Raw genomic sequence first — 144,179 nt, 5'->3', positions numbered from 1 at the left:
CCAGGTTCTGGTCATCTCACGTCTGGACTATTGTAACTCCCTCCTGGCAGGTCTACCTGTTAGTGCCATCCCACCTCTGCAGCTCATCCAGAATGCTGCAGCTCGACTGGTCTTTAACCTCCCGAAATTCACTCACACTACTCCGCACCTTTCACTGGTTACCAGTAGCCGCCTGCATCCGTTTCAAAACATTGGTACTTGCATACCGTGCTAAAAGCGTCAGCTAAATGAAATGTAATGTAATGTAATAGAGATGTCGTGTTGGCCTGAGTCATGTTGCCATCCTGTGTCAGCTCAACAGTTATCGACAGGTCTGTGACGCCGACATACATACAGTGCACTCCATAGAGAGTGATGTTTGCATCTGTTGCCTGTGGTAAGTTAAAGTCAGTCAAGTCATGTAGAGATTGGGATGTAAACCTGTTTATTGTAGACTGTACACTACATTATATGGTTTGAATGAAACGGGAACTAAATCACGGCCACAATAAATATAATACACAGAGAAAAGTATGTATTCACATAGAAAAACACAGTCATTCTCATATATTGATAAAGTATTTTTAGTACATATTGGATGTGAGCCATTACAGGAATAACCTCATATGAGGCCCTTGGTAAAAAATAAATAGTTGACCCTATATAAGCCATGTTAGTTCCATAATTTCCCTGTTGGCAAGAAATGAACTAGCACTCTTTGATTCATTTGTAAATTGACTTAAAATCAAATGTAAATACATTTCCAAATTAATTCTCATTTTTGTGCAAAACCCTTAGAAAATGTATCTGCCAGTTTCCCAATAGTACAGTGACTTTAAGTGCTGGACAGACAAATAAAAAAAACTATAATATATTAACTTAATGGCCATTTTTCAATACTTTGGCATTTTATAAATTGAAATATGAATTGTAGATAAAGAAAATAGTTGTTGAATGCATTGATAATGACAATAATTGTTGGTTGCAGCCTCACAATACTTCTATGAAGGAATAATATAACCTTTCTCCAGGACTTCCATGTGTGCATCATGAAACTGAAAAAATGCAACATATATTTCAAAAAGACACTAGAAAGAGTTACACTAGAAAGAGGAGTGAATTTGAATGCACTTCGCCAATTTCATCCAACCTGCAACCCCTTCTTCTCAGTTGAATTTGCGCAGTGAGTATTCATCAGAGATGCAGCACATATCCTATGAAACTGCACAGCCTCAGCTTTCCAGCAATGTCAGTGCCTCATCTGTGTGATGAAGCATTGCAGATAAAATCGACTTTAAATTTGCACCCAATTGAATTGCCGTTACACTCCACACCCGCTACTCTTGATTGAATTACGCCTGAAGTCCTGAATGCTTCGCAACGTACTACATATCAAAATAAACAGCAGAACTTACCCTTTGTAATGACACCCATTGTTTCTCCCTACGACAAACCATTTTCGATGAATTCAGTTTTAAAATCACAGCTGACTTTTGTATGGTTTCCTACAGCTGACATTACGTTCCACTTTGTGTTTGTAGTTGAAAACCCTTTTTCGTACAAAGAAATGAGGGGTATTATCAGAAAGAGCCTAAGTTTGTCTGTTTATTATAATATGCAGTACTTTGTGAAGCAATCGGGACTTCGGGAATTATTCATTTAAGAGTAGCGGCGATGGAGATGGACGCAGAGCTACATGCAGTGTAACAACGATGCCACTTCAAAGTCGATTTTCTCTGCGACGAATCGTCACAGAGAAGGTACTGATGTTGAGGATATGTTGCATCTCTGTGATGAAAACTCGCTGTGCAACTGAATTAAGAAGAAGTGGTGGGAATTTGGACAGAATTTCCATCCAATGGGTTATTTGTGTTAATTCAATTTTAGTTGGTCGATGGTCAATTCATCTTTCTTGTCAGCATGATGCCATAACTCATATTTGACATTTAGTCAGATACTGAATCGGTTTGAGGTATTGTCAACTGTGATGGCTATAACTAGGTGTTCTTTTCTAATAGCTTTATTTGTCACGCATGTGGATTTTTTTTCAAAGTCTTCACTTCATAAGTTTGTACAAACAAACACATAAACTGCAACTTGACAGACTGTCGTAGGCATACCTGTGAGGAGATAAGTCTAATTTATACTACAACAGTGGAAATAATATCGTATTGCTTTCCTTCATTGTAGGAAAGTTCAAAATTCCATGCTGCACTTCCACTTTTAATTACACCTCCACTTTTTCACTGAGTGAGTCTGAGTGAGCAAAAAACAAAAAAAACAAAACAAAGATGTGGCAGGTGATGGATACCACAATGTAAAAACTACCAGCAATCACAGCAAAGAGCAAAGAACTCTTGTTCATGGTGGGGCGCAGTTTCTCTTTTCTTTCATGGGTGAAGGTTAGGTGCGTTTCTGGTCTCTTCACCCCGGTCATAAGGGAGTAGTGTAATAAAAGTGACTAAGCTAAGATAGATGGGTCGCTGCAGTTTGAGGATAGTACGTACTCAGTGTTGCCCAGTGTCCCTTTTTATGATGTATTTTGAAGCAGTTGGACAAAACGTACTTTTAAGTGTGAATATACAGACACAGTGAATATCTGCGTCTTTTGCTTTCTTAACATATTTACATTATTCAGAAACAGTGAGTGCTCAGCCGTTTCCCATCTTCCCTGAGGGAAACCCTGATAATGGAAGATTCTCTATCATCTGGATTTCACAAGAGGGTTTAATCCATTCATCCATCATCTATACCTGCTTTATCCTGAACAGGGTCATGGAGGGGGCTGGAGCCTATCCCAGCTACACCCTGGACAGGTCACCAGCCCATCACATGGCCAACACAGAGACAGACGCAAACAAAGACCATTCACGCGCTCACTCGCCCCTCTGGGCAATTTGTGGAATCACGAACCCAGAACCTCTTCACTGTGAGGCAATAGTGCTAACCACTGCACCACTGAGCCACCCAAGAGGGTTTAATGTCTCATATAATCTAAATGCTTCTCAAACCAAGACTGGGTCAGTTGCCATGAAAATACCCCAGTTTAAGCGTTTTACATATTGGTGCAATGTGTCAGAAATCCCACACTGGTGTACAGCAAGCATAAGTCATTTCTGCCTGTTACATTGGTCTGTAATAGATCATAGCAGTTATGTCCCCAAAACACTCACTGATCCAAAGCAGAGGCATTAACCCCACTTTGCTCTCTCACTCACACAGACACATTACCATCAGTCTTTTTCACTGGAGGGCCTGTGTTTTTCGGAGGTCATGGAAGATCAATGTTGAGTCTGTGGCATAATCATCTAAGGAATAAGATTAGCATATTTTAGTGCAGATTGAGTTGTCTCACTGGATACAGTGGGGAGGGGTGATCGAGGATTAATTGTCCCAGAAGGAGTATTTGTGAAATTCAGAAGACGAGGGTGTAGAACAGAGGTAAAAGAGCAGAAAGACAAAGATAGGAGAAATAGGCTTGTATTTGTAGGATGTGACAGCTAAAATATTCCAAATGAATCACTATTCTTATTATTATTTGTATGTTGCAGTTCTTCATAAGGTTGTTTGTTTCTTCAGAACCATTCTGCTTTATTGGTTTTATCAATCATTCCTAGATAAACAACAGAATCACATGTTCACGGTTTTGCACAGCATAAACAACATACATGCAAAACGAAAACATACGCAGTGCCCTAGAACAGTTCTAAGACTCTGCCTTTTGCACACAAACACAGGACAGTAATGTGCATGGATCAGAGGGATGCACTAACTTTCCTGAGTAAGTTATGTGGTTTGATCAACGACAGCAGCTGTGTTGCATGCATTTTTGTGACCAATAGTATGTGCCCATTTGCGATTTCACTATTGACCTGAAACTCGAGCAGAAAATGCACATTAAAGTCTAGAAATCGTCAACGGAGAGCCTTGCAATGCTCCAGAAAGTTTACGACAATGAAGCAATGAGCAGGACAAAGTGTTCTGAGGGCCTAACAGTACTGTCAAAGACCACAGAAAATGTGTCAGCTGCACAACCAGGTGGGTTTTCTTTCGCATTCTACGGTTTTGCATCCTTACTCTGGCCTGGCTTGTAGTTGGTAACTAGCCTTTGCTGTCTGGACCAGATCTGCAGTGATGGAGAGGTAGAGAGACCGTTTATCTAAGCAACTGTTAGGAGCTGGCCACTGCCTCCAAGTGTTATGGTAGATCATGAAACAGACCCAAAAGCAAGACTGAGTTGAATGATAAAACCAGGTTTATTGAAAACAGGTTGTGGTGTGGTTAATGTTAAGGGATGGGCGGACAGAATGTCTGAACAGTCCAGGTCCTGGTCAAGGCTACCAAGTAGCATTGACAGAGCAGAAGCTGCAGGGCAGCGGTGAGTCAGTGGCCGAGTCCTCTGGAATAATCCAGCCAGGAATTCTGCTTGCGGTGTGGCCACTGCTGAGCAGTAACAGACTAGCAGGCAGGGTTGGTGAATGCAGGTGGCCAGATGAATGTAGGTGAGTACTGTCAGACCTGGAGCCAGTAGTCCAGAGGATCTGAGGTTTGATGAGGTGAGTTCAGTCTCAGTGGGTTGGAGCAGCAGGTTTAGAAAGGTAGGCAGGCAGGAAATCCTCCAGAGTGGGAAGGCAGACTCCTTCAGGATGGGTGGGAGGTCAGCAACTGAAGACGAGTCAGACAAAACAATAATTAGGACCGAGTTCAGGTAACAAAAACAAACTTTCGTAAAGCAATGTGGTCTGAGTCGTAGTATAGCGTAGCAAACTGAAAGATCTGACAAGATGGTGTGGAGAGCCAGGGTTGATATACTGCAAGGGGTGATTAGTTGAATGAGAGTCATCAGCTGCACCAGCCATCCAGGGGAGTGAGCCAGGGAGGAGCCTGCAGGTGACACCCTAGCCACGCCCACACAGACACAGACAGACAGGACAATGACCAAATAAGGACAAAAAGGAGGACAAAGGACAATGAACAGGGAAAAGGAGGGGGAACACAGAAAGGGAAAAACACAGGAAAAAGACAAGGATTCCAACACCAAATTGTTTCAAAGCTGCTACATCCCAGTAGTCTGGGGGGCGCTGCTTGCTGGCCACCAAGTCATGTTGTTCCGGAGTTTTGAGTTTCTGTATTATTACTTTTGGGTATTGTCTTAGTTGCACGCACAGTGTGGTTTTTGACAGTTTTTTGATTTGACGTTTTCCTGTTTGCTTTGTTCATCTTGTTTAAATAAATTACATTTTATTTAGTTAATCCCACATGTGCTTCTATATTTGTTATGGTCTCAGAGCTGGGCCATAACAGTCCAAAAATTGTAAACTCTCCACAAAAGCATTGCTTATTCTTTATTATTTGAATGTTTGTTGAAAAAAAAGCTCATGCATAAATTTCAACCTCTGGTTTTAGTTGTCACATGGGACAAAAAAGGGCTCATCCATATTGTGTGTCAGTTGCTATCAGAGATGAAAAGTGTCTGTGTCTGTAAGTAGCTGGAAATTCAATTCAATTTTATTTATATAGCACCAAATCACAACACAGGTTATTTCATGGCACTTAACACATTAAAGTCCTAACAGCAGAACTTTCCAGCATTATAGAAACCCAACAATTCAACAATTCCCACATAAACTAGGAGGGAAAAAACTCCTATTTAAGGGAAAAACACCTCCAACAGAGGGAAGGAAAAACTCCCTCTTAACAGGAAGAAACCTCCGACAGAACTAGGCTCAGAGGTGGGCCTCGACCAGTTGGGGCGAGGGGAAAGCAGAGATAATTGCATGGAGAGGCAACAGACAATAAGCAAAAACTATATAGGAGAAAAAGCGTGAAGTTAATGACATGTAATGGTGAGAAATGAGTGTATAGAAAGTGGAAGATTGAGAGGAAAGAAGCTCAGTGCATCACGAGATCCCCCAGCAGCCTTAGGCTTAAAACAGCATAACTAAGGGATGGTTCAGGGCCACCTGAGACAGCTCTAATGATAAGCATTATTAAATCAATCAAAATATAATTTCAAAGTTGTCCAGGCCACTCCTGTTTGTGGCTCTCCAGTGGGGTAAAGGTTACATCACTTTCCCACACTGTGGCCATTACCTGTCTATCTCTGCAGATGCCACAACACTGGACTCGCATCATCTGTGTGACTGACAAATGTCAGGACTGATTAGATTCAGCGGATAAAGGTTGACGCTCGTTGCCTGTAAATAAAGCTCTCAGATGTCAGGTGTGACATGAAACAGACACTTCAAATGAGGGAACAGCAAAGGCTAATGTCCCATTACAAATGTTGTTTACTCTTGGCTGTTTGGATTTAGCCTGGTTTGCCCATGACTGTCTTGCCAGACTGTGTTGGAAGGAAAAATAACTTCCTGATATTTGAAGGAAAGGAGACATTTCCAACATTAGAGGCAGAATGCTTCGTATATCAATCCCCCCAATACCCTGTCAGTACCGTCTGAAATCTTCCCCTAATGTCTGAGAGCTAGTCACAGAGTAGCACAGTGACACAGTGTCACATCCTACAGCCAATGAGAAACAGATAACGTTATTACGTCCTTTGTCCTTGTGTTCTTGGATGGTTTCGTTCTACCTTTAGGGATGCAAATGAGTTCATCATTAAGATAATACCACACTGTGGAATTCCAGGTCTTTAAATTATCTCTTTAAATTACAGGTTACTGTAGGCCAATGGGAGTATATTTAAACAACTGTTACCATCCCAAGACGTCACTCTACATTGCTGGTTGCTGTGTAATGATGTTTAATTGGGTTAATATTAACTGCAGCTGAGGGCACCAATATCATTCAGAGCTTTACAGTTCCGACAAATATTATTGTAGGATGTTTTTCTGAGTCTTTGTGTTTATTTACTCCAGGGGTGTCAAACTCATTTTAGTTAAGGGGCCACATACTGCCCACTTTGATCTCAAGTGGGCCAGACCAGTAAAATCATAGCATAATAACGCATACATAACGACAATATTTATCTTTGTTTAAATCATTGGTGAAGGTTTTTGGATGATAAACCCTATTTTAAGGTATTTCTACAATAAACTAGAAACAAAGAACAAAAACTCAGACATCAGCCCACTGTTTATCTGCCTGGGCTCTCCTCTGCAGAGTCCCTCGCTTTGTGACACGTTTGACGAAGCGTGCAGCGAGCGCTGCTGCCTGTGGCAACGAGCGCTTCTGCCTCCGGAGCAGACATCGCATTTACGCTGTTTTTGAAGCAATTACTGGATCGAGTAAAAAAAATGTTTACAAAACGTTTGTACTCATAAACCTCCATATTCTCATAGAAATGCAATTTATGTCTTTCTGTAATTTTCACACTTAGCAAAGTCATCCGGCAGGCCGAGCTGGACCCCCTGGCAGGCCGGATCTGGCCCGCGGGCCGTATGTTTGACACCCCTGACTTACTCAATGCTAATACTAAAGAGACAAAACAACATTGAACATTATCCATGTAGGGGTTTAGCTCACTTGCCACATGGATAACCCTGTCAGTGTAGCTGCCTAATAAAAAAGTCTCAATGGCTAGAGCCAAAATTAATTTGTGAGATTATCATTTGGCTTTGATGATGTATGTCAGTGGTTAAAATGGTGAAAATGGTTAGTGCCTTGGTTTACAGAATTCAGGGTTTTCCATGCAGATGTAATTTGGACGGGTGCCCAAGTATATTTGAACGCCCAATTTAGCTTCTTTTTTTTCTCTTGTAATCGTCCGAAGGAGGGATGCCATCTGTGATCTATGAACTAGAATCTCCCCTTCCTCGATGCCTTCCATTGTTTTTGGAAACGCGAGAAGCTGAACGTTTTGGCTCATTATTTGTTTATTGATATATTTATTTGTTGGCTTTTCTTGCGCGTCAGGTTAACTCTCGTGTTCTCCGTAGGACTGACTAGTTGGTCTCGCCGTCAACAAAAGTGCGTTTTGTAGGGGACAAAGCGCATTACAAAGTAGATGTTTGAAACCGCCAAGTACTGTAATTGTAACCATGTTGTAAGATTTATTTAATACATTACGATTTAGTGTTCAACTACACCCTCAAAGTTTGTATGTTGTCTGTATCGTAGATGCCACGCACAACATTCGCTTTTGTGTTATTAACCCAGATAGTATACTCGTGTTGGTATTTTATCTGGCACTGAAAAGACGGTGGGTGCAACAGAGTTTGTTTATTTGTTTAAACAGACTCACTTAATTAAAAAGGTTGTGTTTTAACCCCCAGAAAGAGACTCCTGCATGTGTGAGTTTCCTCACTGTTTGTTGACTCAGTAGACTGTGTTACTTAAGATTCCAACAAAGAGTCCCAAGAGAGAGCTCAATGTTGTGACTCTGTTGTAACACCTTCCACAATTGGATTTAACGATGGCTTGGAGGACTTTCATCGAGCGGTGCAGGCACACTAGTAATGATTGCACACGGCGTCTGCTGATGGACAAAATGAAAATGAAATTATATAACCTTTTATTCACAAATAGTGGGAGTTCAATGTCCGGGTAGGAGATGATAATAATAACAAAATAAAATTCAGAGTCCAGAATCCTGGCTGGGTCCAAGTTTGACACACACACACACACACACACACACACACACACACACACACACACACACACACACACACACACACACACACACACACACACACACACACACACACACACACACACACACACACACACACACACACACACACACACAAACACTCAAAGACTACAACTACAGCTTTCTGCAAGGAGTTGAAACAGAGGCTTTGATTTATATTCCGGCAATGAATATTCACATATTAGGAGAATATATACACTGACTAGATTATTGCACTGGGGGCTGATCGGGGAAGTAGGAGCAGGTGACTGGGCATGGTGAGAGACAGAGACTGGGAACCTTTGGTGGGTGAAGTGAAGGACACAGGGAACAAACTGGTTAACAGAGGCATACAGACATAAACCATGACAGCCTCAGTACCAGATCAATTCTGACAATTTGTATGTTAAAAGAAGAAAGTGTTGCCTTTCAAATGACGCCAGGGTCATTAATTTAGCTCTTCGGGTTTGAGAACAAGCATTTTATTTTGGGTATACCTTTTTTTTGTACTTGCGCACAACAAGGAGGTTAATGTTAAGGGGATGCTGTTTTTTCACCGCTGCAGTAATACTTCACAACAAAAACTACATTCAAAAACATTGGTTTGCAATTCAATTAACAAGCATAAATCCACACAGTGAAACAATTCAACACCAGCCTGTTTAATTTCCCCCTGCAGTACTATTTTTTTTAACCCAGGCCCTGCACTGTTCACCATTTATTTGGTCTGTACAACAGTCAATAATGGGTGAATCAGACTCTGAAATAGAGGAATGGGAAAGGCTGACAGCATAGCTGTGTCGCTTCCTTTTAGCCTTCAGATCAGCCAGCATGTAACGCAAAGTGACAATCAAAGCTGACTCCAAAAATCAAAGCCTCCTTTAGCTTCCACATTCTGCCAATGGAACCATTTTAATGGCTTAGAAAAACTTCAAAGCTGAGGAGAAGGAGACTTTTTTAATTTCAGATAAGGCCCCGGAGCTGAATGTGAACGGCTGGAATTGTACAAGTTCACATCTTAATCGACGTGACCAGCTGAATTGAGGAGCAAAGAACTCATCTTCCAACTCCAGTCTGTCTTTCTCCATCCTGTTTTCTTTTTTTCTTTTTTCTTTTTAAATGTGTGTAATCAAAAGATGTTGCCAGACCTCTGGTTAGAAACAGACTGGGAGTGTATATTGATTTAAAAAAAAAAAAGAGCTTTGAATAGTGTGAAATACATTTCCTCAGTTAAGGTGCAGATGTATCATCAGCTGCATTGATTTCAGTGTGCTGCTGCTGTCATTATCATCAAGACCATAGTCTGTCTTTTTACATGAGCTGTGAGGTCAGTGGCTTTCAGTGTATCAGCCTATTGACTCCAGCTTGTTCTGCTGCGTGTGTGCGCGTGCACTGCTTATTGTAACCCCTCTCATTTCTTTCCTTGTATGATAGTGAAGTTCAGTCGCAGGAACAAAAGCTACAATCACACAAACACGCTTTCATATGTAAACTGGCCCAGTGAAGCAGGACTTACAGGCTTGTTGTGCAGACCGGCAAGCAGCAGTGTCTCAGGGGGATAAATAAGCAACAAAATCCTCTCTGTTTGAATGCGTCGTCTTAGTTAAAAAGAGTAAAGAGTTGCAGGCATTCTCTCCCTTAAGCACAGTCAAAAACAAATATTTGTTGCAAGATTCAACTGTTTTAGAGCATTGCAGGGAAACGTTGCAGCATTGTGAACCGTCCTGTCTCAGCTCCACTCAAGCTGAAGGTGTCGCATGTGACTCAGCTTGTCAAGTCGCAGGAGGACAGTTTTAGAACGTAGTTCGTGTTTTTTTCTGCTTATTAGAGCAGACACCAGCTCTTAACAACTGAACTACTCCAGAAAAGGTTTAGGGAAAGTGTCTAAATGTCTAAAGTTAACAGCATACATTTATGTGAGCCCAATGATGTTGGTTCAAGCAGGTTTTTTTACTTTTATGTTTTTGCCCGTTTCATGACGACGAAAAATGAAATCACAATCACTATTGCCATTCATGTTTTAAGACCGTACAAATTATATCCAGCCAGCTAGCTCCGGTAAAACACTGTTTTGTCAAGCTCCTGGTGTAAATTGGCAGATCTCAGAATGTTACACTGCTAGTAGTTGCAAGTTTCAATTGATCTTGTCTCGGTCTGAACCGACTTATACTTTTGTTTTCAAAATCCAATGTATTACTGTTATAAGGGAGAATATGTCGAACCCAAGCGGCAACCAGCAGTGACGTCGCCCATCGGTTTGTGAACGGCCGTAATGAAGCCTCAAATTTGGAATTTGTCCGGCGCCATCTTGGAGATCTGATTCGAACTGATTGGCACTCCGCCGACACTACATCCCGCCCACTAGTAGCTGTAATATATCTGTCAATCAAACAGACCCCCTCCCCCCCAAAAAAAGAAAACACAGCTTTTTGAAGCTTACTTTATAATTAATGATGGGATTATTTTCAGATGGACGGCCAGAACTAATAAACTGAAGGAGTGAATTTAGCACATGACATGCAGGAAACTTGTGGAACAATTTCATTGACTGAGAATTTGGTCATTACTAATATTACTCCAAAAGTTGGGGAGATTTATGTGTTAACTGGTGCCTACTCTGCTAGGATAATCATAAAAACAAATTCAGCCTGGTTTTGACATGATTTGGTCATTGTCTGCATATTTCATTGATAACAGTGTATGTATGTACACAGCAAATTTCTGGAGTGAAATATCCTGGAGTTAAACAAAGAGTTTGATTTTGGGAGTTTATTTTCTAAGTTAGACTCCAGCTTGTGTTCAGTGTTACTCTCTGGTGGGTAATATTTTGGGGTTCATTCATTGAGTGTTGAGGAGCATGATTCAACACGACTCCCGGGGTTGACTGCACAGCTTTGTTCCTGTATTAACATTTCCCTGAATGCCTTAGTTATTTCTTCGCAATTCAGTTTTTGCAATTTAACGCAATTAAATCAAAGTGATTGGCAGAAATTATATTTAGTTTTGTTAAAACATGCTGTTCATTAATATTTCAATGAATACATAATGATAAATAAAATGGGGCTATCATTCAAAACCATAAGTGTCCAAGGTAGGAAAGTAACATATATACCAATCACAGACTTATTAAGACATTGGTTAGTTTGCAACTTGTTACACAAAGTTTTCATACAGCATTAATTGTTGCACACTGTGTATAATCACACTGAATAAACCTTTATAGTGTGATGAAATTTTAACTCCATGAATGTCAAACAATACATACTTTTAAGTGTTGATTGTTAACACTGTAAATGTGAACACATTCAAACAATTCAAGGTTAAAGTACAATTTACTCTTCATGGGAGTTGAGTTTTAACTCCCAAAAAGTTCAGGTTCAACTCCTGAAGTGTTAAAAATCAACTCCTCGAAAAGAGTTACTTTCACTCTGCTTGAGAGTGTATTCGATGGTCTCACATGTACAAGTAAAAAGAGTTGATTTGAACTCAGAGAGAGTTTATTCCAAAGATGTGAAACTTCTTGAACCACTTCTGCAGCATAATTCACTTCTGAAATATACTCGGTGTGCTCCACTTAGCTCACTTAAAACTGCAAACACTGTTTCTACAAACAATATGTGCAATTTAGTTATTTTTTAGCTATAAAGACTAGTGATCCGTTCTGTCAATTTGTTCATATACTGTATGTCCACCACTTTGGTCCAACTTAAAGTCCTCTTGCTGACAAAAATATATTTTGTTAATTGTTCCTTGACTTTGATGTTTGAGCTTCATTGTACGGAATGTTGTCAATGAAGGCTATTCTCAACTTGATTTGTGCCCAGCTGAAAGCTGCAGTACAGAAGATGTGCATTTAATTGAATGGTTGTTACTTTCAAGCCCTTGCCAAATGAATTCACACAGTGAACTCTGATGAGTTTAAAACATGCAACATTGCAGATGATCTAGTGTGGAAGCCCATCACAGTCCGTTACACAACTTGAAGCATGAAGCAGCTCTGAAATATCTGCTTTTTTTGGGTCTACGGGCCATTTTGATGCAGCTTTTTCTGACATGAATATCATGAAATCTATCTTCAGAACAAGACTGACAGATGAACATTTAAATGACTCCATAAGAGTGAACATAAGTGGATACACTCCAGCATGATTCATTGCAGTGCCAGCCATCTCATTAGCAGTAGAAAAGACTGAATGCATAGCTCATGCACGTGAACTACAGATGGAGGGAATGTGAAGGCAAGTGATATGATGTGATACAGCCATATGTGGACAAACAGAAAATAGGACAAGTAATAAATATTGTTTTTTTTTTTTTACTAGTGACAACATAATGACTTCTGTCAGTCTCTGCAGCCTTTTACCTTGTGTACTGACTATATGAATACTAAATGAATGAGAAAAGTGTCCTCATGACACTAAACATAGGGGCAGTGAAATACCTGCTGTTTGGATTTGGATTTTGTTGCTGTTTGTGGTTCCCCCAAATTATACTAAATCACTTGAGTACTCCTTTAATGCCGCCACGCTCTATTGTTGCTACTGCAATTCGCAGTTAGGCTGTACTGTGTACTGCCATCACCTGTATTTGTAATCAAATGAGAATGACATTGCTCAAACACACACCTCTGTAGCCAGAAGCTTATCTAAAAGTAAAAGTTTCAGTTCAACTGATGGTCACTAGATATTGACTGAAAAAAATCTCTTCTCTGATAGCAAACCATGCAGAAGCCTTTTTTTCTGAGGAACTTACAGGGGATTCAGAAAGTATTTCTTTACTTTCTGCACACTTCATTATGTCCAAGATCTAATTTTAAATATAATGTTTTCCCCTGATGTCACAGATACTTTGTTCACTGTTTCAACAGCTTACTGTACCTTGCAGTGTAATCACATAAATATACACATTTAACAGTATTACCCAGTGACAGAGTTTTGTACAATATGGGTAGGAACATCAGATCTGAAGGATGTGTTTAATGAAATCTAATTTATTTCAGATTTTGAAACAGTATTATCCTAAAATACAGACTGCTTTCCAGTTTGGAGTTGGAAGCCTGCCGCTGCTTTGCTTGTTTCGTTTTGTCAACGTGCAGAAAAACAGCCCCGCAGCAATCATAATCCAGTAGTCTTTGGAAAACTCCAAAGAAAATGCCATTCCTGTGCTTTCAAAGACTGGCTTTCATACTTCAGAGATGGCTGACTTAGCTGCAAGCGAGCGGTGGGAGCTCGAACAGTATTCACGTGACAGAGGAGCGATAACACAAGTCCTCTGGATGAGCAGCTAAAATATGACTTAGAGCTGCAGCAGGATGCACCGTGGGAAGTTCTTTAACCTTGATGTAATCGCCTGGAGTGACAAAGCTTCTTACATGTCTGCAGAGTGAATTTGGGATTAGTCTGCATCCTAATGAGTACAGAAACTGTTTTCCAAAGTTACTATAAGCATTAGGAACATATGCTGCTCTGAGATTCTGTGTTTGTGGTTCAGTATTCAGGAGGACTTAAGTTCTGAAGACTGAATCTTGTCGAACAACTCTTACTGTCTTTATTTAACAGATAAACATATATGCACATGATTTTTCTGTACATTCAATTGATATACCATCTAATCACAACATAAATTATTACATAGTAAGGTGAAGTCTGATTATGGTTCAAGTAGGATTACAATATCACGGCATGATGGTATCACTGTATTATTACTTGTATTTTTACTATCATTATTATCAGTTACATGTTTGAAGTGCCATCTGAATGCTCTGAACAATTATCAAAAAGTTGACAGTTTACTGGGGGTGTGTGGCAGCTTAGCCAGATATGTCTGTACATTGAACCCACACACACCGCTGTGAGCTCCCCGAGCTGGAAAAGACAGAGTCTGGTGGAAAATTATTATATTTATGATTGAAGTTTAAACATTCTTGAAGATGTTTGATGTGTTTCAACAATCACTTTTTCAGGGGTGGAGATGGTGATATTATCAGTTTTCTCCTCAGCATATGTGTGTGTGTGTGTGTGTGTGTGTGTGTGTGTGTGTGTGTGTGTGTGTGTGTGTGTGTGTGTGTGTGTGTGTGTGTGTGTGTGTGTGTGTGTGTGTGTGTGTGTGTGTGTGTGTGTGTGTGTGTGATGCATGTTGCAGAGTCTGACAGGCAGTGGAGTCGGAGAGGAGAGTTGCAAAGATTAATGTATTGTTTGGTACACATACACATTCAGCACTCTCCAGTTTATGATGCCTCTAAATCCTCATTGCTGTCTGTGAAGCGCTCTAATTTGCTTTGTGTGGCCTCCTCTGCTCACTAATATTGATTGTTTTTGTTTTTCCCCCCAAGTGGATGTTGCATGCATATTAATTACATTCCTATTAGTGACTGAAGCATGTACTGTGGCTCCTTCTGGATCGACAGGTCAAACAAATACGCATAGTCTTGTGTTGTTAAAGCACAGTGTTATTGTGTGGTTGGATAGCACTGCTGCTCCAGCATGTGGCCCGCCATCATTTTGTGAGTACAGATAAATACTAGCTTTGAAATGGCACATTTCGTACACAGAATAGCCTTCAGCACAATACATCTGCTGGCTGAGTGCATTTCTCTCAACCTGTCATCAAACCAATTTGTGGTCGAAGGTTTAAAATTAAGCTGCCACAACAAAATGTCTGCATGGCTTATCTCTAAAGAAAAAATGTTTCTGATTCAAAAGGTTGTCTTATCGTGCCACTTGTAATGGAAAAACATTCATTTGTAGTGTACTTTGGCTTACTGATGGTATTGTGATGACCTTTAAGTTTACTCCCAATAAGGAAGAAAACATGACGTGTTTCATTCAGCACGTGACAATTAAAAAATACATAAAAATATCTACCTAATTCCACATATGTTATCCTTATATTTTGAACATTCCCATAGGGAGCCAGGCTGGGGGGAGGGAGAGGACTGACTTGAAAACTAATAAGAATGCCTGAATTTAGCTAACAACACCAAGATAACTGATGGAGAAATGTTATTGACTGAGAATTTTATGAGACTAGTTTAATGGGAGTCAATGGAGCCAGAGGCTTTTTGGAGCCAACCTCTAGAGGCACCCGGTGGTATCGCAGCTTAAGGCACCTCTGCATTGGCCTCATTTTCAGAGCCGGAAGCTACGTCCACTTTTATATACAGTAAGTGCTGGAACCCAGGTGAGTAAGTATTTTTGAGACCATTGGTATAAAACCTGAGCAGGGACTGCACATCACTTTGTGGGGGAACAGAGGGAAGTGCCAGAGAGCAAAATCTGACATCAAAAATGCAAATGTCGCTCAAAGCTCATTACAGCAATGAGTATTTCAAGGATCTCTGCTGCTGATTTCCTGAGTTTAACACAAGATTTGATGTGCTCACTCTGCTGAGGTCCACAGAGGAACCACAGACGCACCTGGACCACTTGTCACAAGAATGTATGCAACTCAGATGCTGGTGGTGTTCAAATAACAGAACTTGGCATACTTACTCACAAAGGCTTCCCCCTGCTCTGTGTGTCATGGTTCACGAATAGTCTTGAAACATTTAGACCCACCCTAATTCTTTATTTTTTTTCTTGGCATCTTGGGAACAGTGGTGTTCATTAGCCCGCGAATGGACGTGCTAGTTCTTGTAGCCAACACCTCGTTATGGCGTTAAGCTCCCTGCTTGTGTTGCATCGAGTGCCCGTGCTTGTCGTGCACAGCAGTTCTACCACATTAAACTGGTGAACTTGATGGGTTTCTTATCAAAATGTATTTTACCTCCAGGTCAAAGATGCTGGCATACATTGCCTCTGGAGACTTCACAAAATGTGTGGTTGTTTTTTCACTCAGGTTCATCTTTGTTAGTTGAATCAATTTGCACATGTGTTTGTGATGTTGATGAGTTAGTCAAAGTTTTCTTCCTAGTCTTAAAACTTAATTTGCTTCGCCATCATATTAAAAACTGTCCCACATGAGTAGATTTATCACCAGTATTGTTGACTGGGTTAGGGTACAGCACTATATAATTATCAATCATAAAACTAATCTTTTAAGAAAAAAAATCATTTTGATGACCACGTACGGTTTGCTGTCCCTGATGGACACTGATGGCAAACTGAGGCTAAGAGCTGGTTGCCAATTCTTAAAATGGTTGCCAATGGCCACCATTACTGTGAACCCATGATATGTAAATTGGCTTCTACACCATTGCTGTTATAGAGATGAAGAAAAACAAGGGCTTTCCGAATAAACACTATTTTTACAAGTTATTTCAAAAGACAGTTTCTGATTCTCACCCACAGTAAACACAAAGTGGATGCTCAACGGCCGTTATGCTAACTGCTTTAGGGATTTACCTCTGGGGCAACTTGCTGGCTGACCTGATCACACCGTGTGACTCAACACAGTCAACACTGTTTTATTCTGTCCTTTGAAACACTCCCGGTGTTTCATCTGTCTGTTCTTGTTTTTTGTTTTTTTGTTTTAATCTTTTCTCCTTGATTTCTTTTGCATTCACGATAGGTGGTAAACATGTTTTAATTATTTCCATTTTGTCTCTGTTTATTGTTATTTCCTACTTAATGCTGTAGCCTTCAAAGGTAATACAGTTTGTTGAGATTTATTTGTATGGTTTTTCAGATCTTTTTTTTTTTTGTCGTTTCTGTTGACAACAGTCTGATTGAAAGATAGTGAATAAACAAAGCTACGCAAAAAAAAAAAAAAAATTTTTTTTCCCAGCCGAAGAGAACCCAGACAACTACCAGTGCCTATGCAAACATGAAATATCATCGCAAATTAACATTTGAACTTCCACTGCACCAGCCGCTAGTCTCTGGTACTCAACACCAAACCGTAGCACTTAAACAGATAAAACTATGTAAACTATCACTACGCTTGAACTATTAAAACACATTAACAGCAACCAGCATTCTGTCTGTGAAGTAAACACGCCACATGTCAATCTCCATACTCACAAGTAAACAAAATCTATTAGTAAAGACACATTTTCATACTTTGCCACTGCAATTGATCCAGGACTTTTGTAACACTTTTAAAGCGGAAACTTTGCATCTTCCGCCGCAAACTAAAAACACACCTCTTCAGACTTTACCTTGAACAGTAGAACTTTAGTAGCACTTAAAATATAACTTACTGATAGCACTTTGTAGTTTGGCTTTCTTGAAGAAATTGTATTTTCTTGATTCCTGTTGTTCTGGGTTTTGTACCCTCATGGTTGAAATGCACTTATTGTAAGTCGCTTTGGATAAAAGCGTCAGCTAAATGTAATGTAATGTAATGTAATGTATAAATGAAACAATTAATTGTTGGCTGATGCACATTTTATACTTCAACAACGATTTTGAGATTGAATATCCAAGAAATTCAATATTTACATAAAATTAAAACCTCTGGGTTACAATCAAATCAGTCTTATTAAAATATAGTTTTTACTTGGCTCACCAAGGAGGCATGTGCACAGGAATGATAACAGGAACAGCAATGAAATATGACACACCTGTGGTCCATGAACCTTTTAGAGGGGGAGGTGCTCTCACCTTGATTGGCCAAAAAAGGCAGGCCCCTAATCCAAAACAACACATTGGCCCATCTCTCTAACGAATTTCCCCACTGTGGGATTAATGAAGTCAAATCTAATCGATCTCTTTACGACTTTTGTCTTTACGACAAGTTTACGAAAGTTTTTTCGAAGTATTGAACGTGAGCTCACTGAATTGGAAACACAGCTCTGCACTATGGAAAACTGTGGTAGCTAATCAGGTTGCAGTGTTTGGTGTAGGCCGACCCAAGGTAGCACTTGTTAGCTGTCCACTGGCAGCTCCCGAGTAGCGGAGAAGTCAAGCTGACAGTCTAAAGGAAGCACAGCACTCAACAGCCAAAAAACTGTCAAAAAGGTCAAATCAAATTTGAAACTGCTGGTAAACAAGCGTAAATCCAGTAAGATTCTATTTTACGTCACTAGTAAATATTTTATGTGTACTTATGTGGAATCGATGTGTAAATTTGCCAAAACTATGTTTGACTCTGTAGTTTTTGCTGCAACCCTTTTTAAGTTGACCAATGATGACATTTTAAGCCACATGTCATCATTCAAACGCTGGCTGTCGAAGTTCTGTCCAGAAAAAGATATGGGCTTCATAGGCAAGTGGAAACGTTTCTGGGGAAAACCTGATTTGCCGAGGAGAGTTGGAAATCATCCCACTTTAGATGATGCAGATCTCATACGTAGAAATATAGTTGAGTTAATTAGAAACCCTTAAAAGTTTAAACATGGTGCAGTCTGTACCATGTTTAGTTCAAAACATTCAAAAATAGACCAAACCTATGTGTAGAAATAGTAGTGTTGATGTTTTGTCAGAGACGCTTGTGTATTGTGCCAGCCTGTTTTGTACTAAACGTTGTACCATAAGACGGTAGAGTGAGTCACTGCAGTGTTAAGTCTGTATGATTTTTTTTCAAGGACATTTGCAAGAAATACGGGTTTAGAGATTAGCTGGAAATGATTCAGAGTATGCGAGTCGAGTGTAGTTTTTTTTTTAAGTAAACGCTGTACCACTGCTGTTTTAAAATAATCAGCAACAAGGCGTGAGGAGTTGAACAAATTCACCAGGAATGGACAGGTTGCGGCCAGCGTTTCTTTAAGGAAGCTGGTAGGAACGATGTCAAGAAATAAAGCAAAACAGAACCAGGGTACTGTGAAACAAAACAGTGGTACAAAAAAAAGGAGTACCAGATGCGCATGCGAAAAAAGACAGACAAGTTCAACTAGGCCCATCATGCTGCCAACTAAAATACAGTGTTGTGTCCCCACTCACCACCTCTGGCATGGAGCTTCAGATGTGGTGCAGTGAAGATGGCTGAACCCCCAACAATAATCTCGCCCACTGTGTCAGACAAAGCCATAACTCCAACACAACAAGCCTCAGTGGGGACAGGGCAGGAGACAAGAGGACAGAAGGTGCTTTACATCTTGTGAGACTCTGATTGGAAAGCTGAGGGAGGAGTGAGGCCTCAAGATGCATTCAACATCACTACTCCTCACTGTTCACTTGAATGACAACATTCCCCACCACACTTTTATCCTGCCAAATGGGGAAGTGTATCACAAAGGAAACAACGGTCTTCACTTAGGAGGTTACTCGTGTGGGAATTATTGAATTGCTACTAACATGTCATAAAGTCTCAATCTTAATATATTGAAGATGCTGTAAAACAAATTCCGAGATTTGCTTCTCAGTACATTATACACGTGTGAAATGAGTTGCTGAAAGCATGTGCAAAGTTAGAAAATTGTGTCACACTGAAATGTGGAGTTAGACCATTAAACAGTTTCTCATCTGTCTTCAGCTCAGGTTTTTTTAGGCAGGGCTAAAATCCAACCTATCTACGTCACAACAACCTATCTACGTCAGATCACAGCCGGTTTATAGAACCTTCTGCATGGCTCCTCTCACACGGTGAAACGCTATAAAAGCCTGGAGCTCATTTGCAAAAGATCATCCCACTGGACTTCAGTTCTACTCCTGCCGTACTCAGATTGTTATTGTACATCAGCTAGCTGCTACAGCCCGTGTCCACCGGACACCGGCAGAGTTCACGGGCATACCGCTCCTCCTGCAGCGCGGAGCTGAACCGAGCTGGCCGTTCATGCGCACCGCCGTCAGCTGCCGCCGTCAGGGTCCACCATCGCTGCCGTCGGCACCGTCCACCGCCAGCAGTTCACCACTCAGCGTGAGTTCTGTGTGCTTGTTATAATTATACTAGATAACTTTTCCAGAGGTAACTCTGCTATATTTAGTCCGCGGTGCAAACCCCTAACGTGATTTTACTCGGTGTAGAATAACGGTATTTCGGTCAAATCGTATATAATGTGCTAATTAACTTCTATTGAGCTCGTAGCCAAGCAGAGTTCAGAGGAAAATGCTCCGATAACCGCGGATTGTTTTATGCGTCTCAATGTAGCTATGATAAGGAACTATAATATATGTAACTCTGTATTTTACATGTCAGGGTGATGGTGAACATGGACCAGAGGAGATCTAGTCCTCCCTATTAATGATTGTGACAGACATCTTGCTGTCACCGTGGGTTCTTCCGGTCCAAACGCACAACAACCAGCCACAGTATAGTTTGTTAATGGGTTTTATTCCACACAGCCGATATCTTACATCCGTTGTGTTCTCCTGTCAGCCATGCAAGCACTTGCCCCACGCTCTGTCCACAGACAGCCTGCTGCTCTGTGTCCTCCGGAGTGAGAGAGCATCTGGTGACCTGCTAGTGCTTTTATAGGGCGAGAGACAGATTGGTAATTGCCTGCAGCTGTGCCAATTAAGCCTCTTTCAGGCACCTTTCCCTGAAGGACTCCCCCAATCAGTCCCTCCTGCAACTGAGCCAAACCACACCCCGCCACCACAATGAGGGTTGTTGTTTTTATATTCCGGTGTAACGTTACAGTCACCGACCCTCTCGGTTACATGTACCGGTACCGGTCCGGATAAACGAGTCCAACTACATGTGCAGAGAGCAGGTGGAGGTGGAGGGACATCAGTGGAAGAGAAAGACTTTCGGCTCGACCCTAACAGGTTCAAAGTTTGAATTGACGTGATATAATGGATGTGTTGTGCATGTTGCAATCGTTACAGAACTAAATCAACTCCTCCGCTCTTAATATCTCCACTATTGTAATGCAGGTGTGTTAGAAGTAGTTGGAGACTCACTGTCTGCTGTCTCTGGTGTCCAGTTTTACTCCTGTGTTACAGCTCAGGGGGACAAGCTTCATTTATATGCATCTGTATGTTTCACTCATTGGACAAATAAATTATAATTCTATTCTGTTTTCCCAAAGCAGGCTGCTCCGTCCACCAGAGAGACAGAGTGCCAGTGTGACATCATGCATAAAGTCACAGAGAGGTTGGATGTCAGACGGACCGCTCATTAGGGAAAAGAACTGCAGCCACAGGACTGTCATACTGAACACTGAACACCTTCCAGTGAGTGGGCGGAGCTTCAGGGGCTTCAGGCAACACGCCCCCCGCCCCCCCAGTCTCAGAGCAGAGAAGACTGCTGATTTTCTTACGATTTCAAACCCTAATTGTCTGTGTTTTTTTTCATTCAAATTTGGATGGGTAGTTAACAACCCATACTTCTGTGGTGTGATGAACTTAAAACTCATTTTCATTTCTACTTTACAGCATCTTCAAGTGTCTTGAGATTACTTATGTTTTCATTTGACGCTATATTAATTAAACTGAATTGAATTGAATAGATCCTGTAAGTTATGTGGAATCATTTGATTATTCTCTGGGGGATATTGTGGACCTGAGTCAAGCTTTAACCACCAGCTAACCCTTACATCTTAGGTGGCATTTTAAAAGTTAACCAGGCAGAAAGAATCACCACTTTTTTGTTGAGAATGCAGAGTTACCAATACAGCCACAATGTGAAAAGCTGAAACAAACTGAAAGGATCCTTTAACTTGCTTTTATCTGGACTAAGCATACTTGCATGAACCAATATAAGTGCAAACATTTGACCTTCATCAGTTATGCTCTCAGATGTGAATGCACCAAAAACTACAGCAGATATTACAACTTTGGTATTAATTATCCTGTCATGGACTTCAATACTAATAGAAGCAAGCTGACTACCCATCTCTCCATTCAGATCAGCAGAACAGCAGAGCGTTGAGGTCAGCAACTCCCAGTCTAATGGATCCCTCCCACTGCTCTGCAATCTTATGAATTACCTGCTGCTGGCCATGCAAATGTTCTCCAAATGTTTTAGCGCTCACAGCATGATGTCATTGTAGTAACACTCTGAGTCCCGTGGATGTGGCAATCAGTTGGCCTTCGGGTCTCTTGATGTTGGCACAGTGCTGAATGTATAATCAATGCCGTTCCACCTGCAGGAGCAGCCACTGAGCCACAGTGTATCAGTGCACTGGCGCACCCTGAGACACACAGGTGAGCATACAAAGCACACGTATGCACACTCATTTCCTCACGCAGGATTTAGCTATAGAAAAACAAAGACATGAACATCTTCTGGAAATAAACTAAAATTAAGCACAAAAATGGGTAGATCCTTCTAATACAATTATGAAATAATATATAATGCATTTTAGAAAAAGATTTGAAGTACCATACTGGTTTTACTTTGTCAGCCTGTTTATTCACATGCAGTTCACACTTACATTCCCGCCTCTTCATAGTGTACAGTTTTAGAATATGTATCTTAATACTTTATTCAGGGATAAAGATTATTATGCCACATGATGCTGAGATAAGAGGACACATATACCTACATGGAGGGTCATAAAAACATTTAAGATCTGAACTTTGGTCAAGTATGGTAAAACAATTGACATCAAGGTAAGTAGAGGTGTGATAAATTGGCTAAAGCATGCAGTGCCGTGTCTGATATTGTATATATATTCTATATGTATATTGTTTGGGCATACTAAGGAGCATGAGTAGATCACATAGTCAAGAGGAAAATCTCCATCTTTCTGCAAATTTGTTTCTCAGAGAAATATAATTGTTTATTTTCAATTTATTTATCTTTGTGGCAGAACTATAAATATTCTAACTAACCAAATCTTCTATTAAATTAAAATTGGAGTGTAAGACACAGGATATTGCTATTCAACAGCCCCGCTGTGCGTGTTGAAAAGTGATACTGCAGCCTCACTGAGGACTGCAAGGTCAGTAAATTGCCTTTTATTTAGTCCATTGATTTCATAAAGTGGTTTGGCTGAAAAGGCGATTTCAGAAACCGATCATGACAGTTAACTTTGGCTCAACCTTCGAGGCAATTAAGAACTGTTTAACATTCGCCAAGATGAAATATTCATCTTCATATAATTAATTGCATGTTGCAAGAAATCTATATTTGTGAATTATCTTTTTCTCCTACTATGTATATGTTTCCAGAGGCAAAGAGATCACTGGAGGCTTAAGCTACCAAATGAGAGAGGTCATTAATTAATTAATTAATTAATTAATTAATTAATTAAGGGAGACCTGCCTTGACAGACCATCCTGCCAGTCTGGGAGATCAGTGTTTGTCGACTGAAATACTGCAAAGATTTCTGTAATTTATTTATGTCTGGTAATAAAATGATAAAAACATCAATCATCATGTAGAGTCACCAATAAACCAACACGCACATGTTTTGGTTGGAAGCCCAAGCAGGCACAGGGAGTACCTGCAAGCCAACCAGCAGGTTCAAACCCAGAATCATGTTGTTGTGAGATGATAGTGCTAACCGTGGCACCACCATGCCGACCTGTATAAAAGCATCCTCTACTCTAAAATGAATTGCTAAACAGCTTTCTTTCAGAAAAGAATGTCAACTACACTTTTGTTACCATCATGAGCCGCCACCACCACCATTAGCAGCAGCTGTTTTCTTAGTTCTCTGTCCTACTTGTTATAGAAACTGTTGGAAGAGGATCCATTGTGAATTACCACACTGATTTCCCCTGCATATAGCTGATATAGTTCACTTATCTAAGCTAAGAGCAGTTTGATATAAACACCTCTACAGCGGTTTGGATTAGAATGGTTTACCTGAGTAGAAATCTTGCAGTAAAGTGGCTGTCCTGTTTTGCAAAAAACTATTTAACCAGGGATGCAAGGTGCTTCCAAACTGTCAGCTAGCTTAAAAGCATACTGTAAAGTCTCACACACCTATTTTTTTTGTCTCTTATTAAAACCCATTAGTACTCTCACTGCAGCATTTTGGGTGAACTGCAGTTTGAGTAATTTGGACATGACAACACGGAATTACAATAATCCAGCTAGGAAGTAACAAATTCATGGATTAGTTTTTGTGCATCACGCTAAGGCAGGATGTCACTGATTTTAATAATATTATGTCATTGAAAGAAGGCAATCCTATGGAATTGCTTTATATATGAGCTAGAGGACAAATCAAAGATGACTCCAATGTTCCCGACAGTGGTGCAGGAGGCCAAGACAATGTCAGTTTGTCCGAGTTTACAAGTAAAAAATTGTAGGTCATCCAGGCCTTTTATACATTCTTGAAGTTTTACGAGTTGATTTGTCTGGCTGGGTTTCATCGAAAGATATAGCTGTGTGTCATCTGCATAACAATGACAGTTCATACAGTGTTTCCTAATGATATTTTCTAAAGGAAGCATGTACAAAGTGGAAAGTGTTGGGTCTAGCACCGAGACATGAACAAAATCAAATCTATCTGACAAATATGATTTGAACCAGCGTAAAGTAGTTTCTTTGTTCCTACTAACATGCTCCAATCTCTAAAAGAAAATCTTGTGAAATTGTATCAAAGGCCGCACTGAGGTGCAGAAGAACAAGTACAGAGACAAGTCCAATGTCTAATCAGAAGATCATTTGTAACTTCCACCAGAGTTGTTTCTGTGCTACGATGTACTCTAAAGCCTGACTGAAAATCTTCAAACAGACCATTCCTTTGTAAAAGGTTGCATAATTGATTTGCAACAACTTTTTCAATTCCTTTTAGAAATAAAGGGCAGCTTGCAAATAGTTTCTTGAAATAAACAGTCGTCCTGTCTTTTGTCTACCTGCCTTCAACCTCTGTGAACTCACGTTCTGCTCGGACCAGCGCCGATCAGCCAACCACCTGCGTAAAACTTTGGAAGTTGTGTAAGGTGGTTGGCTGATCGGTGCTGGTCCGAGCCGAACGTCATGTAGCCGCCCTCCCAGCCGTCATCCTGTCAGCTTAGCCCCACATCAACCTGCATGCGCTCCAGTTTCCGTCTGCCGAATTTGCTCACCTGCCAGCCGTCGCTTTAGCTCCAGTTCACTGGGCTGCTCACCCACCTGTACCTGCTCCGGCTGCAGCCTGCTGAGACACTCACCTGCCAATCATCGCTCCAGCTCCGGTCCGACAACTCACTCACCTGCCCATTCCGGTTTCTTCCTTGACCAACCATCTCCATCACTCATCAGCTCGTCATCACTCCAGTGACAGCCAGCCATTACTGAACCTAGCTACCTGCCATCACCCCTGCTAAGCGACATGTCCTCTTACCTGATCGTCATCACCTCTCCACCCACCAGTTGTCCCTCCACTCTTCTGCTCTCTCCTGCTGTCTCCACACCGGTCCCAGCTTCCTCCTTGCTTCCCAGGCCGTCAGCTCTTCCTCCAACTCACTGACTCATCAGATCATCCTAACTCCATTGTTCATCCCCATACTAATTCATATCTCTTGTTTAATAAAGTTTTTAACTCATATTTCCTGGTCTGAAATCTGCTTTTAGGTTCAGCCTTCACCTCACACAACACCAGTGTGAAAATCCCCCGTTTTCTTCTCATGAGAGTAGCCAATCAGGATTACTTTATTTAAGATGGTGATGAGAAAGCAAGCTTGCTTTTTTTTTTTCTTATGTACCAGCACCGTCCAAGGCCTGAACCCTTAAAACAATATTTTTGATTCAACAATTGGCAAAAATATGTATTTCAATTCATTACAAAGCAAAAATTGTTTCAACAAACCTTTGGACATATTTCTGACTTCAAAAAAAGGCAAACTAGATTCACTTAACTCGGCCTAAGTTAAATGTGCATATTGTGTATCCTGTCTCTTGCTTGTTGATTTTATAGGCTTTGACAGTCCTTTTGAGACTTTAATTATCTCATCTTTGCTTATTTATTTTCTGGAAATGGCCTGTTTGATACTTAATTTCTGTGCTATTCTTGAATATTGTATTCGTATCTTGTGTCCTCCTACCTTGAACACAGATTGTGACCCGCCCTGCTTTCAGACAGTAATTGGACACAGTGAGTTGGTAGTGGAGAAACAGCTCCAGAGCAGTTTAGAGGCCTTGCAAAACACTAAATGTGTCTTGAAGTCAAGATCAATACAGAGCATTTGTATGCATTAACATTAGGTCTGCCTTATTCCTGCACTACGCAAAATGCTTGGACAAGACAGGCATGCTGAAAATTAGAGATAGGTAGGCTATACCCAGTCTGAGAAGATATTCCTGTCCAAAAAAAATAATAAAAAGCATTGCACCCAAAAACAGCATAATTGCACGCTGCTACTTCCTGTGGCTCTCTCCTCGACTATATAAGTGAAGAGCTCGCAGGTGTTAGGGAAAGACAGATGGAACATAATAGAAAAGATATGATAGACCAACCAGTAGAGGGGGAAAGGAATATAGTCAGAGCAATCGGGATGAGGCACTGTAGGAGAGGATGACGGAGAGAGCAGTGCAGAACCGGCTGCAGAACTGTTCGCTTGAAAGTGCCTTTTAATCAGTAGAGAAAGCACCGGCAAATTGGATAAAATGTTATCTTGAAGCTGAAAAAGTGGAGGAAGGATTTATGGTACATTATGTTTCCACTATATACAAGTGCTCCACAAATTTGAGCTCACAGAAGTCATTCATAACACACAGCTCAAAGCAGTCTTTTCCTTTTCTTTGCTTTTGTACGCCGACTGGAACTGTGCCCACAGCAATTTGGGTCTCCAAACGCACAAAGCACCGCAAGATGTTAGAGAGAGAGAGAACCTTTTTTTCATTGTTACAATGTAGAGTCATTGAATGTTTATTTATCTCCTTTATCTGTGATAATCATATTGTATTTTTTGGCTGAGTGGAGACTCCAAAACACACTTAAAGCAAATCGGAAGTCACTAAAATAAATGTGGTATCGGTGTGTTACTTTGCCAAAGTTATGTCAGATTATGTTATTATTCAACTGCTGGCTGTTGAGGTGGTGTCCAGCAAGCAACAGTGGCTGCATAGACCATTGGGAAACTTAAGGTCTCTACAGTCTTTGTTGTACGCGGTAGAGGGTGCGCTGCCTGAAACGAGGTCAGAATTGTCAGGCTTTGTGACTGATGCAGCTGCGTCTGGAGGTTGTGAAACATGTTTCTTTTGTTGCAGCAGACGCCACTCAGCGCTGCCTCTTGAGAGATGTTGCCCGGGAGGTCAGCCGGTGGCGCAAAGGAATTTGGTAGCATGGAAAAATGTTTGTCTCCCATAGGGTTGAAGAGAGGGAGAGACCCTATGGCTTCGTACTGAGCCCTCCTGGACCACCGTTGTCAGACATTCATTATCATCGGAAAAGGGACCAGTGAGGCACCTGTAATAAAGGCAGGCTGTAATGCTGCCGAGTTGAGCTTGCTACTAGAGGAGTTATTCGACCCGACATTCAATGGCTCTTTGCTCTGATTTAACACGAGACAAAACTTCAGTGGTAGCGACCCTGGCCAGTCGAACCACGACTCTGGGCTCAGCTGTATATCAGGGAAGCCGAGGTGAGGAGCAACCAGGTCTACACAGTCCAACCACAGCTCATCAGACCAGGCCTTGATCGCAGATCCAAGTCCAGTAGAGCTGCAACCCGGCATGAGCAAGTTAGGTAGGATAGAAATCCAGCAAGTCCAGTGAGTGGGTACAGGGCCAATGCTGGCGCTGGTCTCGTGGTTCGTGAGGAAGTTCTAACCTCATTAGTGAACTCAGTAATAACGAATTTTACTAAATATTTTTGTAAAGAGGGTGTTTTTTCTGTGTTAGTGTGATAGTAAAAATATGGTTTGGAACAAAATCTAAGGCTCCTTTTTCATGTGCCCACAATACATTCAGTTTATTATGTAGAATGAGGCCATTATTCAGTCCCATCTTAAAGATATATTTTCACACCAGGTTTGAAACATTTCTAATATCTAAATTCAATTGCTCTATTTCAAATCAGTGTTTCAAATCAACTTTTGAATACAAACACTTGGATATTATAAGTTTAAATGTAAACTCAGCTTATTTGAGATATATTCGTATCATCTATTTATGTGACAGGGTCGCTGTGTTGCCTTTCTGCTTTGTCAACAAGACACCGCATACCTAATGTTTACTGGACATGTGTCTTCAAGCACATTTTGTGGTCTGTAAAATCATGTAACTTCTTATGTTTCCCTGCTTGTGTTGATCTTATGTTCACCATGGCATCACCACATATTAGAGGCCGTTAAAATTATAAAATGTTGAATTTTCCAGTTCATCTCGAAGAGTGAGACATTTGATTTAATGTTAACGTATACAGATGAGTAAAGCATGCACGGATAAAGTGAATAAGGATTCTCTCGTAACAACAGTGCATGTTGAGGTTTTCGGTATATTTACCAGTAAGTGAACAGTCGGGTGATTAGATTTAAGTGACTTTAAGAAGGACCAAATTATTAGCTGGGTCAGAGTATCCCCAAAACGACAAGGCTTGAGGGGTGTGTACCTGTCAACAGGGGCTCGGGGAGGGACAAACCTTGAGCTGGAGACAGTCCTGGAAGTTGCAGACCTGTTGCCGCACACCTTAAGGGATGCTGCTGCAGATGTCTTGGTCCTAGATACCACAGATCTTCTTTAAGGGTCTTGTGCAGGCCTTGGTGTTTTGGTGGCACATGGTTGACTGGCAGTATGTAATGCAGATGGTAATAACACACAGGGTATTTTGTTTATTTGAAGGATTCAGAGACCAAGCAAACATTTCTCTGAGTCACTATGACCTAAATAGATAAGCAGTCCTTTGTTCATCTCTACACACACCGACACACCTTATCTCCCTCCCAATCTGCTGGACCCCTTTGTTAACATCCGCAATGCTCACTCCTTGTGGGCTTATTTTCATATCCTGCTTCTCAGTTGTGTTGGTCTTTCCCGCTGTTTATCCTGCATGTTCTGATTTCATCTGAGCTCGAGTGAAGGTCACTCCCGAGCGCAAGTCACATGATGCGGGGCCCCCGGCAGCAAATGGTGGAGCAGCAGAAACAAGATATGGTGATAGGAGGTCTAACTCATGTTCAACATTACAGATGGGCCTTCACAGTGGTTCGGCACCGGGCTCCCACCATTCATGGGCTTTTATCTCTAGTTAACCTTGAAGACTGCAGATTAAGCTCAGCGGCTGTGATTTTACTCCTTTGACAGACACAAATTTAATATCCTGGGGCCACACAGGAACATTTATTTTTGCCATTTGTTCTCTCCCGGTCAACCCCACCTTGCGGCATTGCTTATTTTTTTTTTTTTTTTTTTTATCATAACAGTGTTCAAAGACAATGATCCACAGACCAAATGTTTAGAATTCCTGCTTTGGTAAGATTGTATTTATTTTAAAAGTGTAGAGAATATGTAGAAAGAAATTTAATCTGGATTCAATTATGAAGAGATTTGATGGTGTGAAGGGCTTTCAAAAAGCAGATTTTCTTCTCTATTTGACTTTCCTTGATGCAAATTTCTAAAATAGATTCAAGCATACCAGTTTTTGTCTCCCTTCAATTTGAAATGTTAATAGCCATCGCAATTAGCCACCCCCACTGCTCGCTGATTGGTCCGCCCTTCAGAGTGACAGAGCGAATGTTCATACAAACAGTGTTACCAGACTATACCCACAGCGAAAAGCAACAGTCTGGTGGAGCCAGGCTACAAGTTTCCTGCAGCTTTCCATAAAAAGGAATTTTAACATGAATCATTTTGGGCAACTTGTCTGCTGACCTATCATCTGCATATTAAGGCACCTATGCTTGTTTATCTATGTAACACTGGTCTGTTACCTCCGTGGGCTCCCTCAACACAGAGACACATACAACCACTGAAATGCTAACAAATGTGAATAGTTTTTAAGGACACACACAATCCCTTACAGTCCTGTGTGCTCTCCTGCCCGGCCTCCGACCACACGGTCCACAGTCAGATCTGCAGTCACAATGCTGCTCTGCGTCCCCAGGAGTAAGAGACGCCGGCCACGGCCTCTTCCACTGTCGGAGAAGGAGAAGGTGCCTCTACCACACCCTGCCTGGTACTTTCACCTGCACAGCCTGATGATGCCTTAGTTTGCCTGGGGGCAAAAACTAAGGTTTCAGTCTACTCTACTCCATTGAATCCCTGTTCCTTTGTCTGCAGAAGCAAATGTGGTTGACCTTGTCCACCTCGCCCTCCGGTACACCGCCATCTCCTCGGTTTGGTGATATGAAGTTCAGCAGCATACTGCAACTGCACATCTGGCTCAAAGGATATTGCTGCTCACTAGGAATCCTATTTGTAGACAATTTTAATATGTTCTAGAGCAGACAAAATGTTTTCCTGCGTGAAGGCTCTTGGCTGCTCGCCAACAATATGCTCTTAACATTCAAATCAGCCACAGCCGTCACTCACCCTGCATCAAACACAATCCAACTTGATTGACTATCCAGGTGCTGAAGGGGAGTAATCAGTCAAAGGGTCACCTCACATCATAGCTTGGCCATACTGCTCCTTCCTGATTCACCAGACTTCCCGTGCTGGTCAAGATTTTATTTTCAACCTCAAACTTATATAAGCCTCTCAGACCCTGTCTTGGCAGAATTAAAGAAACAGCATGTCCAAAAACAGCAAAAAAGTTCATTCTAATAATCGTATCTATGTTACCCCCGAGCCTTTACCCGCTTCTGTGATCCCTGCAACGTCTCGTCTAAATGCACCACACATCCTCAAATCCAGGAAAGGTTTGGAATTTCTACATTTCAACGTTAGAGGTTTGCTCCAGTACCACAAATGAGATCATGTTAAGATACTGATTTCCCAGGCAGACCTAGATAATCCTGGTTCTTGCTAAAGGAGAGTCTGTGTGACTCTGATGTGGCGGTAAATAATCCGATCTTAATCAGAACTAACAGAAGCAGCAGAGGGTGGTGGAGGGGGCGTACCTGTACATAACAAATTAAGTTTGCCTGTCTATGTTGTTTTTGTGCCAAGCTGTTTCAAGTTCATTGCTCTTGAGGTAGTTTTGGCATCAAATGATTTTGTTGTAGTTGGTATATACAGGCCTCCCTAAGCTCTCACTAGCTCCATAAGTAAGTTAGCAAATATTATATATGTAAATAGTGAGGTAATTATCATGGATGACTTTAAAATGGTCGGAGGCGCTAGAAAGCCAATAAATGTAAAATAGATCTGCCGCCGTCGCTTGTCGCAGCTTTTTACTGACAGGACCTAGCCTGTAAAACCTCTGTGGTTCAACACTGATTGATTTAATCTTATCCAATAAGAGTAATAAATTGGCTCTGCTGGTTTATTTGATCTTGTAATTAATCATGAGTGCCTAGTGGCCTGTATTGGGAGTACTTACTAAAACAGAACACAATCTCAGATCTTTGTTAAGTGTTGCTTGAAAAAAATTGGAGGAGCAAGCTTATATTACATTGATATTTACCATACATCATATATTCTGGATATTGAGCTTGCTTTTGAATTGTTCAGTAAGACCTTCCTCACAGTCATGTACAAGCATGCACTATTTAAAATTATAAAGTACAAATAAATCAAACCCCTGGTTTACTGATGTTCTTTCAGAAGTTTTCATATGTAACCCGGTGATGTAATCCAAAGTTTAAATATATTGTATTTGAATGAATGAAATTTTCAATTGTAGTAATGCTGCTGTAGATGTTTACTTTGGTGTAGTTTTACCGCTTCACAGAGCTGTGTGCGCAGCGACATGGCAAAGGAAGCTGGGAAAAGACAGGAAGTACAACATAATGCGCTCTTTTGCCAGGTTTGGCTGCCCTTGTCAACGGTAAAAAAAAATTATGAATAATCTTATGTTAGAGTAATTATTTAGCAAAATACAGCAATATGTTGGTTCATTTATGTATGATGCAATTATCCAAATTGACATTTTGTGTAATTGTTGGTTTAGGATGTCACGGTTTGGGTCTGTCACCTTTGTTAGGCTTGTTCTTGGAATCACTTCTTCTACCTACCTGTTGCCACTAACCCCCCACACCCACCCCTTCTCCCTCTTCTTGTCAGTCCTTGTGTCACTCCCTGCACCCACCAGATGTCCTTAGTCTTGTCTCTCTCTCCACGCCGTTGTGTACTTCCTGCCACACCCACCTCACCTGCATGTGCCAATTAACCGAGTCATTGCCGGACTGTCAAAGTCTCTACCAAAGTGGAAACCATGTACTGTCTGTACCTGTATCCTTGTGCCTTGAACTTATCCTGTTTTCCTCGTGTTTGCCCAATTGCCTGAACTTTGTGTGTTGTTAAACCCACCAGAGTATGTAAAGTCGTGCATTTGCGTACTAATTCCTGTAAACCGTGATACCATCATTTAGTTTCTGGTTCCTTTAGTTGCCGTACAGAGGACAATACTTGTCCTTGTCATTGTTTCAGTAGAGCCCCTTATCTGATCATTTACAGTATGCTAAAGAGTATGAATCAAAGTCAATCTTATATTTCTATATAGCTGTCTTCTTTTAGCTGTATTCAGGAGCAATAAGGGCATTTTGCCTTCTCTGTGGCGAAACGTTGAGCACATTTATGATGACATCATTCTTTTGACTCAATAAAAAACTCATCATTGACCCTTTATGAGAAGAGACCACACCATTCACACAGCTCTGCCTCACCCAACATTCCTATTACACGTGATTTTTGATTGCAAAAGTTACCCACTTACTCCCTCTATTAAAGAAGTCTTCCAGTGCGGTCGGCCCTTGCACTCTGACATTATTATTTACTATAGCTGTTCACATTTGGTTCAGGAGGTGCGGTTATGATTGGCAAAAGGAACACAAATGTCCCCCATCCCGATTCATGTAAAGCATATCCACTCCCCTCACTCAGCCACTTTATAACTGTACCAGACACTTTATTTACTATAATAAAATCCCACTTAAAGCAGCATGAAAATGACATTTTCATTACTGAGCTCCCACTGCTGCTATCAGGCCAAACTACTGAAAAATCCCAGCCAATTAATCAGAGCGCAATACAAGGTTTACAAATTTACACGACTCTTAGAGACACAGAGAGAGCGAGAGGGCTGGGGAACAATGAATGAAACAGCCTGTAGAAAATGACAGTGAGCAGAGTGTATCTATCAGTTCTACAAAGACTCCTGTCAGCTTTCTGTTCACTCTCCCCTTTTTGTAAACAGAAGTATGTTTATAGCTATGAATAATACAGAAAAACATGTCTAAAGTGACAGTCAGATTCCACAGAGTTCTGTGCAATGCAACCTGACAGCAAAATATGTATAATCATATTCATTCTTCAAATGGTAATCATCGAGTTGGATTGTTTTTCCCCTCTCTGCATTGCTAAACCCATTGCTGTGTTGATTTATTTTTTTCTATTGAACTTTCAGGTAAGTGTCACAAATGAAACAAACACAATTCAAAATTCTGTTTCAATGTGATTGTTTATATATATATATATATATATGACCTTTATTTAACCAGGTAAAATCAATTGAGAACCAATTCTCATTTACAATGATGACCTGTCAGCACAGTCCACACAGTGACACAAACAGCACAGATACAAAACAGTATGACAAACACATGAGGAAAAGGCTAAAGACAACATGGGTAAAGGAATAAACATGATGTACCAAAATAAACAATACAATTAATAAAAATAAATAAATAAAATGAGAAAGGCAGATTACTGGATTTTCTTTATAAAAATGAGAGAAAGAGAGAGAGAGAGAGAGAGAGAGAGAGAGAGAGAGAGAGAGAGAGAGAGAAGAGCAAGGGCTGGTCAGCAGGTACAGCAGTCAACTATGATTTGTTGCAGCTTTAGTTTGAACATGTTGAGAGAGGTGAGAGCTGTTAGTTTGAGTGTGTTTTGAAGTGAGTTCCAGTCATTTGCAGAGGCAAAATGAAAGGCGTTATGACCAAACACAGTACGGACTTTTGGAACGATGAGCCTCATGAAGTCACTTGATCTTAAATGGCGATTACTGTCCGAGATGTGCAGAAGATTTGAGAGGTAGCGAGGGGTCATTCCCAAAAGGGATTTGTAGACCACGAGCAGCCAGTGTTGTAGCCGCCTGGTGTGAAGGGAGGGCCAGTCCACCAGTCTGTAGAGATCACAGTGGTGGGTGGTGAAGGGGGCACCTGTGGCAAAACGGATTGCTGAGTGGTGGAGTGTGTCCAGTTTTCTGAGGGTGGTCTTAGATGCCATTTTATAAATTATATCGCCGTAGTCAAATAGAGGAAGGATGGTCATTTTCACAAGGGTGAGTTTGGCAGAGTGTGTGAAGGAGGCCTTGTTTCGATACAGGAAACCCAGTCTAGCTTTGACTTTAGCTAGAAGGTTATTTATATGTATATTAAATGAGAGAGATGAGTCCAACCAGAAGCCAAGGTATTTGTAGGAGCTGACAAACTCCAGCTCTGAGCCATCAGCACTGTAGATGTTGGGGGGGCTGGGGATGATGAGGTTTTTCCAGTCAAACAGCATACATTTGGTTTTTTTGGAGTTGAGGAGCAGATGGAGGTTGTGGAAAGACTGTTGGATGGAGGTGAGACTTAGTTGAAGAGTGGATACAGCAGTCAGTTATGTGCAGTCAGAATTCAAACTTACCTTAAAGCTAATGGTTACATTAAACCACAAGAGGTGATTCCCCTATTACTTCCATTTTATGTTAATTGTATACTTAGTAATACTTCTGTAAATTTGTAAATTTCATGAATTGAAACCTTATTTTGCAACACATTCAATAGATAACTCTTAAGTCTCGATGAAAAAAGAGGAAATGCACTCTGCACTATGGAGGCAGAGACAGCAATCCAGAGCATAAGAGCAACAGCACTTCAAGGTATTTTCCTTCTTCATTGGGTTTCTCAACACAAAGATAGGAGCTACTGGGTGGAGAGCCAGACACTCCTAAATGCCAGCGCTGTCTGTATGATTTTAGAAGAAGTGCTGCCAGAGTGCCAAGATTAGTCAGGTCTCAAGGATGAAGGTGAAGCATCTCCTTGTAAATGTCGAACATTCAATGAGGGTTTTCCACAGTGACCAAGAAGGAAAGAGCTCATAGTTGGGATGGAAAGGCACTGATCTACACCTGTCATTCTGACTCTCCTCTATTGAGTACATTGTATATTTCTATTTAAAACAATGGATGGTCTTCAAATGCTTCTTCCAGTAGAGTTGACCAGCTGCACGATTTCTATCACACCAGGACCTCAGCCTGCCATCAGGAGTCGCAAGCAAGCCATCGACTGAGGAATGAAGACATTTATAGGCGGGGGTGTAGTGTTGCCAGAGCGCACCTGAAAAACACTCCACCACAACAGTTTGTTGAATCTGGATGAAATTCATTTAAATGTTTTTAAAAATCTAAAGTGTAGCAAGTCAATAAAAACAAATATGATGTTCAAATTTGTTATAATTACATGTGATATGTATTAATTGATTCACAACATCAACCTAAAGGCTTGCTGTGATCCACTGACATTTGCGCTGTCAAAGTTACTGCATTACGCGTTAATATAAACTTAACACTTCCTGTATTATTTCAAATTAAAAGCCCTCCCATGTTTTAAAAGACAGAAACCCTCATTTCTTTAAAAAAAACTTTTATTGTGAAATGTTTGCAGATTTGTGTTGTGACCAAAGTTGGGAGATCACGCTGAAGATCAAGAATCAAAAGCAAACATTGAAAATATTGTATCTTCAATATCTTCAGGACATCAGTTCACAAATCAACCAACCTACTACCCACCCATCCACCCATCCACCCACCCACCATTCCACCCATCCATCCATCCCTCCATCTATCCACCCACCCACCATTCCATCCATCCATCCATCTATCCATCCATCCTTCCCTCCATTCCTCCCTCCCTCCCATTTAGATTGAACATATACAACTCTTATCTTACATATTGGACATATTCAAACGACTGCACGAATGTTTATTTTATTGGTTCCGACAGAAGTCTCTGACCCAGACCAAAATAGAACAAAACTGAGTAAAAAGTGCTTGAAAGAGGTAAGAGCTAAGTTCAAAATTCATGAATGCCATTGTTGTGTATGAATGAAGATGTCATTGAGGTGTATAATTCAATTCAATTCAATTTTTTTTATTTATATACTGCCAAATCACAACACAGGTTATTTAATGGCACTTAACACATTAAAGTCCTTCCAGCAGAACTTTACAATATTATACAGAGAAACTCAACAATTCAACAATTCCCACATAAGCTAGGAGGGGGAAAAAAAACTCCTCTTTAAGGGAGAAAAACCTCCAACAGGGGGAAGAAAAAACTCCCTCTTAACAGGAAGAAACCTCCAACAGAACCAGGCTCAGAGGTGGGCGGAGCATCTGCCTCGACTGGTTGGGGTGAGAGGAGAGCAGAGAGAGAAAAGGACAGCATAGAGATACAAGACATGAACTGTTGGTGGAGATGACAATCACAGAGCAGAGACGTGCAGCTCCATGGCGGGACATCTGGAAAAGAAAGAACAGAAACTACGTGAGCGAAGGAACTGAATGGAGACAACAGACAATAAGCAAAAAACTATGGGAGAGAAAAAGCATGAAGTTAATGAGATGTGATGATGAGTGTACAGAGAGTTAAAGAGTGAGAGGTAAGAAGCTCAGTGTATAACGAGGTCCCCCAGCAGTCTGGGCCTATAACAGCATAACTGCAGGTTGGTTCAGGGCCACCTCAGCCATCCCTAACTAGAAGCTTTATCAAAAAGGAAAGTTTTGAGTCTAATCTTAAAGCTAGAGAGGGTTTCTGCCCCTCGAACACAAACTGGGAGCTGGTTCCACAGGAGAGGAGCCTGAAAACTGAAGGCTCTGCCTCCCATTCTACTTCTGTAAACTCTAGGAACCACAAACCGGCCAGCGTTCTGAGAGCGAAGTGCTCTTTCAGGATTATATGGTTCTATAAGATCTCTAAGATATGATGGAGCCTGGTCATGAAGAGCTTTTTCAGTGAGCAAGAGCATTTTAAATTATATTCGTGATTTACCAGGAAGCTAATGAAGAGAAGCTAAAACCGGATAAATATGATCTTTCTTGCTAAATCATGTCGGTACCCTTGCTGCAGCATTTTGGATCAGCTGCAAGGTTTTTAATGAGTAATTTGTACATCCTAACAACAAGGAATTACAATAATCTACCCTTGAAGTAACAAATGCATGAATGAGTTTTTCTGTGTCATGCTGAGGAAGGATTTTTCAGATTTCTACGTATTAATATTACGTAGATGAAAGAAGACAGTTCTGGAGACTTGCATTATCTGGTGGCTAAAGGACAAATCCTCATCAAAGATGACTCCAAGGTTCCTCACAGTGGTACTGGAGGCCAAGACAACGTCATCTAGAGTAACTAAGTGATTAGAGAAAGATTTTCTGAGGTTTTTAGGACCAAGTACAATAACTTCTGTTTTGTCTGCATTTAAAGCAGAACATTTTGCGTCATCCAGGCCTTTATGTCTTTTAGACAGGCTTCAAGTTTTACTAATTGATTTGTTTCATCTGGTTTTATAGAACGATATAGCTGAGTGTCATCTGCATAACAATGGAAGTTTATGCAGTGCTTCCTAATGGAAGCATGTACAAAGTAAAACGTATTGGCCTCACACTGAGCCTTGTGGAACTCCATAGCTAACTCTTGTTTGTCTGGAATACTCATTGTTGACATGGACAAACTGGAATCTATCTGATAAGTACGATATCTCAAGTATTGGGACTTCTTTTAATTATTGTTTCTCTTCAGAGCAGTTTGAAATAATATTTGCATAACTAAAAGCCTCTGTCCGACAATACGCTTTTGCTGCAGCAATTTAATTGCTAACAACTGGAACAACACCCATGATAAAATGAGAAATGGATTGAAATGGTGTTTTTCATCACGCTTTCATATACTCAGCACACATGGAGAAAGGTTACAGGAGTAAATGTCAACTTATTGTTTCCACTGCATTCCTTTTTTTCCTTCTAACAAAAAAAACAACAGCTTTGTTTGTTTGAGAGATACCATTGCTGTATTTGAACGCTGTTTTCACGACCTATGGAACAGCTACTCTGATGGGATTCCACCACCGCTTACAATAAATGAGTTGTGGCATGGCAATCTGTGGTTAGAGGCTCAGGTCATTACAAGTGCCCTCATACATAAATTACCTAGTTAATTCACAGCTAATCAGCCAGGCAGATGTATGGCAGCACCCACTGGTAAGGTGTATGTGCAGTTACACTGCATGAAGTGGAATTGACATCCCCAAACAGACTATATCTATTGGGTCTGCATGTGTTTCCATAGGCAACTCAAAAAATGTGCATCCAAAAAGAAAAACCATAATTACCTTAAACGTTTGAGGAGTTCACAGTGATGGTGGCCACAGTGGACACCCCTTAAAGTGTAACTATGCAACTTTTAGATGTATCCAAACTACATTTTTTCTCATGGAAAATAAATATCAGACTTCTTTGCAGTACATGTAATGTCCCACCGTAACGGCCATTTTTGCTGCATAAAAGGGATTAAGTTACCCACATTTTTTCCATCTTTACCTTGTGGGCAATTTTGCTGGCAACTCGCTCTCTGTTTCAATTCTCCATTCACCCGGCAGCACGATAGAGTGTCTGTGTCTCATTATAAAGCGACATGATGGTCAGCAAGGGGAGAAGCAGGCTACTTTACATGGCGGTACAGCGGTAAGTGCAGTCGCCTCACAGTAAGAAGGTTCTGGGTTCAAACCTCCTTCTTCTTTAAGATTGGCATGAACTTCAATGACCAACTCCTCATGCTTTCAACAACAGATAACACAACATTGTTGGCAATACCGCTGCTCAGTGACTTTGCTATAATCAAAGCACAAATCTTTTTCCTGGTCTTTTGATATTGAAGATGTAAAGGTTGATTGATCACATCTAGAAAGGTGTTTGGGGTGGCATGTTGTGAGCTCTGTTCATCTAAATCTGAATAATGCTGTTTGCACATTAACATCAGTGCTTGTGCCCATGGAAACAGTACTACGAGAACTATTTAGATGCTTTCCAAAACCTGTAAAACTTAAACTGCCACGAATATCCTTCTCGGGCACAAAGAACCACACATTTATTTTTCTAGGATATAACCCATGAAGAAATTTAGGATGCTGAATGAATGCACTTAATGCAAGGATCTACAAATGTGACAACTATAAATTGTTCAGTAACTTGGCTCTTAGCTTCTATTAATGAACATGGCTCTTTGTGATTATGCTTGACCTATGCAAAAAAAGTGTTTAGTAATTGCACTAGGTGCATTGTCCACTGTTCTAACATCCATGTATAATCTGAACTCACATCTCTGGCCTATATTTGTATGGCTATTGACACAAAATGATCCTAGTTGACTTTCCATTGACAGATTCCATGGTACACACGTAGATTACATGACACTCTCACATAGGTAATTTTAAGAGGTTGTGGTCTTTTTTTTAATTATTATTTCTGTGAGATCTGACTTGGTGAAAAAGCAGGCTGGTAGAGGGAGGGGAACTGGCTGAAAAATATTAAAAAACTTGGCAGGATTGACACAAAATAAAAAGTGTCCTTAAAAGTATCAAGTTCTTGTCAAAATTTATGTGTACATGAATAATCATAAAGAATGTAAAGTTGCTGTCAAAAAAGAGAAAGACAGAAAAAAAGAAAGAAAGAAAGTGTGTTTTTTAATTGTTTCTTGTATTAAACTGTCACGCTCAGTAGTAGAAGTGATCCCTGAAAATCCCTTTTTTGTCTTTGTGTCTATACAGAGATACAATTTTAGAATTCTAATGAAAAAGCAGTGTGATGCAAATTTTTTTATTTTGATTGTCCTATCTTTAACTCAGAAACAAAATATTCACATTAAGGCAATTATTATGCAGATGACATAATACACATACATCTTCTGATCAGACAATTTAAAGACACCAAGAGAAATTTGTTGACAGATTTTATTATATTTTTCTTTCATTCTTTCTTTTTTGTTGTTGTTTAATTAACTTTTTAGTAATTGTAATTGAACTTTAATGGCAAAGGAACCAAGCATAAATGTATGTACACACATTTGGTGCTGATTGGGATTCTCAAAAACATTTATCCACCATTTTGCAGCCACAACTGTTGCAATGAGGCTACAGTGGAGCCGGTGACGTAAGCATGTCGACAGTGCTTTTGTAATTACTCTCACTGGAAGAAGTGGGAGACAAATAGTCTGTACTGCAGGTTTAAATATCAACTTAGTGCAACACAACTTAGTGCTCCCTACTTGTTTTTGCTGCAACTGAATTTATCATAAGTTTTTATTTGTTAGGTAATAATTATGGTAAGGTTTCAGGTTTAGACTGCATTTGGCATGTATGAATGCGAGCCCATTAATTGTCCCCAAATATGATTATGTAAATGTTTCCGTCAGTTTACAAAATGCACACGACATGTACAGCTGTTTGAACAATGACATAGAAATAATAGCACTGATTTGCACACCTCATCATTTTCCCTATCCCTGTCTTTTGTTCATCTTAAATGCACTGAAATGGAAATCAGATTGAAGGCAGAGGCTGCGATGTGTCTCTCTGTCCGTCCATGCTTAACGGAGGACAGGTTTTCTCGGAGTGGATGGTTGGGGTGGCGGTGGAGTCGGAGCTCTTTGACAGAATTGTAAAGCGGCAGAATGAACAGATGTCTACCAATGATTAATGTTCCTCCCTGCTTTGCCTCAGAGGAGCTGCATGCCCATGCATCTCTAACCCTACGCCTCGCTGGTAGTCTATAAAGCTAATTTCTTTAACTCACAGTTTTTTCTACCTTTCTGCCTCCTATACTTCTCCCAAAAGAAAAAAAACCAGCATCTTTTACTCGTTTTTTTTTTTTTTGTGTAAAATTAGAAACAATTGGTTGCTTTCCTGACTGATTAATTTCATGGTGACTTTTCATTTATTTATTTATAAATCTAATGCACTGGACCTGTTGGACAGTATACATAATCTCATTTGTACTAACTGTAGTGCAAATATTTAAATGGAAATATGTTTGTTGTAATTTGGCAACATGGTAGACAGTTGTGTTGAAGGAATTAATCATTGAGAGAAACAAATAGAAAGAGTAAAGCAAGTTTAATTCAAACAGCATCCTAAAGACTTTTTAAGAAGTGGAATTGTGACCCCTCGTGGCAGAAATGGGAATATAACTTTTATTTTTTTTTTTGTATTTTTTTTTTCCTTGAATTGCACATTCAAGCAGATGAATTAAAAGGAAACTGACTATCGTTGTCACTCGTGTGTTTGTCCCTTCAATAGTTTATCCCAATTACTTTATTCCACATTGCAGAGATGATAGACAGTCAATGCTCAATTATGCAACTCCCTCCGTTAACCAGTTATAGAACTCCACTCTGGACAAGCTAGACATTTTGACCCATGACTTCAAAGAGAAAATACACACACATGCAATCACTGTGCAAAGACTGCAGTATTTGTCTTTTTTAATTTGTATTATTTTGGTTTGGATAAACTCTCCAAAGAAATGCAGAGCAACAGCGTCCCCAGCTGCAGCTCAGAGGGAAACAGAACCCCACACACAGTCTCTGGGGAAATTGCCCATTAAAATCCAACACTATATGGAAATGAATAACAGGCTTGTGGTAAAGGGCTCACATTAAATATTTACACTCTCACTCAATATTTCATATGGTCATTTTGTATTTAAATTGGATTTAATATTTAATATAAATACAGAGCTAAGTGGGATAGTATATCCTCAAACACCAATCTAGACACCTTTCGTATGACCGGGGAGAGTAAATATGACAAGGACCGCATACATGTGTAGATTCTCAGAGTTAAAATATACACATAGCTGCACGAACTAGGACACATGGAAAGATGAACCAATCTGTCTGCAGGAGTGTCTCAATCACTGGAATTTAGTATTCTGTCTTGTGGGGGGAGTGTGGGGTCACAAGAGAAATTGTTTGAAGCATCATTAAGACAAGGGGATCACAGTAATGCCTCTAGTAGTATTACGTATATTTGTATTTAAGGATGTTGTACAAATAAGCAGATGTAAAATATAATATTTAAAGTGTCCATTTTCTCATCAACAGGGTTGCCCCAGTTTAGTGTCAGATTAACTGAATAAGGTTTTAACAACTTTCAGAAGTTATAGTATACAACAGTACGGTACACAAAATCAGTGGTGGGGGGAAGTTTTTAGACCCTCTATTGAAAAAGTACATAAAAAAGCCATCACAATTTAAGTCCTGCAATGAAATCTTAAGTAAAAGTATATAGCTATAATCACAGAGTATAAGATGTAAAAGTACTGGCCACTGTGAGTATTATTATTGTGTAAGCTCTTGTAGTGGGTTTTTGCAAAGCTAAATGTCTAACAGTTTTATATAGGACTGTAATTACTTTTTTTTTTAAATTATGGATTAATCTACTGATTCATTCTCAATTCTCAATAAATTGACTGATTGTTTTTTTTTTTTTAAATGACAAAAATTGTCACAACTTCCCGTCACAATTACCCAGAGCCACATTTACAATGTTTAATTTTCCAAGCAGCAGTCCAAACTCAAAATTATAAAAAATAAAAATAACATTTTTAAAACAGTTAAAGACAAAAAGCTGTAAATTGTCACTTTTGTAAAGAAATATAATTTGTTTTAATTATTATAAATTGTTTGCATGTAAAGGACTTAAACCTCTAGGAAGATAAACTAACCATTGTTCATCTATACCGGCTTTATCCTTAACAGAAAACCCACGCAGGCACATGGACAACATGAGAACTCCACTCAGAGGGGCAACAGCCAGCGAACAGGTTCGAACCAAGAACCTTTATATTGCCTATAAAAATATAAGAAACTGCATTCTGCACATGTTACAACAGCATGTCTCTGTAGTAGAAGAGTCTGGGTGCTAAACTGGTCTGGTCTTAGTCCAGACCTGTCACCTATTGAAAACATTTGGCACAAATAATGACAAAAAGAGGCGCAAACTGTTAAGCATCTGAAATCCTATGAGGCAAGATTGGGACAACATTTCACTTTTGAAGCTCCAACTGTTCTATTCAGTTCCCAAACATTTAAGAAAAACCTGACTGAAATCCATCACCTTTTAGCACTGTTGCAAGTCTGTCAACAGCATTCAAAGCGCTCGTGCTGCAAATCCATTGTTGATAGCGTCGATTTTAGAAAGTCCAGTTCTGAAGAATAAGCAGTCTATATTAACAATACTCTTGTAGAAATGTTGACGAATTTCAAATGTTTAGCTATTAAAGACACCTTCTCCTCGTCTCTTAACACTAACTGCATCATTAAGAAGGCGCAGCAGAGACTTTATTTATAAAATGTGTGTGATGTTAATTTATACTATGCCACTCTAGAAAGTGTTCTTACTGGATATATACTGGTATGGTTTGGCAAACTGACTGAACAGGACCACCAAGAACTAAGAAGGACAGTGAAAAAATGGCCTCAAAAATAATAGGAACACCACTGCCGGAAATCCAGGACATTTATGTCAGCCGCTGTCAGAGGAGTATCATGGGAGAAAGCAGACAGGCACCCAGCACACCGTCTGTTCTCCCTATCTCCATCAGGGAAAAGGTTACAGAGCATCAGAGTGGAGACCAGTTGCCTTAAAGACACTTTCTACCCCCAGGTAGAATAATGACTATGCATTTTAGGTGAGTATTACGGATGACCAATTATTTTTATATTATTTCCTGAGAGCATTTTGCATATTAAATTATAGTGTTTAGCATAGTGTAATGATTGACTGTATATTTATTTATTTGTGATTTATTACTTTCTGGCCTTATACTTGCAGTTTTGAATGATGCTGAGAAGGGTGGCAACTAAATGTCATTAGATTTGAATGTCCATCTGTACTTTGAATGGATATGACAAGAAATGTGACCTTGATGGTTTTACAGTTCAGTACCCCTACTATATACTGCTGTCAAGCTGCATAACATTGTGATGTATGTAAACCAGGAGTGCAAATTCTGTGCTCTACTGCATAAGTCTTTCTTTCTGTTGTACTTATGAATCTAAATCTATTTCTCTGTATAAAGAGTTTATACATTAGAAATATTCCATGAATAGATTTTTGTGAATGAAGCTGAATCTGACCAAAAGGAGAAGGGGAGGCTGGAACATAATTGGCCAATGGGCTACTGTCAAAGTCCCTGGCCAGCTTGGTGGCAATTTCACATTATGTATTGCCATAAATAATGGGGTTCTCTGCCATCATGCCACCTTGGGGCCTTTTAACACCCAGCATCTTCTTACATTTATGGGTGATCTCCCAGTAAGCAGCAGGATCCCAAGCAGGTCCTGTATATGTCATAGTTTGGAACAATGTCAGTTTCGACCGTGCCGTCCAGATACGAGAGTAGTTCAAAATTAACCAACAATTCATGAATGTTTGCCTTACACCGTTCCCCCCTGTTCTCAAAGCGCTAGGAGAGCTTTTGGCTTTATGGCAGTGGAAGGTGTATGACAGACAATCCTACACCAGGGAAAATCTCCTACAGGCTATTGACCTGGCCTGTGCTCCTGTGTGGAGTCTTGCCAAGCCTGGATCTGGCACACTCGAGGATTCTTCCCTGTTGCCTGGCTCAGGAGAATGTGGCATGTGATGTTCCATAAGTCCTGTGGCCTGTTAAGACATAATACTGAGCCAATTGTCGATTCACTTCTTGACTTGGAATTTGTAGTCACATTTACAATGTACTGTAATGTGTCCTCATTTACATTTACAAGTATAATCTGACAACATTGTTTGGCACAAGACCCTTCATTTCCAGCAGGCATGTCCTTGTGAAAACAGACAATTCCGCCACTGTGTACCATATAAATCATCAAGGGGGCACAAAGTCTCTGCGTGGTCTCAAGGTGGCACAGCGGCTACTGTATTGAGCATTTCCACATCTGATTCACTCAGTGCTGAACCAGCAGACCTTCTCTCCAGGTCCGGCCCTCTCTCAGGGGAGTGGAGACTGCACCTAGAGGCGGTGGTGACCTTGTGGACTTGCTTTACAAGCTGGGAGACGACCTATGACCAGTTGTGGTTTTCCCTAAGGCATCCAAGCGGTCCTTTGGGCCTGGATGCTCTGTATCAAGAGTGGCCGGAAGGGTTACTATACACTTTTCCTCCACTGCCATTGATCTTCTATGTGCTGAACAGGATCACCCAGGGGTGCTACAAGGTGCTGTTAGTGGCACCACAGTGGCCAAGGAGATATTGGTAACCGGCCCTCCTTCACCTGGTCCACAGCCAACCCTGGCCCTTGCCGCTCAGGGTAGACTGGTGGTCAAAGGTCACTGTGACCTTTCTCTGAAATGCTCACTCAAGAGTTCAATCACATACTGACAACATTTCACATAAATTACAAACAGGATAAAATGATGAAGTAATACCATTTTTACACAAACATCAATGGTCAACTTCGATTGAACATCAAAATGTTCTGCTAATACACTTTACAAGCCATCATTTAACATCATATCTCAGCAACAGAAGGGGAGATTGTGACCATATTTTGCATTTGGTCGGATACTGAATTGGTGACACTAAACTTGGGTGTCTACTGTCGAACTGTGATGATTGTACAGATCTGTGCTGTCAGGTTGAAGATGTGTGGGAAGCTTCTCCTTTTAGAATTTGTAGCTTCTCTGCAACAATATCCATATTTGAAGCACTGTCTGCTGTCATGGCTACAATGTTACGGCTTCTATCAGAAACAGTCTTATTGGCCAAGCATGTGAACACATATGAGGATTCCTTTAAAGTCTGCAGTAAATATATTATGAGTCTGAATAGATTTGGATATAAATTTCAATATGATTGGTTGGCTGAGGCAATTTGGACAAAGTGAATTGACACATAGCAGAACAGGCACCATAAAATATCAGTGTTACACATGACAAATTACACTTCACACACTGTCTATTTAAGCAAGAAGCTGAAAGCTGAGAATGTGCACTTAAATCTCTCTGAAGGTCACTCCAGGTATCTGTAATAGAAACAAATCCTCACAATATAATTTTCAATAAGTAGCACCGATACATGAATATGAATCAGATGAAGGAGCAGGTGGGTGAGAGGATGCAGACTGCTGTAGAGTTTTCACATTGAAGATGGTGTTCCCAATGTCAGGGTGACAGGGGAGGACAAAGCCTCCATTAGGGCAAGGAACTGCTGCATATACAGTGGTGAATAAATTTGTGGGTACTGTAAACAGCTCATTGAAAACAATGCTTTACCCCTCATGAAAGTATTGAAATTGAAACTAATTTTCTCATGTATTCCCGGATTCAGCTCTTTCTGAAATGGGCTGAAAAAAGCTGCCATAATTAGCAAATATATAATAATAATAATCATATGAGCCTTTCTGAACAGGATTGGAGGGAACATTGAATAATTCATCAATTGTATATAATACATGTATAATACATTAGAATATACCTTCTTTAAATTCAATTATGCATGAGGTCTTCAATGACTTGTCCATCAGTTCCGTTTAAGTGTGCAACAACGTTTTATTATAGTAAGCTTATTCTCACTTGTAAATATACTATGTACTCTGTGTTGCTGTCACTATGGCACTTAATGGATTTAGTTCTGCCAAAAACTCATGCTGAACAAATTATCATTATCATTACTTTTAATCATTACTGTCAATCATACACCAGTGTGAAACTTTCAAATCAAGATTAATAATTAATTGTACAACCACCTAATTTTTCTCATTTCTGTATCTATGCCTCTGACTACCTCTCCCTCAGCCTCTCCATGACTCTCCCACATCTCAGAAACTGGGAACCAGGAAGGAATTTCATGCCATTTCCGGACTGCTTTGATCCATAATTAGACCTGTAATCACAAACAATACTAAAACAGGAAGAAAATTTGTTCTCAAATCACAATCCAACCACGATACATTTCAACTGTATCATGTTACTATATTAGTTTTACTACAGTTTCTCCAATCGTTTGTTAGTAACGTGAAAATGTTTTGACATATTTTTATTGAAAAATGCTGCTTGCGGAATCTTTTTTTTTTTTTTAATCAGTAAACATGAGGGCAACTCAGTGTAACTACATATCACAGTAACCCGTGTGATGTCATAGTTGTTTTAGACATATTCTCATAGGGTTCAACATGGCCATATCGTCACATAATTGGCTTGACTAATATTCTTTAATGTCAATGGTCATAATTTATCTTCGCTCGTTCGTTCGTGTAGAGCTACACAGGCAATTTAGACATCAGCCAGGAAGGGGTGTCGTCATCAAGTTCAATAAGACCGCTAACTCCATGTGGTGATTTGAAGATTGGGTATTCTTTGATGATATGTTTGACAGTTTCCCACATTCACATAGATCAGTGGCAGATACTCCAATCTTGTGTAGATAACGTTGGGTCGTGGCAACTCCAGAGCAAAGTCTGTTGAGGTTGACCATTCTGTGGTAGGTTGCACCCAGGAGGGATTGCTTGAGGGAGAGTCTCTGAACTTCCTCAATGTGGATGTTGAAGCAGACCATTGCTTCTTCCAAGAATCAAGGATCCAGTCATGGTGTGAAGGGCTCATGGTTAGTAGTTTCCTAGCTTCAGTACAGAAGTGTCTGCGTGTCAGTCTCAGCAGGTGGGGGAATCAGGCTCGGTGATTCATGTGTACTCTTGCAGGCCAGCTTCAAGGTCAGGAAGGTTCAGCGGAGCTCTGCAGGTGGGATGCCAGACAGTATGGGGAGGAACTCAACAGGAGTTGATGGCGGGGCTCCACTGATCAGCCTCACGGCGGTGATTAGCACAGCATTAATGGTAGCTGTGTGCCTGCTGTGGCTCCATACAGGTGCAGCATACTCAGCAGTGGGGTATGCAAGGGCAAGGCTGGAGGTGCGTAGGGTAGTGAAACTTATCTTAATTTATCTGAGCCCTAAGCAAGAATTAAGCTAAACACACACTTTAGTAATCAGATATCGACAGCCAGTAAATTTTTGGTTAAAACAGTTCAACAACAGCCAACCTGGCATAACCTGCTTTTATCCTGATCAGTGTACATGGAAATAATGTCTCAACCTTAGACTGACAAATGTGTCTCTCTTTTAAATGTTTCTCCTCACATTATGTAACAATACTCATTTTCCTACTGTGTTAACATTGACTGGTCAGGGGTCACCAAATCAGGACATTTGTAATTTATCACATACTGTATGTGACGACCTTCTGAGCAGACCTATCTCTGCAGGAGTCTGCTGGACGGAGTCGAGCTGTCATGGAAATTCAGCTCACCTGATCTGGCTGTACTATATAAAGTGGTGAAAGTCAGCCAGTGTTTCATTGCACTTAGGTTTATTTTGCTTTTAGTTTTGTAAAAACTAAAAGCAATGGGCTCTTCCATTTTGGTGAGATGAAGTTAAGTTTGTGTGGTAATTTGGCCTGGTGTTGTACTTGTTTAAATCTGGTTAGCATCATACATGAGTTTTGTATTTTTATTTTGGTAGGGACAGCAATAGTCTAGTCCTTTAGTTCTTTTTGTTTCTGTTTTAGGTTGAACTTAATACATGCTTTGGTATGGGCATTTTGGTTCAATGTGTCCATTTGGTTGCTAGTGTTCCCCAGCAGGTTTGGTGACAGGATCTTATAGTGAGCTTGTTGCAGTTTAATCCTTAAAATGGCAGTGAACATGGGTAGAGCTACGTATATGCTTGGGATCACGTCCGTGGCTATCCAGGGAGTAACTGCATAGCAGGGACTTTCTGGACCCTGTTCCTGCTGAAGACTGGGGTTAAGCTTATTTAATTGGTGTTATCTTAAATTAGGTTTGGGGAGGCTGTAGTTTGTTTGATGTGGGCTGCCTTTTTGCTTTTGTAGATGCACATTGGGATTCAGCACTTTTGAAATGTAATTTCAGGTTTAGTTAATGGTAAGGGTTAGGTAGTAGGAACCTTCCTGTTTCGGTGTCATGTAGTCAAGAATTTGGCCTTGATTCAGACACTAACCTGATGTTTTGTTTTTTGAGTCTTGTGGAGTCGGCCTTGTAACACAAACGGATATCTTCTGTACTGTCCCACATTGTTCAAGCTCTGCTCCTCAGTGCTGCTGATTCCCTTGTATAATCTTAATTGTCTCCCTCTCTCTTGACTGAAAGATGCTTCATCAGATACCAAGGTTGCAGATGTTTGAGGGTGGACAAGCTGGAGGAAGGTGGTATTTGTGGTTTCTTGGTCAGGGATTGGTGGGAGCTGTACTTGTATGTATCAACCTTCGAGCTAAAAAGGACTACAAAAAGGACTTGGTGTGGAATGCCAATTTGAACTCTTTTCAAGTACTAGGGTTTGTAGTGGAACAACTTTTTTATGAGGAGGGATGTGGCGGCCCTCTGAGTAGACCTATCCCTTCAGGAGTCTGGTGGGCGGAGTCGGGCCGTCATGGAAATTCAGCTCACCTGCTCTGTCTGAAAGAAGCCTTGTGAGGAAAAACTTTTTATTTTCAAACTAGATCGAAATGAATGCATTTCCATGGATATGACTTCCTTGAATACATACATCAACTTAGCTCTGCAGTATCAAATTAATATCAATATAATTAACATATAATAAATACATTAAGTTCTACTTGTACTGTCTTCAACAACAGTTAACACGATCAAACTAAAACACACACACACACACACACACACACACACACACACACACACACACACACACACACACACACACACACACACACACACACACACACACACACACACACACACACACACAGTCCACTTGCATTGGTTTGTTTGCTTTTACCCATAAAAAGCACTTGCATCTTTTTCCTCACTATTTCTACAGAAATTCATGTTTTTGCTATCAGGGGTTAAACACTGAGGGATTTTCTTTTTGTCATCGAGTTCATCATTCATTCCTTTTATTTCTTTACATTTTGTTTTTGCAGACAGTCTTAGACTGTTTGACTGAGCAATGGGTTGCTAAATATCTGAAACACATGCTGGAATAAGGTTGTTTCCAGGACAGTCAGAAAAAAATAGGCAATCTGCTGTCACATGAGCATTGGATGATCAAGCCATATAGGGACGCAGAGAAAAACAGAGTTTATATGGATCTGTCCTGACCTCTGGAGGAGGGAGAAAAGCGAGCAGGGCAGAGTTTATTAGATTGTTACTGATCTCTGGTGATGGACTTCCTTTCCAGGTACACAGATACAGAGCATGGACTGACTGGTTCTCAGCTCCATACTGCCAGCAAGTGTAGGAGATATGAGGTACTTTTGCAGCAACACTGCTGCTGTGGTTTTAACTCCAGTTCTCTTAAATAATACGATATTTCTTTAAAATATCTTGGAAAAAAATCACACATTAAATAATTCAGTGTGCGTTTTGAGGGGGAGATAAAAGCCTCCTGCCTTCGTGGAGGAGGTACCGCAGCCTCTGTGCACGCTCCTCCAGAATGAGGAACTACTTCACCCATGAAGCTGTCAGGATGCTGAACTCTCTCCCCTCTCTCCCCCTTGCACCATGAAGTCCTAACTTTTGCAATATGGACCGGTATTTCCACTACATTGTACTTATATACATCGCAGTTAGGCATCACTGTGGTTGTTGTCGTCTGTTTATTGTTTTTATTGTTACATATTTATACTTTTCTTGTTCTATCTTGTTATTTTGCACACCGTGGGACTGAGTAACAATATCTTGATCTCTCTGTATATATCGTACATATGGTGGATTGACAATGACATTGACTTTGACAAAAAGTGTCAGAAGTAAAAGAAGTAAAAGTAAAAAATTATATTTTCTAAATGCAGTTTTCACATTTCCTAAAGATCAAACCAACAATTTCAAAAGGCCTTGTTATGTTCAAACAATAGTCCAAATCCTAACGATTACTTTACTCATCATGTCTACTATAAACAAACAAAAACAGGTAATATTCGCATAGGAGCATTCACTTGAGCAATCACTGATCCAAATAATGTCTGATTGATTTACTCTTGAATGACTTATTCATCAGTCTTTTCAGCTCTAGGATGTCACATCAACATTAAGAGTTTGGAATGAAATGCATACATTCAGCTGTTTAATCCCCAAAGGAATGAAAATACAGAACAAAAGTAATATAATGTTCTAAAGATAATGAAGCCCACTTAATTCACAGTACACTCACTCAAATAATCTGTTACTGGCCCTGAAGTGATTGGCATATAGCACCAGTCTGGGCAGGCCCTCATCCCATGGTTTCCAACAATAGGCTGTTTAGTGTCCTTTTTCTTACCGATTATGGAGTCCAGTGGGGATGGAGCCTATCTCAGCTAAATTAGGGTGAAGGCATGTCAAGACAACGATTCACACTCACATTAATGTTTACGGACAAGTTAGAATAACCAATTAACCAATCACTAATGTTTTTGGACTGTTGGAGAAAGCCAGAGCACCCTGGGAAAACTCACACAGGCACAAGGGAAAGGTGAAAACTCCACACTGAAAGGCCCCAGCTGACCAGCAGGTTCAAATTCAGAATCTTGCAGTGAGAATCAGAATTAGGATTCTTTATTGTCATTGTACAGGGTACCGCGAAATTGAGAAAAACAGACCAAGTCGGTGCAACACGAGGGATATATCAAATATAAAAAAAGTACAAAAATACAAATACAATATAAAAGATGGAAAAGGTTAAAACTACTAACCACTACACCACTGTACTGCCATATCGTTATTATTATTGTTATTATTATTATTATTATTTATTACTATTATTATTACCATATATTTTTTTTATTTTGTTCCGGTCGTCAGTTTATCTTTACAATGTAAGTCCACGATTAAAACAGCGTGGCAATATTGTTTCAAGGTGAATAAAACAAATACTAATTGTTTTGATTGTAAAGGGGTGTCCACATACTTTTGCCCATTAAGCGATTACGTGAGCTTTACTTTCTTTTTAAATTGTGGCTTTCACAGATCCATGCGCGAAACCGCTCAGAAGCCCTCATTTAATTGGCCGTCCTTCGGTTGTCATTTCTTTCTAAGCCAATCAAGATTCTCTTTTTTCTTCCGGGTAGTGAAGGCGGAACCGCCCGTACTCATACGACAAACCAAAAGAGCGCAGAGGAGGTGGAGGTCGGGGGAAGTGGCTCAGTTCAGGGCGCTGTTACAATGCTCTCTTCTGCGAGGTCTGTCGAGAGATACAAGGCTGATACAGGTCTTGTACGCGAATGAACGTGTGGGACATACATCAGCATGTATCGGGAATAGTTTGCTCGCCCCTCGGGTCAACTAACGTATCTCGCTAAGTGGATAAACTGCTACCTCGCTGCTGTCAGCGGTGTCAAGTTTACTGGAAAAACGGAAGTAAGACAACACTTTCTTCAAAACACAAACCAGGCGCTCACGGAGGTTAGTAGATTATGTATGCTCCCTTGATTAACGAAGGCTTTAATCAAAGGACAAATTAAGTTCACCTTGAGTAGTTCAGGACATGAATTATCAATGCCGATATAATAGGTTATGCATTATAATATCCATCGTCCCAGTTGCAAAGTGAACTCATTTGACGGTTTACCAGTTTTGCCATTTACTTCTCACGATAACTGAGTTGGCTCATGATTTACATAAACGCACTGAAACTCGATGTTGTTGTAGCAGACAAGCTTGGTTGCGCCTTTTATTTTGACATACGACCGGAAGTGACAACGTTTTATTGTGAAGGTATTGCCTGGTTGAGTTTTACGTCAATATATTTACAAATGCCAACCCGTCATCGTACATCTGACAGTGTGGGTAAAGTATTTTAATTCACGGGGATTTTAGAAATAGTTTACACTGCTCAATAAGATCGTATGTGGAGAATTTTGGTTTAGGAAAACATCGTGGGACTTTTTTTCTGGTTGTGGAAATGTAATCGAAGCAAATAAACAAAAGTCTATTTCTAAAAAAAAAAAGTGCTTATACGTGTTTGTAAATGTGTAAAGTAAACATACAAAATTACAAAAATAAAACCCCAGGTGACCCTAATGGATGAAATTAATGAGCTGCAACAGCTTTACAAAATTCAGTTGTAGGGCTATGGTTGTGTTTTCTGGTTGCCTAGGAAACAGAAAGCCCCATCATACTGGTAATGTGTTAGTGTTTTGTTGAGGCTTTCATGGAGTAATCAATATTAGCCTGTGGTAGATGATGCATATTTTTGTGATATTGGCCAAAGGCAAGTTGGGGAATCACTGTTCACTGTTAATTCATTCCAATATAACCTCAATCAAATAACTTCAGAAAATAAAATAGAGCATTTCACCATGGCATTGAACCCACAGGTGGTAATATAATTAATATGGTTGCATACATAGAATGAAGCCTGCACTATTCCTGCTATAACAAGTTACAGTGTCAATGTCAATCTTAGTATATATATTATATTATTATAGTTATACTACGTTTGTGCTAGAGTGCATATTATATGTATTTATATTGTGTTTAAGAGGCTTTCCATTCTTACACTTTACGCTTAAGCCTTCATATTCCTTTTGTCCAACTCTGTATCAGATCAAATATGAAAAGTATTTTTTTAATGTTGACTGGGAAAGGAATCTTTACCAAGAGGACACAGTACCCGCTCACAGTCTTCATCAGCAGCTGCAGGACGTTGCTCAGTTATCACAGATATATAGCTCAGGTGTGACATGATCCAGCTATGACTCATGTCTCCATGACAGCCGAGCAAACTTCATCCACTGATGAAGACTGTGGCATGTTGATTAATGCTAGTAAGCAAAGCTGTAGTGAGACGAGGTAGCTTTACGCATTTATGATTTACAACCAATCCATCACCAAGCTTTTTATGGCCAACTTGATATTTTTGGCCCCATGTTGTAAGATTTCTTAATTTGAACATGAATATACTGCATTTTCATTTGAACAATGCCATTTTCATTGATACTTAAGAATAGTATATGCATTAAGTAAGCCTGTTCTAATGAAACATGATGCCTGTAAATACGAGTGTTATCTATCACATTTAGGAATTTTGATGCTTGTAATAAGTAATAACATCAGTTTTCATGATGTACTACAAAAATGAGGTTTCATTTGATTTCATTCTGTTTCACTTGTGTAGTTTCCCACTGGCTGATGGAGTGAACGTCATCGCTATGACTCACAGACTGACCCAGGAAGAAGAGGATGCGCGGTTTGAACAGTATTTAAGAGAGGTAATTAGGTAATATAATATAAATGTTAGCAGTTCCCTTCATGTGTTATGTTAACTGCTAAGCGTTGCAGGTAATTGCACAGTAAACATTAACGAGAGACTAGCCTGGAATGAGTGACTGGCTGGATATGAATTCAACTTATTTAAAAGCATTAATACTGTAAGAACTAATAGCAGAACGAGTAACAGACCTTACTGATAATGACGTTGCAAATCACAGCGGTAGCCAAGTGGAGCAAACTATCTTTTGTAAGTACACTAATATCATGTCATGGTTTAATGTGCACAGTTTTATCCTGAGGGCATCGCTCTGATTAAAACCGGATTACCTGTCAGTCTCTTACAGATGACTCAGCAGATTCAGGCAATCCTGACAAGCAGCCCGATACTGAAAGCAGCCAGAAATCACCCCAGAAAATAGTGTCGTCGTGGTGGCAAGATGGCGACCAGAGCGCAGGAGGACCGGGGAGAGGTAATGATGAGATGTTGGACTTTTACACAAGTGCAACCACTGGTATTACACACTGTCCTTCTGAAAAGGGACAGTGTCTAAACTCTGCTGTACATTAGAACCGAGGACATGTGCAATAGGATTTTACATTCATAATTAACAGTTGGCAGTCATTAGTGGAAAACTAAACAGGGGTCACTGACTGGGAGAAGCAGTGTTAGATCTTTTTTTTTTGCTTTTGATACATCATTTAAAATTGTGTATTTAACCATACTTGTGTCTAACCTTTATTGAATATTGATATTATTAGAATGTGATTAACTAATATATTTAAATAATTTTTTATGATTATCATAGTCATTTTTCTGGGGCAACAAAATAATTGCTGGGCCCAGAACCATCAATGAAAGGTAAAAAGCCAGAAAAATGATCCATGAATATTTCCTGAACTGTCGTTTACACGTTCAAAATGCTTCATATCCACACATTTCTTAGACGGAGCTGCATCTTTTAAGCCCAAAATCTAATTTTTTTGAACAAGTCCATGGTTTCTCCACTCGGAGTGACAAAAGTGGTGTCAAAATATTTTTGGGAACCTCCTTGTCAAAAATGATTTAGCTCATTTATAATACTGTTAATTATATACAAGCAATGCAACCTGAGATTTTGATAAAACGCTGTAGCTACTTTAGACAGCGTTTATGAAGGGAGCAAAGTGGGTGTCCAGGTGGTGGATTCAAGTTAAACCCGACAAAAGAAACTCTTTGTTTCCTCCATCAGCAAAGGCCCTGCCCACAACATCGAACTCATCATAACAATGAAACGCTACTTCAGAGTCTAATAAAACACTTACGACTCAAAATGTGTAACAGCTACAGACTTCTGATCATTTATCACCAACCTGACAGAGACAATTACACATTAGAATTGCTGACAAATCATTACAATGTTTTCTTCCGTTTCCCTCGTGGTCCTGTGAGGTAGCCTTCATGTAATTATCAGCGAGCATGCACAACCCGACAGGATATCTGTCATGATACCTGCATATCAACTCTGCATACTAGAAAAGAAACACTCCTTTTTAAACTTAAATGTTCACTTCACGGAATATACAGCTTTAGTCTCTTTCGGTCTCTTATTTAAACCTTTCAACCAGTATTTTTCTAAGCGTCTTTTTGTCTTTGTCTCTTACTCGCTATTCCTCAGTTTTCTTTGCTGCCGGTTCCTGCTATAATTAATTGGTTGTAAGGCTGTGTTGTTAGTCGCTGAGGGAGAGTCGGGAGCGCTTGTTTTGATGCAGCTGATGACCTGAATGAAGAATCGTCGTCATTCAAAAATGAGATCGCAAAGAGGCATTTTATTATGAATAATTGTTGCACTCTAAAAAAAATTCCCCTCGGGGATTAATAAAGTAAATACCTACCTACCTACCTACCTACCTCTAAGTGACTCTAATAAGATTTTTCCACCATACTCATCAGAATATCGTCCCTCTGCCTGGTTGCTTGTGTGTGAACTTTGTGGGGTTGTTGTTTGAGTATTGTATACATCTTTCAGCAATACAGTATGGCTTTCTGTTCTCAGAAAAGTGAAACACACACATTTGTAAGATATTGCAACATGCGCAAAACATAGTAACAAATCTCCACCCACGACTACGAAACATCAAATTTGTTGCAAAAATGTGGGTGTGCTTTTCACCGCTCTTTATTTGTGTGCTAACTCTAAACTGATTTGTCAAATGTCCCCTTTCTGTTTCTTGTCTTTTGCAGCAGAGACGGCTCGACACAGATTTATCAAAGCCACAAGGTCCCAGAATGAGAACAAGGGTGAGAGCCATTTGACCAAACGTCCCACCGCAGAGACATCTTTCTCTACATTCATATGAAGCTGGTTTACTTGTGAAAACATGAGAGTTTCAGCTGGTTCGACCTCCGCTCAGTCCTCATTTACAACCTGTTAACAAGACACATTCTCAAGTTATGATGATATCATCTTACAAAATCAAAACAAAATACAGTTAAACATTGATGGACATCTGGACATTCTGGAGAACTGTTTTTTTTTGTGGCTTCATGAGGAAACAAAGTGAAAATAGAACGACAAAGACTCCCTGGTTTACTGTGGTCGTACCTTCCAGACATACAGCTGTCAGTCAGTCTGTCGGCGCCTGTAGTGCACAGCGTGCTGTTAACACTGCGGATGCTTGGCTGTAGAGTTACACCATAGTTGCTGTGTCTTTATCAAAAGTCTGATGATCAAATAAAACAGAAGGAGTTACAACAGAAATATCAGAAACGAAGTACTCCGGCCTTGACTGGATGATAGAAGCACACCCAGCATGTGTGTATGTTAGCTAGAGTTGTCATATAAATGAGCTTGTTGTCTTCAACGGTGTCCTCTTTATTACACCAGTCTCACAAACATGTTCTCTACAAGTGTAGCTAGAGTTTGACCTCTTCAGCCTTTAGCCATTCATACTATGCATATAAATGAGATATTCCATAGTTGTTCTTGTAGTTGTCAAGGTTTCACTGAGGTCGGGAGGTTCAAGCGTCCTCCACTGTGTGTAGCTGGTGTGTAGCTGGTGTGTAGCTGATGTGTAGCCGTGTGCATATACAAGCTACTTTTCCACCTATCGACTTCTGCTGCTGTTGTTTTTCTTTGGTATTCATTGAAGTGAGATCAGCAGGAATAACTGATTATTTCAGTTGGGACTCAGTTATGAAATTAGCATCTACCAAAGGAGAACAGAAGCCATATAAGTTGATGTATGAACAGTGGATGGGTGTCTTATCTAGTAAACATCACTAGGGGGCAGTATTGGCCCCTGAGGAATAGTTTACTGTGTGTGAGACGCTTTTCTGAAAGCAGTAATGGGAATTTAAGATTTTTGTTGTTGTTATGACTGTGTCAGCTCTTGGAATCTACTGCACGGTACTTTCTATGGTTTGTTGTTGTGAATAAAGTATTGCATGTATATGAAGATCTGACGGTCCTCATCCTTGGCACAAGAGTAACAAATCACTAAATTTAACAACAGGTTTCCCACGAGTCAGGGAATTTTAAAAACTCTTTTTCCAGACAAGGACAGTCAGGAAATTTTGGTGCCAAGTCCTGTTTGCATGTTTAAATTCTAGTTGCCATTTTTCAAAATATAATATTTTCCATGTATGTAGCGATAACTCTAGTTGGCTAGTTATTGCCAATGATTTTTGTGTATGTTTGGTAGCATTAGTGGTCACTGACAGAAATTTAAAATGTAGCTTATTAGCTAATAATTAGATAAATTATTGGCCTGTGCAACCAGTATTTAGACATGTATTTAATTTATCTTAATATCATGTTGCTGTTTCTTGTCTGCTCAGCACAACGACAGCCTTTTTTTCTGAACATTTCAGTCATTGAAACTCGGGGAAGTTGACATTTGACTTCCAGTGGGAACCATTTAATAAATAGGTGGTGTATTTACAGCTGTTAACCATAATTGTTATTATGTTTTTTTTTTGTTTCTGTTGTATATCCAGGAGTGTTGGGATCTGGCAAGTCTTTGAGGAATTCATTGAGAAAGTCTCAGTCTATTCGAGAGGAGGATGAGGATCCAGGACGTAGCGGTTTAGAGGAAGAAGGGCACTTCCTCACCAGAGACTGCACGACGACAGAGGGTGAGCAAACAAAAACAGAGAGGAGCCAAGTACGACTGATTTATGAAGCCAAGATATTTTATTAAACGCACATAATGACGTCTGATACGATAAGACACGTAGTACCAACAAAAATACTGCCAAAGTTAATAATGAACCATAAATATGTGTGGCCTACACGCCACACCTTGAGTCGCCATATATTGATGAACACTTCTTAAAAATCTCCAGTAAGGAAATGGGACAATACCAAACCCATTGTAATGTGGGAAAATCCAAATGCTAGAACAGCATGTGAGGCTGACATAGTGGATCCTGCATAACTTTTCAGTTTTCTGTTCACCTCGATCCCACCAGCAGCTACAGACGCAACCAAAACAACGCGATAAACTAAAATGAGGAGGGAGCTAGTTCATCTCTGTCGCTCCTTGGGCTGTATGCTCAACAACAGGATGGTGAGGTTTACCCTGGGTGGACCCTGCTCATCAGTGGATTCACTGCCACATCACAGACCTCACTCTCAGATCACTGCCACATGCGTGTACGTCAGACAGCAACAGAATTTGAACAATGTCAATTACATAAAATAAATAATCAATAGAAATAGACTACAGATGGTGAAATTAGATTTAAAAATGTAATCACTTCACCCTGAAATTACTTAATATAATCAATTAAATTGACAAATTCCTCTTTGTACAGTTTCAACCAAACATGGCTGTTGGAAAAATACACAATATTTATCATAAGAAAAGCTCTGCATCTTAACAGTGACTGAAAAAGAAAGAGCGGTAAAATGAAGGCAGCAGTCCAACCTCAAACACCGTCAGCCACAATACACAACCCTGAAAAAAAAGTAATGTCGAAACACTGAGATAATACAAATAATAAGACACGAAAAGAAAAAAGCAACACCACCATCAGAAACTGAGGAGTCCAAAGCAAAACCTAAAACAAACTTAATTGCTCTCTGGCCCTTAATCATGAATAGATATGGTCTCTTTCTCTTTACTGTCAGAGATACTAAGTGACCACAGTCCGGCCATAGAAAAAGCTTGACATAAGATGTGTTGACCACCAACAGAGGAAAGAGTTTGTGATCTCTGCTTGGCAGGTGAGGTCTAGACCGAGATGCATTTCCTCTTCAAATGTGACAAATATAACAACATTAGGCTTTGAATATTGGAATTCGTTTGATTGATTAATTCCAAACTTCCCAGAGCTAAATATCAGTTAATAACGAAAGAGTCTACTTGGAGAGGGACATGCAGCACACTTCGCTGCTCAATATGTAACACAAACTGACAGACACATCTAAACAACAGCATCACCCAGTGTTGTTGTTTGGCTAGTTGTTATTGATCTAACAGTGATATATGTGTATCATTATGGTGATGATAGCATATGTATATCATTATAATAGCATATATGTAAATATTATTGCAGTAATGATGTACTATATTATCGTCTGTACCATCTGCTATAATATTTGACACGCAATATTGTGACCAATATTGTATACAGAGCCTCTTAATATAGCTATGTATCATTTTAATTCCTAAGTGTCTTACGTATACGATATTACACATAAATGTTAAACCATTTGATGTACAGGATGATTGAATGCTTAAAGCAAATGTTTATGTGCAGTCAATTAGTAGGTAACAATTACACACATATAAGGGGCAATCAGAGAGAGTCTGTTCCTGTTGTGCATGAACAGTGCACAGGACAGTAATGTCCACAGAGCCGAGGGAAGCGAAACGCTTCGGTGTAAGTATTCCAAGTTACTGTATGTCTCTTGATCAACATCTGCACCTCAGTCATACACATTTTTGTGATTATTTGCGAATGACATAAATTACAATAGAAAAGGGAAACACTTCTGCTTCGTCCAGATTTCCTCATTTACAGTTCAGAAGATCACATTTGTGCTTTCCGTGCATCCTGTCTTTAAACCTGCGTGTAGAGTCCGTGACGGCACAAGCTGTGAACGTTACGGGCTTGGATACTCTGGGGGAAGAGGAGGAGAAAGCCAGGTTCTTTGCCCAGCTGGAGGCAGGAGCTTCGTCGACCATAGATTACTCCAAGCTGAACAGAGAGCTGGACTCCACAAGTTCTACCGGCGCAAGTAACTCCAGGTATGTTAGCCGCCACGCTGTTTATGAGATCCTCCTTCGTGTACAGACAAAAAAAAGTTGTGCTCATTCTCAGTTAAAAACTTCCAAAGGGTACATTTCTCTGTGCTCCATGTACGTTGCGATGCTGTGCGAGAGGAGCAGTCTCAGAACTTATTGATCTATCCTCGTATGTTTTATGAGTGTTCTTTGTCCACGTTGACAGTGTTTGGCGTCTATAACACAGGTTTTTCATCTTATATCATTGAACCACTTCCAACACTAGTAGTGGTTCTCATAGTACCGGGGGAAGAGTTTATTTTAATATTAGTTACCTCTTGCCAAGCCAATTTAACGTCATCGGTCTGTGAAGGCCGACTCGTAGTACCATGAATTTGGTGATTGGAGCTTGAACCTTCAAACAAAAATATCAGTTTCCTCGAGCGTAAAGTTTGGACGGCGCTGCCATTGTCATTCATCCAAAAATGACAATATGCTGCATCACAGCGGTCGTAAAGGGAAAGAGAGTAAATTTGATTGGCCATGATTGAGGTAAATTGTGAAACACCTTCTAATCATCTGTTTCTGCTACTTCACCACTGCGCTGAGTTGTTTTCCCAAAATACCAAACACGTTTGCTGCACCTACTTGTTCCACCGACGCACCCGTGCCAAACGTTGGTTTGCGCTGCGCCCAGGTGGACAAAAATTGGGCCCCAATGTCTTTGCTGCTTTGCTGTGCCCCTGAACTCAGGGTTGTGACTTTCATTTAATGAGGGCAGATATACTTCCTCCAGGAAAGCAGAAGAAACACTGGAGCAGAGTGATGAAGAAAAAGGCAAGACCAGAGTCACGAAGACCATCAGAGAGTCTCCAGGTGAGAGTAATGAACGCTGGGACAACCTCGCTGTCTCTCTGGGTCTTAATCAGGTCTCTTCTCTCTCAGCCTCGCCGCACTACAGCGATGACTTTGAAGATGAGGAGAATGTGAACGTTCTATTTGAGGAGGTTTGTAGTTGCACCTTCTATAATTGTTTAAGTTTTATCAAAATTTTGATCAAATTTACATTAACAGTCACTTAAACATGGACCTTTTTGACCTTATGACACTATACATTCTAGAACTTCAGTCAGTTAACCGCCTGCATTCAAATTGTCATTTAAAAATAGCAAACTATATCTCATTTGGGTTGCAAAGAAGAGCTGCCTCAATTGTACTGTTTTATAGTATGTCTGCCACACTGTCTCCTTGCAAGGTGCAAAGACAGTGACTTCAGCAACACGTGTTGTACTGAGACAAAGCGTTAGACTAGTTCATACGGCCTGGAGATTCCAACAGGGTTATTATACTTACTACTATACAAACCGCATTCAGATGAAATGAATGGAACAAATATAGACAAACTATCACATACAGTACCAGGACCAGGAAGGTCCTCTGTAAAAAGGGTTCTTTCCTACTTCTTGGCAAATCATCCGTTATATTATCTGCCAAAGTGCAATCACACCTGGCTCTTAAAGGGATGTGGAGATGAAACTCTGATTGATCTATTTCACATCCTATGAATATTTAGGGTTAAAAAAAAAAAAAAACACCCTGTTGAATTAGCTGCCTTACTTTCTCTAAATTACTAAAAGAGGATCCGGACACACCCTAAATGCACTCGTGCGTTAGTCCATGTGCTTAGATGGTTGAAACAGAGCCATCTTTTCACTGCATGTACTTAACTGAAGCAAAGCAAGGGAGAGCGGTGTTTGAAACAAACAGCCCAGAAAACACCTGATGACATTCTTTGAGCTTTTCTTTGTTTCCAAATATCACACTGACATCTTGTCATATGGTTCACACTAATTCATGTTATATTTTCTTCAGAAGTCCAAATGCTCTCCAATACTTGCCAGAGGTAAGAGAAACAGATGTTTCACAGAGGTCATCGGCAGAGAATGTGGAATTGATTTTTATGGTTGATACAGTCTCAGAACCAATATAAAGTACCATTGAATACAGCACTATAATAATCATTATGTGACTCTAACAGAATGTTTCTTTCAGTCTCTCTCTATGATTCTTTGGATGACACTGGAGGAGAAGACAGACAGAAGGATACAGCTGGCTCACTGGACCGAGGTAACACAAACACAAGAGAACAGAGCCATCCAGTAGCATAGAAGGTGGAACCAAACAAGCGCCAGACAGTATAATATTATGCAATCTTAAACATGACATATTTTGTGACAGGAAATGACCTTTTTATTTCAAATATTAAATGTCAAATGTACAGAAAGCAAGCGATATTTGAAGTTCGTTTTTTGTCCATGTTGGTTTAATCATTTTGACATAATTTACGTCATGTATGTGTCTTGACTGACTTTGTTGCCTGCTGCTGTCCAGGTTTAAAAGATAATATTGTTTTTAATAGTCTAAGATTCACTTGGACCCAAGGATGGACTGATTAGAATCTGGTGGTCAAAGATAACTGTGACCCCACAAAACACGTTTGTGGCCATACTTTGATAATTCATATGTTAATTATGACAAATTTTCACACAAATATCTGATAGGATAAAATTATTATTATTATTTTGTGTCTCAGGAGAGACTGTGACCATATTTCACATTAATGACAGACACTGAATTGGTGTCCATCTAAACATGCTGATTGTATAGATCTTCAGTGCTGTCAGGATTAAAGTTCTGTGTGACTCTAGTTCTGGATCTTGTCTTGCAGGTTTTGAGTGAGTTAAAACACTTAAATACATATGCAATCAAATGAGGGCAAAAACCAGTATTTTGAAAATTGCTGTAATCGTTTCCCATCTTGCAGAGAGATAGCGATATCAGCTGTATGTATCCATTTTAGCCACAACGTCGCCCACATTATTACTCCTGCAGGTGCGATCACAGACTTCGCCTGTGAGCAGCACATTCGACACAATACGTACACATTGTATTCAAATTCATTTAATTTGAATTGAATTGAATTCATTCAAAAGTTAGCTTGCGTTGATGCCATTAGGGGATTGAGTCATTGTTCCACCTTCACCGTGAATGTCTGAATTATATATTCAATATGGACCAGACCATTGCAATGAATTATGTGTTATGAGTTAAAGAAGTTGTCTTTGTTCTAAGATGAAAATCAAACCAGATTTTGATGCACAACATAAATAACTCCAAACACAGGCCTTCATTAACATATAAGCTGTGATTTTCTGTAATCAAAGCAAAGCGAATGACGATCATGTGGAACAAATAATAACCGCGATCAAAATTGGCACATCTTGACTCGATCTGTGCTTCCACAAACAACAAACGTTTTTCACAATAAACAGCTGAGTTTGTAGATGTTTCAGACTTCATAAATCCAATAAGGACTTCATTAATAATTGCAGCTTCCCTACAGGATCATTTAAGTGTCATCGTGTTTTTTTTTAAAACAGATTATACGTAATGTGTTTGTTTTTTTTACAGGCCAGTCATATGTGCAGAGTGGAGGCTCAGAGATGGAGGCTCTTCATGAAGCCTACAAACAGATCCACGTCGTGGACGGCTCAGACGACCATATGCCCCATTATTCCGGGGACGGGAGAGGGAGGATGAGCGGACGTCTATCTTCATCCTCTTCTCCTCAACATGCCAGACAGTCCCTTCAGCCTGCGTCTACTAATGAGTCAGGTCAGACACTACGCTGCTGCTTACGGGGTCACGTTCCTCTGTCTGTCTGTACAGCATCCTGCTCAACAGAACGTGGATCCCAGTTCACCGGTAACTTCTCTAAAGATGAAACGCATCACAAGGATTCAAAAAGGATGCAACTCATTATATTTCCTCCGGAGGCATCTGAGGAATGCAAATTTCTCGTTTACAAATTTCCAAATATCCCACAATCCATCGGCTCTGATGAATTCTTCAGTGATACATTTAGGCAATTTCCATCACCCCCATTAGACATCAGTCTGTCTGACATTACATAAGTACACACTGGACATGATATGAAGTTAACAGGACATTACATTAGTACACACTGGACATGATATGAAGTTAACAGGACATTACATTAGTACACACTGGACATCATATGACATTAACAGGACATTACATTAGTACACACTGGACATGATATGAAGTTAACAGGACATTACATTAGTACACACTGGACATGATATGAAGTTAACAGGACATTACAGAAGTACACACTGGACATCATATGACATTAACAGGACATTACATTAGTACACAGTGGTCATGATATGAAGTTAACCCATGAAAATCCCTTTTTGGACTGGTAGAGTCTGCACTGTGTACTTGCCAGCAGCATCAACATATTTTCATCATTGCACTACATGCTTGGAAATAGAAGTTCTTACAAGAAGCATATTGGGCTCTTCGGTTTGTCTCCATCTGAGGATCCTGTTTGGTTCCTGGTAGAATCTTTTGTTAAGGTTCCATCCAGAACTGAACCTTAAAGGCTTATACCTAGAACCATCTATGAAAGGTTCCACCCAGAACCTTCTGTAAAACAACTGTGAACAATGGTAGGTAGGTAGGTAGGTAGGTAGGTATATACTTTATTAATCCCCGAGGGGAATTTTTTTTCGCCACAGCAGCATACATACAGGAGCAATAATAGAAACAATAGAATAAAATAATAATAGAATAGAATAATATAATAGAAAAGCAATCAAATAAAAAATATAAATATAAAATATAAAATGCACAGTACATACAGTATATATACAGTACATTAAATATCTATATATATTATATACAACAAACCAATAAACACAGTCAACATATATATATATATATATATATACACATACAGTACAGTATATATCTATATATATAATATACATATACTATACAAGCAACCAAGAAACACAGTCAACAGTGTTATTATACTGTGATGGATTTTGCCAGAGGTGAGTTATTGTAAAGTCTTATTGCAGTGGGCAGGAATGATCTCCTGTATCTGTCCTTGTGACAGCAGAGCTGGAGGAATCTTTTAGAGAAAGTGCTCCGCTGTCCCTGCAGCAGGTGGTGGAGAGGGTGGACAGGATTATCCAAGATGGACAATAGTTTGATCAGCGTCCTTCTCTCCACCACCTTTTCCAGACTATCTAGTTTGTAGCCGATGATGGAGCCGGCCTTCTTAACCAGCTTGTTGAGTTTGTTGGTGTCACCGGCTCCAATGCTGCTCCCCCTGCAGACCCCAGCGAAGTACAAAGCACTGGCCACAACAGACAACAATGAACACTCTCTGTGGGTTCTTAAATATTTGAGAGTGAAGATCATTTCACGTCATGCTTTCACCAGTCCTTTAAGAGTGTTTTCTTCCAAAAAGGATTATTTACATTTAAAGGGGTTCTTAATGGAACCCATAGTCTTACAAAGGACTTTACAACCGAGCCCTTCTTCAAAAACAGGATCTTCAGAGGAAATGGTTCTGGGTCATACATCAGACCTTCTGGGAGAACCCTTTTGGAACTTTCCTCCTCCCCCATTTCTAAGAGTTTAGTTACTACTTAAAGTGTAATGTCGACGTTGTGGAGGAAATACTTTGGATTTTGTAAGATCATATAATTGGTGAGAAGACAAACATTTGGAATAATAGTCTCCCGTTTTCCAAAGGTCACATCTTTTGAAGGAGTCAGACTGTCAATGGGATATACCCGCAGTGCTGAGGAGTTTATAAATGTCATGATCGTGGTGGCACTAAAGTTTGTTTAAAGATTATTTTGTGTGTGTGTGTGTGTGTGTGTGTGTGTGTGTGTGTGTGTGTGTGTGTGTGTGTGTGTGTGTGTGTGTGTGTGTGTGTGTGTGTGTGTGTGTGTGTGTGTGTGTGCATTTAGGCCTACCCACAGCGGAGGATCTGATGAGGCCGATCCATCCAGAGGAAGACCAAAGTAGAGGCTTCAGCCTCCAGCCTGTCAAGTGAGGACTGAAAAGTCGTACTTGAAATGATCTAAAAGGATGATGTAACAACACTGAGCTACTTTGTAGTTTGTTACTTACGAACTGGTACTTTTTGTCAAATTCTTTCTTTTTTTAACCACATACATTATGTATCTCTGAACAGACATGGATTAAAACTTCGACCTGTCTTGTACGCGGTGGCAAAAACCACAATGCCGTAGTTGTAGCGAAGCGTCACGTTACGTTGTCTGATTGCAGTTCTGTGGAACTCGACCAAGGAACGACATCCCACCTCCTGGAGAGGACTTCCCAAGATGTGACTTCACAACTGAAGAGACCAGCTGTGGGGAAAAAGGGCACCAGGGGATGGAGTAGCCATCCATCCAGCATCCCAGACCCTCTCAACCATCAGCTGACACGGAGCATCAGGGAGGACGTAGAGAGGCTGATGCAGGATCAGGACAAATATTCTTCTCACGCATCGTCTCTTGCTGGCAGAACAAACAAACAAACGGTCAGCAAATCATAGAAAAGTCACTGCTGACTCAGAAACAGACTTCTTAGATTTGAATGCTTATAAATACAATTAAATTAAACCATAGTAACTTTAGAATAGGCTTAATTTGTTGTACATAAGCAGTGTAAAGTTAACAATGTAACCACAATGAATCCTGCACATTTTTCCCCCCAGGCCTCCACTGTTCATCACTCTGTGTCTTCAGTGAGGAAACCCAGTGTGGCTCCTGTGAAAGGCAGGAGGGTGGACGGGAGAACAGCCGTGGCCTCCAGGCTGTCGGGGACGAGTAGAGCGGCTGCACCAGCCAAAAGCCAGTCCTCTGTTTCCCGTTTCTCACAACATCCACAAAGAGGCAAATCCACTAAGAGCCCAGAAAAAGAGGACCGTGATTCTTCAGGTTAGTAGTGGATTTGTCAGCTTGTCTAAGAGAAGGGTTTGTGTCTAAAATATAAGTAATAATATACGAGGTGCAATCATGAAGTTACTGGAGACTGTTCCTGTTGAGCACGGACAGAGTGCCTCACAGTGATGTGCATGGGGAAGCAGTAACTTTTGTAAGTATTCCAATTTGCTTCACTTGATCAACATCAGCACCTGTTAAACTTTTAGACTTAGACTTTAGACTTTATTAATCCCACAGTGGGGAAATTCCGGCGTCCCAGCAGCATAGAAACACAGTTAGGAAAAGAGATTGTGCACACATGAGAAAAATATAACAAATACGTATACAATAAAATAAGATAGATATAAAGAATTTTTTAGAAAAAGTAAGACCAATGAATAAATACACACACACACAAATTGTATACACAAAAATGAAATAAAATACAGCTTGGGATGAATAGAAAGTGTCAGGTGCTATGAAATGAAATACAGTGCCACGTTATTTTAGGCTGGTGATGAACAGTCTGACAGCCGTCGGAACAAACGACCTCTTTCCTACACCGAGGGTGCAGCACGATACAAACGATTTTTGACCACCATGCGCTCATTTTACCATCGACAGAGCACACATCACATTTTGTGTCAATTATGGAGACCTTTGAAATGCCACAGCGAGCTTTTTGGCAATAAAGCAAAGAGCTGGCGTTCTGAGTGCATTCACGTTTCAACGTCGCTGTCCGAGACCAAAGAAAGCGATCCGGTCGGGAGAGAAACCAGGTGACTTTTCTTCCGCGGGGTTATGAGGTGTGAGTTTGTTCCCTGGGGTCGGACCGTCTACTCAGAGGTCTGTTGTGACATTCTGAGGCATCTAAGGGAAAACATTCAGCATGTATGACCTGAACTGTGGCGTGACGACAGTGGGTTTCACCAACATAACAACATTCCTCATCCACAGCGACTCAATTGTTGCTCCCCAACCTCCTTCTTGCTGGATTCAGCTCCCTGAGTTGGACAAATGTCGATGTGTTTCTTGTGCCCAGGTCCAGGGTGGAATCACAAATGCGCATGTACCACTTATCACAAGTACTGACGTTGATCAAGCGATGTGACTTGGAATACTTGCACAAGGTTTTTGCCTCCGCCTGCTTAATGCACTTCACTGTGCTGTGCGCTCGCAGTCTTGGAGAGTTTCCAGGGAATATCCAGGAATTTTAAAATCTCTTTTCCAGACACGGACAGTCAGGGAATTTTATACATTTTTGGGGACAAGTCCTGGAATATCAGGGCATTTTGTTTCCATGTTTAAATTTTTAGTTACCATTTATCAAAATGAAATATTTTCCATGTATGTTGTCTATTTATTTAGTTATTGTCAATGTTTATGTTTGGTAGTATTTGCACCGACACAAATTGAAAATGTAGCTTATTAGGTTGTGAGCTCATTATTGTTATTGTTTGATAAATTCTTTGTATAACTTCTTTCTGATTGCCCCTTGCACATTTATGTTATGTTATGATGTTATGAACTTAATTCTTCAGTATGTCTGAATCCCTTTGTGTGTGTGTGCTGGAGGATTGGTGTGGAGGTGTCCAATCAGTGTCATGTTTGGAGCTGTGTGTTTGATCTAAAGCTACTCAATATACCTTGAATGTTTTTTTGTTTTTTTTGACAGACCAAGGTCTGAAGATGAGAAGTGAGTTGGTGGCGTCTGTTCAGTCCTTGGTGGTCGTCCTCCAACAGCAGGTGGAAAGCAGCAGTCACCAGGATGCTGCACAGGAAGTCACAGGTCCTCAAGACACCAGAACCATACAACATCCTGCACACATCGATGTAAGGAAATAATTCATCTCCAGCTGATGTTTTTTTTTATTTTTTTTTTAAAGGCTGCCGACAAGACGCTATGTGAGACAAAAATCCCTGTTTTTCTGGTCGTCTAACGATCAGCACAAGCACTTCTGTGACATGTTGGTGTTTTCCTGACCTCTGAAGTTTGCTTTGCCTTTCCGTGTCGAATTTTGACGCACAGTACACAAGTGGAGGAGAAACAGGTGGAAAGTTCATTAAAATGAAGGCAACAGAGAGGGAGAGTTTGGTGTTGTTAAAGAAATCAGTTCGTGGGCTTCACGTGGAAAGAACAGACATTTCAGACCAGTTTCTGGATCAACATCACTTCACTTCCCGTCTGTTGATTTTAACAGCAAAAGCAAATCAGAGTAGTCGAAGCAAATGTGCAGCAATAACACAATACAGCTTTAACCCCATTAGAATCCCATGGACTCAAATTCCGTGCAAATTCCCACTACTTCTTCTCCCTTGAATTGTGCGCTGAATGAAGCGTTGCGTCTGTATAAAGGCAAATAAAAAAACTCTCTAAGTATTATCAAATAAAATTGTGAAAAATTTGGATAGCCCAGACTGTCTTGGAAAACACAAGATGTAGCATGATTGTCTTAGTCACTGTAATTACCAAGATATAATCTTAAAAGTTAATGAAATTACCCTGAAAATAGCCAACAGTTCAGCTGTAAACAAACCTCCAACCAGTGGATGCTTTTTAATCTGCATTCAAAATTAACATTTAATGTGTGAAACAGAATGCATTTTTCTATAAATGAGTATGATTGATTCTTGCAGCTTTACACTGTAGAGAGGCTTCTACCCCAACTCATTAAATTCTTACGGTCAATTAATTGTTAATAAATCAGCAGATTCTGATTGAAGACGTTCTGTTTCGAGTTCTGTGACGGTAAATATAGATAGATCATGTTGCTGTGCCTGTGAATCTCACTAAATGTCTGCGGCATATTCACAGAGGTAGTTTCAATACAAGAAGGATAATGTGATCCTCTTTGCTAATGCACAATGTTTTTCCTCCATAACCAGGAAGTAGTGTTTTGAAGGATTATGGGTAAAACACCAAATTACAAATCTCACCGTGTCAAACTTCTGCCGGTATCTGCGAACAAAACAAATGTAAACATACATGCACACTATTATCTAAAATAAAATGCCTCCTAAACCTATTACAACTCCGAAGCACGCTCTGTGAAAGCTTTAGTCGTTTTTGAATCTAGAAACCCAACTCCCAATCTGTCTGAAAGTGTCGTTGTGTTGACTTTCAGAGGGAGGAGGTCAGCTCTGTGGCGGAGGAGCTGAGAGTCCAGCTGGCACAGAAAGCGAAGGAGCTGCAGATGATGAAGGAAAAACCAGAGGAGCTCAATTCACTCAGACAGCAGAACTTCCTGCTGCAAAGCAAGGTACAACACAACACAACACAGGAGCTTTCAAAACAAAGCATTCATTCTGCTCCCCATAACCGTAGCAGTGGTGCATCCAGGGAACTGTTTTCTTCAAGAGAGGAAAAAGGACATTTTTGTTAATCCAGTTGATATGTATATGTACACGGTAAATGGTCTGTACTTGTATAGCACTTTATCACCTTTTGGTCTCAAAGCACTTTTACATGGTTTTTCCATTCACCTCAAGAAGGCCTTGAGAGAATTTCTTCAAGCAAAAAAAGAACGAGCATGAACTGATCAGATTTGTGGGGTCAAAGGTCAAGGTGGATGTGGCCCCCTAATTCCAAGATTTGTATTCCCAACCATTTTTGCCTCCCACAGCATGAGCTGTATCTGAGCTGCATCTCTTGACCTGGACACAGTTGTTTGTAACCTGAGCCCCACATGTCCTGCTAAAGTTGCATTATCTTCCTGGTAGGATGGGACACATGTTAGGTACGGCCATGTGTGTAAATTAGCTGTGTTTTTTTCCCCTCCTCAGCTGCGAAGTGCAGAAGAAGCCAGTCAGAGGACGAGATGGGTGGAGGCTGCAGACTCTGCTACAGAGGAGAAGCTCCAGAAGATTGATAAAGAAATAAAAGAGCAGGAGACACTCATAAAAGGTTACCAGCAGGTTTGTGGCCCTGAAGACTTTTAACGAAAGAAGTGCCAGGTCTGAATATGAGGCACCAGCACATGTATTTAATAGTGGATAACATGAGTTCAAAGTTGTTCAGAGGGGTTGTAATTAGTCTCCTAATTATTCATAGGTATATTTGGGAATTATTATGAAACAAACCAGTCATCTCTCATTCCTTTTAATATCCAGATGCACAAGCAATCTTCTATATTCCAATTGTTTTTTATTTTATTTGTAATCTTTTGCATGTTTGTGCACTGCTGCACGTTCCAGTGTGTGTTACAAGCACAGTGCACCTGCCTATGTTGGCACATATTACAATTTTAATAATGCACCCCTAAAATAACTCAAATACTGTGCCGTTGTCATTTGTTGATCAATCGCAGAATCACTGCCAGCTGCCTCAAGATACCAATGCTATCAACACACTTGTCACCGAATGTAAGCATGTAACATAGAGCCCGAGATCTTAATGTGACTTGTTAGTTTGTTCTTCATTTGGATGCAGCCTCCTCTCGGATCTTCATTTCATCACATGTTTCTATCTCCAAGCTTCGGTGACTGTGACGTGTTTCTGCGTCAGATATATCGACTCACTGTTGGATGTGGGATGCAGAGACAAAATGATTCTCACCCCAGCAGAGAGTCCTGTTGTGTTCCCAGCTGTAGCATTGCGGTGGGATGGAAATTGATTCGAGATCGTGTCTTTGTTGCTGCATCAACTGCTCCTATTGGTTCACTATCACTGAAACACTCCGACCGCACATTAGGACTGAGAGTTATTTATAAAGCTTCTGACTTTCAGCGAGGCAAAGATGTGCACCTGAGAGAGTGACATCACTGTTAATGGTCCTATATGTGAAGTATTAAACTGTTGAAAATAGTTCAATAATATAATGCGTGGGTTTTATTTGTATATGTAGTTAACTAGAGTAACTTTAAACAAGTACTATAACAATAGTACTATACCAAGATTTTACCTACTAAATTAAAGTTAGACTGCTTTCAAAAACAGTGCTGTGAATAGTTTATCAATTATCATCTTACAAAACACAGTAAATAGAAAACAACTTAAAATCAAATTATTATTTGGTGTTAGCATCCTTTGCCTTTAAAACGGCACTAGTTATCCTCAGTATACATTATTATTTTTGGTTTGATATTTTCTTTTCATTCTTGTGTTGTTAACATTTGTGCTGATAAACCGAAGGTGTTTTACAGGAGAACGAGAAGCTGTGTTTGGAGATGAAGGCTCAGCAGGCCAAGAGCAAAGCCAACGAGGAGGCTATGTTTCATGAAAACCAGAGGCTGCTGAGTGAGCTGTCCTTCACCAGGTGGGTTCTGTGTCCATCACAGCGTTGACCTGTAGATGCATAAATATCTACATATAACTAAAGTTGCCAACAGAATTTGTTGTTCAATGTTTTTGTGTTGCATTTCTTCCATCCTCCTCAGGGAGCAGCTGAGTAAAACCTCCCGGCCTGCGGAAAGCACTCAAAACATTACGGACCTGTTAGCTCAAATAAATGCACTTCAGGTTCGTACAACTGTCACTGAAATACTGTCGGACTGAAATTGTATGTCAGACCTGTCACAGATACGATTGTTGTTGTGCGCAGAGAAATGAGGTCAAACTGTCTGAGGACATTCACAACGTTAAACGAGAGAAGCAAACTATGGAGGAAGAACTGCAGCTGATGAAGCAAGAGAGACACGTTGCTGAAGCCCATGCCATCTCCACCTCGGGTAAGAGACAGACAAGACAGCAAAGGTTTTGCATTTGTTACGAGAACCAAAATCTGTAAGTAAAATCATATGAACTGAGAATAACATTATCTGGATTGGAAACAAATAATTGCTTTCAGTTTTTTGGGGTTTCAATCACAGACTTGCAAATTCTGGTTATGAAGTCTCTTTATTATGTCACAGAAACTTTTCATTGTTGATCAAGGCTTTTTAGTTGCCAATTAAAAACTTAGTTAAGGGTCAAAAGCTTTTGCTTGTAACTTGAATTAGACGTAATGGGTCAGATGTACGCTTATAAGAAGAGTTTCTATTGGTGGATTTGGCTGTGATCCATTGCTGGTGACCCAGCTTTGATGCAATTTGGGCATTTGACACGTTTGATAAAAATACTGATAATAAAAAAAAACCGTGTTGGGAAAGTGAATTAAAACCATGTTTTCTCGTCTTGAAAGTCAGTGTTCTCTTCCCACCTGCGAGGGTGAGCCAGAGAACCTGACGCCTGCGGCTGAAGACCTGTAGAAAAGAATTTCCTGTGTCCACTACACCTGTTATTAGACTTATCCTGGTTTTCATATTTGGGACATTAGGTTCACATACACAATCATACGTATCCATGTATACATGACAGTATCCCTGTTACTGATTCCTGCCTGATCTTTTTGCAGGTTTCTCTAAACCTGATGGTATGACTCCTGTCGCTGCTAAACACTGCCATTAACCATATTAGGTTTAATAGAGTCATAATGATACATAACCGCAATAATGTATGACTCGGGCCATTAGAAAGTCTTTCTGTATTGTGGTTGTGTTTTATCTATGTGAAAGTAGGTTTTTAAAAATGCCGTCCCCGCATTGGCAAATCAGTGAAGATCATATTTATGTCCACGTAAACGCACTGGCTATCCATTTAGAATATTATGTAACCATTTTGAATATGTTAGAAGATAAAACTTTGGACGTGTTTGTGTATCCTAAGACAAACACAGAGAGGAAGTGGCGGCTCTGAGGAGGAAGTTGCAGTGGTTTGCTGAGAACCAGGAGCTGCTGGACAAAGATGCCGGCAGACTGACAGCTGCTGCAGCTGAGATTCACCTACTCAAAGAACAGGTGGTGGTTACTCACAGATTTTCCCACTTACCCTTTATATAATATAAATCCTATATCTATGAAGTCTCGAGTTCAGATTTTGGCCGTCGCCATCTTGATAGTTGGATATGGTTTGGAGCAGGAAGTGACCATATTTGGATGAGCTGGGGAGGAGCGAGCGGTCGATTTGACTGATCTGATTGGAAACCTGGCGATACTACGTCCCGCCCACTGATAGCTGTAACCTGACTGCACCACATACCTGTCAATCAAACTGACACGCCCCTAAATGCATGGCTTTTTGAGGCTTATTTTCTAATTAATTACGGGATTATTTTCAGATGGACAACCAGAAAACTAATAAGAAGGAGTGACTTTAGCGAGCAAAATGGAAATAACTTGTGGAAAAATTCAACTATGAATGGGGGTTGAAAGTGTGCTGAAAGTCAGTCAGTTTAGCAAAGTGAACTGTGTTGGAAGTGATAGGTTGTCTCTATTTCACATAAAATCCGCCTTCCTCTCTGTACCAGGTGAAGGAGCAGATGCTGAGAAGCAGAAACGCTGAAGGCACTGCTGCCGGTCATGAGTATGCAGATGCAGCCGAGACTTTGCTGACCAGCGAGGTCTCTGCGCTGCTGGAGAACAGGATACAGCGTCTGGAGGCGGAGTTGGAGAGTCACGATGAGGAGGCCAAGCGCCGGCTGCGGGCCATGGAACAACAGTTCAACGGGATCAAGGTAAAATCAATTCAGACTTCTGTCAGTATTTGATCGCTTTATGATGTAGAAACCTGGCAGGGTTTGTTCACAATTAAATTGGACATGTCGGATGATTATATAGTGTTAATCATGTACTATCATACTGGGCAAACACAGACTGGACCCGAATGCTGTAGCGAAACAATTTCCCCTCGGGGATTAATAAAGTAACTACCTAACCTAACCTAACCTAAATGCAGATTCCAAATGACACGCTAGAAATGGGGGAGGGGGAAAGTTCCAAAAGGGTTCTCCCAGAAGGTCTGATGTATGACCCAGAACCATGACACGCTGTGGTCAAAACCCTGAAGACATAAATCAGGTCGAGGTACGAAAAGGGCTGGACAAGAGGCTCAGAGTCAAACCCACATTGCGGATAACTACATGTGTGTTTGTGTGCACTGCGTAGGTTCGCTATGAGCAGCATATCTCAGAGCTGGAGCAGCAGCTGGAACACAAACAGCAGGATGAGGTAGCAGCTGGGTCAGAGCCTTGGATATCAAGGGCTCAGACTCTGGAGGAAGAACTGCGGTGTGAGAAGGAACGCCACCATGAGAGGGAGGAATCTCTCCGCGACCAGATGGAGTCGCTTCAGAAGCAGCTCAAACATAAAGGCGTCAATAAGGTCATTTCATTATTAAAAACCCTGAAATAAACCCTCACTCACAAGCTGGTTAGCGCAACTTTCAGGGAGAAATTTGATCTTCTTGCTCTAAACCTTTAAAATAATGTACGATATAAGCTAAAGAAATCAAACCCTCCCTGCAGGCCCAGCCAAGTCCAGGCCGACACCAGCGTCAAGCTGAGGCAGCATTCGGCGTGCGGATAGAGCGGCTGAACCAGGAGCTCGCCACCAAGACGCAAACCATTCAGGAGCTGAGCCGCACTGTGGAGAGGCTGCAGAAAGAGAGGAGGAACATGCTCTCGGTCACCAAGCCGCGACCAGAAACCCGTTCTCAGGAGCCCAAACAACAAGCAGAGCCGACCAGAACACGACGTTCGCCGACTGCAGGGGAAAAGAGGTTCCCAGCTGCTCAGTATGAGAAGACCTACCAGCCCACTGTCTTTACAGGTGTTTGCCACGGTCCATTTTCCTCTGCATGCCTTTATTATTATATTACATATTACATTATTGGGTGCATCCTTGTTGTGTATTTTTAAGACTGACATGGTGAAACGCATTTTGTGATTTTTTTTATTTTTTTTAGCCACACGTGGAGCCTCACCTAATAACTTATTTCTGACATCCAATAGTGAGAAAAATTGTTGATTTTGAAAGAAGAGAGGGCAGCGATTGAGCCAAATATAGCCAGCAAGCAGTCTGGAGGGATCTTGTGTTTGTAGCCTCTTTAAAAGTAATCAAAAATGAGTTACTTAATACATAATTATTTAATATTTATCTCATCGCTGAGAAGACATTTCTTCCTTTTTTGTATTTGCCACATTAAAGACTTCATAGGAACTCACAATCCTGTTTGTATAATTCTCCTAAAATAAGCTAACCTGTGTTAACCTCGCGATGGCAGCTTGTTAGCTTGATTTTTTTTTTTTAATACTTTTTGTTTGTGATCAAACTTTTCAGCACCTTTGCAGTGCAGCATTAGCTGTGTAAACAGTTAATGCGGTCAAGATCACATTTTTGTGGGGACGGCTGCAGTCTCAGACTATGAAAACATGACATCTGAACTCTTAATTGAAGGGATTAGCAGTTGAATTTGTATCTTGAACATTAACGTTGCCTCCTTCCGACAGGGGGTCACATCTCCGAGGTACTGCAGGAGAACGAGGCTCTGCAGGAGAACGAGGCTCTGGAGCCGCAAAGGGAGCTGCTGCAGCTGAACAGTGAGCTGGAAAGGCGGGCGGTGAAGGCTGACGCCGCACAAGCCCAGGAGGAGATACGCAGGTACGTGTGTCTGTGTGAACCGCAAACGGACATTTTGTGCCGAGGTGAAGGTCATAATGTGTTCTGTTAGGCTGAAGGAGAACTTCGCAGAGCAGCTGTCCTCGATGAATACGGAACACCTCAAGGCGATGGAGCGTCTGCGTGCCGCCCACGCTCCGGAGCACACGTCCTCAAAGGTTGCAGAACTGACCAATAAGCTGAACACTCAAGAGGTTCGGACTCACTAACCGAACTAACGGCTTCATGTCAACAGGAAGTGTCCCAGAAATGATCCTGTTGTTTTGACTTTCTCATCTTTGCCTGCAGATAATGATGAAACATTTGCAAGAGCAGCTGAAAGAGCTGCAGGAGTACAAAGGCGCTCTGACAGAATCCAGAACCCGAGAAGACGTTCTGCAGAAGCAGGTGAGCAGGTGGAGAGGAGTCGTGGTCGAGGTTCAATTCGGATGGATTTCTCATTCTTGGGGTTCTGCAGGTTTCACCGAGTTCAATTTACAATGTGATTTGATACCACACACAGTGCAGACAAGAACGTAATAAACACTTTTGTTTTCAGATGTGAGAAGTGTGGGCGTCAAATGAAAACAAAGAAATGCTAACAAAAAATAGCTTGCGCAAACATTTGAATTGAATCTGTTGTGATACAGAATTTGTGTGTTGAGTATCAATTTGTTGTCGTTCACATAACAGAAGCCTATTCAGCTGGTTTGGGTTGAGATCAGCTATGTGAATAAATGTTACTAAACTTGAGGAGCTCTCGGACACTTTCATTTTGTCAAATTAGATCTCAGAGGAAAAAAGGTTGGAGACCCCTGGTTTAGAATTACTTACAGTTTATTTATGCATGGAACAATAACAAAATGACTCAAATCTAATTGTTTATGCTCTACATGAAATGAGCTCGGAGGTCTGCGGAAACAGTTTTCCTTCCAGTTTTTGCTAAAATTACAGATAAAAAAACATTTGATAACTTCTGCCTACAACAGGCTAGTAAAAGAATTGAAGACCATCGTTTATTCAATTTAAGACTTTTTATACTATTAAAAGAGGCACATTCTCCAAAGTCACTTTCTACTATAACAGCATATATATATATATAAACATCAGCATACTCCCAGAAACTTGAAACACTATATTAAACATGGTCATATAAAAATTGATTTGGGAAAAGAAAATATGAGGGAGCACATTACCAACATTATTTAAAAGCTGTAACAGCCCGTTTCTTTTCTCCCGGGCTGTGAGTGCTAAAGAATCAATAGTCTGAAACTCAAACTGACTTATGTTTCTCCTCATGTTTGAGAAAGTACTGCATATATTCAAAATGGGTTCTTGAGTTGTGATTTGGGGATGTTATCAGTGTCATTGCATGGGTCAGAAATTCTCATTTCCAACAGCATACATTTTGAATGCAACAGAATACAACTCCTAGCTAGCTTGTGTTCAATCAGCGTTTGAAACTCAGGGGAGGGGTTTATCATTTGTTTTTCTATTCTAAAACAATGTGCCCTCATACTTGATTTTCACATTCAGTTTAGACCAAGATCAAATAATAATTCTTTAGTTTGGTATATTTCCTTATGGTTTTAACCCTGAGCTGCTGCATCCACTTTGTGTTTAGCTCACCAGGCTGGTCCAGGACCTAAACGAAGCCAAAGAAGCTCAGAGCCCACAGGTGAAACTCCTGTGTGGCCTCCAGAGGAAGATCCTCAACATGGAGCTCAGACACCAGCACCGAGAGAAGGAACTGCAGCAGGTAACAGTGGGGTCACCGTTTCATTAGATGTTGTTTAAAGCTCAATTTTGATGGCATCAGATCAGATGGCAACCCTGTGATTGCTTGATGCGTAATGAGAAAAAACATCCTAAAAGCTTCCCATAACCTGAACCTGTAGGAACCTTACACGGGCTACAGGTTCTGACTTGTATTCCAGAGTGCTTTACAATACAGATTATTTAAGATATTAATGGCCAAAAGTGTTTGTACCCTTCCACCCATGAAAACAAAGCTCCCTTCTCGATGGAAAGGAAGAACCAGTTAAAGAGTTTTTATAATAACCTGGACATCGTTACTCATACTAGCCATAGGTATTTCAAGCAAAAACACTGTTTGATATTCGCTGGGAACTAGTCCACCTCCATTCGAAGACGTTGTTTTGTTTCTTCAAGAATAAATGGTAGTAATGTAATGTTTAGTTGTGCTGCTTTGCTAAAAGTGGAAGAAACAGCTCACCACTTGAAAATGTTACAAATCGATACAATATTACTGGTATAGTGAAACACGATTCCTTGTCGTGGTTGAGGCATGACTAGTGAGCGTTACAGAATCTGATGGGGGGACAGATTTCAATGCAACACCAGCTCTCAGAGTTTCTGCGGACCAAAAATGGTGATCAGTTAAGACTGTAGTTGACGTGATAGCTCACTTACCTCCCTTCTTAAGAAGCCCACAGGAGCCACAGCCACTGAAAGACCATATAATGACTGCATTTACAATGTTTTTCAGTACAACTTGTGTTGTCATGACTGTAGCTGCACTTAAGCTCCATTTTGAATTGTCTAAACGAGGTCAGTATGCCTTGTTTGTTTGCGACATAAAATGACCTTAGGTTGGTAGATAGCTGAGAAGATTGGCTAGTTGTAGTCTCAGCTATGATAACTGCTGTGAAACCACGTATCAACAGCGAAGTAAACATATGAACAGTGAGATGTACGATGTAAAGAAACTCAACTCTGGACAGAAGCCGCAGCTAAACCGGAACTTGTACCCGTATGAGCGATGGTCAGAACGTCGCTGACATTAGGTCCCTGTATCCTCCATCGCTACTCGTTTTGCTGTATCCTCCATCGCTACCGAGCCACCATTAGAACCAACAGGTGTTTACTCACCGGAAACATCGCAAGTTCAGCAGCAAACTTCTTTGCTTTACTCACCAAGAGCCGTCTCCAGTTGTGGATATTAAGAATTTACTACTTTTACCTCTGATGTTGGACTAAGGGCAGTGACACACTGTTCCATCTTGTCGACGTGTCTGCAACACAATAATTTGACCTCTCTGACAAAACATCAACACTGCTATTTCTACACATACTGTAGATAGGGTTAGTCAGTTTATGAACATTTTAAACTAAACATCTTACAGATTGCCCCTTTAATGAAAGAATATGGTATGTGCGGTCATTTTAAATGCTGCATTGCTGAGACATTGTGACACCTAAAGTAATGGGTCGCCTGTGCTAGAAAAGGCCTAACACGTGTTGATATCAAGAGGTAACCCACAGTGACGTCACTCGTCGGTTTGTGAACAGCCGTTATGAAGCCTTGAGTTCAGATATCTGCCGGTGCCATCTTGCTAGTCGGGAGCGGTTTGAAGCAGGTAGTGACCATATTTGGACGAGCTGGGGGGGAGTGAGAGGTTGATCCGACTCAATCTGATTAGAAACCCGCGATACTACGTCCCGCCTACAGATAGCCGTAACCTGACTGTCAATCAAACAGACCCCAAAAAAACAGATTTTTGAAGCTTATTTTCCAATTAATAACGGGACTTTTTTCAGGTGGACCGCCAGAAAAATAATGACTTAGCAAAACCAAAATAACTCAGAAAAGATTTCTTGACTTCGAATGTCATGAGAGAAGTAGAATGAGAGTCCGTGGAGCCGGAGTCTTTTTGGAGCTGAAGGCACTTCTGCATATCGGCCTCATTTTTCAGACCCAGAAACTATGTCCACTTTTATATACATTCTACGGTTGATGTGTTACTGGTGGTCGAACAGTAGAACAGGGTCAGAACGGTATCAGTGTCAGAGATGTACAATATATCATGAGTTAGCGCACGTGTTGTTTTTTTTTACTCCTACAAGCCAATACATTTGAAGACACTGAAAACTACTGTATACTGAACAAAGACAGCAGCTAACCTCAGGAACCCACCAACCCTTTCCCACGCAGATGATTGCTGGGGCGTGGCAGAGGTCGGGGGCTGATCAGCAGACTGAGGTGGAGCGCTGGAGGCGTCTGGCTTGGGACAAAAACCAAGAGCTCGAGGCTTTTCGCCTGGAGTTGGACTCCATCTTGGACATCGTGAGACATCACCAAAGACAGCTGGTCCTCCCCACTTCAGCTTTAGAGTGAATCAGTGTGGGAAGAGGGTTAGAAATTCATTTGGCAATTCATACATATAGCTGTTGCACCAGATTTATCATGAGGGACTGACTGCTGCAGCAGATTGAACACGTCAGGAGTTTACCTTCACAGCAGCAGTCTTGAGATTAATCTCCAACATTAGTCTGTTAAGCTAATACTTTATCACACAGTATCAAGTTACAGTTCCAAAAGTGTTTTCTCCTGTAATTTTCTAAATTATTTTTCTTCTGCCTTACCTCTTTTAAAATAGCTAAAAGTGCAAATGAAAATGTAGCAAATATCCTGCTAAACCGAATAAAGTGCAGAAACATTCAAGATTGTGATGAGTAAATTCAGAGATTTGCTTCTAAATGCATTAGAAATGTTATAAATTCGTTGCTCAAAATACTGAAACCCTTGTTGAACTAAATTATAAAGGCAAACTATCAAACTGATTCTCATCAGTTTTCAGTTCATGATTTTTTTGGGGGCGAGGCTCAAATAGCAGCTCTTTTACGCTACAGCGCTCCCAATAGGCTGAATTCCAAACTGGCCCCCACAGTACACTGTCCCTCTATGTTGGGCAGTCGCTTGGAGGGTCTGCCACATTAAGTGTCTTTCCAAACCAACTGCCCTGAAGCGGTAGTGGCTTTTTAAACCGCAGAAAGCTGTTTCAAGTCACTTTGTGTGGAGACAACTCAGTTTTCAAAAGCATTGGGATGCTTTGTAAAATATAAAAAAAAAACAGAATGCAATTAAAACTGCAAGCAGTGATGTGCGGGCCCTCGCATGCTGCACGTCGGGGATCCAGCGGGTCGAGGGACGCCGGCTCCCCGTAGGCAGCGCGAGGGTCCACATATTTCCGCTTGCAGTTAAAAAAAAATTCTCAATCTCGTTCTTTATTCTTCTTTAAAAAAAAAAAAAGATTTCGTCAGCTTTAACATCTTCAAAAACTCATGAAAGTTGGTGCCTGATGCATGTGCAAAGTTTCATGAGGTTTGGAGCATTGTTTGACCTTAAACATCAACTTCCTGTGTCATGGCAAAACATCAAACTTAGCCGCATCGCCCTGGCTATACTATATACTTTATACTATATACTATATACAAAAAAAATTGTGGGTCACTTTTTGGAGAAATTTTAAAAGTTTTGCATAAACTACACATTACAGGAAGATATTTAATATCACTGCAGACCCCCTTGAAAACACGTATATCTACTATTCCAAAGAATGTCTACGGCAATTTTGGTCGCATTTGAATTAATATTCATGGGCGGTGGAGTTATAGGTTGCAGTGAGCCAAAGATTTGTCAAAATGCTGTCTAACATCAAACATCACAGAGCATTTTTATTTTTTTTCCCTAAAATCAAAGTTCTTATTTACCTTCAATTCCAATAATTTTCCCTCTGATCCAAAGGGAAAAGCTGAGCAGTGTTATGATATAATATTCTGTATTCTGCCACTGGTAAAGGTAAATCAGCTCTCTTACTGAGACTGACTGCAGCTGTGATTAATGGGGTGCTGCTGTCGAGGCTGGGTTTCAGATTAATCTAGATTGATTGTTTTTTTAATTGGTGTAACACAACTAAATGTTGGTGTTGTATTGAAACTTCTGTAATCCTGAACTTCTGTGGTGTGTTGGTCAGTCTTTCATGACTGATAGAATCACGGTGCATTCAAATCCTGTGTGGCTTAAGGATGATCTCTTGATATTAATAGGAACAATAAATAGCTCAGCACAGCTAACGTAGCCAAAACACAAGTGCAGGTGAAGTAGTCTATTCAAACTAAATAAATACTATTTTGCAAAGGAACACAAATGTATTCCAAAACACTAATTCCCTCTGTGACCCTTCAGTGGCTCTGAAAAAATATATCATTATATCCTCTTGTACATCTGTAAATGATCAGTTCTTATCACAAACTTATCAGTCTAAACATAAATAAGCCAACATACATACAATACAATATATTTTCACTTTTTCCTTTCTAATCCCCAAATGAACAATCAGCCGACTGTTGGAATAATGTCAATGTTAAATGCGTCTTTGTCTCTTGATCCTCCTGATATTAATCTCTTTAATCGTTCTGTCTGCGGATGAGTCCGTCTATCAACATTTTGTCAGGATTTTGATGCGTTTAAACCAAAAGCTTAAAGTGTGACAAAGTTAATGGACCCAAAGTGGACACAAAGTGTCATGATTATGTTCAGAGTGACTGTAGGGTCATCCATTAATCAGCCGAACACTGGGGTTTAGAGGAGAAGAGAGAGGGATTAACAGACATATCATCTGGAAGGTTTCATTCATTCTGGCTCCCAGTATCTCTCATTGTCACTTCAGAGTTTGGCAGGTATGGTGACAAATTTCCCTGCTAACATTGCAATTCACATGCTGCAGTATTTGAAATATTTGGAAACATAATTTGGAATGGATTTGTGTACCATAGCAATTTAAGGTGAGTTACAGATTTTTTTTTTTTGCTCATAATTATTGTGCAGGGAGGCAAAAACATTACTGGATGCCTCCAAGTATTACTTTAAGCTTCTGTTAACTGATGGTAGTTAAACAAATCACAACAAAATAGAAGTTCTTCTCTTGTATCTCTATGCTGTCCTTTTCTCTCTCTGCTCTCCCCTCAACCCCAACTGGTCGAGGCAGATGGCCGCCCACCCCTGAGCCTGGTTCTGTCGGAGGTTTCTTCCTGTTAAAGGGAGTTTTTCTTCCCTCTGTTGGAGGTTTTTCTCCCTTAAAGAGGAGGTTTTTTTTCCCTCCTAGCTTATGTGGGAATTGTTGAATTGTTGAGTTTCTCTGTATAATATTGCAAAGTTCTGCTGTAAGGACTTGAATGTGTTAAGTGCCATGAAATAACCTATGTTGTGATTTGGCGCTATATAAATAAAATTGAATTGAATAGAAGTAAAAATACAAAAAACTGAGATTAACTTCTTGCTACAAAAACATAGTTTCAGTGTTTCAGAGTTTAGCTGATCTTTAAATAGTGAACGTTAACAGTGTTGGCCTTTTGAGGTTAGAGTAATTTGCTGAAACAATAAGCAGCCAGCTGAACCCCCTTGAGACATCAATGAAATTCAATGCAAAAAAAGAAAAGGAATACATATCATTTTTATGCCTGCATCTATACATTTTTTCCTACAATTTGACTTGTGTTTCTGGCCACCTGGTGAATATAAATCCATTAGCTATGTTTTGGTTTCCACCAACTCCTAAAAAAAAATCCCTCTGTAGCTGCTAAGTGCTCCACTGTGTTCACCAGCTCAATGCTAACTACTTCTCCCTGCAGTTTGCTGCTGGACGAGTAGGTTACGGTAGGTTTTCCCAGCTGCTGCTGGAAACGGTTTCTGGAAATGGAATTCTCAGACCAGAAAACCAAAACAATGAGCCATAAGCTGGTAAAATGCTGCGTTTAATGATAATTCTCTGTGAAATCATCAAGAGATTCATCCCCTTTCATATACCACATGGATTAGCACAGCTTTAAGTGGAACAAGTGCATTTGCTTTAGTCTGCATGATTGTGTAATATGTACGTTGTAAATATAACCTGAAAAGACACTCATCTGGTACCGTGAATGACCAAACTACTCCCTAATTTCATGTTTTCCTTACAGTAACTAGTGACGCCCTTTTGTCAGATACCCTCTTGCCACCATGGCCATCATCGGTGCTGGCTTTGATGACCAGTCTTTAAGCAGTGATGAGAGTTACAACCTCTTCACAGTCGTAGAGGACACCACAGTCAAAGGCTTGTTCTTCCAGCGTGGTAAACTGCTCAGAGCACCAGAGGCCTCGCGCTCGTTCCTTGATACTTCCCAGAAGGCCCTCATCAATGTGGGGGGCACGCGGTACGCCTTCCCCTGGAGCACCCTGGACGAATTCCCCCGGAGCCGTTTGAGTCGCCTCCAGTCCTGCACCACGCTGAGCAAGATCGCAGAGTTCTGTGACGACTATGACTCGAGGTGCCGTGAATTCTTCTTTGACCGTGATCCTTTAGCCTTTCGAGTCATCTTTAGCTTCCTGGCAAAAGGGAAGTTGCGTCTAACGCAGGATGTCTGCATGGTAGCCCTCCACACCGAGCTGCTGTACTGGGGCGTCGATGTGGGACAGATGCCGGCCTGCTGTCACCAACGCTTGATGAGCTCCGTGGAGGAAGTGGCCCAGCGCCAGCGCAAGGAGGACGAGTGGCAGGAGAGGAGGAGGGGGCTGAGGGCACATGTGGCACGGGAAAGCCTCTTCCACATGCTGGGAGAAGCAGTGGAAAACCCTCATTCGGGTTTGGCGGGGAAAGTCTTCGCTATCCTGTCTGTCGTCATGGTGCTGGTGACTGTGGTCAGCCTCTGCATCAGCACCATGCCAGACCACCAGAAGGAAGCAGCCACAGTACGTACAAATCAAAGCAACCTAACCAACCTCCTCCAGGCACAGTCTGATGTTCATTATGAATATTGGAGGGGCTCTATAATGAAGCAGCCAAAACAAATACATCACATTAATCTTCTTTTTTCTTCTTTGAAATTTGAAGCATGAACTGTTACAGTCTGTTTAGATATAACCATGGTAATATGAGCTGTGGGATTAATTGTATTTCAGATGATGTAAATGTAAGATAGTAAAGACAAGGTTTTCATCAGTTATGCTATCACTGCAGCCTAAATAATTGGGACAAGCGAATACACCATTATCTGTATCTGTTGAACCAACTGAATTATCTGTAACCATATTCGTACTTGGATGGGGCGGGACTTAATCCGGACGTGGTTAGACCAGAAGTGGGTGGAAAGTAACCGGAAGTCATTCATTTAAGCCTGTGATTGATATGGGTTGAAACCTGGTTGAAACGAGCCGATGACCGAAATTAACCAGGAGGGTCGTGAGTTGTTTTAATTCCTGTAGACGCTGGACACAGATGGTGTGTGACTGTGTCTCAGCAGAGCTGCAGCAGTAGGAGGAGGCGGGGCTTGGTGTGTATCTGACCTCGGTGCGTGCACACAGCTCGTGTCTGTAAGAAGTTTTTATCAACACGGATATTGACACAATTACATGGATGATACTCGTACTCCTCAAATACAACATCGTTTCAGCCGAGTACTTGTCTCATCCCGACTAAATATATACCTTTACCATTCATTTTGTGTAGCTAACACTACACCGCTAGCTTTTTTAGAAACAATGGCATTGAAAGTGAGTTTTTAAAAACAACTTCTGCTTGGATTATCAATAGTATCTTAAATAGGTCACAAGTTGATTAACTCACCCTCCTAAAATGAACTGAAAGTAGAATTAAGGGACTGAGAAATGCCAAAAATGTTGGTAACAAGTACAGCCGCAAGCAGCAAGGAGCAGGTTTCAGGTGGATCGAAGTCCCTTCAGTTAATTTGGTTCTGTTTGAATAGGAAGTGAGAACAACCACACTCTCTCTCATCATCAAAGCCTGCAGCATTCAATAACTGTGCACCCCTGGTTTCACCATTCGTCACTCTTTGGTTAATATGCCAATACAGCAATTAGGTTGTGACATTAACATAACATTTTCTCCCAAAAATTGAAATGGTGGAAAATCCATCTGAGAAGACTTTAATGCTCCACAAGGCTTTTTTGTGAGATAAATAAAGCTGAACGTGTGACAAATTTCAAGTCAATTGGATTTACAGTGTGAGGGGCATGGTCTTTACAACATTGCATTTTTGGACCTTGATTTTATCACCACCATCCAGCCATATAAGGCCTTATGTTTCTTAGACAAAGGTCCATGTTCTAGGATCAGATTAGTCTTCCTTTAGTTGCTCCTCCATTTATTTATTACCAATTAACATGTTACAAGATACAGTCAAGTGTCATCAGCATAACTATTTATGTTTTGAACCAGTTTAACACAGTCCGAAAGACTGACAGAAGTAGAGTACTTTAATATAAATATGTAAACTTCAGGTTATTTATTGGCCAGTTAAACTAACCTAGTACCTTTTGTCTTTTGTTGTCTCCACAGGGAGAATGCTCCCAAACGTGCAGCACCATTTTTATCGTGGAGTCAGTTTGTGTGGCCTGGTTTACCTTGGAGTTTCTGGTGCGATTTCTTCATGCACAGAGCAAACTGGACTTTGCCTGCGGCCCTCTCAATATCATTGATGTGGCGGCCATCTTGCCCTACTATGTCTCCCTGTTTCTGGAGCTCAGGGACAAGTCGGTGCACGATATTGTCGCTGGTGCCGGGAAGAGCACAATGGATAAACTGTGTCTAATCCTGCACGTAGTGAGGGCGCTGCCTATCCCGTATGCGATGCGGCTTGCCCGTCACTCTATGGGTCTGCAGACTCTGGGGCTGACCATCCAAAGGAGCATCACAGACTTCGGCCTGCTGGTGATCTTCATGTGCGTCGCCGTGACTCTTTTTTCCCCGCTGATCCACCTTGCCGAGAGTGAGCTGTCGCCAAATGCTGCCAGATCTCCCCACCTCCGCTTCAGTAGCATCCCCGCGTCGTACTGGTGGTCCATTACGTCGGTGACCACCGTGGGGTACGGCGACATGGTGCCACACAGCATCCCCGGTCAACTGGTGGCACTGCTCACCATCTTATTGGGGATCCTCATCCTGTCCTTCCCAACCACCTCCATTTTCCACACCTTTAGCCGCACTTACACTGAGCTGAAGGAGGAGCAGGAAAGGCTGTGGAAGGAGGTGAGGGCGGCTGAGCTGGCCACCGAAGCTGAAGAAAGCATGAAAGAAAGAGAAACGTGGCCTGATAACTGGCCAGAGACAAACTCGCTGCCTGATTTAGATGATCCTTCTTACCTCTTCATGACAGAAATGTATGTGCTGGCTAAGAGCACGAGTCGTCAACCTCTTATTTCTCCTGTAACCTGTTGAGTTCATGGAAACACAATACACTATATAGCCAAAAGTATGTGGACAGTCATGTCTTACACCATAGTAGGATATCACGAATGCTCTGGTGTCTCTGCAGCCACTCTCTTTTAATGTGAACTTAAACTGGTATCTTAATAGAAGTGACCTTGAAGGCCTTTACACATAGAGGGCGTGACAAAAAAATGACAAAGAAAAGGGAAATATTCACACGTGAAAATTTCACATCAGAATTCATACCGGCAGAAAAATTTGCAACAGTTGTTCAAAAAAGGTTTGAATGGATTTGTAGCAGGTCATTCTTCAGAAAAAGTATTAATTCAACATTATCCCCCTCACGCAATAAAAGTAGCGTGTCCTTATTCGTTGGAGACACAAATAATCAACATTGTCATCAGGAGTTGTGATGTGACATCTGCTCCACCGTGATTGGTTCATTCCTTTCATCGTTGATTTGAAAATCTGAAAAATCAACATCTTTATGAAAAATAAGTAACTTTTTTGCTGTTATATTTGCGTTATGTGTCAAGTAATCATGAAAAAGTTTGAAAAATATATTCAAGTTAATTGTACACAAAAAACTCTTGCAGTGTGTAAAGGCCTTAATTGGTAAACAACAAAGTTAAAAAGCAGATTATGTGAATGATTCTTCTTCCATGACACCAATGATTGTGCAGCCCACACACCAAACACACCATTTGATATAAATAGTTGTGATATTCTAATATATTTATTTTTGGTATTTTTTTCTCTCCATATGAATTTTTTATCAATTATACCAAATGTGGAATGTGACACCTGAGCGTAACATCTGAAATAGGTAGATTAACCTCGGTTAGACGTGAATTTGTACGAAACAAAGACAAACGTGGGTTGGGTATTTGTTGAGCTTCAACAATCACGTATGGGTTATGGGCTCATGTCCACATACTTTTGGCAAAGTAGCACATTACGTATCATTTCCATTATGTGAACATTTGTCAGGCAGGTAAGAAAACTGCATTAATCCTACATGCATGTGAATATTTAACGTAATATATTTTAGATTATTCAAGGATAATCAGTCTGTGGTAATAATACAGCAAGAATATTTCTGAATACGTCACATCCTAATCATCTATTTCGATTTCAAATTTCTGTATGCTGAAGCTCAAAACTGGATTTTTGTTGTTGTTGTTGTTGTTGTTGTTGATTAAACCAAGAATTACTGGTTCAAAAGCCTTGTGGGAAAAGACAGTCTTACATTTAATATGTGAAGTGAAGGCAGTATCCTCCTTTGACAGCATTTGACAACACTAAATCACTGAGGCAGCACTTTTCATTGAAAATCAATGCATGCTGGAAAGAATTCTGGCCATTACTCAAAGTAGGACTCTTTTCTCTGCTTTGTCCACTAGAGGGCAGTCATGTTCTTTCTCTCATCATAACAGCCATAATAAATAAAGGAGAACATTTGTTTCCTCACAGACTGCAGTAAAAGACTAACTGTTTTCAGGAGGGACCGATAACTGTAACTTGGATGTGTTTACATAAGTTTGGCTTTAAGACTGGGTGGAAAAAGTATGCTGTGATCCCACATCCACTGTCTGTTGCAGGCAGGTGCATCACGCGTGGAAATCATCTGCAAAAAACACTGATTGTGGGCGACCAACGGATCTGGTCTGGTGATTCCAGCGCAGCGAGGAGGCAGAGGCCCTGGAACACACACCAAACACTGCACTGCTACTGAGGCCTGTAAAAGACGGGAAAAGAGGCCAGGAGTTAATTCTAGACACAGGATGTTTGCCCCTGATGAGAGTCAGGGATGCCAGGAAGACATGGAGACTCACTGCCCAGAGCTTTTAGATGGAAAGAACGAGAGAGAGCCAGGGAGAAGGAGGGGGAACGCAAGAGGACGAAGAGAAAAGCAGTATGTGCAAAAGTTTAGACACCCCTGCTCAAATGATATATTTTGCAGATTTTTGAAGTGAAAGGGGGAAATAGAAACCCTGCAGAAAACATTATAATTATTTAATGAACTTAAAAAACAACAATTGTGGCATTTGCAAAATTGTGGGCGTGCTTCTACTTCTAAAGTGTCTGAGCTTCGTTAACTCCTCGGGCCTTAATGGACTGGTTAGGGCTTAAAGGGCAGGTCAAAAAATATCATTAAGGTTTGCTGAAAAGCCGATCACAGTTCTAGAGGTGATAAACTCTTACTCTTTAAACCTTGTGGTAAAACTCAACAACCATCCTCTTGGCAACTGACTGAAGATCTCAAAAACAAGCTAAGAGATGCCTGCAGATCAGGGAAGGAAATTAAAAGATATTAAAGTTCAGATCAAACTGCAGAAAGGTAAAGCGACATCCAACTGCAGTGGAGCTGCAGAGGGTTCAGCTGACACACGAGTGGTGGTGCACATTTCCACTGCAGCACTGGTGAACAAACAGGGTGTACAAGGAAGATCCACAGAGGGAAACCTTAGCTGCCACCTCAGCACAAAAGTCAACATTTTTCATCTGTAAAGCAACATTGACCCGGGTTCACTTTGGAAACAAGAACTGTGGACATGTGAATTTGAAACTAAGCTCTTTGGCCGCACACACAAAAGATATGTTAAGTTAAACATCAGCATTTGAAGAAAATATTTCAAACTGTTAAACATTGATGTGTACATATTCTGCTTTGAGACTGTGTGGCAGCCAGTGGTGAAGGAAACACTGCACAGACAGAACGAAGAGTGGACTGGACTATATAATATTGTAAGGTCTCGACATTAAAAATATGAGTATATTTTAAAAATTGAAAATCAAATAATTGAAGTGAAAAGAGACTGGCTCCTACAAGAGGACAATGATCCAAATCAGACCTCAGTTCATTATGAAGACACACGTTGAAGTTAGTGGAGTGGCCCTTAAAGGCCACTGGCTTGAACATCTGCTCAAATCTGAGAAGATATTGAAGATGTTTCTGGCACCAAGACCGTTTCATTTGTGTACTGTCTGTTTGCTGCAGGGTTATATTTGTTTCTTTTAATGTGATAAACCTGCAAAAAATGCAATTTGCCCTGGGGGACCCACGGGCTACACAACTGTATGTGCACTTTTATTATTATTACTATTACTGTGTGTGTGTGGACATAAATTTGTACAAGTTGCATTGTGGGGATCCAGCTTGGTATATCGCCAAAGCATGTAGTGCTCGTACACAGTTCACTAGAGAATAAATAACAATGAGACAATGTTCTCTAGCAGACGGTGAGGGAACCATCTACCTTCTGGGTTCAAATAGAAAGTCTGCATGATGTAAATGATTACAGTTCAGTATAAATACCTGGTTTAAGATTTGAGTAGGTGAGGTTGAGGTCAAGGGAAATCTTCAGGAAATGAATGGAAATAAATGAAATGTCCATTTTGTGTGTGTGTGTGTGTGTGTGTGTGTGTGTGTGTGTGTGTGTGTGTGTGTGTGTGTGTGTGTGTGTGTGTGTGTGTGTGTGTGTGTGTGTGTGTGTGTGTGTGTGTGTGTGTGTCAGCACATGTGATGTGGTATCCTCTGTTCTGTGGTTCATGGGCAAGGCAGGCCTATCATTACATTTCTCTGGTATGAAATCTAGTCTGCAGAGGAATGTCTACACCAGACACACACACACACACACACACACACACACACACACACACACACGCACACACTTTGTGTCTGACTCGCTGCTCATCTCACTACAAGCATTTCCACTCAAAAAAACCCTCACAATTAAAGCTTACCTTCCGTGCTGAGCTACTTGCTGGCTGCTGCATGTTTTGGGGTTTTCACAGTGTTTAAAGGAGGGCTTGGGATACAGAAGAGCATCATTCCACGAACTGTGACAGCAGTCGTGCTCCAAAGCTAGACTTTGGTATTAAAAATGATCACAAATAGAATCTTAATCTACAGACTTGAGACTTGGAGACAAATCTCAATAACAAGGGATCAAATGACAACATGGACTGTGAAGTGGGTGGGTAAAGTGAGTGGGTTTGTTTTGGTTTTTGTACTGTGTCTTTTCTCTCTCACTGCTATCATTTCAATCAGGAGAGACTCGATTTGAGTTAAGAGATTTGAATGACCAGCTATAAGGATTAGAAAGAAACACGAGGGATGTGAGAGTCTATGGCGATTAGACTCCATTGTGATGTCATCAGATTTAAAGTGGGAGAGGCTGTGCATAATATAGGAACACAAACCGCCTTGGTGGTGGTAATGGAATGACAAATATTACATTTTGTACGTACAATTATTGAGTAAAGAAACCCAACCTGACCTGACCTGACAGCTGAAGTAAAAGAGAGAGTTTGACAACAAATTGGCTGATTCAGATTGTGGTGACGTTTGATAGGTTTACCCGAAGTCCCACAGTCAGGTGATCAGATGAGCTGAGGAAGAATGAAACGTAAAGATGGTCTTCCTGGTTGAACCTGCACTTTTAGCTCCATAAAAGGCTTTTAATAGCAGTAACCAGCTGTTTCAAGTAAAAAAGGGCCTTTAAATTACAGATTCAACAGCAAACTGTAAATTGTCGCAAAGACTGGCTGGTGAACAGCATTTAGCAGCTTTGGAGTCAGATATATTCTTCAGGAGTTGGTAGAGACCAAAAACAGCTAAATGAGAGAAAATATTTACATTTACCATGTAGAATAAAAGACATCGCAATGATCAAATTGCTCCGCATCTGCATTTTTATTCTCATATATGTTTATTCAAATGTTAATGTTATGACAGTGTTGTGTACATCGCTCTCTACTGCAATCAAAATCAGTAATAGGTATAAGACTTTGCACTTCAAGAAGTCCTGACACATGTCAACAAAAACATCCCGGACAATAACAATAGGAATAGGACTGTGATAGACACGTCTTACAAAGATACATAGCTCGGAAATCTTTTTACTAGGCCTTTGCGTCAAAAAGATTTAAAACTGTTGATAACAAAATTCATAATGTGGTGACATTTAGTATTTAGACCTTGCACATACACAGACACAGACACAGACACAGACACACCATACAGCAGATTTAAATAGTCTGCTATGAAAACAGCTCAAAGGGTCAGAAAAGGGCCTCATAAACTTAGCGACGTGTAATGAAAATTGAAGGTTTCTTAGCCTCTGTAATTATTCCACTGTCGTAAAACATCACCACAAGTGTTGATATTTTTATCAACTGTTACTCCTTCAGCCCGTTCCTGAGCCCGACCTCTCCCCGCCTGGACGGGATTTCAAAATAAAGTTGGATTTCTTTCCAGTATGTGACTCTGGCTTCACGTCCATAATGTGGACAACAAACTGTGGTGGTGCACTTCCTTATGGCATTCCTACAAAGGCCAGAGAGGAGGAGAAGGAAAATAAATAGATGGGGTGGGGTGAAGACCAAAGCAGTAGAAACGTTTAGGTTCAAGTGAGAGAGGAGGCTGAAATACTGGACTGAGGGAGAAATACACATGTGCTGAGGAATATGCAGACTGGAACAGAAGTAATGAAATGTAGAAGTACAAGAGAGGAGAAGGACAATGTTTTCAGAGACTTCATTCTGCCTGCTGTAAAGTGCAGGAACGTTTCAAAGCAGCTCTTCGGTAATAACAACAGATCTGATCCGTGTTTGTTACTCAATGTTATGTTGTTCTGTTAAAAACAGTATTTAAGTCTATTTCTTTGAGCATCTTAAACTAGCAAAGTCAACTGTAGCTTTATGAGTGAATTGTTTCAGTTAACTTTGTATTAATGATGGTTTGTACTGCTAAAACAATTTATGACCCAAATAGGCTCCTCTCGACCAACTTCAGAGCTTCGGAGCTACCTTAAGCTGCACTGCTGACAAAGACTGAAATTACTAGATGTAATGTGAAAGGGATCATTTCTATTGGCAATCCCACACAGACTTAAACTAAACTCAAACTAAAGTTGCCTTTCACTCAATAGATTCTTTGAACATGTAATTATGTCTTAAAGCTCCTTGTTTTGGTTTCACAGCTGTGTGTACCTATTTGCTGGATTCCTGCAAAGATGCACTAAAAAACCCACTGAGCGCTACCTGCCCAGCACCGAGCAGCACGGACACAGAAGGTGTGTCAACCAACAGCAACTAGGGAGTGAACATAGAGGTACAAAATGTTTCACTAATAGTTTATGGATGCTAAAACAAAGTGAAAGAAACATGACTTCAGAGAAATTGTTCTGTATCTCCTATATGTCTAAATAGATCAACTGTTCAGTATTGTGGTCACCATGACAGTTTTATATCAAGGCTCTGCTGCCACAAATTTGCCAAATAAATACATAAATGACTAAATTTTCACTGACACAAAGTAGACAAAATATTTGGAAACACAATTTTCCCTGACAAGTTGTTTTTGATTTTTCAGTGTAAAATATTGTTATAATTAATAGAACAGATGAAGTGGACAAAATGACCGGAACCCTTTATGTACCTTTTTCAGGCAATCACTGCATTGAAGTACTTTTTTAATGTATAAAATTAGAGAGGTCCCCTCTCCCAACAACAGTTCCAGCTCTTTACATAGATATTCTAAGATCATCTCAGGCACACCAATTCAGGAGATGAAAACTTAATTGTCTCTCCTGAGAACACAAAGCTGATGTGCTGACCAAAAAGCTCTCATTTTGTTTCATCTACCCTGTCAACATGCATTTTTAGGTTTAGATTTTGAAAGTTTCTCTTCTGTTTTTCCATGGAGGCCACTTTGATTCAAACCCACACAATGTTGAACTTTGATCTTAGTGGTCAGCTGGCAAGTGTTGTGAAGTTTCCCTTGGTTCTTGTCCACTATTCAAACTTCCCTTGTTCAGCCTGGCATCTCTACGTTTGGCTGCAATCTCAAACCTTCTAATAATATTAGCTGCTGGTCGTGGGGACATTAAGCTGCATGGAGATGCTGTTGTAGCCTTTTCTTGACCTTGCCTGGCAAATGTATTCTTCCTCGTCTCTTCATATCATTCTTTTCTTTCTCATCTAAGTCTTAAGTTCAGTTTGGTCACACGAGGATACCAAAGAGCACAACGAGGATTTTTCTCCATTTAAATAGTCTGAATGATTGCAAGAATGAAGATGGCTGTGATACTAATTGATACAATACAAATAATAACCTGCCTAGAAGATCACTGCAATCCATTTATTAATCACCACTTCTTAAGAGTTAGGGCGAGGGAATAATTCTGTCCGGGCCGCTTCAGAAAATATATGTAGCGTAAGTTAAAAATGCAGCCCTTTTCAGTTTCTTTGTTTTATTCTTTGGCTAACTAAAGCTGTGCATGTGTGCGTAACTTTTAATTTCAATAGTTTTCAAGAAAAATGGAGCGATGTCTCAGTGGGGTGTACGGTATTAACCCTGAAACTACCTTCAACTCACCTGGCTAATCTAAAATACATTTTTCAGATAAGACCAAGGCTATATCTGTCTCTTGCCAGTAGAATAGACTCTTGTTCGGGTGTTGGATATTATCAGGTGCCTGCAATCATCCTGAGGCTACTGAAGGGCAGTGTGTGCGGAAGTAAAACATTCAATTCAATTCAATTCGATCACAACATAGGTTATTTCATGGCACTCAACACATTAAAGTCCTCACAGCAGAACTTCACAGCATTATACAGAGAAACACAACAATTCAACAATTCCCACATAAACTAGGAGGGAAAAAAAAAACTCCTCTTTAAGGGAGAAAAACCTCCAACAGAGGGAAGAAAAACTCCCTTTAACAGGAAGAAACCTCTGACAGAACCAGGCTCAGAGGTGGACGGCCTGGACCGGTTGGGATGAGAGGAGATCAGAACACCCTGAAGAAAGCTGTTAGTGTCACTACGTGTGGGTTGTAACCCAGTTACAAGCTCCTTGTTTTTAGAATTTCTACATGAAGTAGAACAAAAGCATTTTACTTTTTTGCCAGACAAGTGCCTTGGACTTTTTTTTTCTTTTTGTGTTCCCTACCAAAGTGCACCTTCATCACCAGTTTGAACTTCTGAGCACTCAGTACTTTTCCTGTTTAAAGACAACCTAATGAACCTAAAGAATGAGTAACAACAGAATCAGTATACAGAAATATCTTTAATTCATAAAAGATTTACAATATTTTACATATGACACAAACTGTATGGTAAGGCAGGATGAAAGATCATTGGCACACCCCTCAGTTTCCCACTGACATGGACAGAAAACACACTTAAAAAATACATCTTCATGAAGTCTTTTAATCTCTGCACTCAAAGATAAGTTCTGTGGTAGGATTACTTTCCCTTTTTTGCTGACTTGTCTCCTTTTGTACATGTATTGTCTCTATGTACATTGTGCTTGTTTATCTGGAAAACAAGGTGAAGTAAAGCTGGGTACAAACAACACAGCACACACATTCTCATTCTCACTCACACACTGTCACACTCACACTCACACACACACACACACACACACACACACACACACACACACACACACACACACACACACACACACACACACACACACGCACACACACACACACACCGACATGTATTCCTTTAACTTCCTGCTGGTGAGGATGGAGTCCACAGCTTTCTTTAGTGCTGACGCGACATCTCTGCTGACATTTAAGCTTAAAGTCAAACACATAAAGGCACTTTCAGGCAAAACTTCTAACTCCAACATGTTAAAACACATAAAAATGATAAATATCTGTAATGCATAAGTATCACATAGTAAAGTGCACATCAAATATCTTTGGCTTGATAGGTATTGCCTTTGTTGATTTCTCATGAAGAGACATGTTGCTTTGAGAGAAGCCTGCCTGACTCTCCACCATCAGCACATCTTTACAAGCTTCCAGTTAACTTTGGCTTTTTGGCTCGGTAGCATTTCAGCTGATTATGATGAGTTGTTACATGTTAGAAGCAGTGAAGACCAAAAGCGTCACCCGCAGTTTCGGTCTGCTGGGCTACAGTTAGATATGACACTGAGACTCACACTCAACCTGGCTCAAAGTCCCGCAAGAGCTCAGCTCCTGAACATCACCGTCGAGAGTCCTCAATCCCATCAAAGCAGGAGAAGTGCCCTTGTTGGAAAAAAAAACAACAACAACTCCACTTCCTGTCACTTCTCATCGCTCACGGAACAGTCCACGGCGATGATGCTCTGGATTTCGCTGATTTTCACCTCCTCCTGCGGGATCTCCACCTCTATCGGGATCTTCAGCTCCTCCGGGATCTTCTCCGCTGACGAGCTGCGGCTCGACAGTTTGTCCAGCTCGTCCTCCAACTCCGAGATGCGTTCGGCGACGCAGTGGGCGGTGAGGCGGGCCTCCGGGTCGTGGTCCCAGCACTCCTTGATGGTGGCGCAGATCACTGCCATGCCCTGCAGGGGGGAGACGCGAGGAACATTGTAAATGTTCATGGGTGAAGTCAAGTGAAATCGTTTAATTCTACTTAACATTTTCATTGTTAGATCACTTCAGAACTTATAAACATGAGTTGTTCTGAGTCTTTAGATTTTAAACAAGTTGAACGCTTAAGTTTAAAAAATACTAATAACCATATTATTCTTCATTAAATCAGTCAAAGTGGATCTAACTGCAGTTACATTTGTAACATTTTGATAGGAAATGTAGATCAAACTCTTCAAAGTGAGAAAATGTAAACTAAAGGCAAATCCATCTGAAACAGTTGTCTGGTATTACTGTTATTTTTGACTCTTAGTTTAATATTCTCACTTTTAAAAGTTTAGATAACACAGTTGTGTTTACATTTTTCAAAACAAATCTCTTGAGAAGACACATTTCAAAGGCAGTAGAGTAACCTTGAGTTCCTTAAAATGCTACCTGCTGCCACTTTTAGAAGATTCCTAGCATTATTGTCTTTTAATTTTGGTGACTCAAACTTGGTCGACCTGCACTTGAGAATTTTAAGAACAGGTTCAGTAACATCAGTGTCCCTGACTCATCGTTATTAGGCTGCTATATACTCTATAATGTATTTCACTCTGGCCGGGTATTGGCACACTTATTGTATTTAAAAATGTTCAGTGAGAGGTCGAACACTCGGGATGACCCATAAAAGGAACAATACCGAAACAAAAGCTGTGCATCATTGTCTCTGAGTACTCCAACTTCTGGTTTAAGAGATGAGATACATTTTTAGCAAGACATGTACGTTGCATCTTGTTTAAAATGACATCACTGTAAAGTTGTGTTACTGTTGATCTTCCTGCTGGCTGCTCTTATAATTTTGCTGCAGTTTATTATGAACCTCAACACACACAAATAAAGCACTGTAAGACAGATGTTTACTCCATTCTAGTTAAAAAAAAAAAAAAAAAACATTCTACACACTCACTGTCTTATGTAAGTGACTCCGGACTTATTTCAGATTCAAAACGAGATTTTACAAATCCCCAGTAATGTATGGTTGGTTGGAGAGTCTTTGTCGTAGAAGAGATGACCCTAACATGTGTAAGTTTGCAGTTTGTTTGTACGATATGTAAATGTGAAAAATACACATGTTTATGTGCATGTTTTTGTAAGAATGACAGGGTGTAATAATCAGACAGTGATAAATGTTTCCTTCAATAATCAGAGTTCAGTCAGATTAATGATGCTGTGCAACATAATAATATGTAAACCATCATTACCATATGAAAATAATGTAGTTTTTCATTTATCACAAAAAAATGTTTGTGCTGATATACTGTCTCTTATTGAAACAGGTCAGGTAATATTATCCTCTGCAGGTAACTCCTGGTCTTCTTTGGTCCTCATGAGACATAGTTTCATCACAGCCAATACATGTTTTTTTTTACTTCACTTGAAGAAAGCTCTTTTAATTAACCTTATTGACCTTCATGTTTGTAAAGAATGATGAACTGTTGTTTCTTTTTACTTATAGTAAAAAGCGGTTCTTACCAGAATTGGACAATTTGTTCTCTACCAACACACAACTGATGATTTCAAACATATTAAGAAGGCAAGAAGTTCCACCAATTTAATTCTGACAAGGCTCACCTTTTGACTGAAAAACCTTTCCAACTATTCCTGGTTAAGATACTGACAATATTGTGCAAGTTGTCATCAAGGCAATCAATAGCTACAGTTAGGAATCTAAAATATGAAACATGTATTACTTTGTTTACAATTGTTTTTGTATTATTTTTGTGTCTTTCCATTTTTCCTGGAAGAAAACTACAGAAAAACTATTATCTGTGTGTCCCCATGCTGCAGCTCAGTGACCATCTTCGTCTCACCTGATGCCTGAGCCAGCTGTCGGGGATCTCAGGTCTCCCTCTGTCTCTCAGCACGTTGTCCTTCATGCTCTCCACACAGGGGTGCTCTCGTACTTTAGAGCCATACGCTGGCTCGTAGTCCTTCACCTCTGCAAAACACAAGCACAACCCACAGATCAGACATGGGCTGCAGATCATCGTCTGGGCTGCAAGGGTAAAAAAACAACATTTAATCCAGTCCTTTCTGGCTGTCATGTTGTCTGTTTGTTATATTTGTCTGCAATAGATTAAAATATTTATATGAACAAAAGTCAGGCACACAGAATGTGAATTAAAACTTTATAGTGAAAAACAGTGAAAGAGGAAGATGTAGTGTAACAGGTGGCCTGTTGAGTTAATGTGATTAGAAAGTGTAAAAGCATCCTGGGATGAGGTCATTCCACCCCAAAGCCACTGAGCTGTTATTTCCACCCGAGCTGTTAGCTTTGTATGCTGGCACCAATAATGCTGACAGTGGGAAGTGAAATTACTTTCTATGATGCGTCCGTGGGAGGGCAAATGCTGCTCTGGCACTCGAACGATGATCACGAACAACAAAAAAATCCGCTTCTGCTACCAAACAAGAAGTCACAACCTCGGACAATTGTACACCCAAATCACAATATTACTTCTTTTTTTTTCTGTTACATGTTGAAAAATTTGTTTGAAGGGGAAAAAAATCATCTCGCTGAAACCATGAAAAATGAAAAACAAAGTTCCGGGATTGTGTCCAGACCTCATGAAACCCAACTCACAACAGCTGCAGTCTGTCTGCAGCCCTGCAGAGAAGGCTCTCAGGAGCTCCCAGTTGCTCTCACATGAGACACTTGATGCTGCAAAGCCTGAAAATGATGCACAAATATCGTGAGCTTCAAGTTCAATGTAGCTTTCTTTTGCCCACAATTTACATCTTTTACATCCTGTATTTCCGAACCTGTCAGACACGCAGTAGCTTATTATTCACTCGTGTGGACTTTTACAGGTGTGTTATATTTGGCAGCATTGAAGCTTCTCTCTTCACTCAAGTTCACTGAAATGACATTTTTGCACCACATCGCAAGTGTTCTGGTCCTTTCAAACCTTCACAAGTTGTCTTCAAACCGAGGCTCAAAGCAGAGGTCTGCACGGGTTCACTTGGTTCTGAGGGCCTGAGATCAACCCGGTTAAGTTCTACTTAATCGAATCAAGTCAAGTAGTTGTTTTCCAGGTCTGTGTGACAATGTATCCAGTTTGTAGGTGAATTTAAATAGATAGAGAAGATAGAGAAATGGAGCCCCAACTTGTGTATCTTTGAGCTTCTTACATTCACAGTGCATCACCCTGCTGTTGGTGTCTGTGTTCTCTCAGGTTCAACCAAATTTAGTGTCGAATCACACTATTCTTGGGTCTGGTCTAGCTTTGTAGCATGCACGTCAGGTTCTGTTGGGTTACGTTTTCCATGGATCTCTTTCACAACCATGCAAAACTTTAAATTTTGGATGCGTGAAGACCTCTGGTTCAAAGTCTGTTCTTGACTGTGGAAACAGGGGTTTAGGAAACAAGCTCAAACACTTATTAGCTGTTCTGGAGTTTTTGTAGCCTGATGCTGTGGATGGCTTGTTGCACAGAAACATCTGAGGAATCGTCTCTGGAAACGGTTTGGAATTGGGACGCCACTTGGCTTGTGATGGCTACAATGAGCTACCTTCAACCAATCAGATGATTGCTGTTTTTGAACCAACAGTTCTTTGTTCTCATCACACCTAAACCACACCTGCAGCTGACAGTAAGTCCTTACAGGACGCTGATTAGTTCATACTGGTTCAGACGAAGCAGCAACCAACAGCGACGTCACCCATTAGCTTGTAAACGGCATCTTGCTAGTTTGGAGCAGGAAGTGACCATAGTTGGACGAGTTGGTGGATCTGACTGATCTGATTGGAAACCTGGTGATACTATGTCCCGCCCACCGATAGCCATAAACTGACTGCACCACCGGCCTGTCAATCAAAAAGACCCCCCCCCAAAAAAAAAACAACAACAACAAAAAAAAAAAAAACAGGCTTATTCCCTAATTAATGAGGGGATTATTTTCAGATGAACTACCAGAAAACTAATAAGAATGAGTGACTTTAGCTAACAAAACTGAAATAACTTGTGGAAAAATTCATTGACTTTGAGTTTTATGAGTGAAGTTGAGTGGGAGTCTATGGAGCCGAAGGCTTTTTGGTGGACCAAAATATCCCAAACTGATGCTAAATGTTGAGATTATTTTCTGAAATTGTCAATAAATCAGCCTCCAGCCTGCCTTAGAAGGATAATATGATGAACTCTAGGAAATGTATTTGGTTTCATATAAATCAGGCCTATTGTGTATCTGTGTCCTCAAACACAGGAATTGGGAAGGTTGGAGTAGAACCCCCAGACAGGAAGTTGGAGGCCTGGGATCAGGACTGTGTGCGGAAAAGCTGACTCTACAGGCCCACACTTCCTGTTTTGACATGTCAAACTTCCCCCATCTTTAGTATTTTAAAACCGGGCCCAGCCCGTTCCCTTAGAGGTTATTTATGCCAAAGCTAGTATTGTCTTCAGCTCTCTGCTGTTTCGATCTCCTTCTGTGGAGCTGGTATAAATACCACACATTTTCCTGAACTGCATACAGCTGAAACACGGAACAGCAGAAGGGTGAGCGGACCAAAAATGAGAAAGCTAAAAACAGAAATAAAAAAGACTTGGAGCGCTTTGTAAACATCGAAACAAGACTGAGGGGAAAAGGTTTCATTTCATGCTTCATTAAGGATTTGGCTTGTCTACACTTGTCCTCATGTTTCTTTGAATGAGACATAGAGACTTTCAGTCTATACGAGGTGTGGCCTGCTTTCCTTCTCTGGACATGTGAAAGCTATGAGAAGAATTTCATCCATGTTTGAGAACAGATTTCACAAGAGACTGCAACTAGAGCCTCAGTCTCACTTTTCCCTCACTGTCTGGAGCCTGCAGTTAAAACTCTGGTAGACTCAGTCCAAGGGGCGGAAAGTGTTTTACAGCAGTTTCCTTTTCAGATTATCTGTCTGAAACCTTTGTGACCTGGACCTTGGCAGAAACCCCTGTGGCTGGCTACACTGTCTGGGAGCGCCGATCTTCAGACAAACACAGCTTCATGTTTGCCGCTCAAGAAACCTTCAACTCTCAAGAGGGGATAACACATGAGACTGGTCCCACATTGATACGACACAAAGTACACCACAAAAAATGAACCTCCGTAAACTTTAATGAACCACACTGTCATCAAAACAAAATCTTCTCCATCCAAGCAAAGGATCCGCCCTCCTCCAGAGAGTAGGCTGGATTCCTGTGGCAGGTTTGTGGTGAGCACATTAGGGCACTGTGAAAGTTAAATGTCAGTATTGCTAGTGGTGTTTGGCTCATGGTTTGACAGGCTGAAACAAGGAAACGTGGGGGATTCTGTCACTGGAAGCAGGTGAATTTAGTTCCATTTGTGTGCAGGCCTAAGCATTTTCAAAAGTAAAGTGTTCATGGCAAGTTCATTTTTGCACTTGTATATAATCTTGAAATTTGGGTGATAAGTAAACAGTTATGTTTGCACGTTTTCATGCCTGTTCTCATTTGCTTAGTTTCTATGGTGCAGAGTTTCATTGAATTTTTGAGCTATTTGTCTGTTTAGACATGATTGACTTGTCATGTGTATACCAACCCAGTATCATGGCAGAGCATGAAATAGACACACCCGTCCACTACAGAAACATGTGAGCTAGCCACGCTTTGGCATCTCTAGCGTGACAGTTTCACGTTTTGTAAGCAAAGAAGTTCAAAAATGCACCCATGATTACGTCTGAAGCTCGCTGATTAACACATGGTGTCTAAATTGTATTCAAGCAGAAATTTAAGATTTTTGTTGTTGTTGTTGTTAAAATCATCAGTGTTCTCTTCCCAGCACTTGTGTCCAGGCTAGACTCCAGAAAGTCACTGAGCCTGGAATGTACTTGGGTAAGTGTCCTTTGTTTTCTGTCTGTTTAGGGATTAACAAAACGATGCAGCATGGTCATTTAAAAGCATAGTTTTGAATTTTTGACAGAGTCGATCTAACTTTTCCCCTCGCTTCTAGCTTAAAGTTATCCGAAGTTAAGTGAAGGTTTCTGCTCTGTTCTTAACAAAAACACGAGTGGATTTCCCAAAGTGTTGGACAACTTGTTTCACACCCTCTGTCGTTCCTTTTTGCCCAAATGGTGTACAATCATCAACCCCTCTCCAGCTGTTGCCAACGGCTGTCTCACTTCATGGACCACAAGGCTTTTTCTTGGCCCGGCGCAAACTCTTCGACCTGCTCCATTTACCCTGCATAACCCTCAGATCAGACAGAACACGCAGGCCCGGCCGCGCCCTGCAGGCTAATTCAGGATATGTAAATAAAATGCTCAGAGACACACAGAGAATGTACTATAACTGACCGCACAAACAATGCCAGCGCAGGATAGTATTTCTGCCCACCAATCTGCCCTCTGTTGTTGATGTGGAGACAGAGGAAATACACACACACACACACACACACACACACACACACACACACACACACACACACACACACACACACACACACACACACACACACACACACACACACACACACACACACACACACACACACACACACTCCCAGATTAAGACATAGGGCGTCTGTCTCGTACCTCCATTTCTGTTCCTCTGTCTCTAGGTACCTTCCTCTCTGGTAAAAACACACACACACACACACACACACACACACACACACACACACACACACACACACACACACACACACACACACATATTCTAAATGTCTCAGACTGTTAAGAAAAGCCCACTCTCGGAGGGAGGAGGCAGGCTGCAGAGACTCTACTCTCCGGTGAATATGTTGGAAAAAACAGACGCATTTACAAGTTGATTTCTCACCTTTTTGAGGTCCAGTTTTAGATTCAAACCCTAATCCTAACATTTATGGACATAAGGTGACTTAGTTTTAGAGTTAAAATAAATATTTGAATTCAATACAATCTTAGTACAACTTCATTCAAGACCCAGAAATCCTCATGTCAATATTAACTGAGAGAACATCCACAATCCTATTTTTGTGCATAAATCTCTTACAAAATTCAACTAATATGTTTACAGTAGGTGTTGGCACCCCTTAAAGTCATTCCTTTCCAGCAAGCTGTGACTGCTGTGGAGAGGGGGGGATACTGTTCATTAAACTGTGAGGGTGTTTCCACCTTGCATCAACATGCATTCTGGCATCTGTCCTCAGGACGTATTGCGTTTCCATTGCTAAACAAATGTGACCACATGTGTCCCAGACCGCCTCCGCATGCGGCCCGAGCAGATCGGATCTCAACGCATCCCAGTTACGTTTCAACCCGTACTTTTTACTGGCCACTGGTGATCCGATTTCACCAGGAGGCATGTTGATGCAAGTTGGAAACACCCTCTTTAAGCTTCAGCATCACTTGGGTCATTTACAGTCAAGTGTGAAACAGCTGTCTTGAGATTTAGCACCTCCACGACGCCATGGTTCTCTGTGAGAGTGCATCGCTGCCTTGAGGTTTTAGCCTTTTGGGGGTCTTAATCACCCTTGGAGATAAGGTATGGAGCTCAGAGATCCAGAGGGAACTCAGAATTACAGCTGCTGCTCCTTGTCAAAATTAGCAAGTTGAGGAGGTTGGGGCATCTGACGATGGCTTGTCCTGGGTGACATCCACGAAAATGTTCTGTCCAACTGCTAGAAGACTCCACGGTAGACCCAGAACATGCTAGAGAGATTATCTGGCCTGGATCTAATTTGATCCTCACATTCCACAAGATGGAGTTAGAAATTAGCAAGGAAGAGAGACGTTGAAACTACCTTAGCCTGCTTTGACCACAACAAGTGGCAGAAAACTGACGCATGGATTTTCTCCCTGGCAGTCATGTGGTAGTTGCCAGTTTTTGTCCCAGTAAGAAAACCTACTAAGAAATATGAAGACTTGTACCTCTGTTTTGTAATGAGGATATTCACATATTTTTATACTAAATAAAACCAGGTTACGAGGATAGATCAAACAACCGCCAAGGTATATCTTTACTAAGTTCCTCACTGATTTTTAAACTCGTTCTTCATGGTTTAATAAGTCACAATATCCTGATGGATTCTGCAGATCAAAACAAACAGAAGACTTTTCTTCTTTTCAAAAGAGACTGGTTGCTTCTCTATGTCACAAAGTCTATTAACGACAAATCATTTTTTTTGAAATAATGGCAAATTGCTTCCAACATCGAACTGATGTTGATGCCACTTTGTGTAAAACAATAAACGTAAAAAAAGTGTGTATTTGTTGGGCGGCTTGATAGCCAAGTGATCAGCATGTATGTCACAAGGGCACATACTGTATACACAAAGCAGCTTGTGAATGTAGTCCTGATGGCGATAACCTTGCATGGCAACTCCATTAGTGTGTAAATCTGTGTGAATGCGTCACACGCAAAAAGACAACGGGAAACGGTGCAAAGCGCTTTGAAGCCGCTAAAGTGTTAAAGCGCTACATAAGTGCAAACCATTGAGCATTAACATTTACACGGGCAGGCTGCCTGGGGTGCATTTTAATGAATTTGAACAAGCTACAGTATGCGTTTGTTCAGAGTTGTTAGTTTGAGGGTTAGCAGAGGATGAAATGTGATTTAGGGAGTCCAATTAGAACAGATTAATGAGTTTTAAAGACTCATCAAATAACCTAAACACTCAACAGTTTGGACTGGAGTTGTTGCAGACAGAGATTCTACATTTTGCTTTTGTGATCCGGCAGGACTGTGTAGAACAAATGTGCAAGTGTGTGTTTGAAGTGCTCCTCCTTGTTCACTGCTGTCTGTCTGGATGATACACTCCTCAATCTGAGGAGTGAAAATGGTCCTCAGTTCATGTGTTTAACTCTCATGTGTATACACACTTATATACAAACATACTACACACACACATGCACAGCCAGCTGAAACAGGTACAGCATCCAGTCCAGTTCCTTCTCCCTAATTTCCTGCCCAAAGAAGGGCAACGGCAGAGTTCGAATTGTCTCCCGCACACATCAGACATTCCTCAGATTCCTGCTGCAGACCTGAAGCTGAGGTTGAGATGCAGTCTGACAGACAAGACCATCAGGCTCCCTTCTGACACACAAACCCTCACCCACTACATAGCAGGAAACAGTTGGCCTGGCGGTGGGCCGAATCACTTTTTATAGACTCATTCTTACAAGAAGAAAGCCAAAAAAATAATCATTTGTCTTTAATCTTTAAGGACTTTGGTTTATAAAAGAAACACTTTTAAATGTTTCATGCAGCTGGATACAAGACTGAAAGGAGTTCATTATCACAATCAACAGAAACAGGCTGAGCAGCATCCAGCATGCTGGGATGTAAAAAGTGATACTTGAGTCAGAGCTAACACACACCTTCATTATGTGACAGAAATATCCACTGTGCTTGATGACATCATTACCGGCCAATCAGCTCCCCTGCTGAGCTTGTTGGGATGACACCAAAGCTACAGGGATGTGTTGTGGCTGCAGAGTCATCACAGTGGTTAACACTTGTTTTGTTCTGAGTGGTGCTCACGTGTAACATGACATCATTACCGCAGCTCGACACAGGTCATTACTGATGATTTGTGTGTGTGTGTGTGTGTGTGTGTGTGTGTGTGTGTGTGTGTGTGTGTGTGTGTGTGTGTGTGTGTGTGTGTGTGTGTGTGTGTGTGTGTGTGTGTGTGTGTGCGCACACTAACCTCCGATAGCTTCACATCTCGAAGTCATCTCCCAGAGCACCAGGGCCATGGAGTAGATGTCGGTCTGTTTGAATGACTCGATGTTCTCCAGATTCAGTCGGGCTTCCAGCACCTCCGGGGCCATGTAGCGCGCGGTACCCACCTGCAGAACAGAGGCAGCAGAAAGGGGTTAACACACACACACACACACACACACACACACACACACACACACACACACACACACACACACACACACACACACACACACACACACACACACACACACACACACACACACACATACTTTACAATAAGCACTTGTTGAATACACTTGTTTGTGTAGTGTGGTTGAAGAAATAACAGAGATAATAGCATGTCGACAAGGATAATAGCATGGCACTGTCACTCTGGAACAGCACCACATGTTGTGTATCACTTTCTCACTAAGTTCTCTCCCATTGTCTGACCTGGGATTGTTACAACAATCAACATTTGGGCTCAGTGACAACAAATCTGACTCATTTCCTGGCTTCATTCAGCGGATAAGATATTGATGAACAAAATACCAGACATGACATGTTTCCTTTTCTTCTTATTTGTGTTTGATATGTGGAATCAACTTAAACACTGTTACTGCTGCACTGTTGACACTATCAAAGTTTCAATATTGCTGTCCTGTTGCAGTGTTTGTGTAAACTCAAAATGCAAAATGAGGTGGAAATAAATCGTGTTTTGCAATTTTTGGGTATGAAGCTCTAAACCTGATGTGAACCAGACCACTCTCAATAGGGGCATGTTTTCAGTTGTTCCATCCTACTACACGTAGACCTGAAGTTAATTAGAACCAATCAGCATGCGCTAAAACCAGCCAACACTCTTTTTCTGAGAACTGCATATTTATTTGTGTTTTAATGAACGCCAGCAGCTTGAAAAGGTGCTGAGCGTTTATTATGCACAGAACACTTGCAGATTTTTGAGTTGAAAAATATGAATGCTCTGCTCCTCACTGTCACCAGCCATCCAATCACAGTGAAGGAGGGGCGGGACATATATAGGTAACCACTGACACTGGTCAGTTATTGGCCCACCCCTCAGAGTGGCTGAGCAAACGCTAATGCGAGCCGAATTACTGGACTGTATTCACAGCCCCACATCAAGTCCCCTGTCAAGACCAACTCGTCCCAACTCAAGGTCAACAGGTCACATAAGCCTAAAATTCCAAGTTCTAAGTGGACTTTGCTGAAGACCAACTCATTCCATACAAAGACCATCAAGTCCAAAACCATATCCCACCAGCTGGTGTTTGTACACCCTTCCAGGTATTTGAAAAAAAAAAAAAAAATTTATACTTTCATATTTGCACATTTTAACATACATAATTCCTGAACAACTTCCTCAGGAATACACTGATGAATTAACATAACAGAAATTACAAGTAGAAAGTGGTTTGTATTGTATGGATAAGCTTCCTGTTGCAAAGTAGCTGCAGTGCTTCAAACCCATACAGTGTGAGTGCTGTAAAATATGAATAGCGTAGGCTTCATTTGTATTGTAATCACTGAGCCCTAAGGTCACAAGTCACTGGTGTCGAACTAGTTTAATGTCATCAGACACTTCTTTCTATCGCTGGTAATGTACAAGCAGGAAGCAACTAATTGTGTACGTGGAACAACATTGTAGCTTTTAATAATATTTTTCTGCAAAGTGCTTCAAACTTTATCAGACTGAATGATCTCGCATGTCAGAATTAAGCAATGTAAATTATTTTCCTGTAGACTTCTGTCATTGCATGATTTTAAACTAATCTAAATGTATTTGTGGTATTTGGGTAAACATTATGTCAAACAAGCTCGCTGGCTGCGAATCTTGTTGACATAAACTGTTGTTGCATGGCGAGCCTGGTGTAATGAAGCTGCTCTTTCCACTCGCTACTGCAAAAGCAGGAAACCACTAATGGTGAAACACAATGTTGCAGAGAACAGCGTTGTAGATTATTTTGCATGAATCTGTATGATTTGTATAAATATTCCGGTTGTGGCTGCCTTGTATCAGCACTTTCCAAGCATTAAAACTTTGACCAAAAGTTCCCTCGTGTTAGAATTAGGACAGCAGGAAGGAAAGTAAAACATTGTAAATGCTGCACATTATCCTTTTATGACTCCTTTAATAACCCGTAAAGAAGTTCAGTTTGGTTTTCAGCATTGCTTAACTTTTAATCTACTCAAATTCCTTTGTGGTTTAACACACAAAGTCGAACAGGCTTGCTGGCTGGGCTAAAATATTTCTGAAAAAATGGGTGCTGAACAGAACACAGTTTTTATGTAGAGAAAAGAAAAGCCGGACTGAATGAAAACACAAAAACACACAGAAGTCATAATTAGTGTTGGCAAAGGTACTTTTGAAATTTTAAAAATGTAATGCAAATATTTTAATTTCTTCATCAAAGTAATGTCACTGATCACATCTGATTGCTTTTTGATTAATTTTCTTACAAATGTTTTAAACTGGGCAATAAAGCTGAACGGTCCTAAAATAAATGCAAACTTGGGAAAACCTGTAAACCTCACAAGAGTTCTGAACACTGATTACTATCAAACTTTAATCAAAAGTTCTTCAGCATAACTTCAATTAAGACTGAGATGTTTGGATTTTAAAGCACAACCACTAAAATAAATCGCAAGTACTATATGTAGATCATGACTGACAGCAAAAAAACAAGGAAAAATGTTCCCATAATCTCAAACAAATTCCATATTCAGGTCAACTCCATGCTGAGTGATGACAGAACTATCAATAGGGCTGGTTACTGCTCACTATTTTTTTTTTAACTGTTTCCTGAATGACTCCTTTGGCAGATGAGAGGCCGTGCAAATTAAAATAAAAGAACCAATTAAAAGCAACACTCAAAATTTTAGCCCATACTGCCGAAAAAAATAACCTCTGTCAAAACAGAATGTTTTCCTGCGCAGGCGAAAAGATGCAAAGCAAAAAAGTGAATGTTGTTTTGTAAATACAAGCTTTTTCCGAAAGAGAATATATTGAGCTGTATCCTCTATGTAATCACCAGTATTCTGAATAGTAAATGTAATCTAAATACTTTTTTTTTTCTCAGTAACTGTAACAAATTAGAGGTTCATTAATTTGTTGTATTATCTAAGCAGCTACTCTCCAACACTGGTAATAATTACAACCTGCCAGCTGGAAATATTCAGCTTCCCATTATGAGTGAAACACAAAGTGACAACTAAGAATCAGATGTTGGACATGTGAGTAGACAAAACACTGACACATACAGTACAGGATCAGAGGCTTCTCATTCTTAAGGAAAAGATTGAACAGCAGATCACAAGGTGACAAGTTAGTCATTAACCTCCCAACTGTCACAGCTGCTTTTTTTTATCAGGCAAAGGTGAAGAGGAGCTTGTATGTCACAACAAAGCCTTTAATTCTCCCTCTGTCCCCTAACTGCCTCTCTGTATCTGTCAGATTTCTTCTGTCAGCAAACAAAAGTGTATCCCATCAAAACAACAACAACAAAACCTCTAAAGAAAAGGGCTTCAATACGAAACAAACACAAGCAGCTCACGCGTCACCAAAAACCAAACCCCAGCTGCTTTAATGCAGAGAGAGTTACCATAACAGCAGATAATAAGCTTTCTCTCTAAAAACCTACAGCTTGTAGGAACATATTCAACAACTGACAGTAGCACAAACCCCTGTTAGCCAACAACGGGATTACTGTATTTATATTCATTGATGGAAAGTAACTAAGAACATCGACACAAATACTGTTTTTTGTTAAATTTTTAGGCTTTAAAATGACAATTTTACATTAAAAAAATATATATATTTACATATACATGTGTATATATACATATATATATGTATACATATATTTTTTTATTATTATTTATAATTATATAATTATTATATATTTTATTTTTTATATATATATATATATAAGGTGAATACAATGTTAAATGTGTGTTATGTGTAAAGTAGTTAGAAGTACCTTGAACAACTGTACATCAATGCATTAGTATGAACAATACATTAATGTTAATAATACCGCATTGGAACATTTGTTTTTTTCACTGTTGACACTTTAAGTCCTTTTCACTGTTATTATGTATTTACTTTTAATCAAGTACAAGTTTGAATACATGACTTATTTGTCAGAGTATTTTCACAGTACATTGTTGTGTCTGTACTTTGTCTTAAGTGTTTCTTGAATATTTGTATTGTTCAGTGCTTTGTTCAAATACAAAAGCAGCTTAGCAATTTAGTTTGATAAACTAGAATACACAAAATGCCGTCTGACCTGTCCACTGTTGGCAAGGTCGTCCACAGAGAGGCTGCTGTCCAGACAGAGTCCCAGCCCGAAGTCGCACACGCAGCACGTCAGGTCGCTCTGCACCAGGATGTTGGAGCTCTTAATGTCTCGGTGGACGATGGGCACCTGTTTGCACAACAGAAGTTTGAGGGTTAGAATTAATGATTTAGGATCAGAGTGAAAATAAAAAGCATCAAAGTGGAAAATAAAAATACAAAATAATATAAATAATAATATAAATGTGTAGGTGGATTATATATAATCATCTCATACTGATCAGTGTGGTCAGTAATACAGCATTATGTAACCACGGATTTGATTTCCGTTACATTTGCCGTGGATATTGATGATATATTGGTCACCCTTTGACCTTTCCCTCTTGTGGCACCGGGCAGCCTGTGGGCCCACCAGCCAGGGAAAAACAGAACGTGGTTCATAGGTGTACTTAGTACAACAACACCTCAGGCCAGAGATCAATGATTGACTTTGCATCATCTGACCTGCCAGCGTATGTCTTAGACACTTCGGTAAAGAGAGAAAACAAAGATTTCAACTGATGACCACCTGTGGTGAGAAGGCCAGATGATATATCTCATATATTTCTTCTGGCCTGAGAATGCGTTGGAATCCTCAAGGATGATCTGAAAATGTTGCTGGGTGGAGGGATGTCTGGGTTAACTTCCTTATATGTGCTGCAACCACGACCCGACTTCAGATAAGCAGCTGAAAATGGATGGATGGAACTTGAACAAAAAAGTGAATTTCATGAATTTCTGTATTGGAGTGTTTGTCTGCCCTCCTTTCGAGTCAGTGGCTGCTGTACTTTGAGCTCCATCGACTCCTGCTTTGGATAAAATTGTTCCAATTTCCTCCAGTTTAGAGGCCCTCTTTGCATAAAATAAACATTTGACTTCTGACACTTTCACTTAGTTCTGAGGCTTTTCATCCAAACAATCATGATGTTACTTTGTGAACAATATACTGGAAACCTGAGGTACATTCATATTTATCATTGCTGAACAATAGCAACAAGTTGATTTACTTGAATAAGCCTCTAAAGATGACATCAAATCCAGTGTACAAATCCAGTTCAGTGGCATGAAAACGCTTCTTCAATGGAAGGACATAACTCAACCAATCTGGCCTTTTGTACAAAGACGTAAACACCGTCAACGCCACTATGCTGCTTGAGTTTTATTGCTGAACTAGACATCGATTTTAGATCTATGGACCCCACCTTCCAAGCTGTTGCTGATGATATGATGATTATAGCTAGTATAGCTAGTTATTATACTGTGGTAAACTGTCCCATGGACATATTCATATCCTACCTTAGGGCGTCCACAGGGGAGGCGGTCACTGTGTAGGTGGGCGACACCGCGGGCCATAGAGCTGCTTAACACGTACAGCTCCTCCCAGCTGACTACATGATGTGTCAGGTACTCCTGTGGGGAAAGAAGGGTGGTAGAGGGATTGGTACCAACTACATGGAGTCCCACTGCTCTCACACTCATAGATGGACAGTGGTGGTCTCACCTGTAGGTTTCCTCTGGGGTGGAAGGCAGTGATGAGCCAGTACTGTTTCTCCACCTTCCTTTCCTCAGCCGTCAGAAAGTGGAGAATGTTCTCGTGTTTCAGGTCTGTATTGGAGAAGATGTCCTTCTCGTTCTTCCAGGAAGCGTATTCCTCGTAGGGGAAGATCTTCACAGCCACCGTTTCAAACTGATCTGAGGTGGTCTGCTTCAGTTTAGCCTTGTATACCTGAGCAAAGCGACCCTTTCCCACCTGAGACACAATCAAATGTCATGATTTTAGGTAGAATTTGAGTTACGAGCAGAGCCGTTCTACAGAAAAACTGAAATACTACTTGACAGTAAATGCATACCAGCAGATCGAGCTCTATTGGCAGTGGCTCGGTGTTGTGGTTCAGGTTGTTGGCGTGAGTCGAGCTACTGTCTGACCCATCGTCATCCATCATGATGGCGCAGGCGTCGCTGCAGTCCAACCCACCAGCCATTGGCTTCCGCTTCTTAGTGCCGCTTTCCCACTGTTGGCTGAGCTGGCGTTGCCGATAGGCTCGGTACCAGTAGAGCATTCCAACAACCACGATCCCCATCACCAGCAGGGGAAGCAGACTCACCAGAATGACAGATTTTAAAGGATCATCTGGAGTTGGATCCACAACTAGGAAACAGATCAAGGATGAAATACATAAGAAGTCTGAGAGTACGAGGCATGCATGACATCAACACTAAAAAAGACATAACGATGCAAAGACTTTGAATGAATCCGTGCATGTGTCCACATGCTTGGCCAACAAAGCAGAGTCTGACACAGAAAGACAGACAAACATTCACCTTCACGCCTATGGCCAATTTAGAAACACCAAGAACCCCATCCAGGCACGGGGAGAACATGCAAAGGCCCCAGCCAAGGTTCAAACCCAGTTCTTTCTAGTTACAAGGCAAAAAGAGACCGCTAAATAGATCTGAATAACCGGGGCTGGTCTGTTCAGTGGGCAGTGGGGTGGTCAGTAATTCTAGGTGGCAATGACCCTACCAGGAACCCTTTGGGGATGTTTTCCAACAACCTTAAGCTGGCAGACTCTTCTTGAATTAAACACAAAGGCAGACTTGTCTAACTAACCTTGTTCACGAATGCTGATGAGAGCAAACTTCTGATGTGAAAATGTTAGATTTGGTTGTTACTGTCACGACGCAATTGGCAGCAAATGGTTCCTGCGTGTGCACTGCATCATGGGGAATTTACGTCCTTCAAAATAAAAGCACAGCATCAGAGATTCTGTTGAATTCAAAATAAACTTAAATTGTGTCCCTTTTTTTTTTCCTGCACACATCTGTGGCCCATTGAAAATAATCTCATAACCCACTTTTGGGTAACAACCTAACAGTTAATAGAAGGAATAAACACTGGTTTAGAATATACACATACAATATGCATAAACAGTGATGTAGTGGAAGTTGAACCCAAAGCAGCATTTATGACATGGCAAAATTAACTACAAGCAGAATACAAAATGAGCAAAAGTGCTCATGGGTTGTTAAAGACATTAAGACTGACTTTGAACTGAATCATAAAAGTCAGCTTTGAAGAGGTGTATTCTGTAGCGTGTGTTTATTTTGGTGAATGGAGCTAAAAAAGGAGCCACAAATGTTTGCTGTCATACCATTTATTTTAGCCAGCAACACTTACAGGGTTGTGCAGTGTGTTCCCTGCCTATCTGAAGCTAAGGTGGGCAGATGTGGATGTTTTTGTGACTGCCAACATGGAGACAAAGCACGAGAGTAGCAGTCATTCTGGGACTATTAGAGGACTGTTAATGCAAAGTCAGCTTTTGGAGCATCTGTTTTTATATCAAAGCCGTCTACTGTAAAGAATTATGGCTTTACTGTAGAACAGTTTCAAGATGTCTCGAGTTGGTCTGTGGCAGTGACACGGCTTATGTCACAGTGTTAATCTGAGAGGTGAATATTTAGTCTACATTTGAACAGTCCCTCCTCTTAGGGGAAGCTGTGGCTCAGATGGTAGAGCAAGTTGACCACTAATCATAAAATTCCATTCGCAGTTCCTCCTGTCCACATGTCAAAATGCCCTCGTGCAAGACACTGAAACCCAAGTTGCTCCTAAGGCAGGCGAGCACCAAGCATGGCAGCTCTGAAAGCATTCATGTGTAAATGGGTGAATGGGAAACAGTGTCGTCTTCAGAAAGAAACAACAGCCTACAATTTTAGAAAAAATATTACATCCTGGACCCCTCTGTTTCAGCTCATCCCCCTCTGGTAGGCATTACAGAGCACACCAAAACAACCAGAAACAAGACCAGTTTTTATCCACATGTTCTACATCACTGGACCATTTTGCACTACACCCAACCGCATCAGCACCATTTGTTAATTGCACCATTGTTTAGTTGTATACATGTATATGTGTCTATTTATGTTTTATATGTCTATTTATGTATGTTTTTGCACGTTGAGAGAGAAGTTACAACCGGAGTCAAATTCCTTGTATGTGAAAACATACCTGGCCAATAAAGCTGATTCTAATTCTGAAAAGAGAAGGTAGTAGTGTAAAAACAGGTCTTTGAGGACAAAACCTCAATTTGTGTTGTTTTCAGGTACTGTATGCAACACACTGCAGTTTCCAATACTACAATCCAACATAAGTGAAGCCGCCACAGGGAAGTCATTCTTTAAGCCTGTGCTATGAAAATACCCTGCTGTTCCCTGCTCCACTGAGTGCTGTAAATCTTGTACTTTCCATTGTAACAATGACCATGAAATATATTACAGCTGCGCCTCTATCTCCAAGGTTTTGATCTCAGGCGGGAGCTGACTACACTCAGTCAGTAGGTCTAGAGTGGACACTGCCAACAGTGAGAGCAGCTTTTACAGCTTTTGTGAGCTATAGCTTTAACTCTATCCTCTGTGACTGACTGCCAGTCCGGACAGAGCGGCAGCCAACCATCAGAGCTGCAGCGTCGGGGAGAGAACAGTCGCGAGCCTGTCTGCCTCAGCTTGGCCCAGTGTCTAATGGGAAAATTACTCTCCGAAACGAAGCCACCACATTTACAGGGTGGAGGTGATCTGCCCAAGGACTGACCATCGGAGACGTTGTACCACTCTGCATTTATTTTGCAGTAATATTTTTTACTTATGTATTAGCTAAGGATTCCTAAGAAGAAACTTTATCAAATCTCCCTGATTACATCAACAAGTTAGACTTTTGCTTCAATATGAAACCAAATGTAAACCTTTGATATGATGGTAAAACAAGAGAACAAAATTGCTCAAATATGGTTCTTTTCATTATCAGATTTTGATCCATCGAAGACCTGTAATTTTATCCCATTGGAGACCACAGTAAATCCATCTCGGTTGCAAGCCATAGATGCATTCGCATTCGATCCGCATGCTTTCACAATTTTGGGCCAAGAGAGCATATCTTCTCTACCAGCTCAATCAACACTCTCACCGGCTGAGCCAGCTGACTTCCTGCTGGCTCCCTCCATATATTGTGGGGATATTACAGAAATAATCATATGGCCTTTGTAGATTTAACACATTATTGGACCAAATGGATCAAATTCTGATAATACAGTTGTATAAAGAGTCATTTCAGGGGCTCTGAGATGCTTTTAATGAATGCGTATTTAAACAGTTTCACAGCTGCTACTTTTACAATGATGTGTATGGGACTAATGGTTTTTGGGTCAGTGTGCATAACATTGAATCGTGGTCACTGAGAAAATGTGCACAACAGTGCCTCGTGGTAGGCATGAAAAAGTTTTGTACCACTGAACAATTTTCACGAGAATGAATGAATGAACTCCGTATTACATCCATGTTTAAAAACCTGTGGGGCCAATCCAGAGGATTAAACACCTGAAAACACGAATTAGCTAACTTTGTTGTCGAAAGCTTGGTTAAAATGTTTTTGTGACTTCTACACTGTGACTTGTGTCACTATTGTGTAGCTACTGTTCTCACAATCAATTTAACCTCTCTGACACATGTTGTCAGTTTTGGAGCTCCATAAGTGACAAACCACAAATGTATTTCAATATTATGTGGAATTTGCGACGGATGAAACAGCAAAGACACTGAAAACTATATGATATATTTATCATGCCACTATTTGCTTAACATTTTTTATAATGTGTGATGTAATAGTTGAAGCCGTTGTGTACTGCTGTTTCCAAATAACTGTCATAAAGCCTCAATAACTTTCAGATTTTTGCCTTAAACTCGCTTTCTCCTCAAAAAAGAGTAACAAAATGAAGATATTATTATATCTTTATTTTGTGGTTGTGTGTCTGTGTGTGTGTGACAGAGAGAGCACAAAGCAGTAAATCTTCTGGGATTGCTTGGGCAAAACCGCAGATGCAATGAATCAAAAATACTGAAAAACACACACACACACACACACACACACACACACACACACACACACACACACACACACACACACACACACACACACACACACACACACACACACACACACACACACACACACACACACACACACACACTTTTGGATTTGAGACAACTTCAAAAGTCCATGAAGTCTGTTCCAAAATAAATCTGCTAGACTGTCAGACAGTTCCACTCAAATTTCACGTTTCTGCGCTGGACATGTGCGCATGCTTTAAGGGTTTTAAGATTGCTTGAAGGTTTTGAGGTTTTAAGTTTATTTCCTTGCTGTCTTGCCGTCATGATTAGGGTGTGTAAGTGTGTGTATTTGAGGTAGTAACACAGCCAATCAGGCGGTGCCAAGACAAACTGGTTATAGGACTCATGTTGCCTTTTCAATCAAATGGCAGGGTGTTCTAATGCATTTCTCAAAGAGGTTTGACACATCATTTGGACTATTAGAGGGATCCTCGCCTCCGGCCTACAATTACTCACATCATCATCAGTGAGTACGTTATAGGATGTTAATTCTGGGATTTCAAACCCTGCCATCTCTGACTCACACTTTTGATGCTCTAACCAGTTGTTAATTACTTGGATTTTCTTAACGTTTAGTTAAATTATGAGTTGGATATTAAAGAGGAACTATTTCCCTCGGAAAATGACAGAGCCAGACATGATTTCATGTTTGAGACAGGTTATGGGTGGATAGATGGCAGCCGTTAAAAACACAGAGGAAGCTGTGGCACATTTACAACTTGCCTATGCTTGTGCCAGTTTGTCTGACGCACCAGTAAAACACTTAAAAGGCTTTAAATACCAGTAGTCACTTTGATTTGATCAAACATTTCCAATCAAAGTAAATGATTTTGTAATTATTTGGTCACATAATGGAAAAAAATGGAGGTTGTACATCAGTCAGATTCAGGTTGTTGCACTTTATAATAATACATTTTGTGCTTTAGTTTTGTAAATTCTTCCAACTTTTCGAAAAATAATTGACTGCAGTTTTGCCTGTTTCTTCAGCACACATGGCTTTGACCAACCATAACAGTGAAAAGGAGACTACAGTATAACAGCTAACAGGTGAGGGATGATGTCGTGTTTAGAGAGCAAAAGCTTTATGATGTTGTCTAGAAATACCAGCTTAGTGGTGTTAAGATGCTGCTATAGTAGAACTTTGATTTTAAGTAAGTTAAGAGATGCGTGAAAATGAATATCTAAAAAAAGAGGCTTTACATGTTTTTACACGGAAACACAAGGGAACTTTCAAATTAAAAGCATTTCTCACTGCACATGTTGGTCTGATTGCTCAAATAAATATCAGCATTCAAGTGACTATGTCTTATAAAATAAAAGCACAGCAGCAGAAATTCTGTAGACTTCAAAACAAACTTCTTTTTTTTACTTCAACCACTTAAAATGGTCGTGTGGCTCACTTTTGGGTCGCAACACATCAGTTGAAAACCAATGTTCTGGAAATTCATGGGGCAAATTTCTTTTGTCCTGGCCCTTATTGACCCGAAATAGTCAAATTGATTCGAATAATAATCAGATTTAAAAATCTTATTAAGTCAAAAATGCTCAAATTGTCCAGTATACATGTTAAATAGGTACCTTTTGTTAAGACCAAACCTAAAAGAATAAGACTATTGGACTATGATGTGGCTGAAAACTCAACTTATATATATTTCCATTCACGTCTTCCAAATGTGTAAATATGTCACCATAGCAACCTTATGAAGTATAATTTGTGTTGAGACCTTTTTCTGATGTCCACAAGTGGCACAAAAAAGAAAAGAAAAAAGCAATAAATATAGTTTCAATATTATGTCACATATGTTTCTGGAGATCTATAGCTTCATTAAAAATATCTGATAAATGTTTGTACTGTGAATCAAATTTATTGCACTGTATGAATCTCATACTGAAAACAATGTAGAGCTGTTTACCATCTTCCCTGGTGGAGTTTGTAAACGTATATAAATAACCTGCCTTTATCTGGGCTGGTATCATATTCTGGAGGAGCGTGGAGGAATTCAGCCACAGGGAGGCTTGTAACGCTGAGTAAAAGTGAACATCGGGCTCACTATTTACTTGTTATGGTAACAGCACTGCCTTTACAACCTTCATAAACACGGGTCATATCTCTCTAGCGCTCAATCTCCTCACCACAACACCTATTCATCTCTTTGTTTCTGTCTCATCATTTACTTCCTCCTTTCATCTCAGGGGTCTCTGCCCTGGCTATCATTGTGTATTTTTGTTTCATTTAACTCTTTTTTTTATGCATCTAAGAGTTGGCTTGCTTGAGTCATTTCTCTGTAAAGCAGTCTGCTGTGTGACAGACTGACTGATGACAAGCCAAGATTCCACAGTTAAGGAGGAACTGTAAAAATACAAATGAAAACAGCACATCTTGGAACATGGAGAGACACTTTTATATGTCTTCTTCTCCTCTTCCTCTTTGCAGGCTGCACCAACAAGTCATTTCTTATTTTTATCTCTTCTTCTTCTTTATCATCAAAATAGAAAACACTCCACCTGCATACAAATCCCCATTTAATGTCAGGGTGGAAAATGGCATTCATCATTAATGATGTCAAAATAACCCATGAAATGACTCGGAGGAGATGAGGTGACATCTGTGAGAAAACATTGACTGTGTGAGCAAAGGAACCCATGCAAAAAATGAATTGGTTCTACCTTTCACCTCATCCCTCACAACGCATTCTTGGAAAAGCATGTAAAACTGACTTTCACAAGGGCACAGCTGTAAATACAAATAGCATGTTACTATGACAAGGCAGTATTTACTATTTGGGCCTCCCATTGGAACTCCTTTCCCATTGGAACTCTATCAGTTGCACATGTGTTTTGCTCCAAAACACATGTGCAACTGATAGAGTGAAAGGCTGCGTTAGTCTGCTCCGAATCATTTTTACAAGATCTTAATTAGAAGCAACTGCTGTGTCAGAGAGGTCCAGGTCTCTGAGAGTACGAGGGATCGTCTCCGACCGGTTTTAACACACCTGGCAAAATTACAGGAAAAGGACAGGACGTCAAAAACTAGGATTCAAAATGTGTGTGATTTCATTTTCATCATTTGTTTTTTTTTGCTCACACTGATATTCAGTGTCCACACAAACACGCAGAATAAAAACAAAAAATTCCATACACAAGGTCATAACATACCGGCAGCTGGAAGTCTGCTGTTGACAAGTAAAGTGACACTGCTATAGCAAAGATTTGGTTGATGACATTAATAAAATATTAATTATAAAAATGCTACTGTGGATAGGGAATGGTCATGGAATTATAAAGGAACAGGAAATGAACTGAGTGTTTTGTTGACTGACCAATCCACCCCTACCTTCTACCTATGCAGTTGTATGGCTCTATAACCATGTCAATGTCTCTCACATAATTACTCTGGCCAACAGAAGCCAGTTCTATTTGAATGCAAACATACAGTATCTATGTTGCATTGATGCACAACCACAAAGCTCAATAAATAATAATAGGTGGAATAATCTACTTTCACAAACAATTAATGAGGTTGTTTGTTGTTATGGGAGGTCAGTTTCCCAAATCCACAAATTAATAGCAAATGAAACTAACTGAAAAACAACTAACATGATCCAAAAAAAACTAACAAAAACTCATTTTAGTGAGTTAAGTACATTCACAGTTTATGAATGGTGTCCTTGGCCTTTCACCCAAGTTTCAGTGAAATATTTAACTTTAACTAACTGACCTCACATGGGGGCAGTGCAACACACTGTAAACAATAGCTTAACATAGGAAACAGCCTGCTTATTCAGTCGAATATGACTTCTCCTTTTAACTCTGTTTTGGACACCACCGACTCCGTACAGACTCTTTAGCTGCTAAAATGTTCAGTATGTTCATCAGCTCATCACTAATTTTGTCCGTTTGTGTTGGACAATAGTGTGAGTGGATTTATGAGGGTTTTTTAGCTGACAGCTTTGTCTTGCATCTGGAGAGGCTAATGAGAGCATCAAGAACAAACAAAAACAGTAAAGGTTTGGGCCCTAAAACCAAAACAACTAGCTGGGGCTAAAGCCCATCATAAAGATGGGAGAGCAGCAAAATTGGGTGATAATTTTATGTCGGCCCGTCAACGTAAGCGACACCTTTCGCATTATCTATAGTTATTTGATAAATGATTATTAAACTAAGCTTTAAAAATCAATTTTATTGCATGTATGCAGCACCAGCCCTTCATGCTGGATCAGGAGGGTTAATACCTCATGACTACATCTCTAAACTGAACCAACCCTTAGTTATGCTGTTATAGGCCGAGGCTGCTGGAGGACCTCATTACATGCTGATCTTCTTTTCTTTCCTCCTACTCTTTAACTGACTCATACCTCACCATCTTTTTCTCTCCCATAGCTTTTTCTTACTGTCTGTTGTCTCCATTCAGTTCCCTCGCTCACATAGTTTCTCTTCTTTCTTTTGCAGATGTCCCGTCATGGAGCTGCATGTCTCTGCCCTGTGCTTGTCGTCTCCACCAACAGCTCTTCTCTTCTATCTCTATGCTGTCCTTTTCTCTCTCTGCTCTCCTCTCACCCCAACCGGTCAAGGCAGATCTCTGAGCCTGGTTCTGTCAGAGGTTTCTTCCTGTTAAGGGGAGTTTTTCTTCCTTCTGTTGGAGGTTTTTCTCCCTTAAAGAGGAGGGTTTTTTTTTTCCCTCCTGGCTTATGTGGGAATTGTTGACTTGTTGGGTTTCTCTATAATATTGTAAAGTCTTGCTGTAAGGACTTTAATGTGTTAAGTGCCATGAAATAACCTGTGTTGTGATTTGGCGCTATATAAATACAATTGAATTGAATTGAATTGAATTGAATTGAATTGAATTGAATTGAATTGAATTGAATTGAATTGAATTGAATTGAATTGAATTGAATTAAACTGGACACAGCCATGCATTCAGTTTTAAGCAGCTCCGATAAACAGCAACTCTGATCTATTTTATCATCTTACAACACGTGTTTTCCCTATCTGAGTCACTTCTGACAGGTTCCTTGCTGAGCTGTCTGTCAAAACTAACAAGCTCTGTATGTGTTTGCTGCTATTGGATCACAATGTTCCCTCCCACATGGTGACATTTCTAACATCTGTTCGAATGCATAACCACACTTGCTCTCACACACGACAATCCCGCAAGTGCGACACTCAAGCAGTAAACCATATGCACAAATACTACTGCAAGCATGTCATCAGAATGTGATGCAGGGGAAGAACAATGCGCGGCATTCGCAGAGGGATCAGCCGTGGAAGTGGTCCAACAAACAAACAGGGACTTCCTGCTGCATGTGTCATCAATGGGAGGAAGGAACCACAACCCTTATCCTCAGGGGTCTCACTGTGTGTGTGTGTGTGTGTGTGTGTGTGTGTGTGTGTGTGTGTGTGTGTGTGTGTGTGTGCGTGCGTGCGTGCGTGCGTGCGTGCGTGCGTGCGTGCATTTTAAATAGAGATCAGACTTACAAAAATCAATTATGATTTACACGAACCACTGTACACATCCAGCCAGCTGTGGTCATGTAGCTAACTTAGTGCTCACAATATCGGTTTAATGGTAGCACATAGATACTCTGTTGGAGGAAACATACCAAAAAGGACCATATAGAAAAGATGCTACATTTAATGGGTTAGCCTTAAAGAGAATGCCAGACAATTTCCTCTTTTAATTAATAATAAAGAGCTGTTGGCTGGTGAACATGTTTGTAATCTATGCATATTAAGAGCTAAAGCTACAGTTCACCCAACTTGAAAGAAAACTGACTTCCTCACTTATCGCTAGTGGTGTGAATCATGCAGATTGGGTCGGCTTATTATCATGATCTCTACCTCCATGCAGTACAACAGAGGTGAATCAAATTGCATGTGTGGTGTTCACAGCATGAGCAAATTACTTTTCTAAAACTAGAAAGCCAAAACACTTTCCAGGATCAGTCTCCTCGTTTCTTATGTTAATCCACTGACATGTATTTATACAGTAGATTATTTCTTTGGTAAATTGCAGTTCTACTAAAAAGTTGTTTGAACCAGCTGTATGTTTCCATCCAAACTGCCTTTCTCCATCCATTAATGTTATGTGAATATTAAAGGTTTGTGTGTCGAGATAAACAGCTGTTGGTGCTGATTTTTTTTAATCCATTACATAGGGAGACTGTACAATACGATTACAAAACTGAAACGATACTAATGTTTGAAAAAGAATGTATAAAACAGGGAAATATGGCATTTAAGTTAATTTTGCATTTGACCTTTTCTGCAGGTATGTCTGGCTCTGCACCTGCATGCTTCTGATCTACAGCTCCAACCAGTCAAGGCTCATGACTGTCCACCTTTACCTGTTTGATCATCCGCTGGTCGATTATCAGACAGGTAAAGTGGAAACTTGCCCCAGATTCAAAGTTTGGATACAGTCCACAAACAGGCATGGATGTTCACGGCTACATATGACTACATGTAAGGGTGGGTGAACAGAGCATTTAAAGTCTGTAGCCTGAACTCAAAACAGCAGCGCTCTCTGAGTGAATCCATATCACAGGCCGTTATGTTGACTGTGCTTCAGTATCCCACATTATCTACAGCATGTACTGCATGTAAAGTATGTAAAAGAGACCGTTTAAGTCAGTGGAGTGGGAAGAGGAGGACTCTAATCCGCTTTCATAACACTGTAACATCGGAAGAGAAGAAGGTCGAAGTCCCATAACAGCAGATGGAGACTATCTCACTGTCTATCTTCACCACAGAGGTGTTCTGTGTCTACGCAGCCTGTTCACCATGTGCTGGAGATGTTTCTGATTTGAGCTAAACACAGACAGGAAACCATATGTCTGAGCTCTCCAGTGCGGCTGGGCTGCACAACCACACACACACATACACACACACACACACACACACACATTCAGAAGCTGAGACAGATTTTCTCTCAAAGCACAGAGCACACTGAGGATTCCCCGAATGTTGTTTATGTGTGATGTAAACACCACGTTTCTACTCCCTGGTTGTCATGACAGTTTATTCTCTGCTCATTTGACTAGACAGTCGCGACCGTGATGCGACCCCAAATAAAAATAACTTAACATGCTAAGATGCACACAGTTTTCCTTGTTAGAGGCTGGAGGAGGTGAGAAGATGACAGCGAAGAGGAATGATGATTGATTGGTAAACTAAACCAGTGATAGACCAGACTGTACTCAGATAAAATGGAGAATCTAAATAAGTATAGACAAAAGCACTTGTTTATTTACAAATGAAATATAAGAAAGGAATGCAGATGTGTTTTTCTCATAACTTGTTGATTTTATGGTTGATATGCAGATATGCAACAACAGCTGTGTAAACTTTGTCAAAGTGATCTGCTCTTCTGTTGTCATGCTTGAATACATTTTGGTTTGTGGATGGAGTTATCAAGATTTGCCTGTTTGTTTCCTGTGTAGTCAAATATATTCAGAGCAGATGTCATATATAAAATATATTTCTTTTAAAAAAATTAAAAAAAATTAAAAAAGACAATGGACCTGTATATTTGTGAGCAGTTTTTGAAGTTTCAAAGGAATAGCACAGTCACAGATAGTGTGGGGAAAGTTTTCAAGATTGAACAAATTGCTGGTTTTGGTCGTTATACATTATTTGCAGCCTTTAATGTAGCATCATTTGATTTCTTTGGACACTCAGGAACAGAAATGAGTTAATAAGAAGTTTTGGTGGGTGTGCTAGCAAGCAATTGCTTGTTTAAACGAGGGATGGGGCACAAATTTCGAATATTCGAATAGTCATTACAATCTACAAAATTGATTAGTATGTGCGACTATCATTCTTTCTTATTTTCCCTGCGTCTGGTTGTAATGCGTAAATCCTGTCAGAAGTGGCGGTAATGCGCCTAAAAGCTGCCTGCCAGCCAGCATTAAATAACATGGGGAGAAGAAGAACACGCTGCTTTTAGGAGCACGGAGCTTTGCGGTGGATATTCGATTTAAAATCTGATTAAACCATGTGAGAGGTGAAGTCTGAACTACAATAGCAAGTCTGTGTTCCATAAAACCAAAACATTGAGCTGACAGATTCTAAATCGGTACATCCACATCTCAGTGCAGCTTCAACATCGTCAGAGCATGGCGGTTTTGTGTACTTACTGGGGGAGAACAATAGTTTGTCGTTACACTCCTCTTCTGTACAGGAGCAGAAGTGAGCCATCCCGCTCGTCGTGTTCTTCTCCTTCATCACGCAGGTGGAGCTGTTGTAGTCATCCAGCATAACGCCGTACAGCGGCTTAGACGGGTTGTGGCACAGAGTTTCGATGAAGAAGGCTGTCTCATTCTTCCTCCTGCACGAGAGTAATATTTTGACAGTGTACACCTGAAGATCTATATCATCATCTCATAAATCCCAGCATTCTGCTCTGAGGTACCTACCAGATAGCGACACAGACCTCACTGATGTTATCGCAGATGGACGTGATGGAGCAGTTGGACATGCAGGTTCCTGTGCCGCTGCAAGAAGAAAGCTCCAGATCACAGAACTTACACAGCTGACTGAGGGTGTAGAAGGGGGGCATACCTGGAGATCACACACATAAACAACATACATCCGGTTGGCTTCACGCTTCCATCAAGTCCTGCTGTCACACTTTACAATTCTTCGGACTATTTTGTACAAATTATGTCTGTGTGCTCTTTGGTTTACAGGATGATATCTCGGTAACTTCTGGTCAGATTCTCATTCAAATTTGCTGGTCAGATTCAAAATCTCCAGAGAATTAAACCTAATGGTTTGGTGACCCCTTGACTTTTCCTGAAGAACAGAGGGTTCCAAACTGTTCAGACCACGTACCAATATGTACCAAACCAAATTCCTAGTACCACTGCCACAGACATTTTTTTCATTAAATAAAATTGACTAATTTACCCATAAAAAAGCTCCAGAAAGGCTACACAACAATGTAAGGCTACTGTTTCAAAGTCATAGAATAAATAAATTAATCAGAACGGATATATTCATACAATGGTATTAATTCTAATTCTAATTTTATTTAATAGAACTGAAACTTTAAATAGCTCACCAAAAGATATGCTGTGGTGTATTGGAGGGAAACATATTAATCTTCTAAATCCAATGACACAATAATAGGCCTAGTCCAAGTAAAATAAATGAATAATCAGCTCAAATCTGCTGCCTGTGTAGCTGACAAAAACATTTTCTTACGTTATTTATGATTTCTTGAACAATCTAAACTCTCACCATGTGTAATGATAATTCATATCATAAAAGCAACTCATGGTAGCATGTTAGTATAATTTTATTGTTGCTGGATTATTTATTGCCATATTTTCAGTTAGGCAGCTTTACCGATTACAGAAGTCTCGTTCCTTATGTAGTTATGGGAACACATTATTGCCAACAACCTACTGAGACGGTGAAATGGAAAAATCTTCGAGACAAAATAAATTGACGTAACAGAAAAGTATGTTTGACTTTAGTAAGATCAGTCTCTGACTGACAGAGAAATATCTCCTCAGCTGTCATAGAGCTTCATACTTTGCCTCAACCAGAAGAATGTCGATGTGTAACAACAATTCAACTCAAACTGTGACTGTGTGTGACAGTGAAGTAGACGATACATTCACCCTTAGATCCTGATCAGTCCTGTTTGATAATAATTAATGAAGTTACCACTTTTGTGTGTAAATGTGCATCACTTTCTGGCTCTGTAGATGCTTATATGGATGCTGCTTCTGTATGATACAGATATTTAATAAACTCAGAGGAAAGACTCCCTCAAACATCTGCAAGCAACGAACAAAACTTCAGCTCTCGACATGTTGTCAAAACATGTTATTTTCCTTATCGTTGAGTCTCATTAATCAAACATGTAAAACTTTGTCACAGTAAAATTGTGTTTTCATGAACATTTCAGTTTGTAATAAATATGAGCAACATGAATGAGGAAAAAACTCAACATACATGACAGATGTTTTGTGATTTTGAAGAGGTCTGCAAAATGATGTCACATACTGTACCTACTCTTCATAAAGGTCTGTTACGTTCTCCAACATTATTTAGATACATATCTGTCTCTTTAGCTGCTAAATGCTTCACTATGTTCAGCGACTGTGCTGTAAAGACTCTACAGTAACGGTCTCCGTCTAAATTTGGTGCTGAGCCGGCAGCATTCATTGGCTTTCAAGAGCTTTTTTTCTGAAAACAGCTGCTTTCATTGGTTGGAAATAATTAGAAGAGTGATCGTGAACAACTTTAAACCAAAACACTTAGCTGATGGACAATAAAAAGTTCTACAGAACTGAAAGCAACTGAAAGCAACTGAAAGGAACCGCAGGGTCCGCTGGGTATTCTCTTAATATGCATCACTTTTCACAATACCCACTTACACTGATCCATTGTAATGTAAAAATGTGTCAGTGCAGCTTTGTTCAGTCATAGATCTACATTTTTCGAATGTAATTCAAATCACCAGCTCTGGTCAGTCCCTGCCGAAGTTCACTGAGGTTTTTGGGTGTTTGCTGTAATCAAAAATAATTGAATTTGCAGTAACTTCATTAAAAAACTGTGATGCTATTTGGTGAATTTCATGGGATTTTTTTGGCTGTAAAATTGTGAGAATTGGCCAAAATTGCAAGAGGAGGAAAATTGTTTAGACTTTTTGTTAAACTACTATAAGAAAAAGGGCACGTGGGATGATAGTCCCACTGTACGTCACAGAAACACTGTGGCTGTAAATATTGTAGTTGTCATCTTTCTTCTGTTATTATAAGGCCGTGGGCTCACAGTTACAAAAATGTTTATATGTCAAAAAAGTGACGCAGCTTGACAATGAAGACAGTCTGTGACTGTAACATAGAATACACAGACTCCATCTTCTGTAAAAGTAAATGCTTTACTTCTTTTTTAAACAATATTAATTCAACACATCTCTTAAGGCTGTGTACGGCTCGTGTCATTTAAAACATCACTATTCTCATGATCAGACCACATTTCCCATTCACCAAGTTACTTCCTGTTTTGCAGTTTTTTTCTGGTCAATCAGCATGTGTTTAGTTTTAATGGTAGATGCTGAAGACACTTGCTGACCATATATTAGGGAATTATTTTTGTTCATAAAGGTTTTTGTATAGAAGCGCTTACTTTGTGATGCAATCATTCAGCAGAGATTCTGTTGAGTTTGTTTACTGCAGAGAAATTGAGGAAGCGTTGTAACTTTGCAGACCCCTGGAAAGATTGTGGAGATAAAATGAATTTGCTTTCATTGTTGTGACTGCAAAATTATGATTTACCGGAGTGTTTGTCTGGTATTCCAACAAATCAGTGATAAGAATCCCTGCTGCAAATAACAGAAACATTTAAATAGTGCCATACAGTGAACTACACATTGTAAAACACAGAGTAGGCTGGAGCCTCAGAAGGCATCAGCTGCCTGAATGCAATCAGGTTGGAACCATGAACAACTGTATACAGATTCTATCAAATCCAGGGCAACACCTCCTCCTCTGAGCTGCACTCTGTGCTTTGATCAAACACTGGAAATATGATAAAGGAGGCCTGAAGACGTGGCTGACCCCACTCAATGACAACCGAAACTGAATCAATACCCAGCCTGCGCCAAGTTACAACTTAAAATTTAAAAAAAAAAAAAATGTGTATACGCATCACCCCAAACCTCACAGGTTACATGGTCCGGTACATGCAAAACTATAAACTCCACATTTTAAATATTGTAGCGTCCCTGCTTGAGGAAGCCGCCAGACGGTACTCAGTTTTCTGGAAGTTTATTTGGAACAATACACAGGCTACTGTGGGCCGTAGCCAACGCCAGCACTACGGCTAATTCTTACCGGTAGCTCTACACAGCATGTCTTCGTCGCACACACCTTGAACTACTCTCACAACAAGCAAGGAGAACAGGACCTATTCCCCCCTTAGCTCCTGGCCAATCACAGGTGGCTGTCTCACCCTGCTCACCATCATAGGTACAGGAATGACTGACAGGTCTCACAGCTTATCTAAATAGAGCAACAAAAAGCATGAACACTTTAACATTTTGAACAGTTAACCTAACATGTCACCCAGGCTGTTACAATATGTTTTGAGGTCATTTTCAAGGGAACCTTCTAAACCTCCAAGCACCTTTGAAATTCCTTCCAAACAACTATTCAAAAGGTATTTCCTGAATGAACTGCTAAATTAAGAACTTTTTTTTTTATATATATATATATTCTATTGATGCATTAAAGACATTGTTGAGTGTTTTATGGTCTTTTGTGAGCTCTTCAGACTTTGTGGAAGTAAAAGATGAACGGAGAGAAAAAGTCTAATTTTGTAGTCAAATCCATCTAACAAATGATTCACAAGGTTTCCCCCCCAAAAACAACCAAAAATATGACTCATAATTTTGCTAATTATAATCCCAGGCACAGACCTAGAAGTGGCAATGACTCCACATGACCTGGTTTGTCATTTACTAGATGCATGAAGCTTTTCATGTTTACCAAGTTAGAACTGAAATCAGTGTTCATGTTCCTGCTTTAGAAATGTCCTTTATAACCATTCATGAATAAATAATCAGCCCTCAGATATGGGTACATCGTTCTACATTGTCTGTCTGGCTCATTTAGAGGTGTTGCTTGCAGTCGCGTGCTGCCTCTGGGCTGCGGTGTAATCAGTCAAATCGTATCCCTGTCATTCTCCTTGCATGACTCCCACCGCCTCCAACTCAGTGATCTCCCTCTCTGCTCTGGGACCTGTTCAGACTTGTCTCTCTGACTCCAAGCACCATGACTGCAGGCTTAGACTAGACTACAAAAAAAAGGAAAACACGGAATCCACATTAACCTGTGTTAGTCTGAAGTTTGCAAAGATGAAATATGCCCATGAAAGCTTTATTTTGAAATTTAGAAAGCGAAGGAAGGTTTTTCTTCATGTGGGTTTGTGTTTAAATAATCTTGCCTTGCTGGGTGGGACAGGAGCTGTGTGTGTAGTCTGCAGATGTTGAAGAAGGGTGGATTCAGTCAGAAAAAGCCATCCTTCTGCCGGGAGGTCTTGAGTTTAAACCTTCATGTCGCCAGACATTTAGCCTGGATCAGCTTCACTGAGCAGGACCCTGAATTCCTGCAGCTCTGCACCACGTATATCAGCTTTTCCAACACTTCTATTTGAAATGAACACCAGCGCTGGCTTCTACTTTAAGTCCTGATGACGCATGAGGTAGCTGCTCCAACACTTCATTCTTTAACTCAATGCAGTAATTGCTAAATTAGTGAAATGTGTTTCTGCGTTTTGCCATTCATTTTCTAAAATACACTACAACACAATTTACTGTAGTTTAAATGCGGCCTGATTTAAATAGTTTTTGTAGTAAGTTCAGTACGTTTTTGGACAGTTACACATTTTTTGCAGTCTTCAGGTTCTGTGTTTCAGCACTTTTAATTTAAAATGAAATAATAGATGCTGCGTTGAATTGCAAAGTTTTAGATTTAAATATATAATGAAAGACGTGTATGAGAGATGTATTTACACACAATGCCCAAAGTGTAACCTTCACAGGTAGTTGGACACTTGGCTATTAAACTATTGTTGTGTTGTTTCAATGTTAGCTCGAGCACAAAGCAGCTCACACATGACTCATGGAGTGAGAGTTGCATCTTACATTGAGGTGGAGTACTGTTAATAAGAGTTAAAAAAAAAAAGGTGACCTTGCAAGATATCAAAGCTGGCTAGTTTGTGAAAGTAGACAGTGAGGTTTATTCTAAAAAAAAAAGTAGGTATGCAAGCTTTGTAGATGAGCGGAAAATAATTTGCATGGTGCATACACACTGTACGGAAACAAACCGTTTATTCATCGAGCAAATTACAGATGTAGGTGAACATGTTTCTCTGTCAATGATGAAGTAAAGACTTCAGAAAACAAAGATGCAAACTCCTGTTGAGCCTCAAAATCAGAATGAGCTGGTTGTAGTTTAAAGAAGAAGAAAAAAAAACAATGTAAAAAAAGAAACCAGGATGTTGGAAGAAAACGATAGAAAAAAGGAAAGGGTGGAGAAAAAAAAAACAGAAAAGCTCATAACCCAAAGAATTCCACCTCAACTGTCCAATATGGCCGCGCTTCTGCTATGGTTTGGATTGTTCAAGCATGTATTGCTACCATGCCGGCAATTGTGATTTCCTGATGATTTCACCGCTGATATTTTATCATCAGCAGAATAGATTGCATGAAGAGGTGGAATATCCTCGATTCAGTCATTCTCCTGAACTCAGTGGGATCGAGCTGCAGTCAACTTGCTGAAGACCAGACGAGAGGCAGACTGCAGAACGAGATGAGCTGAAGGTGTAGAGGTCTGGAAGAGCATTGGCAAAGAAGGTACAAAGAGTCCGTCTATGTCTTGAATATATGATGTTTTTGTTTGATTTCATGAGTATCTTTTTAATTACTTTTGAACCTGAACTAAGTGCATGATGGACCACCAGAACACATATGGTTAGACCCGACTAGTCAGTGACTGAAGCATGAATGCTAAGAGTTGAATCCAAACGTGACTTCAGCTCCCTGCCTGATCTAACGCTGTGCACCGCTGTAAATCTTACTGATATTATCCCCTTTAGTATCATCATCATCATCAAAATGTTCTGTTTAAAAACTTTCTGATGAATACTTTCGACTTAAGAGACTCCTCCACAGAGTGAGTAAAGAAAAGAGAACAGCTGATATGACTGATTGCCACTCCGCCTCCATGAAAGGAGCCCTTCTTCTGCAAACAACAGCAACGGTCCTCAAACGGTCTCAAATCCAACACACAGACAAAACAACTGCAGTCTTTGCTATCGTAGAATCAGTCAACACGGCGGTACGTCTGCAGAGACACACGCTGTGAAACTCAACCGGACCAGAAAGGATTTCAGGTTTTGCCCTCCCGACACGTCGTCCAACTCCAGCAGTTCTCCTTTAAGAGCTCCGATTCCCCACTACAGTGTGTGTTTACACTGGTGGGAGTGTGCGGTCATGTGACACTCGATCATAGTCTGCACAGGCCGGGTTACTACAGTTAATCTACTTTCAAGATGAATTCTGTCACACAGAGTCTAGAGCATGAAATAGCAGAGGGCTGACACCCACACACGAGCTCAGAGACAAATAAAACGTGCTAATTTAGTGCACCAAAGTGGCGCAGAGACGACATGGATGTGGATGAGGAACCGGGGTTAGAGTTTCACTCTGCAGCCATTGAACTCTCTTTTGTTATGTATTACACATCATGAGCTCAGTAAGTCGTTAGTGGTGTTGATTAATCTTTATTGTACCGTTATACAATACAGATCAAGAGCTCTGCAACCAATAGCCTGTTTTTTTAGTCGGTTTACTTTTGTTGTCGGGGATACACTCTGTAACTGTTTATTTACCCTCAATACCTCTTTACAGTCTTTTTAAAGTCTCAGCACACATCCTAGCTGTCTTTTAGATAGATAGATAAGGCTTTATTAATCCCACAGTGGGGACATTTTGTAAATTTAAATAATTCTAAAGGGATAGTTCAACATTTTAGGAGATTTTTTTGGCTTTCTCCAAGAATGAGATTTTGTTTGAGCTATAGTCAGACTACTTTTAAGGCTGCTTGGCAAGAAGATCTGAATCAGTGGGACGAGCTAGTCTGGCTCTGTCTACACTGGAATGACGTCCACTCATACCTCTGAGGTAGAGATTGACAACCAGGGGTATTTGTGTCGAGGAATCAAGGACCAAATCATCCTGGCCAGAAGACTGGGTCGGACCATTTCTGAAGTGAGATGCTCCCAGTCAGCCGGGGTAAGTAACTGCAGACTGTGGTATGAGGAGGGACAACAAATAAACTGCTCATAAGTCTGCGGTAGCTGCAGCCCTCAAATTACACCACTGCTGCTAAACTCTTGTTCGCAGACACCACAGAGCCCCTTCAGACGTCCTGTAGAGTCCATGTCTTGGCAGGTTGGAGCTGTTTTGGTGGCACGCAAAGGACCAACAGCATGTTCTGCAGGGTTGGTCAGACTGTTTTGGCTCATTGATGTACATTGTACGTTTCTCTACATCAGTGAACAAATAATAAAAACACTTAACAGGCTTTGAAGACAGGGTTGACATTTAAGCCCATTCCTTTGTGGTGTTGCTTTGGTCTTTAAAAAAAAAGGTCACCAAGAACCATGTTGAACTCCAAACAATGATCTTCTTGCAGAATAAACTGTTATATTCCATATTAGCATTATTTATTCAATTCTATCATGTGACAAGATACAGTATATATTTTTGTCAAAGTATGTCATTTAAAGGCATAAGTGTTGATTCTATGGCAAGGTGGGCATTTTGGTAAATATATCATATTCAAAACAAAAAAGCGTGTTACGATCTCCCTCCAGTGAGACCAGAGGGGTTTACTATGAAGCAAGTTCAACATATCCAGGCTTTCTTTGTCTGAGCTGCTCAACAAAGTGGAAACTCTCAGTCCGAGATAATCGGTCATACGATGGTGGTTATCAACCTTCTCTGTTAACTCAGGCTTTCTGCTTTCGGCTCTGAGTGCGTTCACATTAAAGAGGAGATGTTTGCAGCATCTGACCAATCAAAAACACGGAAAAGTGTACTGACAGCAGAACTACATATTTTAAAAGCGAGAAGCAAACTATAATTTATAAAGTGAACTCACAAATCCACACTGAAAGTAGCACAGCTGCAGCTGCTAAATGATGGAAGGATGTGATGTGGAAAAAAAAAATCGCAGACTGTGTGAATATAGCCCAAGTTGAAATACTTATAATTTCACCTTAGCATAATGTGCACGGAAAGATTGGACAAATTACATGTGCGGATTTCATTAAATTAATCTATTATTAGATGTATTCTCATGATGTGTATGAACGTTTTAGTCTTATGATTTCAAACGGACTGAGGAGCAAATATGAAATACATATAAAATCATAATTCAAAGCGGTAGGTGAGTTTACTATCGTATCTTGTAAGTATAAGTGCGATGCTTTAGTGCATCAATCAGTCCCTGATGCACAATGATATCAGTAAAAAACACAATGACATTAATCTGCATAAAAATCAACAGAGAAAGACACCGAGGTTTGTCGGTGTCTGAACACTCTGATCTGTTCCGTTGCAAGCAACAGTGCAGACAGTCTGTCCTAAAGAACTGATTTGAGAATAAAATCTGATTGGCCTGCAGTCTCACTAAAGCCTTTTTGTTTTGTATAAACCAACAAGAAAACATCTTCATCTATAAGCTTTAGAAGTGCAGATTATCAGATTTTGTTATGCTTTTGGACAGTGCCAAGCCAGCTGTTGCTCCAGGTTTCCGGTCTTAATGGTAAGCTAACAGTCTCCTGCCTATATATAATATGTGGATATACATCAACCTTCTCATCTAACTCTTGACAGGATCTGAGCATATTTTCCAAAGTGTCAAGCTATTGTTACAGGTGTAAATGTTGTGAATAAGTTCAAATACCTTAAGCGTTGACAGTTTCTTTTCATTGCCTATAACAGCCCATAAAAATCATAAAAATAGTCTTCTATCACACCCAATGTCCACTACCATCATCTAAATGTCAAATGTGTGTATGAAAACATAAACACAAAGTCAAGCTTATTTTTCTGGGGCTACAAAGAGCATGTTATCCCATCGACTGATATGTCCCTCTCTGCTTCCCTTCAGTTCCAAACCACTGAGGATGTGAGCTCACAGTGATCGGGAGGACAGACAGGAAACCTGCCGGCAGTTTATCACCCGTTCACAGGAAAGACTGCTGCGATCTGTTCAAATGTGACTGGAAAAAGTGCAAATCTGCACACCAGGCAAGCTTTCTACAGCTTTGTGTCGCTTTTGTATGCCAACGAGGATTTAGAGATACTCAAAAATGAAAATGTGATTCGAGTTGTTTGAATTTGTCCTGCTGCGAGGTCACTCAATCAAACCTGGTCAAACCATACCTTCAATGTCTTTAAGTCTTTATATTTTAGTTGTCATACATTTTTCATATATGGAAAAAGCCTTGAAACCAAGCTTTTCGGGTTTGGTACAGGTTGAGTTTTAAACTGTGTTTTCAGGTGTCGACGTGATAGTTTAATGAGCACACATTCCAGCGTGAAGCTCCGCTTGTTCCAAATCTGAGTTTATAAAACCCCTGACATGGATTTTATCATAGACACTTTTCTGGAGCAATGCAGCACCAGAAATGAAAATGTGAAAACATCTGAGTCCTTCTGCTTTTGGGTCTAATCCTGTCACTGAAACGAGCAGAGACAACTGGCAAGAGGCTGCTCAGGGCTACATAACTGCCGCAGCAGGCGGCTCGGCTCTCCCCCTCTGCCCCTGAAAGTTATCCTCAACCTCCCTCAACCCACCTCTCTCTCCAGCTCGGCCCTAATCCTCTCTCCCCTTTTGTGTCTTCCTCCCCTTTAACTCCCTCTCAGGTTCCCCTTGGCGTCCGTCCCTCCTCCTTCTCTTTGACCCAGAAGATTCAGAGGAGCAACTTGAGGGCGGGAAGTCGACTAATATGGTAAAAATATCAAAGGAGACACTTCAGAGGGGTTAAAGTGGGTGACCCTTCCTCTGCTCTTCTTCACGCTAAAGCCCAGTAAAGTCAGTGTAAACACAGTTGGAGCTTTGCAGAACGGCACAGGAGCCCACACATGCAAACTGCTTCAAACAGTGAGAGGAGCTCTCAAGGGGCTCAAACTGCTTACCTACATTTGATCTTCTGTCATATAAATGCACACAAAGTACAAAAGAGAATCCCTCTGTGGCCTTCCCTCTTTTCATAAAGCTAACCATTTCCTTTTCAATCTCCTGTCTTGACTGTCGCCTTCAAAATAGCGCAGGAATCGGGAAATGCGCAAGTGCACAGTGGTCTCTGCCCCGATGAAGATTCCCTGGAAAGGAAGGAAGATGCAACCTTCCTGTGCCAACCCACCGAGCGGATGAATATCAACATCAATTGAAACCAAATAAAGAAGCAAAAGATAAAACAACACAGTGCAGCCCTGGTGTTTGGATTACCAAAAGTGTCAAGCTGCTCTAGTGCTGTTGGAGTGGCGGGCAGCTTCCTGCAGCCCGAGGAGCTCCAGAGATGTCAGAGCGGTTGGGAGAGTATGTTTGTGTGTGTGTGTGTGTGTGTGTGTGTGTGTGTGTGTGTGTGTGTGTGTGTGTGTGTGTGTGTGTGTGTGTGTGTGTGTGTGTGTGTGTGTGTGTGTGTGTGTGTGTGTGTGTGTGTGTGTGTGTACATGGTGGCGAGTATGGGGGCATGTGGGTGGAAGTTTGTGTCTTCTTGTGCATGTGTGTGTCTATTTGCGACACATAATGCAGCAGGACCACACAGTACTTCTGGTATGTGGGATTTCCAGGTTGAAAATAGGCAGAGCCGTGGGACGAGATGAGGAACAAACAGCAGAGAGATGGGAAAAGGGAAGGAGAAGACACAAAACTACATTTCTTGAATTTCTTTCACATTATTTGAATCCGTTCAACTCTTCAAAATTGTGTTCCTTCTAACCACCTGTCCAACAAGCAGGGGGACATTTCTGTGGTTTACTGAAATGGGAGTGTCATGGTCTGACATGGAAAGTGGCCAAGTCCATTAAATCGGCACTCTTAGCACATGAAAGGGAAAGTAGCACAACTTTTTATCATTAAAAAAAACACTTTTTTTACTCTGACCACATGGAAAGTGAGGAACTGGGGTGATACAATAAGTAAGCATTCAGTCAAACAGTGTTCAATCATGAGGAATGTATTTCAAATATTGTTTAATCTGGTAAAATGGTGCAGCCACAAAACATGATTTAACATGATATGGCTTCAATAAATAGCTGAAACAAACTAAGAATGCCTTTCCCTTACTTTAAACGGGTATTACAGAAATTTAGCATCTTACTTTTAACAAAGTATGACCACACAAGAAGAACAATGACCAAAATCAAAGGAGCAGGAGAAGACAGCCTCTTAATCCCGAAAAGGACTCCAACTTCAAGATCCTTCAAGATCCTTCTTCCAATTATGCAACTGGCTAGTGTCTTTCGTTAGAAACCATCTCTGTTTACAGCCCGCATCTTTCCAGCAAAATGTCCCTGATGTTTGATTAAAAAGTTATTCTCACTTAAAGCCCAATCCATGCAGTGAACTTTCTGTGTAAAATGAGTGGGGAGTTACTCAAAAGGAACTTTAAGTTAAGGAGTCCAGATGTCCCGTCCTGGGGGTGCATGTATCTGCTCTGCGCTTGTCGTCTCCACCAACAGTTCTTCTCTTCTATCTCTATGCTGTCCTTTTCTCTCTCTGCTCTCCTCTCACCCCAACCGGTGGAGGCAGATGCTCCGCCCACCTCTGATCCTGGTTCTGTTGGAGGTTTCTTCCTGTTAAGAGGGAGTTTTTCTTCCCTCTGTTGGAGGTTTTTCTCCCTTAAAGAGGAGTTTTTTTTCCCTCCTAGCTTATGTGGGAATTGTTGAATTGTTGAGTTTCTCTGTATAATATTGTAAAGTCTTGTTGTAAGGACTTGAATGTGTTGAGTGCCATGAAATAACCTGTGTTGTGATTTGGCGCTATATAAATAAAGTTGAATTGAATTGAGTTGCAGGAAGATGTATGAAACACAACTAATTAGGGCCGGAGCATCGGTGCGAAAGCGTTTTGCATTTCTCCACTATTTTTACTTATTTTTGGAAAATATAACTTCCTTAGACATATTGTTAAAAATAACGTTTCAATCCATGTGCAGCTTCTGACTTCATTATAACAAATAACTTGGCGATAGTTAGAACCTTGAAGTTCTCTAATCTGAGAGTCCTGCTGTTTTAAAATGAAAGGTCATCTATAGTGGAAGAAAAACCAACCTCTCCTCTGTGGACATACACGTGTGTGCATTAGCCTTAGAGAGCATAGCTGAGCAGTGTATCAGTATGAGTCACCTGTTGCGCCTGGCTGTTCTCGGCTCTCCGGAGAGCCATGCGTAACGGGCTGAGAGGAAACTTTCCCAGGCTCGCTCCAAATACAGAAGACCAAGTTTAGCTTAAATAGGCCTGCACTGAGTTTAACATTAGTGAGGAATAGAGTGAGTTAATGGCGGTGTTTCTTCAAGTTTAGGATATGCTTAACTCACCGGCAGTCCCGTGCTCCAGCAGCGTAGAAAAGAAAAAGAGCGACAAAGCTCCCCGTAAAGATAAAACGCAGCGCCGTGCCTCCATGTTTCCGTGTCCTCTGACGATTATCATTCACATTAAATATATTGAAAAAAAAAGAGTCCAGTGGAGAGAATAAAGTTTGGGTGTCCGCTGTGCGGTGCGCTCCACTCCGCTCAGCAGCTGGAGAGTCACTGCTGAACACACACACACACACACACACACACACACACACACACACACACACACACACACACACACACATAAACACACACACTCTGCTCAAGACAGGAAACAGGAGGGAGGGAGGGAGGACTCTCTCTCTCTCGCTCACTCTCTCTCTCTCTTTGTGCACGTGTGTGTGCACGCGCGTGTGTGTCTAATTGCCTTCCCAAAACGGAACAGTAAACAGCTCTTTATACATTTACATAAACTCAGGGCGTGTAAAGTTGCCAACCAGCTTTCTGGAATATCACTGTGGCCCACCTTTTGTTTATTTCAAGAAATTGTAGACTTTTAGCTTAAGAAACACAGACTGAAGTGGAAACAGAATAACAGGATTCATTAGTATATTTTATTTGGTTAGATATACAAATTGAATGTTGACTTTTAGAGAAAGGATGTATTTTTAAAGACATATTTACATAGTTATTATTCACATATTTATAGCCTCTCTTTTTTCAAATTAGTATGTATGCATTTTGAAGATTTTACTGCCAACAAACCTCTGATCAAAAATAAGATTCTGACTAATATAAATTGATCCAGAACTTTTACTTCAGTACTTCTATCACTATTTAAAAATGACACTGGTACTATGTCTAGGGATCACATTTCCACTCTGCCTGCCAGAGAACACAGACTAGATAAAAAAAAAAGTTGAATTTGATCCTTCGTTAATCACGTCACGTCAGTCTTCCCTCGTATAAAGTGGTGCCATAGAGCCTTTCTATCAGGATCTTTTTTAGGACGTAACAGGGGGAAACAAAATCGGCGATAAGAGTTTTTCACATCATTGTTGGTGCAACTTACTACAAAGCAACTGTTCGGCATAGCATTATTATTTAAACTGGTTAGTTTAAAACAGACTTTTGGAGAAAAGTCTCAGCTTCCTCCAATTCTCCGTTGCTGTCAATGCAGTATCGATTAGACCGGCATTTTATCATCCAGGGCAGACTCTCATCACCACGGCCCTTTCTGGGGGGAAAACAAACCTGCTTACTGCATTTACAGCACCAAAATCTGAGGTGTGCCCTCAAAACCCGGTCATTTCAGTATTTTTTATTGTGGAAAATCTCCCCTCTGTCTGTCACCTGTGTCTGCTCCACACCGTGTCAGTGCAGCAGAGATGGAGCTCCGCCCCCAACAGTGAGACAGAAATCAGAGGACAGAAACCCAGCAGAGACTTTCACGCTGCGCTGGAAAGAAACGGGTGCTCATAAAATTTGGTAAATAAAACAAAGTTCATATTTTTGGCTGGACCGCAACAGCAGGACCAAAACTATAGAGAGAGCGTCTGTCACTGAGTGAGTGAGGGATCATAGTTACACTGCTGGTCGGTTAAACATTTCGACTTTTCAAATTTAAAAGTCTTCCAGTTTCACACTGGGTCAAGCCATATACTAGATTTTGTTGTAGTTCATAGCATTCCATTCCAGCGTTTCCTATCTGTGAGTTTATCAGTGTATGACCTGAGTTTTTGTCATTTTGGATCTGTCTTTGCCTACCCCTTGCCTGTACTTCTGCCTGAGTGGATTGGTTACTGTTTTTTGACTTCTGGAATGGTTTTGACTCTGCCTTTTGGATTATTCACTAGACACTGTTGCCTGTGGTTGTTCTGAACTGTCTTCAGTAAAATCTGTTAACTAAAGCTGTTTCCTATTCATGCTGTTGACTCCTCTATTTCCTGCCCTGTTACAACAGGCCTTTCATGCCCTCCTCAGAATGAACTGTATTATCTTTGGTGATCTCTCCATGGGTCACATCTTCTAAAAAACTATTTCTCATAATATTTTCTATTTATTAAACCTGAAGTAGTCATCTCATTCTGTAAGGACATCAGCAAATTGATTTTACAACCTTCCGTCCTCATTGAACCGCTTGTGTTATACACTCCTCCCAGATTGGTCTCAGTATTGTCGTGGAGGTGTGTTAAAGTCACACACTCATTCCTGCCGCTTTCCCAACTACTTTCTATCCATTTCACGGAAGGTCAGTTTCAGACGCTTTCAGCGGCAGCTCTGTATTCATTCACAGCAAACAACCTGCAGGCGGCCGGCGGTGTCACCTCTCTGCAGGTTTTCTGCACATGGCCTCTTTCATTCCTGTCCTGCACCAACATTTGATTGTGAGCATCATTGTGACGTTGGATTCTGAACCTGATCTGTCCGGCTTGATGAGCTTTGCCTGTGAATGTGAGCTGGTGGTTCTCTCCAGGTGAGACGGTTTCAGGCATGTCAGCTGGGATGTTCTTCACACACTCAGTGGTTTGTTGTTGTTTTATAGATTTGAAGCGATATAATAATTAAATCAATGCAACTGAGCCAAATGGGATGAGTGGAAATAAATGTTCCTTTTGGCCACGGGCTTCGAGAGGCACAAGCAGTTGTGGACAAGACTGAGTAAACAGACAGAGGGAGAGAGGAGGAGGAGGTGGATGGAGGGAGGAAGGGAGGACAGGAGGTTTGGACAAGGAGGGAGATGTGGGTCAAGATGGTTCACTGTGTGCAGACATCACAGAAGCAAAGACAATATCTCCTTGACAACAGCAAACCACACCGAGCATCAGCACCACCTGAGGAAAATTCAGTCCCTGAAGGTACAGTCTGTTTGGAAGTGGAATTGTCATTAACTTCCGATGGTTGTAAAGGAACAACACAATTAATAACAGACACATTTGGTGATAAGTACAATTTAATTTTCATTTTGCTCATTTGTCAACAAAACAACAGTTTCAGAAGTAAAAGTTCTGTTTTATTCAGTGCTTCAGTCTTTTAGATAAAAAAAAAAAAATCCAAACAAACTAAAGTGCGCAGCCCCGGAGTGGCCAAAAAGAATAAAAAAGATGTAATCATGGCCACAAGATATCATTTCATGCGCAATAATTAATTAAAAAGTTGAATTATATTGTTGGGAATATGCTAACTTTGAGGATGCTGTTGACTTTATAGATGGTTAACTGACAGTTGAAGCAGGTGCAGTGCACTTTGTGAGTAACCAGAGTAATCAGAGAAACCCTGTTGTGCTTTGTTGTCTCTCTATATATAAACTTATCTTGTGCGCTCAAACTAATTAAAACGTACGCATGCAATGCTATCTTGTGGCCACGATTTAGTATCTCATGGCCTTGATTTAGTAATCCGTGACCACAATTAATTTTTTATAACAGTCTGATTTTAACACCAAGGTAAAAAAAAAAAAAGAGAAGACCGTTCCTTACTTCATACTTCTTTACTTCATACTACTTAGTAGATACGTGTCCATGTGATGGTCAGGTACAGAGGGGGAACCATGACTCAGCATTAGTGGAACACCAGATGTTTACTGGTGACTGTGTTTCACCTCCATTTCCTGCATCTCCACTTCTTGTTTTCTGCATCTCCAACTGTTCCATCAGATTAAATCAGTCTCGTGTATTTAGACAATACCCAGGATCAGAAAGAATACGAACTCTGAGGCGTTTGAAAACTCAGTGTCAGTGATGTTTGGAAGAATTTATTCCAAAGGCAGCACCGGGGTCAGACTGAAAGGGGTTGAATATCTTTGAGCAGAGCTCTGAATCGTTTCAATTCATCACACATGACATTTTCTGTGCTTGGGAGGAACCCAATTTGTTTTTTATGTGCAACAAGCTAAATTATGGACATCAACATGAGTCAGAAAGCTGAATGCCAACATAAGCACCACCTCATCCCTGGTAATGATGATAATGGTGATAATGATGATGTGTGGGAATCGCTGCCAGCCACAGCATTGATCTCCTGCCTGCTGAGTTATAAAAAAAAAAAAAAGTCTGGAATAAAAATGTCAAATGTGGAAGGACAATTGGTTTTTAGTTAAGCTGATGTGAGTTTTAATCATCTAATGTGGGATTTGGTGGCTTTTTTAATTATATAGATATTTTCTAATTGGATTTATTGTCCCATAAAGGCCACGAGGTTGTCCTAAAGTAAAGGTTTTATTAAAGGTTCAATGTGTAGGATTTAGGTAGATCTTTTGACAGAAATGGAATATAATATTCATAATTATGTTTTTATTACTGTGCAATCCCCTAAAACTATGAATCAGGATTTTTTTTTTTTTTTTTTTACCTCAGAACGAGCCTTTGATGTAAAAACAGAAAGCGAGTCTTGCCCCGTGGAGCCAGCCATGTCACAGTGCCATGTTTCTACAGTAGCCCTGAAGGGACAAACCAAACACTGGCTCTAGAAACGGCCTCTTGTGTTACAGACAGTTGATGGCAATCATTGACTGTACTGTATACAGAAGTGGACGTAGCTTCAGGGTCTGAACCAATGCGGAGGTGTCTTACCCTGTAATACCACAGATTGCTCCTCTCGTGAAATTCGTATTACTTTTATGTCGGTCCATCAGCAAATAATCCCGTCATTACTTAGAAAATAAGATTAGGGGCGGCACGGTGGTGCAGTGGTTAGCATTGTCGCCTCACAGCAAAAAGGTTCTGGGTTCGAATCCGGTCCTGGGCCTTTCTGGACGGAGTTTGCATGTTCTCCCCGTGCTTGCGTGGGTTCTCTCCGGGTTCTCCGGCTTCCTCCCATCATCCAAAAACATGCACCTCAGGTCAGGTTACCTGGCGCCGCGCTAGTGGCAGCCTGTTGCAGCAGCTCCCCCCTGAGAGCCCCCCCGCTGTAGCGAAGAAATTTAATTAATAAAGTGAAATAAAAAAAATAAAAATTCAAAAGGCTGTTTGATTGACAGGTCTGTGGTGCAGTCAGGTTACAGCTATCAGTGGGCGGGACCTGTTATCACCGTGTTTCTAATCAGATCGAGACAGATCCAGTACTCGCTCCTCCCCAGCTCGCCCAAATATGGTCACTACATGCTCCAAACCAATTGGAATTAGCAAAATGGCGGCAGCCAAAATCTAAACTTGAAGCTTCATAACGGCCGTTCATAAACCAATCGGTGACGTCGCTGCTGGTTGCCACTTGGTGGCAATCTGTAACCTCACCAAAGGATTCCCCTAAATCCCACAAACTGCACTTTTAAATACAATAAATATCTTTATTAGAACCCTACTAACCAAAAGTGAAATTTCCAAAGCCTGACTGAGATGTTAGTTGTTAAAAAAGAAAACAACTCAACCTTACAGACATTCGGTTGACAGGGTGGAAAATACAGCTCATTGTTATGTAAAAGTAAAACAAGATCCTCAGTGACGTTGACAACAGTATCTACAGCTTAATTATAATACTAGTAACAGGAAAGAATGGTGCTGTTGGTTATTTCAGGTCTTTTCATTATAGTATGCACAGTGCAGTGTGGTATCTGTGACTTTGTACTGTCCTTTGTCAGGAGCTACTACAAAAAAGAGAGAGAGAGCTGCAGCAGCTAAAAATAGTCCAGTGGGAGCATCTAATGAAGATGTCATACATTTATATTATAAATTTATGCATAAGTTTATGCTTCTTAATGATTTTTTTTTTTTTTAAACTCCAGCAAGGTGATTGTGTTTTTGC

General features: G+C 40.5%; 3 protein-coding genes across 3 annotated transcripts; 2 read left to right on the top strand and 1 right to left on the bottom strand.

The window, feature by feature from the left end:
- The first annotated feature begins 52,492 nt into the window (after positions 1 to 52,492).
- Positions 52,493 to 81,467, top strand: cep162 (centrosomal protein 162). The gene is made up of 29 exons (XM_069702076.1): positions 52,493 to 52,757; positions 54,472 to 54,565; positions 54,901 to 55,036; positions 56,788 to 56,844; positions 58,543 to 58,680; positions 60,629 to 60,800; positions 61,573 to 61,652; positions 61,722 to 61,783; positions 62,649 to 62,679; positions 62,829 to 62,903; positions 64,248 to 64,451; positions 66,629 to 66,710; positions 66,951 to 67,206; positions 67,384 to 67,606; positions 69,267 to 69,424; positions 70,717 to 70,851; positions 71,375 to 71,506; positions 72,734 to 72,846; positions 72,968 to 73,049; positions 73,132 to 73,258; positions 74,235 to 74,365; positions 74,875 to 75,081; positions 75,512 to 75,727; positions 75,871 to 76,174; positions 76,855 to 77,005; positions 77,076 to 77,217; positions 77,312 to 77,410; positions 78,627 to 78,761; positions 80,958 to 81,467. The coding sequence occupies exons 2-29, from the start codon at positions 54,506 to 54,508 to the stop codon at positions 81,138 to 81,140; spliced, it is 3,891 nt and encodes a 1,296-aa protein (XP_069558177.1). The 5' UTR covers positions 52,493 to 52,757; positions 54,472 to 54,505; the 3' UTR covers positions 81,141 to 81,467.
- A 3,336-nt stretch (positions 81,468 to 84,803) lies between these two features.
- Positions 84,804 to 89,372, top strand: LOC138622928 (voltage-gated potassium channel regulatory subunit KCNG4-like). Its single transcript, XM_069702079.1, has 2 exons — positions 84,804 to 85,526; positions 87,139 to 89,372. The coding sequence occupies exons 1-2, from the start codon at positions 84,804 to 84,806 to the stop codon at positions 88,015 to 88,017; spliced, it is 1,602 nt and encodes a 533-aa protein (XP_069558180.1). The 3' UTR covers positions 88,018 to 89,372.
- A 6,694-nt stretch (positions 89,373 to 96,066) lies between these two features.
- Positions 96,067 to 138,671, bottom strand: LOC138622925 (TGF-beta receptor type-2-like). Its single transcript, XM_069702075.1, has 10 exons — positions 138,462 to 138,671; positions 125,744 to 125,888; positions 125,465 to 125,655; positions 113,240 to 113,538; positions 112,891 to 113,139; positions 112,686 to 112,799; positions 111,343 to 111,480; positions 107,040 to 107,181; positions 99,242 to 99,369; positions 96,067 to 97,360 (listed from the first exon to the last, which is right to left on the bottom strand). Exons 1-10 carry the CDS (start codon positions 138,571 to 138,573, stop codon positions 97,100 to 97,102), a joined length of 1,779 nt encoding a protein of 592 aa, XP_069558176.1. The 5' UTR covers positions 138,574 to 138,671; the 3' UTR covers positions 96,067 to 97,099.
- Positions 138,672 to 144,179: the final 5,508 nt, after the last annotated feature.

Source organism: Brachyistius frenatus, unplaced genomic scaffold (genome assembly GCF_029030835.1).
Source record: "Brachyistius frenatus isolate BFR_SWC_R1_liver_20210118 unplaced genomic scaffold, ASM2903083v1 Contig_40, whole genome shotgun sequence".
NCBI lineage: Eukaryota > Metazoa > Chordata > Actinopteri > Embiotocidae > Brachyistius > Brachyistius frenatus.
Note: the sequence above shows the minus strand (reverse complement) of the source record. Positions and strands in the feature narration are given on the sequence as shown.

Bases quoted from the DNA above. Each gene is read 5' to 3' on its own strand.
- cep162 (XM_069702076.1), top strand. From the start codon at position 54,506: ATGACTCACAGACTGACCCAGGAAGAAGAGGATGCGCGGTTTGAACAG. The intron at 58,681-60,628 runs GTGAGCAAACAA...ACCTGCGTGTAG, and splicing joins AGACTGCACGACGACAGAGG to AGTCCGTGACGGCACAAGCT. The intron at 77,411-78,626 runs GTGAGCAGGTGG...CTTTGTGTTTAG, and splicing joins AAGACGTTCTGCAGAAGCAG to CTCACCAGGCTGGTCCAGGA.
- LOC138622928 (XM_069702079.1), top strand. From the start codon at position 84,804: ATGGCCATCATCGGTGCTGGCTTTGATGACCAGTCTTTAAGCAGTGAT. The intron at 85,527-87,138 runs GCCACAGTACGT...TTGTCTCCACAG, and splicing joins CAGACCACCAGAAGGAAGCA to GGAGAATGCTCCCAAACGTG.
- LOC138622925 (XM_069702075.1), bottom strand. From the start codon at position 138,573: ATGATAATCGTCAGAGGACACGGAAACATGGAGGCACGGCGCTGCGTT. The intron at 111,481-112,685 runs GTAGGATATGAA...TTGTGCAAACAG, and splicing joins TCCCCTGTGGACGCCCTAAG to GTGCCCATCGTCCACCGAGA. The intron at 97,361-99,241 runs GTGAGACGAAGA...TCCCCCCTGCAG, and splicing joins ACAGCTGGCTCAGGCATCAG to GGCATGGCAGTGATCTGCGC.